The 104,131-nt window shown below is 37.4% G+C and overlaps 1 protein-coding gene across 1 annotated transcript; it reads right to left on the reverse strand.

The window, feature by feature from the left end:
- Positions 1 to 711: 711 nt before the first annotated feature.
- PXDN (peroxidasin) lies at positions 712 to 88,014 on the reverse strand. The gene is made up of 23 exons (XM_065833136.2): positions 87,674 to 88,014; positions 59,843 to 59,914; positions 58,173 to 58,244; positions 51,706 to 51,777; positions 43,291 to 43,362; positions 42,727 to 42,798; positions 40,578 to 40,747; positions 39,143 to 39,260; positions 36,867 to 37,036; positions 35,648 to 35,920; positions 34,125 to 34,241; positions 32,823 to 32,981; positions 30,551 to 30,663; positions 29,384 to 29,540; positions 25,558 to 25,666; positions 24,955 to 25,112; positions 19,111 to 20,614; positions 18,195 to 18,329; positions 15,857 to 16,065; positions 7,944 to 8,064; positions 5,412 to 5,544; positions 4,303 to 4,416; positions 712 to 3,654 (listed from the first exon to the last, which is right to left on the reverse strand). Exons 1-23 carry the CDS (start codon positions 87,898 to 87,900, stop codon positions 3,532 to 3,534), a joined length of 4,470 nt encoding a protein of 1,489 aa, XP_065689208.1. The 5' UTR covers positions 87,901 to 88,014; the 3' UTR covers positions 712 to 3,531.
- Positions 88,015 to 104,131: the final 16,117 nt, after the last annotated feature.

A 104,131-nucleotide genomic window follows, 5' to 3' on the forward strand; every position in this document is an offset into this window, starting at 1 on the left:
TATTGCAAAATACTGTACTGCATGAAGTCATGAAGAAACAGATGAATCTCAGATGGCTCTAGCAAAGGAAGTGACCGCAGTGCCCTAGAGATCCTAACACCTCACCAAAGGATGAGAGTAACTCATCATGTGTTCAGCAGTAATTCATATCCTGTGACAGAGAAACAAGATGAGGTAAATAAGAGGATCTCTTTTGGATAGAAGACTCATTTTGAGCTGAGATTGCATGAACCTGGATATCCATTTGGGAGATGATTTGTATAAAGAATGAACATAGAATCAAGTCCATTGGAAGGCAAGTAATGACTGGATCTACATGAAGACATTAGGAAATAAAGAAATTGTGCAAGAACAAGCTGTAAGTGTTATGACATTCCCATAAAAATGGGAAAAAAATGTTCAGCGCTGTTTTCAAATACACATTTGTGCTAAGAAATAGGTGTACTTTAAATGACCTTTCTGAGTCTACATGCATTTTTCTCCCATCACGTAAAAGAGAAAAGTAAATAGATACTTTAATTCTATGTGTCATTATATTAAAGAACCTACTGAACCTACATGATTCATTAGTTCATTGCTTAGTTCTCAGAAATGTAGTCTTTATCAAGACAATCCAGCATAAGTAAGATGGATGTCCGATAAAAGCTTATGATCAGGAATCTTCAGCAAATAATCTAAACAACACACGTATCAACAAGAAATCACTTGGAATTTACTTGGAAAGGTGGCCCATTTTATTTTAACTGAAAAGCATTCATTATACAGTGCAAACAATTCTTTGGTAAATTTATTGATCAAAATAAAAACAATGACTTATTTTAGGTAACATTAACACAGGAAATAAATATGTAAAATTTGCAACATATTACAGCAATATTCTCACAGTGGATACTGAGGAAATGGTCATCTAGCCATTGGCCACTGTTTCAGAAGTGTTAAAAATCAAGGCTGATTCTGTAGACACTGCAATAAAACTGAATTAGTACAATCCATTTTAAACTGTGGATAAAGACCTGGTTTTCCTGAATGGTTTATAAGCAGATGGATGACAAAAAATAACTCAATATTACACTTGTTTAAGCATATCCAGACTCCTAAGCCCATTTTATATACCATATGAATAAACAGTGAGTAACGAAGGAAACCTCTCACTTTACTTTGGAGGCTGGAGAAAAGGAACAATCAGATACAAGGTACTATTTTATAATGTATAAATGGAAACTCTCTTCTCCTATAAGCAAAAATCTTGAGAAAGTTTATTTAATATAAAATTGGAATAAAAGAATGCAAGTAGAAACCAGGTGGATGTACTACTGCCTTATTTAACTGTTTAGACAGTTAAATTCGATTTGGTTTAGATCTGCAATCCTTCCTCTTAGAGAAATTCCTGCTATAGGTCAATGGGAGTTCCATCTGAGTTGAAATTACAGGACGAGACATGTGGTTTGGACTCTCAACAAAAGTCAACACGATAGCAGAGTATCAAAGAAATACAGGAATGACAACCTCTAGGAACCATATGATACTCAAACGTACTTGCCACGCACAATTTCTAGAAGTATTAACATAGAAAATTACATAAGTCAAAACACTGTATATAAAATCAATTAAAATATTCTTAAAAATATAAATCATAGTTCCATGTGTACCTCTACCACACACCTTTAACACACCACTCACGTGTACATACTGCTCCTACCATAGTAAGAAACAAGTTTCTGCAGTAAGCTTTAAAGATACACCAAAGTTTGAATGTGTGTCATGGTTTCAGTTTACCAAATTAGGAACTATTAATGTTAGTAATCAGAGAAATTATGTGCCAAAATTTTATAGTGGAACTCATATTGCTGTGCTAGGTTAATTATTAGACAGGTATTTGATCTACCATGCAATAGCTAAGTATTCAGTTTGTTTGCATAATTGGAAATTCTTAAGATGAGGATATTTGATTTTGTGCAGATTTCTTTGATACCCAAATCTCTTTTCCCTAAATTTGAACAATAAACTCACAAGTCAGTGAACTATGTAACTAAAGAAGCGCTCTGGTTCTAGCTAGTCCTGGCTTGGGACTTAAGGACAGAGCCTTAAATTCGAACATATTAGGTATTCAGGGAGAGAATCAATTCTGAATAAACACAAAAAAAAACTGTAAAATGAGGTATGATAGTTGTCCTTCACTGAATATAATACAAAATTCCTGGTCAAAAATATGCAGTTTGTATTCTAAAAAGTACACAAGTTTGAAATGCTAGTGTAGACATTTACTCTATAACATTAAACATTTATTAAATGGGAAATAAAGTCCATTGGTAGACCATCTTTAACATGAATGATAAAAATATTGAGGTAAAAATATAAATGCATTAGATGAAACTGGAAAAAAAACAAACAAAAAAAAATGAAATGCCTTGTCAGAAAAAGTAGTCAATCCACAATTACTCATGATCCTTGATTTTGTTTGTTCTTTTTTTCAACAAACAGTGCCACAATATAATCAGGAACATACATCTATTGACAATATGCACGATGAATCAGTAGAAATCTTTGTATACAAAATGGCATGTGACATCTTTTTACATTTTCAGAACAGGGCCATACAAATACGTGAGCTGATCTGAGATAACAGAAGCGTGCTTTAAAACTGGACTGGATGGTCATGGTACAATGATTTAAGATAAAGGAAACAAACAAACAAACAAGTTGCCAAGAAATTGCACACGTTTTGACAAAAAGGATTATGTTCATTTTAAGATCATATGCTACTCTGTCATATATGTTTTCCTAGAATGAGGAACACTGTCAATTACATCTGTAATATACATTCAGTTGCTTTTTGTATCTTCCAATTATATTTATTTATATTTCTTTAATAAAACTAGCTTTTTTTTGTTTGAAAATTTTGATTAATTTTGCTCCTTGAATTAACAAAATTATATTGAAAGGTGTCATGTAGCTTGCTTTATTTCCTTGCTGGTCCAGATAAAGAAATCATAGTGTGATTCAACAGAATTTCCATGGATAGGTGTTTGCGGAAACTGGCCCTTACGGCATTGCTTTGGGCACAGTGACCTTGTGTTTTCTGTTTCCCTGCATTTATTCAATACTATCAAAGAGCTAAATATCAAGTCAGACTGGTACTGAAAAGGGATAGGAAACTTCTGATGTTGATAATAAAAGGTAGGAAACAAGGTGTTCATTTCAGAGTAAGTCTTAAGCCCAGTCATTTTGGGTACCTAAAACCACCTGACAGTGTTCTTTTAAAGTAGCACCAGTTTGAGTTTGTCTAACCTGAGACGCTTAACACACAGTTAATTTTGACCTGTTTGTTAATTTCCCTTTTGTTAATTTTTGCATTGTGATTACCTTCATGGGCAGAAAATAAAATGATACGTTACGTTATACTGTTGCAGCACCATTAGAATGTTGTAAAACTTGATTTATTGCTGTTGTTAAGACTGTAGTTATCTGGTTTTGCCATCAGCAGGCATTGAGATTTGAGGAGTATGCACCCTAAATTCTTAAAAAGCAGACTTATGGCTTCTTTTTAATATTATTTTGTTTTAAGCAGACTGGACAGCAATCTCCTTTAACCTTCACAGGCGCTTCGCAGTCAGCTGGCGGGCATGACTCCACAAAACAGGTGATCTGACCAACCTGTGACAGGAAAAATGTAACAAAACCAGAATACACTCAGCTATATTTTCCAAAAAGGAAGTACATTTTTCATTTTATTGAAGAATATGTTCTCTCTCATTCATCCTCTCTAAGATCTTGGCTACTGTGACTAACTCCACATAGTATATTTCAGCATGAACTTATATTGAGAATCCTGTTAGCATTATACTATCCTTAAGAAAGCAGTATACTGATTTATCTAACTTTCAGACACGAAACCCTGGCATACCAAGTACCGACTTATTTATTTTATTACCTTTTTAAAAATTTCACCATGATGAAAGAAAATAAAAATCAAGGACTAAGGTAGATGAGATTTCATTGATTTTTTATGCATTTTAGTAGACTGTTTCAAGAAGTCTCTCACCTTGCAGTTAATTTTGCCAGTACAACTATATATCAACAAAAATGGAAATGTAATAGAAGTGTATAAAGGCTAGATTGAAAACCAGTGACCAGGGCAGGGACATCTGAATAATATAACTTTTTGCACCAAATAACTAAAGATCCGTTACAAAGCAATTAGTAACTATTACGCAGAAATTAGCAGGCACTAAACTGGAACTGCTGTTTTAGAAGCAGATCCTAATATAATTTCTTTCTCAAAATGGGTTTCCACATACTTACTTTGCATTCACACACAGTACAAGGGTCCATTTTCCAGGTTTCATTGCTGGAATATGATTTACCCTTTTCATCAGTGCAATCAGTTTTACTGAGGCGTGATTCAAGTTTTTTTATCTGAAAACATTAAACAAAGTTAATAACTGAATCAAAGAAAAGTTTTTATTTGTGCAAGTTATTCTGTCTTTTCTCTTATGCTACATAATCCATGAAAAATACTTGCCTGGTTTTTCTCCTGACTACTCAGCTTTCATAACGTTAGAAGACTAGAAACAGGTAACACACGTGCAAACAGCCTTTCAAAAGCAAACTAGCAGAAGACACACCTTTCCTACCATTGGAACACACAACTAGAGCACACAAAGAGAACTAGATGTGACACATACGGACAGACAAATCTAACCTTTAAAACATGTCTGAATGAAAAGGAGTTGAAATAAAAAAAAAAAACAAAAACAAAAACCACCAACAACAAAAACGTAATTAATATTGTTTGCTTAGAATTTTGACTATCTGTTTTTTCCTTAATGAAGATGAATACAACAATGACTAAACAATACCATCAAAGATGGAACCAAGTTACAATGTAAATAAGCATATGAATTGTATCTGTAAATTGCATGGAAAAGCACTACGGCTGAATTACTCTGAATAAAGAGTTTATGCCACATTGTAGAAGTCTTCTCTAAGTGATCTATATCTTAACTATATTCACAGCTGTTGTCTCGCATATTACTTCTGATGAAGTCTACATTTTAATCATAGTTTTACATAGATTCTATACATTTCAGATAGGAAAAAAGATTTTAGTAACACTACAGACAAATTTTTAGAGAAAGACTAATGTCATGTTTAGTTTACAATGGTTACACAAGGCTTCGGTTTCAAAAGTCAAGAGAGTCTAATTGTAGAATATTTCAGTATGATTTCAAAAGAACATAGAAATAAAAAATAATAACACACCATGTTCTGTGATGTGTTTTGTTTGAGGTACTATGTCGTGGTTTTGGGTTGCAGTGGATGTCTAAATATTAAAAACATAAGATGAGTGATATTAGGAAAATATTATAAATTAAATCTACAATTAGAAACTGTCCATTATAGCACCTTACCTGGTTTCTGAGGCTTGAAATAGTTTCTTGCATTTCCAAAACAAATTCTTTGAAGTCATTCACTGCAGGCATGTTTGTATTCTCATTAGATGCTGATGTGGCATTACGAAAATATTTACTATGTTTCACAGAACTGCAACAAATGAATGCCAAGTCAGAGTATTAATCTAATTCATTTTTATTTGGCTAGATATTTTAGAATACTTAGCAAAAATTTACAAGAAGAGCAATCAGCAAATGTAGGAACTGTATGACCACAGTGGCATGCAAGACAACTGGTGCTAAAGACAGCCCCAAGTCAGGTGAGCTGTGGATTACCATTAATATCACTAGCAACAGGGAATTTCTTCTACTTAGAAAAATAATGTATGTATTTCGTGCAGGGACACAGACACAAAGTTGTCATCAGTGACACTGTAGAGTACCATCTTAAATTCACTGGGAAATCTCTGAGCCTTCAATATGAAAAGCATACAAAAGCGAGTCTTAAAAAAATGTTGTTAATACTTCCAAACATTAAATTCACATTTCACATTCAGATTCATAGTTTCTCCCTCTATACGCTCATTAGCAAAATGTGTATTTAAAGAAATTTCCTTTAAAAAGGAAAAAGTTGTTTTTCATGAAGAAACAAGAGGCACTTTTAGATACGAACATATTCATGTGTCCCATATTAACTAACAACATTTGAAAACAATACTAATTATCACACACAAAATTTAGAGCCTTTTGTCTCTAGCACTTTCCAGCTATCTGTTCAGTTCAATCTGTTGATTGGAAACTGTTATCAGAGGAACTGTTCATAACTAATAATATATTATTTGGCACCACTTAAAAAAACATGTATTCAAAAAGGAGGATAACACTAATTATTAATTCACTTATTACATTAAGATCCTTGAATCCATACAAGCATTCCTTTTTTTGTTAGCATGTCTTCTCCAGAGCTAAGAGATAACCAAAGAACGAATTGGCAAAGAAATCTTCTCTCATATAATAGGGCTCACGACTTATAATCTTTCTGCATAAATTAAAAGAGCACTTATTGGCAGGTGTTCAGTCTACTTAGTTTCCCATAGTTTTTAATCTAAATTAAAGAAAAAGAACTCTAAACAACATAACATGCCAAAATTCAAGTAAACCAGCTGTTATTGTATAACACAAAGTTTACCATTCCCCACCTGCTCAAGCTATTGAAAAAATCTTCTCACCACGAATGCAGTTTAAATACAACAATGATCATGAGAACTGATGAGAATCTTAAAGGACTGAGGTTGCTTTAGTTTTATTTATGCTATAAATAAAGTATTCTAAACTTGTAGTTTTATAGTCCTAATTGGACAGTTGTAGACGTTTGAGCTTCATTTCTGAAATACAGTCGAAGAGCAAGTTAATGAAAACAAGCTGCTTCTTAGATATAAGCATTTATTTTTCTTGCTTTTTATTTAATTTAACCCTTCTACAGCTTTAGAATTATGGGACCAGCATCTTTAAAAAGTGAATTACTGTTTTGTAAATTTCAAAACTTCAAACAGTGCACTGGCAAAGACGAATAAAATATCCGTCTTCAAAGATTGCTTCAAAGGAACATTTTTTTCCTATTGTTTATAAGTAAGCCTATACTTAAACGCTGCCTTCTCTGTCTAAAATCCTAAGCACCTAAAAGCTCTGTTACTCCAGGACAGCTTCCTATCAATTAAGTGAAATATAATGGTGGTGTTTCCTCAGTGCTGTAACATCCACATGGGTATTTGAAACTGCTGAAATAAATTTACCTGTCTTCATATCTGTCTACCTGCTTTCCTTTCCAGAGTGGGTAGACTCTGCCTAATCTTCTCAGTCAAGCAGATGATTTTATTTGCTAAAAGAACACACGCTATATAGAAAGAGCTATAATTCAAAGGAGTCACAAATTAGCTCATCATTAATGATTTGCACAAGAACTGAGCAGAACTGGAAATTGCAGGGGCCCTGTGCAGTTGATCGTTTGTGTCTGACACTGTGATTTACTTCCTTGTTAGAGTATTTTGAGTATTAGCGAGTTATAAACAACACTGTAGCACCACTGCTCTCCATTCCTGCATGGAATATTTTGGTACTAGAAGCAATCCCTACCATTATCACAATTTTTTATGCTAGTGTTATTAACACTTGGTTTCCTCCTATTTCTACAGGAGGACCCAGCAGCTCCAAGAAGGAAAGGAAATAATTCAGTTTGGTTACTGCAGGCACAGTAGGAATGTGGGATTCCAAATCCTCCAAATTGTGCTTCGTTACTAGAGTTTTTTCATGAAAAGCACAGGAAGAACAAAAGCATTACACTGTTTCATTCTCAAAGGGTCTTACACAACTCTGAGCTTAAAAAGTAGTTTACTGTTAGCAGACGTATAGTGTCAGAATGAAATACATCAGTCAAACTTGGGAACATAGACATTGCAAAAACGTGGCATGTGCTTACAAAGAAATAATTCAGTTCCATTCCATTTTGAAAACATTTTTTTTCATACTTCCTTAAAAAAAAAATAATCTCACCTTACTGTTTTTGACATTTTTATTTTCTTCAAGGGCTTGTCCTCCTGAAAGCTGTAATCAAGAGAACGTCGTCCCCGAAAGTGATAAGAAAATGCATTAAACTGTCCTCTAGTTCTACAGTCTGAAATCAGACAAGAAATTATACATTGTAAATTACAGTACAATTCAGCAGTTATATTTTTAATACAGTTTTACAGTATCTTCTGAATTGGCAAAGGCAATTCATACATTCAGTGCGATCCCTCTGGAATCAGTTTGATGGCAGCTGAATATGTCGCAGTGATACAACATTTAAGCCAGTTGGCTGCAGAGAATTTGATTATTCACAGACCAGCCTTTTGGTATGAAACAAAGGAATAAATATTATTTTCACAAATATATCAGTACTACTTTAGCTATTCTTTTCACTTCCGAAATTTCCACTCTCTTGGCTTTTAATTACTTTCTGCTTTTGGAACGGGGTAGTTAAATATGCAGGAAAATGATAGAAAAAACAGCCTGTTGCTTCCTCATCTATTCCAGGCATTATTATTTGTTATTTTTGGCATTTGAAAAAGAACCTTTAATTAAATCCTGGACAACATTTACAGACACACTTTACTGGCTGACCAGTCCTATTTCCAAATTTGAGGGATTTGAAAATATTGCCAATCTCTTAGAACCTAAGACCACACCATAGAACAAAAATCTGAAGCCTGAGAATAATCATGACAGAAATCTCCTGTGATCCTAAGGGGACGTTTTCACAAGATGAAGTATGTCTTTCCTTTAATTCATTATATTTAGCCTTCCAACCACAGTGAGTATTTGGAAGGAGTCCCATTTGAAAAAAAGAAAAGGAAAACAAACCAAATCTGGAACAACATTTTGGAGAGGAGACAATGAGAAAATAGAAGTTTTCAGATTTCTGTTCACAGAAGCTTTAAAACAAAGTTATAATGGGTTAAGCTACAGTGGGAACCAACAGCATGTTCAACTGTTAGAAGCAAAGAGTCTGCGAAGAAAAGAGAAGGGAAAGCTGAAATACAGAATCCCATGAACGTATGCCAACTAAGTCTGGTATTAGCAGAATGAGCCATGAAAACAACTGAACAGGGGAAGAAGTGATTTTCCCTAATGTTGCTCTTAACTTGTACCACAAGAAATTTATTCGGAAAGTCAATAGCATTCTACAAAGTATTTTCCTGGAATTTAGCAGTAGCTAGATAGAATACCTAAAGTATTAATCCAAAGTACTTCAAACCACTGTTGAACTGAGCAACTTGAGAAACAAATTTCAAGTTTCTCAGGATTATACAAATATAAGTATCTTGGAGTACTTTTATTTGTATTGGACTTTTACTTACATTAACTTATTATCATTTCGCTGATAGGAAAAACTTAGTTTGTCCATGGCTTAATATCAATTAAGACAGAAAAAATAAGACTGACAAAAAAAGAGAGAGTAGTAATAGATTGCAGTTCAAAAACAATACCTAGAAACCATTCTTGAAAGCAATTTATCCACACAAATCTCCTTCCCTTTTCTTTCCTTGCAGCTTGTCCCATTCTTGAGTAAATTTATTACCTTCCTCCTATAGCAACACCACCACCAAAGAAGTAGATGATATTTACTGCCAACATATTGCTCATTCTTCTTGTGTGTTCTGCTGTTTCTCACACAATCTTCTTGCTGGCCCTCAGAAACTAAGCTCTTTCAGACAGGAGTAGACCGCTATGTCTGCAAGACGCTTGGCATGAAGGCATTTTTGATCACCCTTAGACACTTCTACAGTTAGTGTGGTGAGAAAAGGGATCACACTCTGAAGGGGCACTGGAGAAAGAACTAGAAAGTATTTTTTTCTTAAAACAATCTGCTGCTTAAAGTTTTCCTGAGTGTCATAGAAATTTTAGTTTCTCTTGGAAGCAATCTGTGAAAGGTTTCTGCCACCTTCCTTTGTTTAACAACTGTTAAGGTCATCATGCAGAATATATATATATGTATAGTAACACAAGGGCCCATTGTTTTTTTTTAATTCCTAGATTTGTTTTCAGAAACAAAGGTCTGAAATCCTGGGAAGGTTTTATCACATTAGACTAGTAAATATGAGAACACATGTGCAGTGGCAGGTTCAGGTACATAGACCTGACATTTCTGTATTTTTTTAAGACTCAAATATGTCAACTTGACAAATGAACAACTCTTGTTCTTGGCTTCTGTTTCAGGTAAAAGGAAGAGGATTGGCACTGCTGAGAGGTGCAGGACATAATGCTCTGGCTTTCAGAAAGCCTAAACCAAGAAGTTTATAGCTCTTTTTTTTTAATGAAGAATACTTTTGCAGCAGTAGTAAATGAGACAAATAAGCCTAAAATTCTGCTTTTTTCAGCCTGCCTAAGATTTCCTCACATTAGCTACACCCAGTCCAATTAATTTTCTGCACAAAGCTGAATGTTTAAAAGTAACCTAAGAATTATTTTTCTCTATGGACAACATTTTCTTCAAGAAGCTACATATTGTTACACTGCAAGTGGCAAGATAATCCATGTGTACATGGAACCCTTGTTCACATCTTTAGGAAATTCCCTGTTTCTCACAAGGTTTTAAAAATGCACCTATAATGTAAACTGGACAGAAAAAAACCCTGACACTTTGAAGCATTGAGTACTCTTAATTCCCAGTGAATCACGTCTCAAAATCAGGGCCAAGGAGAATTAATCAAACAGTAGTTTAAGCCAAAACAACCTGAGAGACTAAGAGAATGTGAAGAAAAGCACACATAATGTAACTACTGCTTCTATTTGATAATATTTCAGTTCTCTGAGATTTATTGTAGTGAATTAAGTTGCTGTTACGGTAAGCATTTTTGGTTTTAAGAACTTCTGCTCATGCCAGTGGGAGCAGTAAAGGGGAGAAGAAACAGTGAAAATGTCTGAAATGTCAAAGATTTTTTTTTACTAGATGTTTTCACAAAGCAGCTACTTAAAACTTACACAACATTGAAAAAAGACTTTTCACCCCAAACGAAGACCTAACTCAAAATAGTTGGCTTTGTTATTGCACATTACACTGCTTTTCTCCATTTCTTCTGTTAAATAAGTCTTTCTAACAAATGCTAAACCTAATAGCAGCAAAAAATGTATTTTCTTGGTCTAAAATCCAACAATAATCTGCTCAGATTGGAAAAAATGCATTTTGCATAAACATCATTTAAACATCTGGACAAAAATCATGGTGTAGAAGACAAAGTAGCAACCCAGACTGCCATCTCCCAGCTGATATAGTAAGGAATTCTTATAATATAAAGATGTTCTCTGTAGTTGACCTCAAAGCTCACAGACTGATGTTACCAAAACTAGAAGGTTCAGACATCATTGGGAAAGCAAATATCCAAATAAATTACAGAACATGACTACATAAATTGTTGACACATCTAGGTGTTCCTGCTCCAGCAGGGGGATTGGACTAGATGATTTTTCGAGGTCCCTTCCAATCCCTAACATTCTGTGATGGTTAAAGACATTTAAGAACCTATGATGTCTTTGTGATTTGAATAGGTTTTGGATGGTCTGCAGGAAGACACAGGAGAACCATTAGGTTCTTGAAACCAAACCAAAGCAAATCCAACCACCCCAGCAGGAAAAAAAAACCAAAAAAACAAAAAAAACCAGAACTAGTTAGAAAGTTTTGCAGATAAAAATAATGCGTGTTTTGGAATAAATATATCAATGATCAGGGAGAAAAAATAATTTCAGACAGACTGAAAATACATGGAAATTTGAAAAATAAGGATGGGAAGAACTTAGCTGCCCATTAGATTGTGAAGGTGTCAGTGTCTTAGAAAGGCAGTGACAGCGCACAGGGAAGAAGGAAATCCTCCAACTGCCTGGTTTTGCAGAAATCACCAAGACACCTCCACTAGGATGCTTTCCTGCCCGTGTTTCCTTTACAGCCAATGGACATTGACAGAGGAAGAGATTGCAGCCTGAACTGCCCTCTAGAGACTTCTCTTCCTCTATTGCCTGCAATGGGACTTCAACAGGCTGGGAACTTAGATTTGGGGATTCATCTAGGAGTTTGGGGTTAAATAGTATGAATGACAGCATATCATGGCTTAACTCCAGCCAGCAACTATGCAGGACCATGCAGCCACACTCACTCACTCCCACCACTAAGTGGGAGATGGGGGAGAGAATTGGAAAGGGGAAAAAAAAACTTGTGGGTTGAGATAAGAGCAGTTTAATATGACAGCACAGAGAAGAAAATAAAATAATTAAAATAAAAACTAAAAAAACCAAACCAAACCAAACCAAGCCCCAAACCAAGCAAAATCAACCAACCAACCAAAAACAAACAAATAAAAAACGAGTGATGCACAAGGCAATTGCTCGCTGACCGTGACACTATAGCCTGTCCGTTCCCAGGCAGCGGTATTTGGCCCCTGACCAGCTCTAGTTGATATGATGAGCATGATGTCATATGGCATATGGTAAGGAACACCCCTTTGGCCAGCTTGGGTCAGCTGTCCTGGCTTTGCTCCCTTCCAAGATTCTTTTTCACCTGGCAGAGCATGGGAAGCTGAAAAGTCCTTGATTACTCAGCAACAAACAAAACATCAGCATGTTACCAACATTCTTCTCACATTAAATCCAAAACACAGCACTACAGAAATAAAACTAACTCTATGCCAGCCAAAACCAGGACACAACCTCTTGCTTCTCCGTTGCTTATCACTAGGGATGGCAACTACTGGCATGAGTCCCCTGGTAGTAAAGACAAAGCAATGTCATAGATTAAGTCTCCTTAATTTAAGTTTATTAATTAGAACTATATTTTACTTATCATGAATACCTCAAAAAGAGAAAATATCCTTGGTTTGGATGAAACCTAAATAAAAATATTGATTCAATAAAATTTGTAATCATCCAGAAATGCTGGACTATAATAATGTACTTCTATCCTTAAAATTACAGACTGATGAACTTTATTTTAATAGCCTGGCATAGTTTGAATTGTTATTAAGCTAATAGACACTGCCATTAAATTTAAATGTAAAAGATACATTTGAATGTAGAAAGCAAAATTAATATGATATGGCAGAAGCAAACCACAAGATCTATGTGAAGAGAAAACATGGTCAGGCATAAACTGCATCATTTTGTTATTTTGAAGAGCTCTTGGTAAACAATTTCCATTGTCACAAAAGATCTTGCAGTCTCACAGTGAGATCACTGCTAACACTTTAAAGTGTTAAGTCTTCCACAGCATTTAGTGCTTCGGCCAGTGTTGCTTAGTATTTTCATTGAAAATGAAAGTGAATAATGAGAAGGGAATAGTGAGATACAATACTGTAAGTAAATTTCAAACAAATTTAAATTTGGAATAAAGTACCATCATTAAAACAAATAGTTGATGGCTTTCTAGAAGCAATCCTTAAATCAAATACACTAATGTGGTCAGTACAGAAGCAAGTGATGGCATAATTGTTGGTCTGGTCTTAAAATGTAGGAATTCATAATATAGGTCTATCCTACTGGAAGACCATGTATAAACACACTGGTTTAAAGAATGTCATAACTCTTCTAGTAAAATTCAGTGGGATTTAAACAGGTTTAATCAGAATGTGTATAGGGCTGTTTCCTGAATTAAACAAAAAAGAAAAATATGTGATACAGGAGACAGGGTTGTTGCTGAAAACCAGTTAAGAAAAATACTTTTCCTATATCAGTTTACACTTATGAGGACGACTGGATGACTTGCATCTTGTCTGAGTCACTTCCTCGTGCGTCATTGTTTGACATAAAACAAAAGCCTAAAGAAATTTTTCATTCTGATTTACCAAAAAAAAAAAAAAAAGTGTGAAACTCACAAAAAGTGTAAAAACTCACAATGGAAAACTTTTCAAATTTACATGTTTGGAGTAAAAACATGTTTCCATTTGAGCCAGCATGTCTTTGCACCTAACTTCTAGTCTTATTCTTACATAATTCATCTCAAAAAAAATCTCACATAAGCATAACAGCATGCTTATATATGAGGGAAGAGAGACTTAATATTTTTGTGTTTTGGATAGAGAACTGAGATACAAAGTCAGCAAGAGTAACCATGGAAGCATACGCTGACTACTTAAAAAAAAAAAAAAGGAAAACAAAACAACAAAACCAAACCCAAATTAAAACAAAACACCTCTGTTTTGTTTGTTTGTTTGTTTTTTGTTGTTTTGTTTTGTTTTTGTTTTGTTTTGTTTTCCACTAGAGAACCTGAAAATAGCACCAAAAGTTTATTGTTTGGAAAACCTGAAGCTTGAATGCTCTTTGCTCAAATAAAGAGCTTCAGTAAATCTGCAGTAATCCCTCACCATCTCTGACAAAACAAGGAAAGGTAGAAAGTAAAGGAAACCAGAAGAAAAACTTCTGTACCTCAGCAGAACCCCTGCTTTTTCCCACCATAAACTAGCAATTCTGTTGTATGATTCATCAATTGAAATCTAAAGGTAATCTGATATTGTTATTATAAAAAAGGAATAATGCTCTGCTTTATAAGAAATAAATGCTAGCTTTACTCAAGAAATCTAAGTGGGTTTTGTAACTAAGATGTTTTTCTATTCTTCATATGGAAAAGTATTTTGACTTGAGCAAAACAGGAAGGATAATAAGAACAGATGTGTTTTTTACCAAGCTCAAACAGTTGAACATATGGGTCACTTATTAATATACATAAAGTGCAATGAACAGTACTCTGTATGCTGTATTCTAAATTTTAACTTAGGAAAATTTTAATTATAAAATAATCAGAAGAATTCTAAACGTGGGGAATGGTTTAGTTTGGTTTTTTTTTTCAGAGTAGTGGTGAGTCCCTAGTGCCACAGGGTGAAATACATTTTTTAGATTAATTGCTTAAACCTGGATTCCCACAGAGCGCGTCACACCCAGTCACCCACGCAAAAAAGCAGTTCAAGTTGTGCATACTTTGTTTTTCGTTCACTAAACTCTGCACAAAAAAGTTCAGAAGAAGGGGATACAAATAGGTAGTTTTTTAAAGAACATTAGTTATTGCTTTTGCTTGGCAGCTGTTTAACTGTACTGCATCCAGTAGTACTCTCTGGTAGTAACATTCTTGAATGAAAATACAAGCCTAGGCTGTTGAATGGCTGAATACTCTAAAGACTTTCCAAAGACAACATCTGCTCCAGAAGGCTCAGTGATAACATAACATTTAGAGAAGCAACATATAATTTCCCAGAACAGCTTTACAGTTTTTCCAAATTGATATAATGAATGTATTTGTGAAACCCTCTACCGAGCTTCACGAACCATGGCAAAGAGAACTTACCCTGAACTGGTAGAATATGATTTACTTGCTTATGATTAAGAATTTGAAGAGTGAAAATTGATTTTCTCTCAGTGCTCCTGGCATATGTCAGGGCACTTTTGAAGAGATTCTGGAAAACTTTACATTAAATATACAATTTGTCAACCATATCTAGAGCTTTATAAGCAGAAAATCTGTGTCTGTGATACAAGCCAACATATAGGCTACCAAGCAACATGAGATTCTCAGTGTCCTGTGCTTCATGCAGTTAAGGAAATCCTGTTTCTGGAAGAAAAAAAGTGTATTTCTGAAGAAAAACAAATCACCCCACTACCCTAACTTTTGAAGGAGACAGTAACGAACAAGAAATTTTATCCACAAAAGGAAGAAAACAGGAAAACAGTTACCTAAACCTTCAATGCTCAAATCTAGGCTATATTTAGAATGCATTCCTTTAATATAAAATATGGAACGATTGATCACATAGCAAGGGTTGTGCTCCAGATTTGAGTTTGTAGCATCTTAACAAAATCTGAACAAGACAAATATCTTCTTAAAATTATTAAAATAAACAAACACTAAACAAAGTGTACATGTATATACTCAAATCCACCTGTATACAGACCTTCACAGCAATCTTGCCACATCCTGAGGTCCAGTTTAGGAATTTCTTCACAGCTACTATATCCATGTGGGAATTCAGCCACCTTAAAGACATCATGTTGTACCCTGGTTATGTTGTCACCATTGTCACACAAAACTCTGGCAAGAGATGTCTGCTTGATCTGAGTGAGCTGAGCAGGCGTGAACACACCCGGGTTCTCATACCATAACCTGTAATCTCACAGAAAAGACAAGTTTTGCGAATTATAAAACATATATATCACATATATATGTATAACATATACATATATCCTGAGATATTGCAATACTGTATGCAGTATGAAATTAATTATTCCATAAATCCTATTCTCAACTTTGCACTGTATCTGAGGGAGTGATCCAGATGCCAAAATGTCACTTGGTGTCACTTCAGCCCTATTTGGTGTCATGCTGACACTCTGAAAGCTCCCAAGTCTTCAACAAATCCTTTGACTTCTCTTCTAGTCCCTTTTTGATGTCTCGGGTGCCTTTAGACATAAAAAAATAGCACCAGACTACCAGCTTTAAGGTTCTTTTAAGGTAGAGGTTAAAAACACCATAGATTTCTTTCTCCAGGCAACTTTCTTATGGGTATGAAAAAAATGTGATAGAATTGCTAAGATTAGAAGAATGGTTAATCTATACCTAGTTTGTTATCAAGACACACTATTCTAACATACAAGAATTTCTCACTGTGATATTGTTTACATCTCATAAAACTGTAACATTATAATTCTATATTGATAGTTTATTCCGCCTATTTCAACCTAAATAACTAGGAAGCTTTTAAACTTGAAGAAAAATCCATAACCATTTTATATTAAACCTAGAAGAATGGTCAACAATTTTCATTTTACCTACTTATTGTATCATTTCATAAGGCATTGGACAGTGTATTTCCAAGTACTGGGATCAGAAAACCAGATTCCGAAATTTCCATCTTGACATGAAGTTAGGCTCCCTTCAAACATCACTCCTTTTCCCTGCACAGGCACATTTGTTTCGCGTGGTGCTGGCAGCTTTGATCCTCTGCCCATTGTAAAGGCTTTTCAAAGAAGTGAGAGTTGCTTTCATTATGTCTAATAATATTTTACTACTGTTGGCATGATGCTTCAAAACATTTGTATTCTTTGGACAGCAGAATCCCATTTCCTAAATATTCAATGTTTTCCTATGATTTGTAAATGTTATTTCAGAAGAAAAAAAAAACTTTTGCTGGAGAAATGCACACAGACACACACACAAAATGCAGTATCATAATCCTGTTGTGACACAAATAGGTACTTGTCACTAGCAATCTGGAGCTCATACTGCGTATATATCTCCTTTTACTGCCTCTGCCTCCAGGCATGAGAGTCTTATGTTTCACAGCTTAATTTTAAAATAAACTTTACATAAGAAAGTTGTTTTTAAAAAAGCAGACAAAAAGGCTTGCGTTATTTACTACAGAAATAAAAAAAGGCTTTATACTATCTTAAGTCATAATTTTACAACTTAGATAAAGCAAGTAACATTAGACAAAGTGAAGCAAATCTGATTTCCCAGTTCTTCACCTGTTTCTCTTTCAGTAGTATGGGACTAATCACTCCAAGTGTGCCTACCCTCATGCCATGCAAAAAACAGGATTCTAGGTCATGAATTATGTTAAAATGAAGGAAATGTTGATTTTCTAATTCCAAACAAGTCTGCTAAGAGTATGTAAAGGAGATCTGTATGTTGTAACAATAGCAATGACTATTTTCTTATTCCAGGTACTGTAGAAACTGAAAATGAGAAATTTCTCATAATACGTATGTAAAGTAATTTTAGAACAATTACCAATTTGTGTTATTTGGCATAACCTGTCTGCTTTTAACACTTTTGGGGCACAGACTGCTTGCATTCAAATATGTATAGGGGTTATATACACAGAGTGACACTTTTCCAGTCTATGCTTAAGTAATAGAGATGGTGAAAGTGTCTCAACCACCACAGCTCCTTTGCCAATAAAATAATTAAATATCAATGAAAGGAGATGAGTAATATCCACTTTTCAGAAAGGCTGGTGACTTGAATAACCAGCAAAAGGAAACTCAGCATGTGTTGACTGTGGTGCTTGGAGGTCACCATGACATATTCACCATAAAAAGTCACATATTTGAAATATTAATTAATCATAGCTTCTAACAATGTTTTAAGCCTGTATTCTTCATCTTTTCCATTATATATTAAAATCATAAATGAAAATAAAATGCAGTTTGATTTGGAAACAAGACACTGCAACTGTTCCTAAGCATCCTCAATTTAAAAATAGCTTTGGTTTCCATGGTGTTTCAATTTACCTGTCTCCATCCCGAATACGCCTAAATTGTGTGCTTAACAGACACATCAAAGTTGGCCCCAGGCGGCTCCCTGGAACTAAGTCTTCTACCATTAGAGCAGGAAACAGATCTATGTTCAGTGGGGAACCATACAGCCTATAAATAGAAAAACACAAATATTCAATATCAAATATTTTACATTTACAAAATAATCAGTATGTGGTAAAACTAATGTCAAGAGGTATACACGAGTCACAGTAAAGGTGACAGTGATAGCGCTACTCCTTTTGTGAACAACCTGTGGGTGTATATGCAAGACATCCCGTTATGTAGGTTGAGTATGTGAGAACATCATGGGGGTCTGCAAGTCTACCCTACAGTTTTCTCTAGTAGCTTTCTTCTGATTTCTTAGAACTGTTTCTTTTTCAATAGCTTCTCTTTCCTGCCCCTTTGTACACTTTTACTGTAGCTGAGATCAATTCTCTGTCTGATTTTGTACAGATAAGCTAGTGGTAGCAGGTAGCTGAAGGCATATTTTCAAACACACATGAAAATACAATGAACAATATTCCTATTTGTTTTAGTGTACAGAATGGATGGAACTGAACATGTAAATACTTGCATAAGACTATCATTAAATATGACCTTACATTAAAACAACATCCATATTTAACAGCATTTATAAAACCAGAATTTCAAAGTACTACTTTAATGAACACATACAGTGTATAGGAACTTCTTATTGTTCACAGAGACGTATAAGTGAAGAAATCATCTACATCTGGGAATTTTCCATGTCTATTTTCTGGTATTGATGGAAGTTTCTTAAAAAATCCCTTTACCCCTTTCTTAACAAGTATTTTCTTCCAGGTAAGACATTTACGTACTAATTTTGCATGCACAGTCAGATAAGTGTTTTTCTTCATCTCAGGCTCACCTGCTAAGTTTCTCCCTGATTTCAGGATTCTTAATTTCATTTTTCAGATCTTCAAAAGTCTGAGCTGAAGAAAGATTACAGTAAACTCTAAAATCATGGTAGGGAGGAATTCCATGATCTCTGCCTCTCTGAATATTCATAGCTGCCAGATCTAATGCCACAGTACGTGCCATGGAGAAGAGTCTTTCTGTTAATTCTGTATTGAGTAATTGTGATGGGACACGCATCTTACCAGCAACACCAAACAATCCCCTTAGAAGTGGGTCAATGCCTCCTTCATTTACAATCCGAAATGGAGAGAAGAATGCCTTATGAAGAGGTAGATGGCCTTGTGGAATAGGTTCAAAGTTTTCATCCAGTCGATACAGAAAAGGATTAATGAGTGTGTGACCAAACCTAAAAGCGGCAGTTGCAAACTCATTAGTTATGCCAGAATTAACACTGGGATCATAACCCTTATATTCGCCAAGCATCTTCATGCCTACCTCTCCAAAGATCTTAGGCAGCCAGTGGCTAAATGTTATGTGTTGCATTTCTGCACCAACAATTTTGCGTGTTTCATGATATATTGTGTCACCATCCCAGTGTGGATTGAGTTTCAGTAGCTCTGTGGCAATTCTGTTGTGTTCTCTAAACCACAGCGTGTGGATGCTGGTAAGACCCAGCTGTTCATTAGAACGCTGGTCACCAGCCAAAAAGCAGGGAATCGGGCTTTCATTTTCATCCCTCATACATTCCGTTGGTGGGCCAGTAGCGAATGGAAGAAGGGGTTTGCCTGATCTCTGTACGATGCCCTGTCTCAGAAGACCCCTTTGACTCGCCAAGTCTCTTATTTCTAGTGCTTCATGGTCCGAACTGCCATACACATTGGATGCATCGATGTATGATGTCAGCTGGTTGATCTGCTCTCGTGGGTACACAGAATTCATCAGGAGAGATGTCATGCCACTTCCGCAAACCGGACTGGAGCGTACGAAAAACATGCAGCGTGCACCGTTTCGAACTCTGGGATCATTTGGTGGTATCATGATCGAAAAGCACGGAGGATCATTTGTACAAACTGAACTGCAATGCTGACCGTCTGAAAACCTGGCCTCACTTAAAGCAGCCACGGTGAGGTCAAGGTCGTGGTCAAGGAACTGACCCCACTGCATGAGCATGTGAGTGTACTGGTCATCAGGAGTGATTGTTTCTGTTCCAATCAGAGTAGTTGAAACCAAGCGAGGCATTGGGAGCGCGTAGCCATTAGAAAGCCTTCTGGGTTCAATTCCCCGAGGCAAATTAAATCCATTTTCGTAGACTGACTTTAACAGACGTTCAAAGGCTGTCAGAGAAGCGCCCCACATGGGATGCTGAAGGTTGTTGCACGTTCCATCATGTGTCCTGTACTTCTGATGGAAGCACATATCTGAGCAGTTGTTCACTCGTCGATGGGCTGTACAGCCTGAGAGATTTGCTATTAGATTCAAGTACTGTGGGGACACAAGGTCGTTATAGTGATAACCTGAAATCAGAAAAGACACAGAGAGAAAAATCAGAGACTTCATAGACTCATGGTCTCCACAGATCATGAATTTATTTGAAATGTTATTTTTATATTGAGTTTTCCACCACATTAAATATCCCTATGGTTTCAAAAGAACAATAATAATCACATAGGTATAACAGACCATTGGGTCATTTAAGCAACATCTACTATTAGGTCAGAAGAGAACTTTGTAAAATGCCAGTTCACGTACTTTTATAAAATATTTACAAAAGGGGCTTATATCTTATTTGCTCACTTAAGAAAGCAGAGGTATTTTCAGAAATAAAAACCTCATATTGAGAAAAATGGCAAATTTTTGCCCATGTCAGTAAAAGCATTTAAAAAACTGTTGGTAACAATTACACGGATTTCAAGGTTTCGTCTTTTGAAACTTGATAATTCACCGAACATGACTATTTTGTTTTGCTTTATTACAGTTAAAGTTGCACAATCTTAAGAAAAAAATCATTAAAAAACACAAAAGAAAATAATCACAGGCAAGATAGATAAAGAGAGGAGTGATCTCCAGGACAAGTGGTGTCGAATAACTCACGTTCACATTACGCAAGACTAGTTTCTAAACATAAAACAACACTTGGCACAGGTTCCCTCTGCAATCCACACCATTCGCCCCTGGGACTACAACACATTTATCATGTTCTTGCATTTTTTTCTCAGTTCATAGAAAAATAATATAGACAAAATAGATAGTGTAACTCATTGGAGTTATGGTTTTATAACTTCAAAGTAAGGCTATGTTGCATGATCTCTGCTGTGATATGACAGCACGTTGAAGGACTGAAGACCATAAGGCCTCCTAGTACAGTGCAGGGTGACAGCAAATGACAGAAAGTCAGGCTGCACCTTGTCCATGTTGCCTATTAGGAGTCACTCTGAAAGTGATTTTTTCTTAGAAATATCTGGGCTTCATTTCAGAAAAAAAAAGTCATTGATTTGGGCTATATGTAGATTATCAACTTGTGTAGACCAACAGAAATTTGTCCATAAAGCAGAATTTTTGATGCTGAGAAAGACATTCCTACTGTATCCATTGTATAACAGATTTCCTTCAGAAAAGCTCTACTTTGTTTTTTTCTGCACTGAATATGGCTGTGAAATGAATTTTTCACTTAATTTGAGAAGAATCCACACTGTTCAAGACAAAAGCACAATTCACACCAAAGCTCAGTAGGTGGGGACAACTGGGAAATTCACTTCAAATGGGCCCTGCTGATCCAAAGCACAGGTACTGATTCATGCATATACAGTGTAGATGAGTGAGGTTCCAGGAGAGAGCCCAGGACGCAGAGTATCAGACAGTGCAAATGTACTTCTGGCTCCCTAGCAGCCATCATACACCCCCATGGTTCTCAATCTGGAAAGGCTACAGTCAGGAGTAAAACCAAACAAGCAGAATAAAGGCAGAAGGCAAAAAGGGAATGAGTGAATATGCAGTGACACTGTATTCCCACAGGCTCACAGGGTTCCCACCACGAGAATAATCACTCAAGAATATGAAGTGAATGCAGTTTTGCAAGAGGTTGGCGCAGGCTAATTGCACACAGTCAGGGAATGTTCCTTTTAGTCCTAGCTCAGTCCCAGCACGCCTGCAAAGACATGGACTTTCACCTCCATTCAACACATCAATGTGTGTTAGACACACTGCTGCTCTCTGCCAATTGCTACAGCGCAGGGCAATTTCAAACCAAGCCCCTAAAGCCCTGCTTTGTCTTTGCCTTGAAAGGGACTGGTTTGCTCATAGCTGCTCAGCTGGGACAGGACCTGTGCTCAGTCTGGGCATCTCTTTTTTCTCAGCCTCAGGTCATGTGTACTCTGAGTGGTTTACAAGTCAGACAGAGCACGGATATCAGTGCTTGCATTAGGCTAAACTGACCTGTTCTTGTAGACATACATAAATTATTTTATGGAATGTTCCAGACTAGAAAAAAGAAAAATAAACCACAGAGTAAAACTGGTAAGTGCCACCAGGTAATACAGCAAAATACTCTCTTTAGGATATTATTGATAACATATTATAACATGCTGGCTACTAGGGCAGTTTAGTTCTAACACTACAACCAGAAAACATATCTTCTTTATAATAACATCCATTTTTAAATGATCTTAATTCATCATGAAGTTCTTTCATTAAGATCATTATTCATACAGTCTTTACATAAACATTTGTCTGCTGTGGTTATCCTGGTTGCCACCCACATTTCTGAAACCAAGCTGTGAGCAAAACTTGACTATGAATGTTTTCAGTGGATTGACCTTCATTACTAAAGTAAAATAAAAGGTTCAACTTCCCTGTTTAGAAGTTCAAGTTGGAGGCAATGTCTTGTCTATGGTTTAAATTCAGCGACTTTCTGAGCAGAGTGAAGGCTGCCATAAATGACAGTCTCAGATCCTTAATTAGCCTCACGTTCTAGGCACTAACTCTGGCTCTGTTTTCTGAAAGGCTGGGTGCTGAGCATCTCCAGTGCTTGGAAGCTAGCTAGCTCCAGTCACATAATGTTAGCTATATTTTTTTCAAACTGCAAGGAAGATTTTTCATTAAGTCACAGAAATATTGATTAGAAGGGACCTCTTACCCAGACCAAGCACCTGCTGGAAGCAAGGCTGTCTCCAGCACTGGATCAGCTCAGCTGCATCCCTGTCTAGTGAGCCTGCAAACTTCCAAAGGCTGAGTCTCCTCAGCCTTTCTGGATCAGTTGTTCCAGTGCTGCACTGTCCTCCTGGTGAGAAAGTGTTCTCTAACATCCAAACTGAACCTCCCAAGCAGCAATTTGTGGCCATTCCCCTTGCTATACAGTCTGGCACTCAAGAAGAGAATTTGGCCCTATAGTATTTCCTTGGGATATTCCAAGATTTTCTGAATGGGAAATTGTCAAGTTTCTCAACTGTTCTTAATGCAAAAGTGCTAACACCTTTCATTCGGCTCTGAATTTTGACATAAAACCAAGTAAGGACAACCATGAGTATTAAAATCTAAGTATTAGGCTATTTAAACAAAAACAGATTTATTTTGCTACTTGAGTTTCCCTAAAAGTCAGGTTTCTATGGATTTTGTAGGGCTGAGATGCAAACTCTGATTGTGAACAGAATTTCCAGTATCACAGAAAGTTGCCTTATTTTGTGTTCATTACTTTGTATTTGTATGCTTTAATGTCAATTATTGGTAAACTTTAGGTGATTGAATTTCACTGTTCCAAACCCTTGTGAAAAGTAGTCAAGCAATTATCACACATCAGATTTCTTATGTTCCTAGTATTATATTCAACATGCTTGCATATGCATCTAATCAGAGAATCAAATTAAATCAGGTTGGTCTTTTAAAATGTAAGCCTTCAAAGAATTTTGAATAAGTTTTTGTAGTAAACTATTCATCACAAATTATTTACTCAGTTCTAATAATGAGTAACAAGATTCTTTTACTAGCAAATGTTACAATATTCTTTGGCTTTATAAATACTTGCTGAGTTCACAGTCAGAGTTAAAGTTTTCGGAAGTTACAATAAATACTCAATTATAAACATCAAAAAGAAAATAATAAGTAAAAATATTTCCTCTAGATTTTCACTGTAGCTTTTGGCTATGTCTCAAGTCTCAAAAGCTCTCCTAAAAGTCTATCATTATATCCAAATGTTTCAGTTTTGTGTCTTAAGCCTTTCCACATATATATCTACACACGTTTTAGTTGTATAGGCTTCAGCTGGACTTCATGAATTTGCACTTGGACTTCAATAACTAAAAGGTAGAAAAATTAAACCTTGAATTTTTCTGCTGTTTATAAAAAGCAGCAAAAACTCTATTTCTCATTGCATAAGTTTAGTGTTAAAGAAAACAGTTTGATATGCATTTAAAGAATGAGTGGCAAATAATTCTTTGAATACTATTGTGGTACATGTAGAAACCTTGGTTTGTAAAGTACAAAAATCCTTCTTGTTATATCACCTTTTCTCCTTGCCAAGGCACACCACCACTAAATTGTTTTACTTAAAGAGACATGAACAAAATCCTGATTATTATTTAATACATAACATAAAAGTCTGTTCTGCTATAAAACGATGGTCTTACTGAATTATCACACAGGCAGTTAACAAACAGGACACGTTATGCACTTGCGTTATACCAAACTTGACCAGTAGAAGAATCTGAACACGAATTATTTTGCAAAGTCAAATACTTCACTGAGTTCAATGTAATGGTTCTGCAGCTGAGACCTAGACTCAGAAAATAAATGTCTCTTGAAGTAAAATGACTTAAGAAGGCAAATACACTTCAACACAGAAAAATAAGGGAAGAGTACTGACTTGTTCCATTCAGGTCAACCATTAGACCATCTTGTACATGATCTTGAATAAGCTGTAATGTCCTTTCAAATATTTCCCCAGCTCTTGCTTGCTCAACAGTGTATGGATCCCTTGGGTATCGAAATAAGGCTAGCAGATCATTTGGAGAACGAGGACGGCTGATAGATAATTTGAAAAATATAGTAAGTGTACACAGGAGTTACAAAATAACAACAAACTATGTAAACATTCAGCAACATTAATAGTACATCAACATGATTAGTACATACCTCAGTTACTCATCTCAAAATGGAAGGCAAATAAAAAAAATATATTTAATGAAGTAATAAAACATTAACATTGAGTAGCAATTAAACATTTAGTAGCCTTTTAATACAAATTATCTCAGCAGAAAGACTGCTGACATGAATAGAGATCTTGACAGGAGTGTTTAAGTAATAGGAATTTTTACATGTTGAACTGTTAGTATTCTCAGAACTTATCAGATGTTCACAATGTATTTTAAATAATAAAATGGTTTCTTGCTTAACAAATGTTCCATTTTTTTCTAGTATATGCAAAATTAATTTTAACTTCTTAAAAAAAATAAAAAGGAGGGGATACCTGTCAAATAGATGTGTACGTGTTGAATTTATTGCTCTGTCAACAGTTGCAATTGCTTCCACAATTGATGTTTGTACAAAAGGATCTCCATTTCGGCTGACATTAGGGACTACAGAAAGAGGAATTCACATGTTATTGCAAAAATGGCCACACACAATAAGATACTTCTATAAAACAGAGTCTAGACACGACATCATTTCAGTTGTACAAAGTAAACTGCTGTTCTTTAAGTCTTAGTTTGTCCAAATATAAAATTCTTAACCATTTTGGAATTCTACCAGTGCATATTACAGTGGAGCAAAATTTGACTAAAAAAAAAAAAAAAGCTAATTAGGTTTAAAAGTCAGTTTGCTTATAATTCTAAAACAAACTTAAAGGAGGATAAATGTACACAGCCTTTAACTGTCCATTAATTAGTCCTACAATTTCAAGTAAAAATGACCAAAATAAAAGTGAATTAAGATTATGGTTTTTTTCCTGGTGTGGTGTATTATCAGCTTTCAGGTGTTGATATCAAGAGTCTGACCTACATTCGCTGAAATCAATGCAAGTATTCCCTTTGATTTCAATTAAAACTGAATTAGTACTGAAAGCAATGTAAGAAATTGAGGGGTTAACAGGAATGTGTAACAAGTGGAAAATAACTACAGAATTAGTTTGCGCTTTAGAATATATGTATCACATAAATTCCAAGAGATTTCACCAAAAAATTAATAAAACACAAACAATTTTTTAAAAAATCCCATAGAACTTAATATATTCCCAAATAGCTACAGTAAATTAACATTGTTCCTCTCCTGAGCTCTACTCTAATAAGCCATGCACATTAATTTTAAAGAGCTATAAATATTTTATTTATTTTGATCACCACTTTGTTTTCTACTTTACCTAGCTTTTCAATACTACATTAAAAATCATACGCTTAAAAGCTATTTAACGACTCTGAACAATACTGGAAACTCACTAATGCACAGGCCCATTCATCAGCCTTTTTACACAGTGCTCAGTTGCAGCTGGATGTTTGTACAACCTATCTAAGGCTAATAACCTTCCTTTCAGCCTAAACCAAGAACTACCAGATCCAGGGGCAACAGCTAACAATTTCCAGAGTGTGTTTGGATTGGAACAGTCACACAGGAAGAAGGGTAAAGTAGGGAAAAAGTCCAAAGCAAATACACTGGACTAAAAATCAGCAGATGTGCAAAATCAGCTGACATAAACCCCGTTGTTCACAAGCTTTTAGTGACTTTTTTTTTTTTCTAGGCAATATTTCATTATTCCTTCATAACTGGCAGCTTAGGCAGTGTCTATATGAGTTTCAGAGTCTAGACCTGGGCAATCAAACTTAACCATCTGTCCTGTCAAATAAAACAGTCTCTGGCACTCCGTAACTCAAGCTCCTTTTTCTCTGCCCCGAGGCAGCTGTCTGCGGCTGCTGACAACACGCTCTCAGCATCCAGACCAGGGTGACCCTTTCCACAGTGCCCAGCGGCAACAGTCCCTGATTCTTCCTAATTACCAACTGTCCTCCTTCCTTGACAGCTTCACTTTCACAGCAACCGTACAGAAATATTATCAGATAAGCTATTTATTTTAAGGAGAAATATCACTTACAGTTTTGCTACCCTCATTTTAGTTGTTTCAGAGACTGTGTGTGCACTGTGAACCATCTTAATGCTGCAGCATCACAGATTGTAAAAATCCGGTGGCTTGTTACCATCCTTAGTGCTGTCCATGACAGATGTAATCTCGGTGTTCACTTTAGGTATTTGTTTTTCTGAGCTATCCTTCTGATTAATGGTACACATAGGCTAAATCATAGCCTTGGTCAGATGTTGACTATACTGTACTTTATTTTTGTTTAGACTATTTGCTGCCCGCAGTTCACTTTTTAGACTGATGAATATTTAAAGTTATAGCTTCATGCACGCCTTTCACAAAATACCTTTTTTTTTTAAGAGGGGTAGAGAAATGGCAATTTTTTAAGCAACAAAAACTTCATCCATACACATCCTGCCTTAAACCAGAGACTTTTACAAAACAACAGAAAAGGGCAGAAGAAAATGGCAAAAGTATTTTTAAAATATTATCAAATATGGCCAGCAAAACCTGCCCCTCCCTCAGCTTCCATACACTTGCCTTTATTCTTTCTCAATAATAAGATATTTACGCACAAGAAACATTCGTAAAACATTAAGTTTGTTTAAAAGAAATGTCGACATGCAAGATTTTATGCCTTTCTGGCTATGCCACTATTAATACTGTCCAGATAGCAAATATCCAGTACTTATCATCTGTCCACTTCTCCTCCTTGCTTCTCCGACAGCTTCATTTTTATAGCAACATAAAGAAACAGCATCTGACATCCCATTAGTTTTAAGGAGAAACATCATTTACATTTTCAGACTGAATGCAGATTAATCAAGGGTAGTTTCACTAATCTTAGGCTTATGGATCCTATAGTTTAACAATAAAAATCACATTACAGTTAAATCTTGCAGATCAGCTAGCACCAAGTTTTGTAGGTTCCTAATTTCAATAGATGAGAATAAGCAGTTGACAGCCACACTAAGTGAATGAAACTGGTTTCCATTGGGTTTATAGCTCAATTCATGGTTTCATTTGTCAGAGTTCTTATTGATTTGAGATCTGGCTATTTTTTATTTTAAAAAGTCATCAAACAAACAAACAAAACCCCAACTTTTTTTCTATGAACCTTCAGAGTAATCAAGATTAATTGATTTTTACAGATTTTCTTTCATTTGCAGACTTCATATATATAGATGAAACCTCACCATTGAATGATTCCCAGTTCTGCAATTTTTCTCTCAGAAATCACCATGATAGATCAAAGGAATATTATTTTTTATAGAGGAGGGGACAGACTGATAGTCTACTAAAAGCAACTTAAGTGAGGAAACATCACAGTTTTACTGACACCATGTGAATGATATAATGGTAATCAATACATTAGAAAAATCACTGATACATATTTATGAATTTAGTAAACAAAATACAGACTTAGCACTGGGAAACAATATCCAATATGTAAAAGAAAACATTGCTCAATACTTGTTTTTCAATGGTACAAAAAATATTGTGTTACATTTTCTACTGAAGGACAAAAAAACTCAACAACCATACAGTTGCCTTAATATTTTCCATCAAAATGAGTCTGAACAATCTGTAGTTTTACTTAATAAGTCAGAAGAGCATTAGGGTCTGTGTAACAAAGTTATTTCCTTATCCTCTTTGGCTGCTTTATTACTAATTACTATGTATTCATAATTGATAACTATTATTTGTCATTATTACTTTCAAATAATTAGAATAAGCTCAAATATTCTCTTTTTCTTTCTGTTTTCTCTTTTAGCTTCTCAAGATCATTATGACCTTCCTGAATTCTTTCACAATGGCTGCAGCCTAATTTTCAAACAAATGCTGTAAGTGCCCTTTTAAAGATGACACGAGACTTTTTGTCAATTTATCCCTAAAGATTAGACTGTATATTCAACTAGCAAATTCTAATAGGTCCAAAGGATATCTCAAGAGGAAACTACTATGATTAACTGGAGCCCAAAGCATTGTTTGTTTTGAATCTTAACTCCTAGAGATATTTTGGCTGACATATCCCCATCTTACTCACTTCTGTGCAGACAGTTGCCTGAACTAAATGAAGAAAAAAACAAAAGAGAGAGCGCATTATGGGAGAAAAATAAAATTACGAATAAAAGAAATAATTTAACATTTTATTAATTTTTTTGCATCTTAAACAATTAGAATAGAACTAATAATCTAACTCATACCTCTGATTAATACACCTTACCGTTAACACTAAGCACCATACTAACAGAGGAGTATCCTATGGTATTCCGGGCAACACATTCATATCGACCTTCATCAGCTGTTCCAACATCACGAATGGTAAGAAATCCCTCTGGACTCACATGAAATTTTCCACTCTCAGTCACCTGCACTCCATCCTGCAGCAAAGGATGACGTTTAGTTATCTAGATATTCTTTGGTTTCAAACCTGAATTTTTGCCTTCTTTTTCTCTTTTATTTTTACATTTTATTTTATATTTTGTATGCCAAGATAATAATCAAATAGATTCAGATAAACTTATATAAAAAGCTCACACAATGTTATGTTGTCAGGAAGATTTGCGTGCACTTCTAAATTGTATAGTGTATTTATTTACTTTTAGAAGTACTCATTATTATAAATCAAAGTATTTTAATAGTTATAGGTCTTCACTACTTAAAATCCAAGACCCAAAAATAAGATAGCATCTCTTGAGAGCATATATATTTCATTTTACTCAAAATTAATCAACTAAAAAAGATCTCAAGAGTTCTATCCATATCAGTTCTTCATGTGCTATGCATTTAGAAGCTATTTAAGGTACCTTCAAATATATTTTCTAATGCTTGCTACTTGAAAAGCTAATAAGATAATCATGAAAACTGAGGATCAATATTAGCAACCCAGTAATTCACCCATAATTCTGCTAATAACTGTAACTAATAATTTGATACAGCCATTATTGCACCAATGGAAATCAAAGCCACACAGAGGTTATCAAATAGTTATCAAAACATGTCTTGCCTGAAGTGTCAACCTAATACTGCCAAAGAGCTCAGCAATACAGTATTTTTTATATCTATAATACCACTGAACATGTGAATATTAATAGGATATTCACAAAGAACTGTCACTAAAATATGTAGACTTTTTAAGGCCTACATTATGAATTTTAGCTGGTCTGTATTGTGATTTGCATAACAAGAGATATATTTATATATATATAAAATTCAGGTTTGATATCTCTATACATGCTCTGTATTAAAGAAGATTTCTTGATCAAACTCCAGGTAACATTATCAGACATCATAGCAAACAATAATTTGATAACGTGCACTTTAGATAGCTAGTTATGAAGAGATGGAAAGGCCACTGTCTTTCTGCAACAACCAAACAAATATCTAGTACCTTATTCCATGTAATTACTGGTTCTGGCTCTCCTTGAGCGCTGCATGGGATCTGCACGTTTGTGCCAACCTCCACCGTCATGTCACTGGGAATGCTGGCAAACACAGGAGTCACTAAAACCAACAAATGATACATTGACAAAGTATGAAATACAACTTGTGTGAAAGATGATCTAAAAAGAGGCCAGCACTGACTATTTTTTCCAGTTACCCAACATTTCTTAATCTATAACCCAATTCTGTCTGCAAGTTTTCAGTTGCTTATAAGTTTGTCTTAAAACTAAAAATCCTTCTTCCCGTCATCTGCTTCAGAGTGATTTTTAAGTACTCCTAACTTCTAAAAAAACAGGCTAGTAGTTGCCAAAACCACCAAAGTTCCATAAATTAAAAGCTCTGAAAAAAATCTAAAAATTTCTGTGAATAGCTAAATCTGAACAAAGTCACCAGAATTAATATCCCATCAACTTCTGTCATTTTTTTAATTTTTAGTCTTCTAAATAGCAAAACCGGAGATTTCTTAGATGATAAAAGCAAAACGTTTCACAACTCATTAAACCGTGATTCCCTCAGCCCATCTAGCTGAGGTGCAGAGCTTTCACAGAGCTCCTACCTCGCTGATGTCAATGAGCCCTAGGCCTTAAAACATCAGAAAATCACCTTCAGTTTTAAGGACATGGGGCACACAGTGCCTGGTGTTAAACTGTTTGTACACAAATGGCTGTCATGGACCAGAAACCTTTTCAAATCCAGAGGGAGGTATCCAGGCCTAGGGAGTCAGGGCGTCTGGCTCTGTAGCTGTGAGCAACGTCAAGCCAGCAAACATATCAGGACCATTAATCTCAGTTCATTAATACAGATTTAGCCACAGCAACCAGTGACTAAACATTCCTTAGATGAACAGTCCTTTTGTTAGAATCTCAGAAGAAAAAGGGTTTTTTTCTTGCACAATAGAAAATAGCATTGCAATGAACGTATGGAGAGCTCCAATTTCAGGGCTGCATATGCAGCCTTCAGTCCTGTATTTACTATCTTTTGGTGGCTGAATTTTGCAACCTGAGTTACACAAAAAATGATTTCATTAAACTTTACTCAAGTTTAACATAGCTGGAAGGCTAGAACATTTTTTAAAATTGAGTTTTGTTTTGTGTAGTCAACAATTTTATACAGGTGAAAAAAAATCTTGATTCTGACAAGTCAATCTCCCAGTACTGCTCTTAACTAAGAAAAAATGCTGTGGTTGTTTTTTTCTGAGAAACATCTAAACTCAGGAAGACATTTCAGCCTCTTTCACTAAAATACTGTTTAAAATTATGTTACTAACAAGAAATGCTTTGAATTAAATGTTTAACCTCCTTGAATTTAGTTTAACAGGAAAGTACTTAACTAAATTATAAATATTAATATGATTCTAATTAATCCTATAAGTAGCTTACTTAGAACTTACCTGAAGAAAAACACAAGAAAAATCGGTTGTTTTATTTTTTTTTCCTGTCTCAGCTTATTTTAAGGAATGATTTTTCATTGTGAATGTCATTCTGCTGTTGTAAAATAAAGTGTTCTCTTTCTGGACATCAAATATATAATAACACTATTTAGTTAACAGCATAGAGTCTTTTAAGAAACTAGACTTTTCGCAAAACATTTTCCCAAGCGCAGGAATACTGTCATCCTCGAAGTAAGCCTCCATTCTTTACAAAAAAAAGGATAAATAAATCAGATAAACCACTTTCACAGAAGATACTGACAAGTGTTCATACATCCTCTATTAAAAAACACCTGGAATCTAAAACCAGATATACCCAGAAATAAGTATCAGAAATGTGAAACGTTAGCAATACCCTGAACAGCAAGTTTCTTAAACAACAAAAGATATAGCCTCATTCTAACAAGTTTTTTATCAAAACAGGTCATGTTTAGTTGTAAGCGTATGTAGTCTCCAAGTGACTTTGAATAAAGTCTATCAGGGTACACTGTCCCACATGCTCAATTTTCAAAAACTAATAACTTGTAATTGAAAACCAACAACGTAGATTCATTTTAGAATGCAGTAAAAGTCCAGAAGAAAAAACCCAAGTACTATTCAAGCTGTTTCAGAAGCTTCTTTAATTCTAAACAAAGGTAAACTACTTCATATTAACATTTTGTGCCATCAAAAATAATTGATTCTCAATTTTAAATTTCAAGGAAAAAATAAATCACACACAGTAATGTGTATTGAGTGTAAGCTTGAATTTTGTCTTTGTTTTCCCAGCAGCTGTATCTAGAGAACATACCTCTAGGCTGTACAGTCAGGTATACGACAATTCGTTGAGATCCGATAATGTTGACAGCTTGGCATTCATACTGTCCCTGGTCATGCAGAGCAACCCTGGAAATCCTTAGGGTTCCTGAGGACAAAACTAAGTGTCTTCTGTCAACAGACAACTGGCCTCCTGAAACACAGAGCAACAGCATTTGCTATTTATAGCAGTGCAGAATAAAGTCCCTTTGTGTCAGAAAAACAGAAATCCAGAAGACTTTAAATTTAATAAAGCACTGGGAAAAAATTAAGTCTCTCATTAAAAAGTTTGAAACATTTACTTCTCAGAAGGTGAACATACAAAGCAAACAAAGCATACGTATGTACACAATCATAATCTTGATCTCTTCTCTGTTTGTCGTAGAAATAAATGTTCTTGTTTAAGGAGCATAACAAAGCAGCCGAATGAGAAGATATCATAAGAAGAACACCAACAGATATTACTGCTCATTTCGTGTTAATGTCATGAGTGTAAGACACAATCTCATCTGCCTAGACCATCTAGAGAATCCATAGAAAAATGCATACAGCCTTGAAAAAAATGAATATAATAAAAATGAAATAAAAGGCACATCAGTGCCTGTACCCTATTCTTCCTTTCTGGACATTTCATTTGACTGAAGCAATCTTGGCAGAAGGAGAAAGAGGCACATTATCAGCATCAAAATGATGAAGAGTTTGAATTTCCTAATACTTCTTTTGCCTGATATAGCTATTTCTAGAATATCTACTTACTAATAAAATATCCACTACAGTATTTCTTCCCACTGGATTTGGCTTAATGCCTTTAAAGCCACAACCTGATAAAACAGTCTGCAGAGTACACCCCAGTGTTCATGTCAATGCACATTATGTGACAGAAATGCAGTTATACTGATGTCAGTTACCGCTTGGACTGTTCTGATTTCTGAAGGGAACACATCCTACCTAATTTCAGATCTCCAGTTAATGACAGCTATCCCTCTTTCTTCCACAGCAGACTGGCAGTGATAGGTACCAAATGTGATTTGTCTCATAGTTCTTAAACAATTATTATAAGGAATCAATTATGGAGACATATATTGAACGACTTTTCTGCTGAATAATTTAAAATGCTGAGGTAGCTAGGTTCTGTGGGACACCTTGCCTTTTCTAGCTAAAGCAGAGAGAGATGAGCCCTGTTTCCTTCAAAGACTGAAGTATCGAAACACATGGAATTTCCTTCAGTGTACCAGTGACTCCCAAATAACAGTCAAACTATTCTAATAGTTTAAAAGTAAAAAAAGAACACACTTACCTCCTTTTGTCCAGGCAATAACAGGCTGGGGATAGCCTTGTGCTTCACAAGGGAAGTCAACGGTTTGTCCCTCAATCACTGTTTTGTCTTGAGGAGTGACAGTAAACTGAGGTAGAGCTACAGAAGAGAAAACAAAATGTTTTCAAAAACAAACAAAACAAAACCAGACAAACAAAACACAAACCAACAACAAAAAACACAAAACAAAACACAAACGAAAAAACGAAACCTGAAAAATGTATGACTGTTTGAAATGATGAACAGTTTTCTGTGTGACTTGAATATCTCATATGGGTGGTAAAAGAGATGTTAATGACACTGTTTTATATTGTGACCACTACGGGCTAGAGAGTTAGGGAAGCCACTTGTGCAAAAAAGAACATCTCCCTCACACCTGGCCCTGGTGTCAGCGAAGGCCTCTGGGATCTGCTGCCATAGATCTAACATAAGAAGTATGGTAAGACTTGTAGAATCAAACACAGTGTTCCCTGGATTAAAAATACCTTCTTTTCTTTCTCTCAAAAAATCCTCAGCTAAATCGTGAAGAAAATGCAAAGTAGTCAAAACCACCCTGAGCTACTTGTTTTCTTCTTTAGACAAAGGAAAGCAGTGAGTGGAGTGCAGGCCAGTTTCTGCAGTAACATCATGGCATTATCAGCGTGAGAAGGAATTTTGTTCAGCTCTCAAAACACAATCATCCATTGGCGAATGAAAAACGGACAAACCACACAGACAAGTTGTGTACAGCTTTAAAAACTGAACTAAGCATTTGCAACCTAAACTGTTTGCCAACTAGATATCTTAGTATGATGGCAGAAACAAACTTACATTTAAAGGTTACTCAAAATGTTCTGCAAATAAAAGTTTCAGCATTAAAACATTTGTAAAAAAAAATAGTCTCCATTTACACAGGAAACTTTTTGAGATACATATGAATATAAATACTTTATACTATTGACATATAATACCAAGGTTATTGTGATCACAATAAGTTAGAGTACTTAGAGTTTTGTTTTCCAGAAAAGCTATGCTAATGTCTCAACTAGTAGAGTGATAGTTTCCAGAAAACTCAGGAGAAAATGTACCCACATTCACTCAAGTGTTTACAAAAGAAAGGCAGCAGAGATCTGTACTTGAAACTCCATTTCTAGTACTCCACACACAAGCTATATTTTCTACGATTGCTATCCATTACAGAAAATTACACCCAAAAGCTGGACACTGGCAAACAAAACGTATAAGAAGAAACATACATTTCAAAACACCAATTATTAAGTTCTGAGAATAATGAATTAAGCTTTACTTTCAGAGAATTAGTATATATAATATACTGTCAATGAAATGTATAGCAACTTTCCTACGGACTACACTAGAATAGTGTAATTAAAAGAAAAATCTGTTATGATTTTAGTTCAGCTCTGACAATTCAGAAAATTTAAAAAAGACAAAATCACACAATTTGAAGGAATATGCTCCTCCTAATATGTTTTCCAGCATTTCACTCCTAGTTTAACGTTACTCACCTTGGACTATGATGTATGCAGTCGCATGGATATTGTCTATGCTGTTAGTTGCAAAACAGGTATACTCGCCACTGTCCTCCTGCTTCACATTTTGTATGTAAAGCCCTCCTGATGGAGTTATCGTGACACGAGGGTCACTTGGTAAAGGGGTTCTGTCGCCTTTGGTCCAGGTGATTCGTGGCTGAGGGTGCCCAGCTGCGCTGCACTCCAAGGTAACGCTCTCTCCAACTAGAACTTCAGTATTTTGCGGATGAATCACAAAGCTAGGCCGGGCTGCGAAAAAAAGAGCAATACCTAAATATGAACTTTAGTTCAAATAGCACTAATTTAGCTGAATATTGCAACAGTTTGGAGAAACTAGGGGTTTTATAATAGCTCTGTTCCAACATCCTTCTAATCTTGGTGCAAATTCTGCCTCGTTTTAAGCCATATCTAGCTGCAGACATTTAGAAATATCAATAGATAAGAAATAAAAGCTCATACAATTGCATTGATGTTTTTTCTTAACTCCCATTAAAACAGTTATCAAATATTTCCTTTTCATTTGCTGATCTTTAGAAAGGTCTCTTCAGAGGCACAGACACTGAGACCCAGAAAACAAACTGGCTAAAAATTGCCATAAATGCACAAAAGACAAAATTGATTAAGCTACATTGTAGTAACTTTTTTCCAACCACAGGTGTGTGTTGCAGTGACATTTTAAGATTACCTGACACTCAGTGTCAAAACAAAATTTTCTCGCAGCAAAGTTTAGAATTTAAAAACATTACAGACCTGGACAGGAATTTAGTGCTTGCAAACATGAAGCATTGGCTAGACAGAGATTCAGGCTAAAAGGTTCATGAGAAGGATGACTGTGTTGGGTGTGCCAAAGCTTTCATGAGTGGCCTGTTCGGAAGCTTGTGGTTTTCAGGTATCCAAAGACAACATTATTGCACTGAGCAATGTCTCAATGCAACAGTTTCTTTTTCTAACCCTTCTACAATTAGCCTACGTGACTATCATCAGAATTGCATACTACAATGAAGATACTAATTAACTGGTTGATTTGTTTTTTTGTTCCAGAGATACTATAACTTCATCATCTAGTTCTTAAGAGGCCCAAGGACAAGAAATTTACATGTCAAGAACATATAATAGCTAAAGCATCTTATTTTTAGAAAACTTCTTATCAAAATAATTCTCTATCTGAATGCAAAATTCAGACAATATTCTTTACCTGGTGATTCAAAGTATCTAAGAGTAACTTCCTGAGTTTTCACTTCTCCAGCCACATTTTTTGCCATGCACTGATAAATGCCTTGATCTGTTTCTTTAGTATTCTGAATCATTAACGTGCCATCATCTAGCAAGTTTAGACGGGAATCTTCTTTCATACTGAGCTCATTACTGTGAAGAAAAGAATCTGCTGGAGTTAAACCTTTAAATCACAAGCACAGAAAACTACCAAATAATAAAACACAAAATATATTACCCAAAACAACTTGGGGAGGGAAAAAAAGTTTTACTGTGTTAAGTAAAATAATAGAACTTTTCTTTCTATCCAGAAGAGAAGAAATATAAAAAATAAACCAATTTTGCTTATGCAAATCTTACATATTCAAAATGAAAAGTCAAAATACTTTTACAAGTAAATGCTTATGGAGAAAAGAGTGAACAAAATACCTATAGCTGGTCTCATTCTCCTTTAAGACTGTTTCTGCTGGAAGTATTTCATGTGAGTTCAACACTCAAGATACTTTCTGCTAGGAGAGAGGTTAGTTGCTGTAAAACCATCTTTGTGCAAACCTCTGGATTTCTCAAGGAGCACTAATGATTAGAATTTGTACTGGCTTGAAACGTAAGTTAAGATCAGGTCTTCAGGCTATGTCATGGATACTTTCCTGTGATATTAACTAAGAACAACTTAGGGTTTTTTATTAAAGGAACTGTTTCTTAGCCCATTCCTCACAACAAGATGAATAAAGCACAGAGGACAGATGAGATCTCAACCCCCATGTACAAAACCCAGTCTGACTGCTGATCTAGTCAACATACTGTTCAACAGGTCAATGGCTTTTGACTGAAATCTCGCCATATTCAAGTACCTCGCAAAGAGCTTTGCTCTCATTCATGCAGCCAGGAAACAAGCCAGAGTCAACAATCCCACACCCCAAGTTCAAATTTCTTCTTAAAACTCTTTCATATGTGTATTCTGAATACATGTTTGCTTTGTTTATTATAAAAAGTACATGAGCCAAAGAAAATTTTAATGAAATAATTATACCATCCAAGTTCAAGGCTCTGTTCTTGACATACTCCATAAACGCTGTACCCTTGCTGCACGTGAGGTTCTTACTTAGATCAGCACAAAACTACAGAACCAGAACTCCAAAATGTTCTGCTTTATCAGCAACTAACAAACTAAAATGGTTCATTTGATAATATAAAATGTGAAGGAATTTATTTTCCAGATCAGGTTTTCCATTTGTATTAGAGCATTATTTAGCCAAAGCCTGAATAAACTAGAGGTAAACTCACAATTAATGTGTCTGTCATAAATTAACAACTGTTTATGACGGGGCAACATGCTGCCACATGGCTGGTTGTTTGTGCTGTGCCCAGCACTGCTGGAGGGAGCCAGGCCCAGGGCAGAGCTCAAGCAGCTGCTCTGCAGCAGTCTGGCCCTTGGGCTGCTGGAAGATGCCTGTCCTATATAGGGCCCTCTCTTCCTGCCCTAGCCAGTGAGGAGAAGCAATGGAGCAGGCTGCCCAGAGAGTTTGTGCCACCTCCATCCTTGGAGGTTTTTCAGACCCAACTGGATAAAGCAACCTGGTATAATCCTGATCTGAGCAGGAGGCTGCACTGGAGGCCTCCTGAGATCCCCTCCAACCCAAATTACCCTCTAATCCTGTGAGAGGAGCACTTGCCTGCTCTCCATGCACTGGTCTGGGGAGCCTGGAAATTGCTATAACTCCCATTTTCTGGGATGGGGCTACACCTTGGAGGAAAACTGCCTCTGAAGAGCTGGGGCTCGTGGAAGGTTTCCTCTGAAACCTAACTCTTATCCAGCTGAACTCCTTTAAAAAAGTAGCTTTTGCTCTGCCTCAAAATGTAATGCAAATAGATCTGCACAGAGTATGCAATCACTGGCTAAACTCACAGACTGCACATGCAACATGTTCATATTGGATTGCCAGGTACTTACATACAAATGATTCACAGCTCTACAGGTGTGAGTGACTTTTCAGGTATAAGTACAGCTGAAAATTTACCAATAGTACTATAGTTACAAATTAATATTTTCTAAAATTATCAGCTCTTAAGTGTTCAGAATTACAAATAAAACAGATCTGGGTCATTATTATTTCATATACTTCTTTTAATTGTAATAGGTTTCTGATGTAACTATTCCATATATTAGCCAGTAAGGCATGTGGACACGCACCCACAAACATACACACACCCAGATAAACATACTTACATCAAGTTTCTTACTTCCTCTTTTAAACTTACTTGTTTCGAAGCCAGATAATTTCTGGTTTAGGATTGCCTTCAGCTCTGCAAGTGAAGTACACTGTATTCCCTGAGGTAACGTCCACATCCTGAGGCTCTGATGTAATTCTTGGCCTCTCTGTATCAACAATAAAACATATGAGGAACACTTACTTGTTCTAAAACTACTAAGGAATGGTAAATATAAATTTTTCCGTACACCTTGTAGAAAAATATTCTTCACAAATGTTTTACCTTAAAATATTTATATGCTTAATCAGGATTAAACACATTTTCCACATGCAAAAGTGACTGTGGGGTTTCTGGCCTTCTCCATTGTTCCTTAGGACCTTCTAGCAAACTGGAAATGGATTGTGCAAATTTCTATCAGGTTCTAAAGTAGCTGTTTTATTTATTTGAACAGAGGCTCAATTTGCTTATGAAGGAAAAACTTGAAAGCAGTAAGCACAAGTGCCATTTAAAATAACTTCCTCTAGATAAGTATCAGTGCCTAACCTGCCTCCTATAGAAGAATTTGTCCAGCTTGCTTCCTGCCATTTCCATATTCAGGCTCCTTAGATGTGCAGAGAGCTGGCAAAATGCCATATGAATTATTCTTGCACCAAATTCCCTTTTTACTGTATTTTTCAAGAACCTCATAGGTGCTTATGGTCACAATTCTCATTATCAGAATTATACCCGACACATAACCAAAAGGACAATTTACTTATTTTATATTTAGCAGGTAAAGGCCCATCACACGACGAGAAACCTTCATCTTGGCTTTGGAACAGGAGAGGTGCCGGGGCCGAGCCCCAGGACACCCAGAGCGAACAGCCTGAGCACTCCTAGGCTGAAGGAATACAGGTGAACGAAAGGATTTTCATGGAAGTGCTTATCCATTAATCTTTCAGTGACATGATTTCAGTGCCAGTGCAGGGCTCACTTTGTAAATATAGCTGAGTAAAAAATAAATCCAATGACCCAATCCAGATTCCAATAACATCAAGAGTTTTAACAATCAGAAATCAGAAGCAATTCTGTATGGTTTCTTTCCTCCCTTTCCCCTGAACAAAAGGGAATAAAGGACAGCAAACAATATTAACCAAACACCAAAGACTCTAGTGGACAATCCTTTTATGATCAAAACTGAAATATAAAAAGGAGAACTAAACTCTTTCACATTTAGTCACATTTAGTTCCTCGATGAGAAATTTCAAACATGGCTATATTTGTTTTATTAAAGATAAGCTGAGGTGTGGAAGCAATCGGTTCCAGCAGAAGCAGACAAAAAACAAGAAGGAACACAGGATGTTTTCTGGAAATAACCAATATTGACCAGAGTGGTCAGTGTTATCCATGAGAACAGAAGAACCAACTCTTAGTAACAACAACAACAAGAAAGTCTGGGTACTTTAAACACACTAAATAAGCCAGGAGAAAGTGGTAAACCCACCACAATTAAGTTCTTCTGGTGTTATGGTGGCCACTGATCTTCCCTGTATCCTCCGTGGATACTCACAGGTAGCTGCTGCTTGAGCATTACCCGACTCCGCGTACGTCTTCAGCAGCTCCGCCAGCCACAGGATTTCACAGTCACAGTGGAGAGCATTTGAATCCAAACGCCTGCACAAAAAATGAAGCAGCCACAACAGTTTTTAGCGAGCTCTGACTATTTTGCTGGGATCAAAATGGTTCTGCAACCTGGGCAGCACCTTTTTCTGTCAATAGAGACAAGGGGTAATCTGGAACACAGGTGATGGTCACTCGCTTACATGCATTCTGGTAGTCTTTATTACAAAAATGCATATTATTTTCACTGCATGGTTTGGACCATATTCAACATAACAAGCATCTGAATATTTCTTTTTTAACCCCAGCATTCAGTGAATAAATCAGGTTTTATTTAGACGTTATATAAACTTTGCTTAAATAAGGAACTTATACACATTTTTTTCCCATTTAATACTTATTACTGTAGTAACTTCACAGCCAACCTGACATTTTTACAGCTTCCCATTTTGCTGATCAGGCAACTGAGACAAAGACCCACAGTTTTATTTCAGCATTAAGCTCTTTTCGAGTTCAGTGGGTCAGTAACTTTGTAAAACACCTGCCTATTGCAAATAATGAGAACGCATAAATTCTGTTGACTTTCTTTCCAGTAGTGGAGAGCCCTGTTACTACATGGAGCACTGCACTTTCTGGTGGAGGGCTCTACAGGAAAAAAAAATCATTTAATACAGAAATCTGTACCATTAGACGTGCATATTTAAACTGGAAATAAAGTTGCGTGGTAAAGAAACCTCAGTTTGGTTTATCTTTGGGAGTAGTGAACATTTCCATCATTTTGTCTTTTAATATTTTTTTAACCTCTTGTAAAAATGTCAAAATATTTTTTATTCCCTGCTCTCCTAAGAAAAACAGGGAAGACCAAGGAAAACTGGTTTACAAGCTATTTTAACAAATGTTTCCTAGTATATCAGATGTTATTGGTAGAATTTAAATCCGGAACATGAAACTCATGATGTTACCTTTAGGGATAAGGTTTCTCAGGTCAGAAGGTACCAGACAGTCTAGCTCAGTGTCCTGTTCCAGTAACAGACACTATTAAAACTCCCCTTTATCGAGGCATTATGTGAGGAAGCATCTTTCTCTGTTCACTTGAACTCCACAGGACTTTTAAGAGAGGTATGTGTGCAGCAGCTATTACTGGAAGGTGTGTTCACCATCAAAATTTACTGAATTCTGCCTTTCACCCCTAGTTAAAGGAATGGCTCCACAACTGTTCGAAGCCAGCAGGACCATCTTCCTGCTGTTCCCTTGCCATCTCTGCTCCCGGTAGAGCTGGCACTGACTGCACAGCTCACCCTCCGCAGTCCTCCTGGAAAGGGGACTGTGAATACCTGGCTGCTTTCCTCAGAATGGCAATCTTCAATATTTTAGAGAATGTTTATGCTAGATCAGTGAACATCCAAATAAGGGATGGAAAACCCTCTGAAATTCATCTTACTATGGCACTCTGATCAATATGTAGTTTTCAAATGCTATTGAGGGACTTAGAAGCCTTTTCTTTTCCAAGCGAGTGGCGGTTCAAGAATTGGCTTCTGAGGTGGCTTTTGCAAATAATATATTTATCCTTACACTACTGAGTACCTTTTTATAACTCTGTTTTTGTCATCAGATTAGGACAAGGAAAACAATGAAAAGAAAATACCAAAGTAATAAAATATTGAAAGAGATCGTAGAAGGATCATCCAGTAACATATAGAGAAGAGAGGGAAAAAAACCAAACAAATGAAAACAAACTAATGAAGGAGCTGTCTACATTATTTGGTCAACAAAACAAGACCATATGACTATAAATAATTCCAAGACAGGAAAAAAACAAAAGGATTTAGTCAGTCACTGAAGAGCATAGTATATAAAGCAATGGTCTCTATGTGTGTAAACAACTGGAGCACATCTTAGGAAAAATTATACAGTATTTAAAACAATTACACAATGAAAGGCATTTTCAAAGAAGATAAACATTGCAAGATGAGATGCATTATCATTAGATTATTTAAACTTCCGTTAGTTCAATAATAATTCAATTTACTTACAATCTCTTCATAGATTCTAAGTGACTAAATGTTCCAGGAATCAAATGAGCTATTCTGTTGTTATGCAAAAATCTGTTAAAAAGCAGAGAAATATTCATGTAATAATTCAGATTTTGACACATATTCATTTCATTTACTTCTTCTGGAAGTCCTTAGAGTAATTCTACAAAATTAAAAAAAAATATATATATTTTTCAGCTGCTATTTGGCTGCTATTTTTGAAGTGGTCTCCAAGGTATATTTGGTGTGTCCATAAGGGGAAAAAGAAGCCTTAAAAGGCCAAGGTAATCAAAAGAAGAGAGTTCATAAGCATTCAAATGAGAAATTTAAAAAAAAAAAAAATTCATAATATGAATCATCTACTTCTTCATTCATAACACTTATTTTAGGCCAAACAGAGATCACAGCTCACTGCTGCATGCCTATAAGATCAGCCTGACCCAGGCGTTCTTGGCAAAGACTACATAGTAGTTACAATAAAAAATGTAGTTTCAAACACTTGATTTAATTCAAACAAAGAAGCAAGCTGACTTCTGAATCTTACCCCAAGAAAAACAAACTTACAGCCTTTCAAGTTTTGGAAGATGGGTAAAGGATTCAGGTTCCAACGTTTCTATTTGATTAAAGTGCAGATACCTGAAAATACGTTAAACAAAAAGAAAAATACTGAAACAGTTTTCTTACTGAAGCTGAAATATTATAAAACATTTGTTATTGTTTATACACTGTTTACACATCCAAATGGTGATAGTGGCATAGTGGCTTCACTTGTTTCTGTTATCATCTGAATTCTGTACTTTAATTTGAGAAATACAAGGCTGACAAATAAGAAGGGTTTGCAGACCACTATACCTATATCTATCTATCTATCTATATATATATATATAGTGTGTGTGTGTCTGTATATGTATGTGCAAAAAAAAATGTTTGAAACCACCACTTCGGAGATTTTGGACGCTCTTGTCAAGTCCAATTTTCATAAGTATGCATACTTGAATAAATATATATAGAAAAAAAATTTACAGGAAAATGTTGCATATTGTTTAGAAAACATTTATAGTTTCCAGAAAAATAACATTTTTAGTGGGCAACTGTTTTCATTGTTATCACACTGAGGGAAAATTTCAAAAGGTGTGGAGAAGTAACCTGCTCTGGCCCATTAATTCTGGCAATTAAAGCTACAAACGCTCTCAAAAGCCAAAAACTTAATAATATAAACCCAAGTTTGATTGAATCACTTTTAGACAAAGGGCTTCTCAGCAACTGGGGCACAATTAACCACCACAGCTGTGCTCTGTTTGATGCTCTGTTGATGCTTATGTAAGCTATTAGTATTATACTGCAACAATTTTACACAGCTGTTAATCTTGCAAAACTGAAAAAGACTAAAATAACAAGATAATTAACCAGATTATAAATCTGTAAATGCTGTGAAAATGGACTGCAGAGGCAGACCTGTTTCAGTCTTGACTCCATTGCGGAAGTATTCCACAATCTTGCAGATGAGAAAACAAGAAGTAATTGATAAGATTTGCACAACGAACTGTGGAAATTATTTATAGACTTTGGATCTTGATCATATCCAAAGCTCATAAAGTTTCCTACTTGACCTCTGACAATCTCAGGAACAGCTGGAGAATGTGCATATATAGAAATCACTGTAGGCTTGAGAATGAAAAAGCCCATCATTTAAAAGCAGAGAAAATCCCAGACTCTCAAATCTCCTGAAAAATCCCTGCTTCAATGTGAAAAGTAAAGGGACGTGGAAACTCCCTTGCAGTGAAACACGGCATGTGCTCTGCTCTGCAAGCCAAGCTGAATGGTCACTGGGGAGAGAGGAAAGCGGGAACAAGCAGTGATTACGGCAGAGCCCTGGGAGGTGCAAGCGGCGGGAAGCCAGGCACGTGTCTGGCCCTCTCCCAGCTCCCCCGCCAGCCACACGGCCCCAGCGCCAGCCGGCACACGGTGCCAGGCAGCGATGAATGAGGACTGCAGAAAAAGCCAATAAATCAGCACGGATGTGATCAGGCACATTGGTGTTGTCAAGTCTGCTCACTGCCAGCACAACGCGTGGTCACAAATTGCAGTGAGCATAGAGGATGATCCTGTTTGCATAAGGAAACAACTGTGTAGTCATGCTAAGCCTGCCAGTCTTCATCTCCCTTTTGAATCTAAATTAAAAAGACAGATATCTCAGAGGCAGATACTTCCTGTAAGGTTCACTGGAATCACCAGCAGAGAGAAGAGAGACCTAAGTCAGGTCCAGCCCTGAGGAAGGACAGGCAGGATGGAACTGGTGGCTGCCCTGCCAGGGACCGGGCTCTGCTCACCACCTCCCCAGCATCAGCAGCGGCTGGGAGAGCACAAGGCAAGCTGGGGATCACTGCGGTGATGGAGGACGAAGGGAAAAAGCAGACACAGCTATAGGGTTTGTTACTTCTTCTGAAGCAGCTTTAATTTTGGAAAAAACTACCTACACTACTTCTTGTGCAGTCAACAGGTATTTTTGCCTTTTTAACTTTTGTTAATTCTGCTTGCACTTTTATGATTCAAGAGCACCTTGCAAATGCATCTCCTTATCTTCCCAATAAATTTATTTCTTTTACATCTTTGGTAATGACAAGGCAGATTTGTAGGTACAAGTAACACCTCTCACTAGAACAAATGACATTGGCAAAAGCAGGCACATCGAGGCACACAACCCCTTCTTCAGGTCCATGGATCAGAGGTGAAATCAACAAAGAGAGAAAAAGAAAGGACACCTCTCTCAGACAGCCTAGGTGAAGTAACAGCTCATAACTGCTGTGTAGTATTCAAGACTACTACAATTACAGATGTAAATAATATTTTATGTGTTTGAAAACTCATTTTTCCAACCAAATTTATCAGTCTAATTAAAACACTAGTTCTGTTACAAACCTTGCCTTGTTTACAAACTCAAAGCATCCCAGATACAACTACACCAATTAGGGCACTGAACTACATTTTTCACCTCATCAGAAATCACATTGCCTAAAGTAGCTCAAAAATCATGAAGTTCAACTGGAAAATACTCTGAACTGCTTCATATGACAAGCTAGTTCAGTTTTGCAGGTGTTTAAATTGTGACCTCAAAAAAATTCCTGAGCAAGTTTTCAGGCAATTTATGAACAGAACAAGGTGTTAAATATGTGGAAAAAGTAATTAACAACAAGTGCAATTCTGAAAAAAATAGATACAGAAACAAGATTGCATTGTAAGTCTACAACAAAAAATATAAACCTACACTTTAATCACATTTTATGACCTAGGTTTATCATTTACATTCTTTCCTTCTACGTACCACATTAATGGTTTATTAAAGGATTTTAATATTGTAATTAATATGATAATTTCTTGGACTAGAAGTTCACTTTAAAGGTAATCATATTCAGGAAATAATCTCATACTGACAAGTCTTTATAGACATCTTTTATGTTCAGAATATAAAACACTCTTAAAAATAGTAGTATGGTGTAATTAATTTAATATTAAAAAGACTTTCATAATGGAAATTCGAAGAAAAAGCATGCAAGAGTGATTTTAAATACCCTTGTGTCTTCGTTTTTTTAATTCTGAATTCACTATCAAGGATGAAACAGAAGGAAATACATAAAGCAAAAAAAAAAAAAAAAAAAAAAAACCAAAGCGAAACAAAAAACAAACCTCCAAACCAAACATACCTAGAGAAAGATAATTATTTGATCAAATAAGCATGGTACAGATTTTCTCTTTGTTATTATTAATCTCGGAGGATGAACATTTACAGTAAAATTCAGTCTCACTGGCATTTTTCAGAGCAATAAACTTAAGATTATATCTTCTGTGGCATAATATTTTTGTAGAGGATCACTTTTATCATATGTGCCAATTTCTCGTTTCTAACAGTATCTCCACACCTTTGGGGAAGTACTTAAAAACCATTAGCTGAGTATAATGTATGGATATGTAAATAGGATGTTGCCATTTTTATTATTTGAAAGAGAAACAACAAACATATTTTTACCACATCTATCAAAGAGCCTTCCCTGCCCAAGGGTATGACAAGAATTAACAGGCTTACGCCATGAGGAAAGAGATTTAAATAAGATATTATAGCAATGATACAAAACGTTGGAAGAGAATAGTTAAGGAGATTATGGTATCTTCTCTTTAAAGACTTAAAATAAGGCTAGATAAATATCTGTTTCCAGTCATCTAGGTTTGTTGTCCCTAGTTAGTCTTATTTTAGAATAATAAGGATTTACTTCTCAAGAAACTTTTCATACCTTTTGGGATTGTTTGTTTAACAATTAATTCACTTTCATTACTGCTTACTGTAGGTATTTTTAGCAGCACTAAGACTTTAATCAGGCTCCACTGTGTTAAATGTGCATACCTGCTCATATACAGATATGCAAAAACAGGTAACTCTTTGTATTATAAAACTTTAAAAAATCATAGCAACATTTAAGAGGTACTGAAAATTGAATTGAGGGAAATAAAGTGAATGTAACAAGCTCCATCACTATATTTAAGATGTTTTTATCTATTAATTTCCCCACAAAATATGTACCTGTGTACATAAACTACAGCTAAACTCTAATAATAGCATAAAAAGAACAAAAATAGAGTGTTAATATGAAAGTTAAAATACACAACTAGTATTCCACTAAGATCAGGTAGGGAGATTTCAATAAGTCCACTAGTATTTAGGGATCCTGCTAGCTAAGGATTGCAGAGAACACATTTGGTCCCTGATACACACAGCTCTTAAGCTGAGATCTCAAAAAATATAATAGATATTTGGAAGAAAAGCAATGCACACAAATCTGGAAATAGACTGCATTTAGAGCTCCATCTTGGGATCTGGATACAACAAACATGCGACCTCCCAAGCCAGGTATTTGTGACATTTCAGGTGGAATTCAGTTGTCTAAGCTCAGGCATATAGAGGCAGCTTTCCTTGCCTTCTGGCTGCTGCTCTGAAACAATGCAAGTTTCCTGTAGATTTGTGTCACCTTTGCCAGACCTAAATGTATGTCTTGCAGATCTAACAGGGTCAAAACTCGTACTAAGTGACTATTTTCATCAGCTGACTTTCTACCTTCATACCCTGCCATGACTGAAGGTTTAGGTGACGAAATATGTACGGCTTCAGTGAATTCAAGCATCTAAAACTATGAAGTTTTTTCAGAATTTACTCTGGCACAAGTGAGTTTCAGGATCTGATCCAAAGATCTTATTCTCTTGGCAGAAATTTCCAAAGAAAAAGATATTTCTACTACATGAGCAGCTAAGAATTTTGCCACAGGGGTTTAAGAAGGATCCTGCCAGCCACAGTAAATACTGGGTTCTTTCTTCCCTTTTACATGCAACAGGTCCCCTAAATTGAACTAAATTTAGTTTCTCTCAAAGAACAACAAAAACAAAACCATGAAAAAAAAAAAAAATTTAAAAAAACAAACAGAAAAGTGGTTTGCTGTTCAGGCTTTTTTCATCGTGCAGAGGTCTCCTGATCACTAGCCCGTGTTCTTATGGGGAACTTCAACCTACCAGATGTTTGATGGAAATACAACACAGCAGAGAGGAAGACAACTTCCTAACGCAGTTGGTCAGTGAGCCTACCAGGGAAGAAGCCCCACTGGATCTGTTGTTTGTAAATAGAGAAGGACTCGTGGGCAACGTGTTGGTTGGAGGTTGCCTTGGGCATAGTGATCATGGAATGATAGAGTTTTCTACTCTTGGAGAAGTTAGAAAGGTGGTCAGCAGAACTGCTGCTTTGGACTTCCAAAGGGCAGATTTTGACCTTTCTAGGAGGCTGGTTGGCAGAGTCCCTTGACAGGCAGTCCTAAAGGACAAAGGAGGCCAGGAAGGCTGGTCTGCCTTCAAGAACATAATCTTAGAAGTGCAGGAGCAGGCTGTCCCTGTGTGCTGGAAGGCGAGCCAGTGGGGAAGAAGGCCGGCCTGGCTGAGTAGAGAGCTGTGGCTGGAACTTAGGAATAAAAAGAGAATTTATAACCTTTGGAAGGAGGGACAGGTCACTCAAGAGGAATACAAGAACTCTGTGAGGTTATGCAGGTAGAAAATCAGAAGGGTCAAAGCCCAGCTAGAGCTGAGCCTGGCCACTGCTGTGAAAGGCAATAAGAAATGTTTCTATAAACATAGCAGCAGCAGCAAGAGGAGGACTAAGGAGAATCTCCATCCCCTGATGGATGAGGGCAGAAACATAGCGACAGAAGATGAAGGAAAGGCTGAGGTCCTAAATGCCTTCTTTGCCTCAGTCTTTAATAGTCAGAACAGTTATGCTCTAGGCACCCAGCCCCCTGAGCCAGAAGGCAGGGATGGGGAGCAGAATGAAGCCCCAATAATCCAAGGGGAAATGGTTAGCGACCTGCTACACCACTTTGACACCCACAAGCCTGTGGGGCCAGATGAGCTACACCCAAGGGTGCTAAGGGAGCTGGTGGAGGTGATGACTGAGCCATTATCTACATTATCACATTCCATTATCTATCAGCAATCTTGGCTAACTAGGAAGGTCCCAGTTGACTGGAAGTTGGTTAACTTGATGCACATCTACAAGAAGGGCCAGAAGGACAATCAGGGGAACTACAGACAAGGTAACCCATCTAGCAGACGAGTGAAAGGCTGTGGTTGTGTACCTAGACTTCAGGAAGGCCTTTGGCACCATATCCCACAGTATTCTCCTGAAGAAGCTGGCAGCTCATGGCCTGGATGGGTGTACTCTGCGATGGATGAAGAACTGGCTGGAGGGCCGGGCCTAAAGATTTGTGGTGAACGGACCCAAATCCAGCTGGCGGCCGGTCATGAGTGTTATTCCCCAGGGCTCAGTATTGGGGCCAGTTCTGTTTAATCAATGTTCTGGATGAGGGGATTGAGTGCACCCTTAGTAAGTTTGCAGACAACACCACATTGGGCAGGAGTGTTGATCTGCTGGAGGGCAGGAAGACCATACAGAGGGATCTGGACCAGTTGGATTGTCGGGCTGAGGCCAATTGTATGAGGTTTAACAAGGCCAAGTGCCAGGTCCTGCACTTGGGTCACAACAACCCCAGGCAACGCTAGAGGCTCCAGGAAGAGTGGCTGGAAAGCTGCCTCGTGGAGAGGGATCTGGGGGTGTTGATTGACAGCTGGCTGGATACGAGCCAGCAGCGTGCCCAGGTGGCCAAAAAGGCCAACAGCATCCTGGCTTGTATCAGGAATAGTGTGGCCAGCAGGCCTAGAGAAGTGATTGTGCCAGTGTACTCAGTGCTGGTGAGGCCCCACCTTGAACCCTGTGTTCAGTTTTGGGCCCCTCATCATAAGAAGGACATTGACGTTCTAGAGAGAGTTCAGAGGTGGGCGACGAAACTGGTGAGGGGTCTGGAGCACAAGTCTGATGAGGAGTGTTTGAGGGATCTGGGGCTATTTAGCCTGGAGAACAGGAGGCTGAGGGGAGACCTTATTGCAGTCTACAACTACCTGGAAGGAGGTTGTAGCATGGAGGGTGTTGGTTTCCTCTCCCAAGTAGCAAGTAATAGGACAAGAGCAAATGACCTCCAGTTGTGCCAAAGGAGGTTCAGATTGGATATTGGGAAAAAATTCTTCACGGAAAGGGTCGTGAATCACTGGAACAGACTGCCCAGGGCAGTGGTGGAGTCACCATCCCTGGAGGTGTTTAAAAGGCATTTAGAGGAGGTTCTTAGGGACATGGTTTAGTGCTAGAGTTAGGTTAGGTTATGGATGGACTCAGTGATCCTGAGGTCTCTTCCAACTGAAATGATTCTATGATTCTGAGATTCTTACATGCTTCAGTAATCATTTCTAGAGTAGGAAGAAGTGGAAGAGGAAGGCATTAAGGAAAAAATGGCATATTTATATATGCTCTATAATTATTGCTCTTGGTTTGTGTAGAAGCTCTTTCTTCCAAAGGTATCTATTGCCCTCTAAAATGAGTTTGTATCATTTTATACCCTTATGAAGTGTCATTTTATTTCAGATACACATTGTGTCCACTAATATCCACTAGAGGTTTATAGTTACAAGGAAACTGGTACATGTCTCAGAAAATTTTAATACACTGGTAACTGTTAGGAGTTTCAACATCTATGTTTGTCCTAGAAGATTTTCAGCCCCCAAAATGTATGTGCTACAAAACTCATTGGTCTAGTCCTGTTATTTGGCAGTCAAGCTGTGAAACAGTCATGCATTTATAGCTCTTTCTGTTTTTCTAAACATTACCACAATGAACATATAGCAACGCTTTCTGATTATAAAACAAAATATAGTTAAACTTCATTGAATCAATACAATCAGTTTTTGTCATGGTAATGACTGCATTTTTCATTCTTCTTCAATAGCCATTATTCTTCAGTTAATATACAGCAAAAGGAGTATGATTTTAATCAACCTTTCTAGAAGACTTTACTGAAACATCTACATTACAACCAATGAACTTTCATACTTTTTAAATGTATGTATAGGGGAATGATTAATGCATATCAGTAATAGTAAGGTTTTAATTTTAAAATCTCTTCTTGTTTTAAAATACAACAAAACTGGATTAAACTTCAGGAAACTAATTCAGCTTTAAGTTATGCCAGTATAAAACAAAGTAACTGCCACAATCAAAGGAATTGCAATGTTATAAAACCTACAGAAATGAAATAAGAATCTCTCTCTAAGCAATACACATCAGTTTTCAACATTTTGCACAATAGCACTTCATCAAAGTTATGTAATAACGTATAGGGACACTGGGAGTGCAAATCACAAACAAAAGACAAACACGGACATGAGGAATTTGACACAGAGATTGGTTTTGGTTTTCCACATGCAAGTGATTCTGGGGCTCTCTGCCTAACAACCCAGGGCGTGCAGCCATGCAGAGCATGCAGGCAGGAGGTACGGAGCAAGGCGTGCACTTTCCTCTGCAGGGGAACCATGGAGATGACAGCACAGAAGAGAAAAGGCACTTACAGTTGTTCTAGAGAGGCAAGTCCTTTAAATGCTTGCCTGTCAATTGACTGGATTTCATTCTTGTACAAATAGCTGAAACAAGAAACAATCAGTAATATTAGTACACAAACAAGAGCTACATGAAGGTGGAAAAGAAGAATTAAGTTGACACATGAAGACAGCTTTTCAACTACATATTAGAAAAAATATACAAAACAAAAATGAAACATGTACACATAAAAATACTTCGTCATTGAGATTTCATCCCAAATATTTGCCAGGAAAGGCAAAAGTCTGGGGCCTTGTAGGCTCTGAGGTTGTCACCCGGATGGTTTGGGCTTCCCAGTGCTCGCTGTTTCTACTTACTGTTTCTTTGCCCCTCAGTTTCTTGATAGGCTTGCCAAAAGCCAAAATAATTCCAACTTAATGGGACAGAATTGCATCAGAAGTGACACATTGGGGATGCTATTGGCCTCTTACTTTCTTTAAAATATCTCACGTGGATACTGGAACAAATAGCCAAACTGTGACAGAATTGGTCTTTTTAGTGGACTTGGAGAGCAAGCAGTAAGCATTTCTATAACTCTGCCTGTGTCACCTTTTGAAAATTTACAAAAAAACACAAGTTAGAATATTAGCATTGCATCCATAAAACAGCATTGTATATTTGTTTTATCACTGTGTAGAATATGGACATTAGGTCTGCGTTGATACTCTATAATATAAACAGAATAAACATATGCAGAGTACCAGTATGTTCACGTGTGCTGTCTATACCATTTCTACACAATAAAAATAAAACAGGATGGAACACTGTAGGTAATAAAGTTCATCATGCTTTTAAATATAAGGATGTTTTAGTGAGAGGGTGTTGCAGAAATTACTGATTACTGTAGTTTCTGCAGGGAGGCAGCAAATAAAAATTTGTTGGGGTTCAGAGTCAGCCACTCTTTTTGTGTTAGGTTAGGAACAGCTTCACAGTAAGAACTTTCTAACAATTACATGACAAATGGTTTGAAACTCAGTTAATCAGGCATGGATTCTATGAAAAAGGGATGAAGAGACTTTGGACCACAAATGACTATTAGCAGGCATTTTATTAGTAGTGAGTTTGGCTTTTCTATTTTTACAGTTTTCAGTAACTTACTGGAAATAGAGCAAAGTTCTTTTGATGCAACAGATTAAATAGTGGCCCTGCTGGAACTCATGGCAGTTTTCACATTGACTTGAAAAAGGGCAACATTTCACAATAGGCCCTAATAAGGAAAAAAGTGGTAGACATCTGATGTTCACCTCATGACAACTTTGGGGGACAATATGAAGTAGTAATTTTCCTTTGAGTCTAAATTTAATTTTACAATGTATTGCTTGCTGAGAACCCAAAACATGAATCTCACAGAGGTTCAAATGTGCTTAATTAATATAGACATCGAGTGAAAAGCAGAGTTCTTCCAATAATAGAATAACTCATAAGCAAAAATCTGCAAGTTTCTTTAAATGCTCAAAGCTCTGAACAAATTAAACTTGAAAAAAAATATTAGTGTCATGTGAAATGACGTAAAAAACTTTTAAAATAATTTAAAAGAGAGAGAATCAGTATATCACACTTACTTTGGATGCGGAATTAACCTATTTGCAAAAAACATCATTTCATGGGTGTTCAAATATTTGTTTTGACTGAGATTTACCAACTCATTTGAGGATCACAGTCATTACAATTTTGTCTCTCCTTAATTTTAATCTGTGTGATATCAGATTCCTATCTTATTTTCCAGCGATAGTTTCAAATACACTATTTCTTCTCACTCCTTAGAAAGTTACAAAGTCTGAACTGCCGAAGTGTTATTTACCTTTCTTAACACACTCCACTTGGCTGTTCGGAAATTCCTCTTATTCCTCTGAGTGTTAAATGTCTGCCTCAGACCAGTGAACCTGGTTGGGCTATGATGCTTTTAATAATTAGTGTCAGTTACGTATCTCTTGTGAGTATGTGAAGAATTTTATTCAAGCAGTTTGAATTAATCAAATTTAAAAAAAAAAAAAGTTTTACCAGAATCACTGATGCAACTTTTATTTACTCTCTGCAGACAAAATAAGGCAGAGTGAAGAACAAGGGTGGGTTAGAGGCAGACCTGGATAATGACTTTGTAGTTTTGCAGACTTTTACCACCATACTGCAGGGAAGGGAGTAGCCTTTCATGTCCACTTTTGAAGCTCTTACCGAGCCACTGTGGTAGGACTTCATTTGGAATTGAACTTTAAACCACAAGTTTTTCCATGTTGATCAGAAAACCCTCAAGCTGCAGGACACTGAGCTGACCTCAGTCCATCCTGTCCCCCCTCCACAGAGAAACCCCAGCCACCCCAAGTGTACAAAAGGGTATGACCTGTGACAGATGGTTAACCACACTTTCATTTAGTTATGTAGATGTTTCCTTGAGGATATGAATTATATGCTTGCCTAATGAAGAAGGACATCATAGAATACAAAATACAACTAAGTATCACTCACTAAAAATACTTACGTCTTTCTAAAATGCTACTGTGCCTAACATGTGAAACTGCACCAAAAAACCAAACCAAAACAAAACAAAACACACAGCTCAACATTTATCCCAGTTACATTAGCAGAAAACTGATTTAAAGTATAATTAAGGACAAAGTACTTTATAATTTGATTTTCCTAAAAGCTTTATTACAGAACTGAACCGTTAGACTTTTTGAAAGGACGAATACACAGTGGATTAAGATGTGTTTTCTGGAAATTACTACTAACTATTTTCATAAGAGTTAAAAAAAAAACCCACCCTCTTTCCAGAAATGCAAAGAAGGCTGCAAGAGGCCAGAGGTACTGGTCCTACACTTGGGAAATGAACAAAAAGTAGGTAAACGGTTATCAGAAAATTAGAAAAGAAGCAGTTTATATTAAAAAGTTTGACAGATACCCTAGGAGGATAATTCTAGGGTTTTATGGACTATATTGCAAGTCATGTGATTTAAGGAAAGCAAGATCCAGATACGTCTGCTCGGAACAGGAGAAAAAAAGATGTTCAAAGTAATGGTGTTATCATGCAGTGTAGAGTAAATAAAGCAAATGAATATAGCAAAGAGAGATGTATATAGAGAAATAAAAGAACACGAATTGCAACACGAATTGCAAAGAAATGAGATCCGGAATCACAGAAGGTATTCAAAGGAAAAAGTCACATGACCGTGACAGCAATGGCGGCCGAAGGCACAGAAGGAAACGTGACCTAATCCCATTTCTGGAGGGTGAGGTGAACAACTTCGCACTTTGGCAACCGACAGCATATCTTCTACCATTATTACTTCATTCGCCAAATGCAAAACAAATCTCCCATGTTACTTTTTAGTACTTCCAGAAAAGATATATTTCATACAGTCTTAATTTCCATTTATCATTTGCTTATTGCACTGTTGCCATGTGTGATTCCTCACCTCTCCGTTTCTTACTAAGTGAACATGTCTCAGTGTTGTTGCCAAAGTCGTTTTCATTCCCCATTTTTATTTCCGTCACTTTCTTGACACTCACTTCTAGTTTACTGCTCTGTAAATCAAGTACGTTCTCTTTATCTGGAAAGCTCTTTGTAATCACTTATCTATATTTTATGTTTTCCCATATATCTGCCCTAAATTCTTTCCTTTTAACTTAACCTCATTGTTTCCACTGCTGATTCCAAAACTTCTAACATCCTACACGTTAAAACTGTGTCCCTTCAGTTCCCAATTATCTTCTGTCTCAGAGAATAAACTGTTGACTTTCAGGATTGCAAAGGATTATCCTACCAAATTTCCACAAACGTGCATGCAACTATATTATACAGCTGGGAAGCTTTTCTTTCTCATCTCTGCACTACCACCTCTAGTTAGTAAACTCAATAACTCACAGGATGTCAATTAAATAAATTCAGTGTACCATATACATCATGGATACAGACACCTTGTATCAGGAGCAACAAATTACAAACAAGTTACCAATTATTTTTCTCATATGACAACAATTTTAAAGTTTATTTCAGACAAGACTGTTTCCATAATCCTTTGCAGAGAGGGAATGTAAGGCCAAAAACATTATACGGAATCACTGAAGTGCAGAAAGAAATATTATGAATGGGGTTCAAGCTACTGATGCCTTTTTGATCCTTATTAAAGAACCCTATTACTGACACTAAGATATATGAAATAAGAAAGACAGGCAGAAAAGAAGAATGAAAAGGTATTCTCCTGGTTTCATAGCAAAACAATAGTAATTACATCTATTTCTTTCCAGTTTTTAGTATATGAATTTAAAGACAAATTTTTACCACAAACAGCAGAGTGAGATCACGCAAGACTGTTTACAAAACTGTCAAAATTTCAATTACATAAAGAACAAGAAAATAAATAATCCTAAAAAATAAGATCCAAAAATCATATTTGCATAATTTTCTTTTTCTAATGTAAGGAACAACTTTTACAATAATATTTTTAATACACAGGAACTGGAAAAAATATTATTACTCTGTCAAAATTTGTTGTCAAGACAAACAATTCTGAAAACATATACAACTGATAAAACTCTAATCTGAATTTCAGAAACAAACAGTACAAAGAAGCATTTGAAATTCCCAGGACTTCCTTCGGCCTTGATAGAAAAACCTTTGTTTAAAAGACAGAAAACTGCAGCAGAGATACAAGAATGGGCCTTAACATCTGTCTCTCAGACTTTTTAAAATATATTTTTATACGTATTTATATAATTACATTTACTAATAGTTAGATATTTTATGTTAATATATACTTATATTTCACTAAATCAAAGCCACTGAGAAATGACAGGTTTTCTAAAATTACTCAGTGTACTTACTCGGCTAACATTTTCACAGCTGAACTGTATTCATCTGGTACATTTGAGTCTTCTGTATCAAAATTTGACCAGTACCAGTATTTTTATAACGTTAAGGCTATACAGTTCAAGGCTGAACATTTATATCACCATTGAAATAGGTAAAAAGATCCTAAGGTTTACTTTCACAAAACAGCAGATAATGGCTTTAAAGAAGAGCTCTCTGCAGTTGAATGCGTTACCACAATGAACTTTATATCTAAGTTTTCCAGGGAACAAGATGAAGGAAAGGATCTTCATCTCAACAGTATATCTATATGTATATATATAGATATAAACTTCACTACGTGTATATGAAAACAAACAACACATAGTTCAGTTATCTCTTTTCACTCTTCTATTGAACTGAACAGAGTCCATAGATGAGTTTTATCTCAGGTTTACTACAGCTAGCCAAAAACAAGCATGTCAAAATCAAGAACTAATAAGAACCAAGTAGTATTTCTGCAGAGTTGCTGACTATGGAAGGAAGCTTAGCCATCCTGAATTAGTAGACCTTACGTACTCCACTACCAGATCCACCATACAAACACATGTTGTAACAAACACAATCATCATGGACTTTAATAATTCATTGGGGATAGTCTGTTCAGTATTCATTTTCCTCTAGTTCAATAGAGTTTAAACAATACACATAAAAATGAGACCATGAAATGTAATCAAACACAGTGGGGAAAACTAGGTAATGTGTCTGCACAGATTTATGGGATTTTTATTTTCCTCCTTTCTCCAACATCCTTAGAGACATTGAGGCAGCATTCTTGAAAACCAGATGGAAAAAATAAGCTTCTAAATTGTTTTCAAAACAATGAAATCTCAAGGGGACCATTTTTTTCTTTACTGCCCTCAAGCAATGATCAATACTCCAAGACAGTGACACCACACGAGGTGGACTCAAGAGACTAGAGCTGAGAATCCGTGACAACTTACTATTCAACTGAAGTATTTTTTTCAGATAAAAATAACATTTTTAATGCTTTTTGTTTATTCAGATAATGAATACATTTGGTATGTTTGTTAAAAATGGGAGGAGTTATTCTTAAAATATACAAGTTGCCTGAAGACACAGACCTTATGGTCATACAGGTACTTTTGTATTTTGACTTTGACTTGATTTTTCTCTTACTATTTTATACTGAATCCACTGAGCAATTTATGATTATTTTAAAAAATTACATAAGTTACAAGTTTCTGTAAACATCAATCCTGGACTAGCTGCTTTTAAACCACTTTTCAAAACATAAATAGTATTTGTGTGATGGTTTCAGTGAACCTTTAAAGAGGTGACCTCCTAAACCTCTAACCATATGCCATTTTAGATTAGCTTTAAATTGCATATACTAAAAAGCAATTAGTAAGTCCTTTAAAATCTACTACCTAAAGATATCAGCCTTGTATTAGCAAATCTCAAATAATCTACTTTTAGAAACAAAGATCTATAGTTGACCCCACCTCATAAATTAATTTCACATATTTTTCAAAGCAGTTTATCTGCTGAGATAGTGAATCAGATTAAAACACTTTCCCATTGAAGAAGTTCAATTACATATTGATACAAAGAAATCACATTCATTTAACTTACAGATATTTCAGATTTTCAAGGTCTTCAAATGCCCCACTAGGTATTCTTTTGATTTGATTGTTGTTTAGAAGCCTGTGAAAAGAAATAAACAGCTGTTTATGTTAACATACATGAAGAGTAGAGAAAAAAAAAAAGTATAATAGTAGGTGTAAATGTAGCACTAAAATGAAAATTTAATAACAAAATAAAAAGCTTTTTCCCTAGCAGTAAATGTTAGAAGAAAAACAAAAAGTGATGTGCTTACAGCTGTTCAGCCACTACTACTCAGGAGAAAACTAAAAAAATTAGACCAAAGAAACCCCAAGCTAAAAACTGGAATTATATGGCTTCTTGTGGGTATCTGAAATGAAGATGAAGTAAAAACAAATCCTCATCCCTAGTCTACACAGGGGGTTGAAATTAATAAAATTGCCATTAACCAAGATTTGCCATTAACAGGTGCATTAAAATGACTTTTCTTGGTGGTATTGTGTGTACTGGGCACCTTACATCATACAGGAACACAACTATCTGTATTTACCGCTTTGCCCTCATCTGTCATGCCATGGCTTTATGAAGAGAAAGGAATCCAAACTTAATGAATCATGTCTTTATTTGGATTTCTGGATCTTGGATCAGAGATTTGAACAGTTAAAACTTGAGGCTGGATTCTGACAGAAACTGTGATTTGAAACTGGGGATCAACTGCCAACACAGGTATGATCAAGGGTGACTGTGAGTAGGGATAGCTAGTAAAAATGTCTTGGTAGCACAGATTTGGACAATATATTTTTGGGGGAAAGTCTCATCATTTCTTCCGGTGCAAACATACACTACAAGATGTCTCGATACATCTTTTGTTATGTTCATGCAGGATAAATAGATAGTAACAGCCCCAAGCTCACTGATATCACTGTATTCTATTTCAGTTCATACATTACTTGTGTTCTAGAAAATGGTCAAATTTGCAATCGTAAATTACGTACACTTAAAAGTATGAGCAAGTGTCCATTGTAATTCCTCCTCATGTCTGCTAACGTAGTAGAGAAACATACATGCATCTGTTCAAAAGTTGATGTTTGAAGGAATGACAAAGGACATAATCTTATAAGTTAAAACAATAATACACATACTATTGGCAATATGGGTTTGTAAAAGTCTTTTAGAAAACATGGGCTCCTCTTCACAAATCTATATGTTAACAGAGACATCTGTAAAAGGAAGCTCAGTAGGAACAACACCATTTAACTTCTGACAGTCTTGTTGAGCACATTAGAATAGGGCAACTCAAAACATTAAAGTTTGTCAAATATTTTGTAACTGCAACACATTTGCACATTTGAGCCGTTGAACAGCTTTGACATAACTGTGTTTTATTATGTGATATCCCACCAAAGTAATTTTGCACAATTTGGAAAAAAATATACAGTAAAGGTCAGTATTTTTTTGTATTTCCAATTAAAGAATTCTACTAGAACATTAGGATGAAAATAATTTCCTTTTTTATTCTAATAGACACATACCTGGTTTTGATTTCATTGCTTTGGGCCTAAACCTCAGTCTCTTGCCTGTGTAAAAGCTGAAATTTGTGAGACTACTTACCTGTGAAAAGTGAGCAAATTTGGCACATTACCAAATGAATCTTATTAAATCAAAAGAGGAAAGCGCCTTAGGGTTAATAAAGAACTTACAGTGTGTTCAGGTTTTTAAGCCGTCTAAACTCTCCAGGTTGGATTTCTTTAATCCTATTAAATCTTAGGTCTCTGTAGAATAAAGAAAAATAACAATGTTATTAAAAAAAAAAAAAAATCTACATATTTTTTCATTTGAAAAACTGAACTCAGTATGAGTCTTTTGTGATCAGCATGACCAGTCTCTGTCCATAAACTACAGCTTTTAACCAAAGAAGAAAGCAAAACAAATCCAGACCCTGCTTAGACAAGTTTAAGCAGAGGACTGATCAAATCCAACCTCAGAAATCAATGCTGAAGGTTGTGTCTAAGTTGGACACGTGATGATAAAGGATGTTCTCTTCCACAGTGAACCATCTTGTAACTGGATGTTGAATTGTATTTTGCCAAATTAAACTGTCTTTGTATTTTAAAAGTTGTTTGTAAGTAATACAGTGAAACAGATACAGAAAAACTGGGATCAGAAAAAATTTCAGGGAACAAGAGACGGCTTTCAAGACTTAGATGCCCCTTCATTCTTCTGTTTTGGGTAAGGGAGCTTAAATGCCTTATGTTGGCCTGCATTTAAAACCGTACATCCAGCTGCATGAAGCTATTGATTTTCTTATTTAATTTTATTTTGTCTTAATTTTTGATATGTTTTTAACATATTCAATTTGCTGTTATATCCATAGCTCAATGAGAACTTGTCCCGTAAGAGGTAAACTGATTTCCCAAGCGAGGTGCTGCAGAGCAAGCAGGGACAGGAAGAGAAATGGCAGCCGCACACGGGTGTGGGGAAACACCGCGGCTGTGCCACTCTCACATCTCTCTCCTGATGAAAGAAGTGGGACTTCACCACTTCTGCCCACCTCCTTCCCTTGCCTGGCTCCAAAACCAAACCAAACCAAACCCAAACCAAACCAACCAAACAAAAAGTAACCATTTTCTCCCTGATTAGCAAACTGAAAGAGCTTCCTGGGAGGTCACACAGGTGAGAGAGGGACTGTGAGGAAAGACTGGGACCAGGGCAAAGGAAGGTAGGCAGCAGATCTGGCCTCTTTCCTAAGAGCAGACCAAGGGCACCAGGACATTATAGGCTCTGGCAAGAGAACAGGAGGGAAGCAAACCGAAAGTAAGTAAAATCTGAAAGACTATGATCACATTTACTGCACTTGTCCTTCCTAGAACACACTTATCAATTGCTCCCAAAGAGCAGGGCAGAAACATGTCTTACCTTCAATCTCAGCAGCAAAACTAGTCCTAATCAAAACACAAATATGCAATGCATTTTAACAGGTAATATGCTATCAAAAAGTCTCTCTGGTATTTGGCACTTAGTCGAAGGAAATATACGAAAGCAGAGAAAAAGTCAGCTGCATACTAATCCCATAGAACACCATTGACTGAGACTGTAGGTAATGGCAGGTGTAGTTGCCTCAAGTCTTTTGCAAAGTCTGTACTTCAACATCATTCCTCCCGAACTGGCCCATGAGGGCTTGTTCAGCTCTGGATAATGGCCTCAGAAGGACTTTCTCTCCCTAAGTGTTTTAGGATGTGGCCTACTATTCATTATAAGGAAAGGATTAGAGATGGTTTTGTTTGCATTACGCTCCACCAAAATATTTGACCAGTGACTGGAATAAACTAGGGATGCAAACTGCTATCCCTTATTTAGATCTGTAAATTGCCTGTAGACATGCGGGACAACCCCCTTGCTCAACTCCCAGCTGAAGTGAAGACTTCCAGATTGAAACAAATTGTCATAGTGTTAATTTGATCTTTACAAAAGCACCTTCTTTAGTTGCAGCTAAACAGCATCATGTTTTGTTCGTCACACACACAAGAAAGGCTCACTTACGACACATGAAACACCCATGTCCTTGGTGAAAGTGATGCTGTCTACAAGCCACTGAATCTGGGGTGTTGAGATTTTCTAAACAAGCATTGAATGTCACAGCCTGCACTGAGAGAAGATACAGCAGATCCCTCTGTGAGCATCACTGGACAAGACATTCCACTTTACTGAGAGCTTTTTGTAGATTTTCTGAAAGTTTACTGTGTTTAAAGTGAGCATTTTAATTTTGATTAAAGCGATCAAAAGTGCAAAAATCCAATATTCAGGAATGAAATATGGAAAACTGAGTATTTTTCAAAAGCCTCAAAATACCATTACAACTAGCAATATTTAGCTCCTAAACAACACGGGACTGCTCAAATTGCTGTTTGTTTGTTTTTTTAAGTTCCACAATTAAAAATAAAACTTTACCCAAAGTGGGCATAGACAGAATGCAGAATGTCTTTTTAGACAGAAAAGAATGTACATTTATCCACATGAAAAACAAGCTCATTCTCTATAGTGAAGCAAAGCTGATAAATAAGTATGTAACTTTGATGAATGCAATGAAGGAGCCAGTGCTCTGAGTCAGCATCAAAATGAGCATATGTCAAATCCATTCCACAGTCACTCACCCGGATAACTAGGGATTAGCAACACCAATCAAAATCATTTATATTATTTTACTATTGCTGCCGATAGTGATATTTTATACCAGCTCCTCACACTTTTCCCCTTCTTATATGAAGTTGTTAAGACTAAATAGTACATCATGTTTGAAACCTGACCCATTTGTTTTCATTTTGTATAGAGGTATTAAAAAAGGGCTGTAAAAAAACACAGCACACAAATTTTCTCCAGAGCCCAGTACATTTGATATTTGTAAGTAAAACGTTTCATAGAAAGTTATGACGACCAAAAAAAAAAATTTTGGAACACTTATATGTTTTGTTTCAAGTTAGTACTACAATTACATTAAAATTGGAGAAAAAACAATGTTAATCTTACTAAAATGTAGGATTGCGATTTTGGTACATTCCTTCAAAGGGGAGCTCTTTCTTCAAAGGAAGTAACATTTTTAAGCGTTAACTGGAAGTTTTTTCAGCAATTTTTCAGCACAAAATCCCACAAAATAAAGAATGAGGCAAATCACAAATGCTACTCAAAGAACACACAGCTATTTTTTTCTCTAAATTGATATAATTATACTTCATGAGATATTTCTTGTACACAGAAGATAGAAGTTAAGTCATAACCACTGTAGATTCCTCAAGAAGAAATTCTGTCAAGCTGTCTTAACTTCCTTATATAAAAGGATAATAAGTCAAGTAGATAAAGGAAATAGAGTATACATTGCACACATTAGTTTAAGGATTTTGACACAGGCCATTCACATAAACAAACCAGAGAAATACGGTTTAGAGGAAACTTCTGTAAACCAAGTGTTCAACTGGTAGGGAAAAAGAGGATAAGCAAAGACTAGTTATTGAACTGAAAGGCTATATCAACAGAACTGGGCAGAAATCTCCCATAATTTATTAAGTATTTTTAAGACAAGCTTGGTAAAAAAAAAAAAAAAAATATAAGCTTATGAAGTTTGCAGATGTTGGCAAATTTGGAGTGGCTGCAAATATTCTGGAAGATGTTTGAAATTAGAAACGAGCCTGAAGTTATAAATCCCTGAGAAGTGGAAATAATTAACTGAACAGCAATGAGGCAGGGAAGAATCAGACAGCCACCAGCTTTTTCAAAGCAAATTAAAGTCTCTGTAAATTATTATATATTTCTCAGGCTTGAAATGTCATTCTCCCCTGGTACAGACCCCATGTCCAGCTTATGAGAACTGACCACATTCCAGGAGACAGGAGAAGGGCTCAGAACACGTAACAGCAACCGGAACTCAGGGAAACATCCCCTTGGAGACTGGACAGCAGAAGCAAGGACTGTTAGGCTGAATAATGAGTAAGGATAGCTCTGGTAGCCCATTACAATCCAGATCCTCAGAGATTTTGTGTTGCTTAAATAATGTGTGGTTAATCAGCATGATGAGGTTTCTTGTCTAGTTGTTTTTCAGACTAGATCCTGCCCAACCACACTGCCACATGACTTGTTACTCACAAAGCCTATTCCCTGCCCATTCATTTCTCTTCAGGGCTCAGCAAGCCTGAGTGCCACTGGCTGGCTGGAGTGCACCAAAAGGTTAAAAAGGTAGACTGAGAGAGTCCACCCCAGTTGCTGACTGTCATTTTTCCCATTCTTAATCTCTAAATAATAAAGAAAACAACAAATAAAAATGATGCAAACACCTAAGATGTTGTCATGGGATTTTAGAGTAATATAATCAGTTTTGCATAATAATCCAAACCTAAGTGTCATGCATTCAGTTCTTCAAATAAAAATCTAGTAAACCTAACTGCTAAATCAGATTGTCTCCTTTCTTGTGTGTTTCACACTGAAAACATTTACTCCTTAAAATTATATCTAGTCAACATAAGAATACTTCTAAGGAAGAATATGCTACTGCTGCTTTCTTGTATCGAATTCTCTAAGCTTGTGGTCCTGTACCTAAGCATCTTCCTTCAAAGAAATTCTGTCTGACCTCCCAAAACACTTTGCTAACAGTGTTAGCTCTCATTCGCAAACATATCCACAGGTACATATTTAAAAACAGAAGAGCCATTACAACAATAATGATCTGTCTCTTCTACATAAAGCCCTAAAACTTGTCTTTCTGTCAAATCACAAAAACATCCTAAATACTAACAATTGCCATTTTCCTCCTTCCTGCAGCCCTTCACAGCTTAACTATATTGTAAAAATACACTTCAGCCATACAAACTTCCACAGAAGCTAAGCCCATCACTGTGAAGCATTACATCTCCCCCGAACAACACAAACAACACAACATGCCGATGATGCCAAGTAAACCAAATACTCTCAAGACTATTTTCCTGGCCCTGTATCATCTGGTCTGTGCTAATTCACGGAGCTAATTTGTGACCAGGAGATGTTCAGCAGAGCGCGAGGCCGGGTGGGCCAGGAACGCACCCCGGGGCCCATGGGCAGCTGAGCCCCCCACCCCGAGAGCTGATCCCAGCCCCGGGAAAGGTCAGGGTCCCACCGCACCGCCCGCAAACAGGGACACATGCACAGCTGCGCAGGAGACTTCCCATGTGCTGTTATGTGAATGGGGTTTTATGTAAATCTGTAAGATCTAGATGTTTGACGTATAGATATTATAAATACAATATTTATATTCTTTCTTTTCTGTGATGAAGCAAACAAGCTGTGCTGCAGACACTTTTTGTCTGGATGAAAATACATTCTGTTCCTGATAAATTCTGTATTTGAACTCACTGCGTCCATTAATCTCCCCCTTAGACTACTCATTCTTAACAGTAAACTAATAATATTTCCAATATAGCACTGCAAATTAACTTTTCACAATACGTTTATATAATTTAGCACAGTGAAAACTTCTAAGTATATAAATATTAAAAAACCTTATGCAGCTGTTACTGTCCCATACAATCCAATGCTCCCATGGCAGCTCCTGACACTCCAGAACATTCTATGGAAAGCTTGCACTGACAGCACACAGTAACAAAAATGTTGAGTTTTCTGTTAACATATCCTGATGGGATAAGGTAACATTTGGGCATATAAATTCATTGCAAGTTTACAAAATATTATTTTATAAAATAAATAAATAAAGCAATAAATATTAAAAGTCATTAATAAATATTTGAAATCTAAAAATCACACAGGATACACAGCAAACAATACAGCTTTCAAATACATTGACCTTAAACATCAAGCCACTTACAAGAAAAGTCAACTAAAGAAGTTTTATATCACACTGTTTGAAATACAGGAAACCCTTTTATGGAAAGGACTGGTTTTACTCAGGATAAACCATGTACTGAAATTAAAATTATAACTTTTTTATAAAAAATACTTAAAGTGCGGTTTTCCTTTATTCTTTTGGTTTTTAACTATTGAAAAAACAACATACAGGGAGAAGAGTTAAGGCTTTAGATTTCATTACTTTTACAAATACTAGACTGGGTGTACTTCAGTAATCTTAATTCAAATTCCTTTTGCATATGTTTGACTTCTAAAGATTCTGTTGCCTTGTCAAACTAAGAAAAATAATGAATGGTTCTACAACTGATTCAAAGAAGGGCGGCCAAGGCATCATCGTGTACCCCTGTCATGCACCTCAGAAGGTGGCCGCCTGCAGATCAAGTTGTGGATACTCTAACACCAAAACAAGTCAGAATTCTATATGCAAAGAGAAAATTTTAGGCACGATGTGTAATTTCGTCTTCTGTTTACAGCCCTCCTGATTTTTATAAAGATCAATGCAAAAATAGGTTATCAATCCTATTTCCTTCTCAGATTAAAGAACAAATTTTAAATAATACATTTATTTAGAATCACAGAATCATTTTGGTTGGAAGAGACTGTCAAGATTATTGAGTTCAACCATTAACCTAACACTGGTGCTAAACCATGTCTCTAAGAACCTCATCTACATTCATTTGCTACTGTTTTCACTGTGTAGGCTCAGGAGGACGAGTAGCTCATCTAACTAAGCATTCATTGCTTGTGTTAGTACTAGCCCTAAAAAATTCTGTGCCACAAGACTATGTCTTATTTAGTACTTTTGGGGTAGACCTACAGTTCCACATCATCTATTAATATATTTCTCAACTTTAGAAGATCCCTTTAATAATTTTGTAATATTCCAGCATTTGCCATAACTTTTCTTGTCCAAAAAGGAAAATATTGTTACTTTGCTTAAAAATTTTAGAGGTAATCAACAGAAGAAACTAAACACCATGTTACAGTTATTAAATTTGCTCTGGAGGACTATTTTCCAGAGTACCACTCTCAGATATAATAGGTAATAAATCACATTAATATGTTCATACTGAGAAATACCACATGAAAATCAAAGTGAAACAAACAAACAAACAAAAGGAATTTAAAAAAAAGTAGGACTTCCAAGTTTTTCCAAAGCCAGTATCCATCAAGACAGAATAAAGCCAAAGCATCAGATTTACCATTGGCAAAATAGAACAATGCATTTAAACTCGGGTTCAGAAGACCTGCATTTGTATTAGCCTATCATATTGAAAGCATCTGATTTCATACTTTAAATCAGAAATATTTGTATATCTTTTAGCTTTGGACAAGAAAAAGGCAATGTGGATGAAATCAACATAGTCATATAATACCCTGATGTTTGAAACACAATGTTGACACATTATTGAGTTCTTTAATCAATCTTCATTAAAAAGAAAAATACTGAAGCATTTACCAATGAAACCAAATCTTGATTTTTTTATTAGCTGTGATGATAAGTATCTCATTACCTTATTTCAAGGGTTAAACAGTAAAATATTGATTTAGGACACAAATTATCTTAAATTCAGAGATATTTCATGAGATAAGCAAATCACCACAGCAGCAAAATAGAAACATCTGAAAGGATTCCACCCTCTTCCAGTAAATCTTAAAAACTGAAAGGTTCTCAAATGCTAATTGTGGATCATAAAAGAACAAGCCCTGTGCCCAACCCCCTGCCTCAAAGGCAGATACTTTTAAAACGTCTAACGAAAACTGTTTAAAGCAAAAACTCTTCATCTATATGTGACTGTAAACTGTACAGTAAAATAATCTTTATTATTTTCATTTGACAAATTAAGAGGAGGCGGTGGCTTACCCAGCTAAGGGTAAGAATCAGCAGAAACAATGCAAGCTACTTTCAAAGGATGGATTTATCATTGTTACAACTTTCTGATATTGAGAGAAATAAAAAGTCTGAAAAATGTATATGTCAAATGACAACGCACTCTTATTCATCTTCATCTGTAAGGCTAGTTCTGAAATGTTTATGAGCAAGAAGTGCCAAAACAGAAAAATAGCAATTCCTTCAGCTGCATGACATACACTGAATTTGGAAAAAAGTACAAACTAGTTAATCTCCTTTAAAAAAAGGTGGGAGCAATTTAATAGATAAATTTTAGCTTCATAGGTTTATTAGATTTAACTGGTTAAAATAATAATTGTAAGTTACAGAATGACCACTGCATTTATCGTTTGTTTAGCTCTCTTCAGATGTTTTAATAAGGTAGGAACTGTCATAACCTGATCACTTTGCCACTGGTAAATTCAAAAGAACAAAATAAGAGAAAAACATTAATTTTTTTCTAACCGTTGAAGATTAATTACTACCCAGCAGAAATAACCTATACCATAAATGCCAAACTACTATGTTTCTCAACACAGAACAAAAGATCTGCAAATGCCAGCAAGACTACATTGCTTATGTCTACTTTATTCTTATTCTTTTTTTATTCAAGGTCATCCCAGCAGGAAATGAAAAACAGCCATCAGCATAGTAAAAACATTCAAACAGAGCAGAGCATGAAAATTGCACAAAAGAGGTTATATAATCAAGTCAGTGCAGTAACTGGATGATGTCAATGGCACTTTAATGCTGCTTTAACTACTGCCCTGTAAAAAAATGTGTCACTTTGTTGAACAAACAAAGAGTAGGCCACCACTTTAAAAAATATAAAACCAAGCCCCACTTTCAGCCATAGCACTACTTATAGTAATCCTCACTGCTAATGGTGTAACATTTTCTAGAATACCAGAGAAACTAGGATTTTTGGGGGTTTTTTGCCTGGTTTTAAGATTTAGCCCTAGTGATTCTTTTACAAAAATACACAATTAGCCTTTTTCTTGGCAGTTCATTTCCTGGATTAATTCTTCCCCAGTCTAATTACAAGATACAATATGTGATTTTCTCTAATTTAATTGGAGAGATTTTTATTACCTGTACATCAGCACTTGGCACATAAAATAAAGCCACTGCATTTTAAGATGGGAAACTAAAACATACTTCCTACACAGTGAGTGGGTATCATAGTCTATAATATCTAGTATACTGTAATTTTGGTAACAAAAGTAAATGGTAGGATCACAAAAATATTGAAAACTATAGAACAGGATGCAGAACATTTGGCAGTACTCACCTTGATCATAAAGCCATGCTTACAAAAATATCCAGAATTAAATCTGGATGATCTATCAATTATCCAATTACAATAGCTGATTTGTAAAATATGCCATATCTGTTGAAAGGGAATTCAAGTTTATAAGTCCTAAATATATATATATATATTCATCAGGTGCAGCTCTGGTGAATGGAGAGCTTATGACACAGCCTTCTCCAAGAGCTAAGGATTTGTTTTAACTAACAATTATTTTGCCATTAGAGTTGAAAGGAAAACATTTAAATGTGAACTCGGTGAAAAGCAATACAGTATTGTCTTACTAAGTCTGTAGATCCCTCTGCTGCCCTTGTTGCCAACTTTTCCAACCAGCTATGTAGTGCCATTTATAGGACTCAAGTGGGATTTGCTGATTCAAAGTTTTAGGCATGTAGGCTTAATTGCCAAGACTTATACATGGAAATTTCACTCTGGCATGATCATGGTTCTTTGTCTCATCCAACTTCAGAGTACTCCAAAATCCCTCCGCTACAGAAACACTGTATTTTGAAACTAGAAATTTTATTTTATAATTGTTTTTAATTCTCATGCTATCAAAAAAAAAGAATCAAAAAACCTGTTAACAGTATGGGTAGAACTCAAACAGATGTAATGCAATTTCTGCAGTTTGAACAAATAACAAGAAAAAGCAAAATCTGTCTTTATTCCTCTCAGAGGGATCTGTTTCTAAAACCAAACAATGAAAAGGTTGTGGACAGTACAGTCAAATGACTCATTACTGATTATTTTTGTCAGAAATATCTCTGGGAATGGGCTGCTTTCTTGTCCTGCATTTGTGCCATGCCTGATAAATTAAGGTACAATAGCTGCACATGAGTGCTATGTTAACAGAAATACATGACGGATAAGGATAAGCACACAGTGAACTGATGATTGGCACAGTCTGTATTGTAAAGAGCTACTGATACATTGAAATATTTTTAGATGATTAGTGACAGTTGGAGATGATACCTCAGTTTCCTTCTCAATATTTGTTTCAACTGTATTTTTCAATTAAAAAAAAAAAAAAGTATATCCTCTATAGCAGGCAAAAGAAGAGAGCAAAAAAATGAAGCTGACTAGTGTATGACATACCATGAAACACTGAAACAAATGCAAGAACAGTTTCATCTGGTTAATAGTCATGTGAATTAATACCTGTGAGGAAAAAAAAACCACCAGAAATATTGCTTTTATGCTTTAGCCTTTCTCCCCCCTATCTACCACTTTGCAAAACAAATAATGTTTCTGCACTTCTCTGTCTCACAGGGATGCTTATGTCTAAATTCTATGTCCATGAAATATTGATATTCTCAGAGAAAAGAACTGAAAGCCAGGAAGAAATATTATCATCCTCTAACCTCCAACACAGGCCAAGTCACACAACAGTAGAGAAGTTCCTGTCTTATGGCAATTATTGCTGTCAGAGCTGAACCATGCCTTTGAGAAAAATATAAAATTGTGATTCAGAAGACCATGAATCAAGTAAAACCTAAAGCACATCATTCTGGTACTTAACGACCTTCACTGCTAAAAACAGGAGAATCTAGCCATGCATCCAGCTTGAGTGTATTTACCTTCAGATTCCACTCACTAGAAGCAAACAGCTCTAAGTCAGGAGTAACACTGTCTATTTTGCTTAAAATAGGTCCAGAGAGGTTAAGCACTGAAGTTCATATGTGGGTTTTTGTTTGTTTGTTTGTTTTTTGCAGCAGTTCTTAATGATTGATTGGTTGGTTTTTTGTTGGTTTTTGTTTGTTTGTGGTTGTGTTTGTTTTGATTTTTGTTCGTTTGTTTTCGTTTGTTTGGGGTTTTTTTGTTTTGTTTTTTTTAAAAAGCTACAATGTCAAATATGAGTGGACAGGAAAATACACTCACAATTCTTTCTAAGGATATCTCTGATTTTACTCTATGACATATTAGTTCTTTCTTTCCTGCCAGGAAAATGGATGAAGGTGCAAGGCCAGCCCACAAGCACACATATAAATGAAAATATGCACTGAAATGGGGAAGTCACATGCGTTTTACCAGAGTGCCAGAGGCCAGTTCACTTCTTAAGCCTCTTTCTATTATGGTTGTGACCCTTGGGCCCCTGTCCTGCAGCAGGACCAGCCAGCTGCCCCCACATTGGGTGAATATCGGCCAAAAGCCATGGCTGAAAACAGGGATGTGAGTCAGGGCTGGGAAAGAAGTAACAAACTGGGCGGGCAAACTAATATTAAATAAACTGGTATGGAAGTACGATTTCCCCATCAGTGCATTTTTGGGGGCTTTTCTTTCCTCGAGGCAGGCAGCCTCACTGATGCAGTGCATGAGAGATTTAATTACATTTATTATAGCGATAAATAACATCCAGCATCTACAATGCCAATGACCTTACTAAAGAATACACATTTTGTCTCCTTCAGTTCAAAAAGAAGTCTTGCAATACAAAATCAACATCAAGCCAAAGGATGTGGAAAATTGAAGGAACTACTGCATCTAAAAATAGCATCTAAATTTGACTCAAAAGCCTTTATTCATTGTAAATCTATGCGTCACTCTTCCCTCTGTACTAGGCAGATTTTATTGGAACATATTTCCAACCATTATGTATTTTCAATACAGAGATTACCATTTTAGATTCAAACAGACTCAGGTGTTGTTATAATTTATCTAGATATTTGTTCTTATAGAATGCCAAGAACATTTTCTATTCATATGGAAGGTACTTCGGGCTTGCATAAAGTGTAAAAACAAAAATTCAGGTACTCTATTACCGCTTCCCGCTTTCAGACAATGTGACAGCTCTTCCTTCCACTTCATGGAAAATCCTAGGTCACTTCACTGAAAAAGCTGCAACTCTTGGAATTTTATTTTCTGCTTCCTGAAGTTAATGACAGGCTGCCAGAGCAGATAAATTAGCTGTTTTCTTGCTCTGCCTCCAGCTCCTCCTGCTCCTGGCAAAGCAAACTCGGAAGAACTGAGAGTGACAAGGCTGCGTCAGGACTTCTCTCATATTTATCCCCTCATTCCTCATCAGTACAACCAGCCTCAGCACAGGCACACATGCATTTCTGGCTCTTGGGAGAAGCTGCTTTTTGCCTATGAAGACCCTCAACCTTAAAGTACTCAACTGAATGACTTTCAGGGAAGGGAATCTCCAGGAATAGAGATAATTCCTTCATTTTTCTTCTTTCTATGCCCATCCTAACATCAATATCAAAACTAGAAAAAAAAAAAAAGCAATTTTAGAGCTACTACTCATTTCCAATTCCTGCTTCCTACTTATTAGAGAACAGGTTACTTTACAGAATGCATCAAGAGAATCAATGATTAATAATAATTATTATGATATATACATTTTTATCACATTCTATAACTTGAATCAATCAACACCCATCTCATTTTACCTCACATTGCAAAAGTAGAACTAAATAAAATGTACCCCCTTCATAGCACTTCTCATACTGACAGTATTAAGTCAACAATTTATTAGAAAGCACTTTTTAGTATCTCTGTAATTACTTCATTACATTAACGAAGTACAAAAATACCAGAAAGAAGCATGAAACACTTTTAGCCAGAAAATGTTTTTGTACACATGTTGTTCCCAAGGTCAAAAGTTCCTGCCTCAGTATAAGCAAAGATGATTCTGTGCTGCTTCAGTCTTCACAGTTTAATGCCATTTTTAAAGACTTTTCCATTTTGAATGTTACAACTTACATCCTTATTTTCATCACTCCTTATCAGTTTCAAACTAGCTATCACTCAAGCCATATAAATATTATTTGGGCCATATGGAGAGCAAATCCATGCGCTTCTCAATAACACATTATATCTAACGTGGACTCTCAAGGGGTCATTCCCAGAGTTCAAAAGGAAAGAAAAATGCTTTCAAACATATGCCCATGCAATAAAACAGGAGAAGTTAAAAGGAGGGATCTGGAGTTGTTTAGCCTGGAGAAAAAGAGGCTGAGAGGAGACCTTATCGCTGCCTACAACTGCCTGAAAGGAGGATATAGCAAGGAGAGTGTCAGTCTCATTTCCCAAGTAGTAAGTGATAGAACAAGAGGAAATGGCTTCAAGTTGTGTCAGAGGAGGTTTAGACTGGATATCAGGAAAAACATCTTCACAGAATGGGTTGTCAGGCATTGGAACAGGCTGCCCAGGGAAGTGGTGGAGTCACCATCCCTGGAGGTGTTTAAAAGATGCATAGGTGAGATCCTTAGGGACATGGTTTAGAGGTGGACTTGATGATCTTAAAAGTCTTTTCCAACCTAAACGATTCTATGATTCTATGGGTTGATTAGTCTTGCAGAAATAGAATAAAAATAAAATATTAGAAATATCTCTAAAAGACAAAGTTAAATGCAAACCTGCATTTCAGAAAAATCACATGATTTAAAATAGCCACATAACAAGTCATAGAGTCATAGAATAGTTTGAGTTGGAAGGGCCTTCTAAAGATCATCTAGCCCTAGCCCCCTGCAATGAGTAGGGACATCTTCAACCAGACCAGGTTGCTCAGAGCCCCATCCAGTCTGGCCGTGAGTGTTTCCAGGGATGGGGCATCTACCACCTCTAAGGGCAACCTGGGCCAGTATTTTACCACCCTCATTCTTCCCTTTTTTAGTTTAAAACCATTACCGCTTGTCCTGTCACAACAGGCCCTACTAAAAGTCTGCCTTCATCATTCTTATTGGCCCCTTTTAAGTACTGAAAGGTCGCAATAAGGTCTCCCCAGAGCCTTCTCCTCTCCAGGCTGAGCAATCCCAACTCTTTCAGCCTGTCCTCATAGCAAAGCTGTTCCAGCCCTCTGATCATTTTTGTGGCCTCCTCTGGACCCTCTCCAACAGGACCATACCTAGCATGACAACTCAACAGATGGGAGATTAATTAAAAATTAATTCAGGGAAGTAAAAATTTTTAATTTAAATGTTTTTGAACTAAGGCATTTGTTTTTGCTGCTGGGCGGAAGCAGCATGCCCAGGGAAACATGGAGTGAGGGGCAGGTGGCTCTCCCTTGCCTGCAAGAAGGGAAAGTGGAAGAGGACTTCTGCAAGGTCTCAACAGGGGCATTTACAGTCCTCTGTGTGTGCAGAACCTGTCCCTTCAAGTTGTATCACAATCTCCATTTATTTTTAAGGTTTTTCCCTGAGTGCAGGCCCATTCCAGTGAGGCCCCAGGGGCCAGTTAACAGCTTCCTCAGGAAGCAGTTCCTCCCCTCCCGCCGCCTGCCAGGCCACCTTTTCACCAGGGCTAACATGAGGGGCCACAGACATCACAGCCCACAAAATCAGGGAATGATTCAAGTGAAACCAAATGCTCTTCCCTTGCTAATTTTTCTGCTAACTCTGAGAACTGACTGAGAAGACCAAGGGCAGAAACAAGCCACTACTGTTGACACCCAGTAGCCAAAAGAAACCCAAGTTCCATTCACAGCGTGTTTCTGGGTTGAGTTTTTTTAACTGTGAAGTGGTACAATCTCTATTTTGTAAATTAAAAGAGCAAATTGAAACAAAGCAAATGGGTACATACTAGCATTAATGTACTAAATAGACTAACTGCTTCAATACATTACTTAATATCTTCTTTAAATATAGTCATCTCAAAAAAAAAAAAAGTTTGAGTAGTATCTGCAGCCAAAAATTACCACCAAAAAACCCACCTTGATTTCAATAAGCAGATATATCTGCTAGTTACTTTTCAGCTTCGAATAATAGGTTCTTAGAATGTTTCTAACAACTAAAAATACATATTTACATGTCTTGGAAATGTAAAACTACTCCGTTGACTAAGAACACCGCCACATATACAGCTTAAAAGCCAGTGAAAAAAATCTCTCCCACAAATATTATCCACCAAATTTTAAGTTCACCTGAAAAAGAATTGTCTTGGACCTACAGCTAAACTATAACTGAGGTAAGACTGGTCAGAAGTATAAATACACCCTCTGATCCAGAGGCATTCAAATGCCACTTCATGGCTGGGATTTCCACAGATACTTAAGACACCTTAAGTAGAATTTAAGAGTCTGAGAAGTGCAAGCCACAAACCAAGCACTTAACTTCTTAAGCATATAAATTTCATTACTAAAGTTTCCTCTGGCCTCAGATATTGTTCTACTACAGTAGTGTGGTGGCTGAAATCTCTCCTGAGAGATGTCAGACATGCTCTGGTCTCTGGAGGGACAAATCCTGAAGATAACACTGAGCTGAATTTTATTTCCCACCCACTGATGCTTTTTCACTATGCAGTTAAAAACAGATTTACAGAACAAAAGACAAAGCAACCAAGAGAATAAAAAAGGCAAATTTTAAATCCACAAAGACATTCAATAAGTTTTTCAAATCCTGATGCTATCAGAAATTTCTTACACGTCGGTCCAGATGTTAAAAATTATTTATTTTACGGGCATATACCATAGTGCCCAATTATCTCCAGAGTTCAAAGTTAAAAAATAAATTAAATTAATTCCACTGCAATCGTCAGCTTGTTTTAAAAGCCATTTTTTGTTTATACTGTCCAGAAGACTAGCTCTTGAAAAATGAAATAGTCCTTTAGAGAAGTAAGGATATTTTCAAAGCAAAGTCAACGTGCAAAAGCCAATAAGTAAATGAAATATAGTTTAATATTTAAGGATCCTATAAATGTAAATTCTACTCCAGGTAATAGACAAAGCTGCATTTATTATTATAGACTAATGATGATATACATTTTTTTTTTCTGATTTTCAGGAGAAGACTTTAGGAAGGTAGGTATGGGGAAAAAAATCAGGATACAAATTCTGTCATAAACAATGTCTGACAAGCAAGATGGGTACTTGCACTATGCCAATACTATTACAAAACAATTCCTCACAGATATCCACAGGGGAAAAAAAAAAAAAGTAAAAGAAAGATAATGGAAAACTGTTACCTAAAGAATCTGGGTTGCACAGATATTACTGTTTTCATATATAATGTGGGAATTCAAACTTTACCAATATTGAAATGGCAAATCTAGTTTGAATTCAACTTGATATTGTTGAATGGTAAGTGGCAAACCACAACTAGTTCTGATTTCTTTCTTTGACAAATAAGGGATTATAAACACATACCACAGAGTTACAAAACTGACCTGCCTAATACACTTCAGTACTTGAATGTGTGGGCCATACACAAGTTATTTACCTGCCTCTTATATCTGTTCTCTTAAGTGTTGTTCACATTGCAAGTTCATAAAAAATGGAAAACTTCCCCTGAACTATTTAAAGTGTTTGGCGTACCCTCAAAATTCTTCAAAATATAGTTATGTCTTACATCCATTGATGGACAGATATTTTTTATACAGGTATGACCAGTATAAAGATTGACATTGAATGCTGGTTGTTATTTTTTTATTAGTCTTGCTTTCTGCCACTTAAACTACTTTGCTAAACTGTTCAGTTGGAAATCTCCAATTAAATTATCTCTGCTTATTTTTACATTTTAGACAATATTTCTTGTGTTTCCACTAGCTTTATGCAATTCTTCACATGCAAGATGTACTCAAAATGCATAAGGAAAACAGAACATGTCAAAAGAAAAAACCTACTCCAGAAAGAACATGGAGTTGACACAGTATAAAGCATCTCAGAAAACACTGATGTCATTACAGGAAGATCAGAAGATTTTCTGGCTAAGTTTTCAAAACTGTCATTTATTGAATCAAGAAAGATGTTTCAGCATGTATCCAAATTTTAGAAATTTCAAGTGATTTAGTGTATTGATTGAGCACTCAGGAAAAAGAATAGTTCAAGTTCTAAAAAATACTTTAAATATAGTATAGGAGATATTTCTATACTAAGAAAGGTCTTTACAGACATTTAATAATTGCCTGGTAGCAATTATTTACACTCCTGACAGCTATATCTTCAATCTACACATACAGCACAGAAAATTCTAACTAGCAAACATTTTAATGGATTTATTTTAGCTGATTCTACCCCTTACACAGGTGCTGTCACACTTACTTAAGCTTTGCCCAGGCCAATAAAAGTAAATCAGAAAGTTAATGACTTGAGTTTGGCCAGTGCAAACCACCTATTCACATAATCTGATTGCTCTCACTAACTAGCTCTTGCAGCCCTGTTGCAGCTCTGCAGTTGTTCTTGCCTGAAGGAATCTGTCCTTTTTCTGGCAATTTAAACCAAGCATCTGGGTTTTCTTTATTTAAGACTGAGAATGTTACCTAAGCCAAAGATCTGAATTTTATGATAATTTAAAATACTCTCACCTTTCAAATTTATCTGAGAGTTTATCACAATGCTATCAAATCAATATTTTTTTCTTGAACTCAAATTAACTATTATCCCAAAGAGTGACAAAAGATCACTTAAAAGGCATCATGCTTTGATAGGCAGCTTCCCAGCAGCAAATGAATCATGGTGTATATTTTACACAGGCATGACACAGCATCATACTGCTGCTCCAGCTTTTTACATTATCTTAGCAGACAATGTAATGCGCATTTATTTGTATTTATTTTGAATTTTGAAAGGCTCACTAGAGTTATCTGTGCACCAGACCACACACTGCCCCACATATTTTCCAAAATTTTTTTGAAAAATGGTAAAAAAAATGTTTCCTTAGCATTAAAACATTATAAGACTTTGATTCAGATGCACTTTAAAGATTTAAATATTCATGGCAGATATTATCTGATTGTCATGATAAACAGACATTAAATAGAAGCCACCATGGGATATCAAACAGTGGGATTTTATATCAAAGTGGCCCATCAGAACAATGTAGAGCATGGTGGATCTTGGACAGAGGCTACAAGTCTCTGAATTTGGCTGTTTTGAGAAGTCTGCACTGAATTTCATGCTGCCCCAGCTATGATGCTCACACTACCTGGAGATCAGTCAAAGCAAGCATGGGCTCGCTTAGTCTATATATTTTCTCCTACAAAGGAAATCAGCAGACATATGGCTAATAAAACGCTATTAAATCCATCAGTCTGGCTAACACAAAGCAAATAACCTGACATTTAGAAGTCATCATGCTGCTTACCAAAAAACAGTCATTAGTTGAGGTAATGCTGTGTACAAAATAATATTCTTTTCCTTTTTTAGACCAGCCAGGCAATGAACAAACTGTTGTAATAAGTGATTTAAGGCAAAAGAATGTTGAAAGAAAATGTTTCCGAAAGATCCAGGGAGTGGCATTTGGAAACAGAATAAAAGATCTGAAAGTCTGAACAACATCTGATCACAAAAAAAAAAGAGTTAAAACTAACTTCAGATTTAAATATGTATGCTCATTGTTTTGCTTAGTAAAACTTACAAACAACTCAAGAAAACAAACAAACAAACAAACACAACACATGAGAGAATACATTACACCAAACCTCACAGCTTTCATGCTACAAACTTTCATAAGTTTCAAGCCGCCACACCAGGCACTGCACAAACTCTCAAATGTCCTAATCTCTGCTAATATTTGTAAAAACAGATCAAACAAAAAGACACAAAGCTGAAAGCCCACACTGGTCTCTCTCTCATGTCTTTCTCAAGAAGTCTGAGAATCTTCGTTATTTGCAATAAATTAAATATTCATTCAATTTCCTTTTTAAAATAATCACTTGACTCTCATTAGCAACAGTAGTAAATCCATATCAAAAAGAAATCAAATTTGGCAGCCCTATAAGCAAAGGAAGGAAAAGGAAATATTTATGTCATTCCATTCCAGCTCAGCCAGCTCTCATTGCACCATCTCTTTGGATTGTCTTGAAACTCTGCCCATGTTTGCAATAATAAAGCCTGTAAAGCTATTTTTGTTTTGGTTGGTTTTATTGGGTTTTTTGTGTTGTTTTGATTTTGGGTTTTTTTTCCATCAAATCTAAATGGAACAAGTGATAAAGACAATTTGGTTCAGTTATTTCCATTTTACTGTATATATATACACACATACATATGCACAATATGTATAGCATGTGTGTATATATATATATAGACACAGACACACACAAAAGTATTTAAAATGTTAACTTATTCTTATACATAAACTTCTCCAAAAAGACAAGCAACTATAAATATTTAGCTTGTGTAATATAGATTTTAAATGTCACCTTTATAAATTGACCTTTTCTGTAAGTGAAGTCTTAGCCTACAAGGCTGTAAACATTTTGGCTTGCTGGAGAGAGACTCAGCAAAAGTCCAAGCCCAGGAAGAATCAGAAGCCTGGGGATTACTCATGTATACAAAACAAAGCATAAATTCATTTTTGTAAGATGAGATCTAGAGTGCAGAAAATAGCTGATCACAAAATAATATATGAAGTGGGGAAAAACTCTGTAAACAAGCTACAATAGGCTTTGAAAGTCTCAGAAATTTGAATACAAAAAGAGATAATTAAAAAAATACCATTTTGAGAGATGAATCAATAGGGGTAAAAATGTACAGTTTGTTTTTCAATTGCTCAAAATAGAATTGGGGCCTGAAAATTTTAATTTAACGTTTTCGTTTTATCCATTATACACAGTAAATGGCTGTAAAAGAGTATTTTGTAATTAAAAAAAGAAAATATTATGCAATTTTACACTCCATGCACTATTTCTTTGCTTCTTTTGTTATTTTCTGAATAGTTGGTTGCTATTTTTGCTGTAATAGTAGCAATTACAATTTCTTCTTTATGTTATGTTGGTTTCTTTCCACAGCTTCGTTTTACCTTCATGCTGAGCTCAGTCCTCTTTTTTACTGGCTATACTACCTGTTTTTCTTTTCTGCTAGACTTTTCGCCATTTAATTTAAACTTAGTTTACTTACGAGCCAATCCGTAAGTAGACATGGGCAGCCTAACATTTACTTAATATCTAAATGATGGAGTTTTCTGCTGGCTAACAACATCCCCATGTCACCTCTTAATGAGCACTGACCTCATCAAGTCAGTAAGAGCTACTCAAAAAAATGGAGGAGGCTGAAATATTTATTAGTCATATTTTTCTTAGGCATGTGTTTACCACAATGTCAGATGAGACATTCACTCCTCTACTTGTGTCTCAGATCCAGACCCTCCTGATGATGCAAGAAATAGGCATCTCCCTGTTATTTTTCCACCAGCCTTCTTTGGGAATTAGGAGAGAAAAAGAGTATATTTACTCATGTCCAAGCATCCATTTCTTACTCTTTCCAGTGACTAATCCCATGTTTGTCTCTGCTACTCCAAAGTTTCTTATTCAGTGTCCCTCTTGCCTCTAAATTCCCCAAAGTAATGATGAAAACTTATATAACTCACCACTTTAACTGTTGCTGTTTTTCGGGAAAACTGAGTAAGAGCACAGACACTGAAGCTATCTGTTAGCAGAATCAGGAAGCCAGAAAATTGTTTAAATTTGTAATTTTCAACTGGGTACCTAGACAACAATACCAAGTGATCCACTGGTTTATATAACCTCCATGACTTCCTAAAACACCACAGCAGAACAAACAAAAAAATCTTGTGCTGAGCACAGTCCAAACTCCCACAGCTTTGCGAATTAGAAGACAGTATTTTGAAACAGCTAGAAAGCAGATATCCTACACAGTCCAGATGAGCATATAAAGGGATTTTGTTAGTAAATGGTGAATTTTCGTAGTGAGGGAAGGCTACCAGTAGAGTTTCACAGAAAGCCATGCAGGGTTCTACATTGTTCAATTTATTCTTGAGTGGAAGGGGAATGAACAACAGAGAGAACAAAGTTTTGCTTATGATTTTGATCTATTTTAACACAGTCTGACTAGAAAGAACAGCAGAAGGACCTGTCAACAGTCTATGAATGGCTACTAAAGCCAAGAGGGCCACCTGTGTCCTGGGTGCATCAAGCACAGCATTGCCAGATGGGCGAGGGAGGTGATTGTCCCTCTCTGCTCTGCACTGGTGCGGTCTCACCTGGAGCACTGTGTGCAGTTCTGGGTGACACAGGATAAAAGGATAGAAAGCTACTAGAGAGTGTCCAGAAGAGGGCTATGAAGTTGGTGAAGGGTTTGGAGAAGAAGCCATATGAGGAGCGGCTAAAGTCACTTGGTTTGTTCAGCTTGGAGAAGACTGAGGGGAGACCTCATGGCATCTACAGCTTCCTCATAAGGGGAGGAGGAGGGGCAGGTGCCAAACTCTTCTCTCTGGCAACCAATGATAGAACCTGAGGGAATGGCAGGAAGATGTGCCAGAGGAGTTTTAGGATGGACATTAGGAAAAGGTTCTTCACCCAGAGCGTGGTGGAGCACTGGAACAGGCTCCCTAGAGAGGTGTCATGGCCCCAAGCCTGACAGTGTTCAAGAAGAGACTGGACAATGCCCTCAGACACACGGTGTGAACTGTGGGGTTGTCACATGCAGGGACAGGAGCTGGACTCAATGATCCTTGTGGGTCCCTTCCAACTCAGGACATTCTATGATTCCATGACTCTATAAAATACAGACCTAACATACAAAGTAATGTATATGGAGAAAACCAAACTTTACAAACAAAATGGTGGGCCTAGAACTGAACATTACTACTTATGGACAAGACCTTAAATTACCCTTGATAATTCCATGACAGTAACAGTTTAAGAGAAGGAAATATTATGTTGGGAATTATTATGAAAGAAACAGAAAATAAAAAGCAGAGGTGATCTTAAGACTGATGTATAAATCCTCAGTTAGCTCACACACCAGATCTGTCCACATAACTACTGGGGGAAGTTATAATTTCCTCATCTCAAAACACAGCAGACCAGAGAAGGAGCAATTCAGATGATGAGAGGTTAAGAACACCAACCTTTCAGTGAGAAGACACCTCAACTTTAAAAATAAATGAATGGAGAAACTTAGGATCAAAGGTCATAAAATCATGGCTGACACTGAGATGACAGAGAGGGATTGAGTTTCACTCTAACAGAAGAAATGGGGGACACCAAGTGACGCTAGCAATTTGCAGGCTTGAAACAAAAGAAGAGAGCAATTTACACCACCTAGTTTGTATAGTACTCCTTGTACCAAAAAGTTATCAGTGTACCTAACAGCTAAATTAGTTGGAAAGAAACAAAAAAAAGGCTGTTAAACAATTTGTGAAGTAGAAAATAATGAAGATTTACATATAAAACGGAAACAATCTTGAGCTCAGAAAATCCCTAAACTGCAGATTATTATAGGAATGAACCACTATACACTGTTGTATGCTGTCTACTTAGTTATAATCTGCCCTTTCAGTCACCCTCAAAGAACAGATATTAGGTCAAAAGGATCTTTGGCTTTACTCATTACAGATGTATGTCTGTAAATAATTACATATTTAGAATTTCACCACTCAAATGTTAAGTATTTACTGGTCAAGAACAGTTCTTAGGATGAAAGTCAGAAATTATATTTATTAACTGCAACATAAGACAATGTATTCATCTGATGACAGCATGTTAAACATACATTAAGATATTTGCAGGAAATTATGGGTATGATTTTGCTCCATATGTTTTCCCATTCTTCAACAAAGAATTTGATGAAGGTTAACTTGGTGCTGAGATGACAAAAATACTTCCCCACCAGTGGATCTAGTGACTCATTTGGGCCTTCTGCTGCATCCCTCAGCAAATTTGCCTTTTCTCCCAGCAAATGCCAAACACTCTATTAGTGGTGTGCCCTTCTGCCCCTGCTAATGGCCAAGCATATTCTACAAACGTCTCCTTAACACATTCATGCCTTGGTTTTGGCTCCTTATATCAGTGGGACAGACATTGCCTGGCAATGGTTTTCCAGGGTTCACATCCTGCACACCCCCCAAAGTTGTTTTGCTGGGGAAGTCTGGTATCTTTTGCAGTATCCACTTGATTTGCTGCTACTCAGAGAATAGGGCTTAATGGAGGAAAAATACTCTCCTGTTAGCAACAATTAACATACCTTAAAGTAAGTTACTTTCTGTATTGTGTATGACTCCTTAGCTCAATTTTTGCAAGCAGTTTCCTTCTGTCCAAAATACTATGAAAACATTCTCTTCTGATAAATATTTTCCACTCTTGTTTAGACAAATAAATATCAACATCTACATATGGATGTTTAAACTCCTTTTATTGTCAACAGAAGACAAGTCAACACACTCATGCTAGAGAAAGCATAAATAAATGAATAAAACAGCAGCAGCTTAATTCAGTTGTGATCCAAACAGTGGTGCCTGCTGCTGGTTCAGATGTCCCAGGCTATCTGAGACATCTGTTGGGAGCAAGCAGGTATGACACAGGCCCAGTGAGAGATCTGCCTCCTTTTTTAAGAGGCAGCTCGAGGCTAAAATTAATTTTCTTACGGGAATATGAATCAAGTCATAGGTATCCCCATTTGGTGAGGCTCCTGCTCCAGGCACTATGGACTCTATTGGCTGAGCTGCTGTCCACTACACAGGAAGCTCAGATAGCAAACATGGCTGTAGGCTCTGGTGTATGGACACCTAAATGTAGGTGTTTTAATCTAAAATTGAATTCCGCACTTGGTCATAAAATTTCCATGAAGTAAGACATCAGATAACTTTTATTCAAATAATCTTATGCTTTCCCTCTGCTTTGTGTAAATCAAGTAAATCATCACTGCCATCTAATGCAGTTTGCTGCCCAGCCAAGGGTCTGTCAAGATCTATATTCAGTTATTCTCAAACACTTCAAGTAAACCTTCAGTATCTGTTCTTCTTTTTTGAACACTATGTGTATACAAATCTCTGTGTATTAACTAAAATCTTACTCCAGTGTCATATCTCTCGACTACCTCCTAAATGTAAATTGATGCTCAGCAGTGAAGCAACCAAGCTTATTCCCCGTCCAGATTTGAGACTACTATCCCTTGTCCTTCACGGTGTTGAGGTGTATTTATTTGCTGTCTTCATTGCTTAGCTTACTGGAAGTTACATAAAAGAGTTTCAAATATCTTATCCGAAGCAAGGATCCTGATTTTTCAGATAAGAATGGGATGGTGGTTTGCTGACTGAAAATGCATAATTTGCAAACAGCAGATCTGCAAATAGCATGCATCACTCTGCTATATAGCCCAGAGACTCCTGCACTGACAAAATTCATACATATCACCCATTTATTTTCCCTAAATGTCTCTGTTAAGAGGCATAATGTTATCACAAATCAACATTGAAATAGAAAAATGTCATGATGTTTCCTTTACCCCTATCTCTTTGGTAATTCAAGTACACTCCAAACAGATGTGTGATTTGTGTAATTCAGTTATTTTTTAAAATTGTATTAAGACAGATGCTTTTGAAAAGCATCAGTAATGCTTTTAACTGGCATTGTAACTGTACATCAGATTCCACAAAAATTCTCATGGAGCTGTAAAAAAAAGTGTACGTACACAGCTGTTTAGAAACTCAGAGAATTAAACTAACACTTTCTCTTTTCCATTTGGATAGACCCTTAACATTTACACTACAAACCAGAAATGAACATAAATAAACAAAAAGGTATGCACTGTAAACTATCCAATTTGTAGAATATGTTGGAATCATGGAAACAAAAACGCTAACAAGCAACACTAAGACTGTTACGTTCAATTTAATTTTAGTGACTCCCTTCAAAAGCTACTCACCTGGAATGACTGCAGTTTTAGAAGTCCTATTAAGGTCTGATCACTTAAAATCATGCTCACGTGTTTTATTCATAACAGACAAACAGGAGAGCCAAAGTAATAATTCCCTGTAGCAAATATTATTACTAGTGACTTATTTCAAAATAATTTCTTCTTCTCAGTAATTTGTATTCTATTCTTAGGGCAACTGGGGTCCACTTTCTTTTGTGACAATTATCTTTTATCGATTTTTATATTTTCTGTTTATAACAGAATGCTAGTTTCTGTTCATGTTCAGTCTTTGACATCCAGCTGCAGCGAATGCAATGATGCTTGTACAGCTAGCAAAAAAAAATCAGAGAGCATCCAAGTGCTACCAAGAAAAACTGTGAAAAAAGTTTAGTATTGGTCTGAGTATGTGTAACTTGTCTTGACAATAGGTTTTGATTTTGGTCATATTTAGCCAAGATAGTGTTGAAGCTGGCAGAACCCACCCTATGGAAGAAATGGAAGCTGTGGTTGCGGCCTGCAGCAGGGAAGGGGGAAGTGCCAGAAAGTGGCGGAAGCAGAAAAGAGTGAGAAAATGTACAGCCAGAAGTAGCACTGGCAAGGTCAGCAACTGGTGATGTTATGAGCAGTTTTCAAAAGGGAGCCTGAAATTAGGAGTAGATATTTTTGATATGTGCAGAAAAACATTTGGCTGCACTGTTGGTCTGGGGTCCACATTGTTTTAATCCATATAACAAATTATATGTGAAGTAGAGCAAAGTAAACTCAGCTTCCAAGATGGGACAGTTTTCAGAATCAGTGCTGAGCAAAAAACAATATTACTATATACTTATAAACAATGAAAAACTTCTGGTGATTTTTTTTTCTTTTTAACAAAATTGTATGGTCCATCTGTCTCCTAAGGAAGAAATAAAACAGACAAGAATGTGGGATTCACCAATGCCAGTGGTTTACCTCATCAGCACCACACTTTGCAGGATTTTTTAAGTCCATGTTTTAAAGGGGAAGGTATTCAATTAAATGTAATTCATTATTTATAATCATCTAGCTATCAACACCACCACTAAAGAAAGTATATTTAATATATAGGCTCCACATGGAAGACAAACTGCAACAGCCAAACCAGAGATGAAATAACTGCTTCTTATATTCATGCTTAAAAAAAAAAAAAAAAAGAAAAAAAAAAAAAGAAACTATTATTGAGTGTAAAAAGCACTCTGTGGTGATGGGCTACCTCCATTAGGCATAACGCTGCTGTGTAGAACCACAGTTCTGCATAGCAGTAAGGCAAAAATGAGTGGTAAACCATCTGCTAATTCAATGAGTACCTCAGACATGTAATAATTGTTCTGAAAGTACATACTACAGCTAAAAGTAGGCAATTTATACACAATAGGTAAGCTATTTATGTATAATTGCTACCTGCGAACTACTGATTACTAAATAAGCAGTACCATTGTTCTTTGTCCAAGACTCACATTGTCTGATTGTCTTCTGCTCCATCTCCTTCCCATTTGCATGCATTCAGCAGAACTGTAGCAGGAGTAATTGGGCATTTACAGACGTAATATTACTTATTTTATTTATAACTGTCCCCTAGTTCGTTGGTGAAAAAAAGAGAATACCCATTAGCAGAAGACACGTTTTGAAGAATGCTGATCATCCGCATGCGTATTTTGAAAAGTACTGCTCTCTGTCAGGCTGAAAAAAAATGTTTTTAACTTCCTTTTCATTACTTCTCATGCATTGTGGCTTGTATTATACCAGAATGATACTTCAGATTTGGGATGCTAGACAATTCGATACACTAGTGGGGCTAGACAAGTATAATGCATGCATTGTTCACACATTCTCCTCTGACTCACTGCAAGATTATAAATACCCACCGTAAGGGGAGCTCCACCCTGGCTAGGTTTCATCTCATACTTTCTGCTGTTGCAGGCAGTTCTACCTTTAACACGAAACCAAGCCATTAAGACTTCCATACTCTAAAGATTTTCCTTTTTTTATTTTTTTTTTTTTTATTTAAGATGGTTCGCTAAACTAGCTTCACACAGTTTCCTGTAATCTCAAGGCAAAAGGTGCTCTGTAAATGTACTTTGTTTCAAATGTAAGAAACATCAACCGCCCACTTCCTGTATTGTTCCCTAAAAGGTTTACAAGTACTGCAGTACTAATCCCATTCTGCCAAAAGGCTGCGCTCCTTGCCAAAGAGGGTCTCAGTTAATGTTAAATTACTGTACTCTTCACATTAAATAATACTTGGAAGCTGAAACACACCAAGGCTTTATAGCTCCCTTTTGAAAATATCTGACAAAGTCACAAGTCAATTTATTACAAGAGGCCCCGCAGAAAATTCCCAGGGCCAAGCTCTGCTGAGCTTCTACGGCTGCGTGTAAAGGAAGGACAGAGCTGGTGCCAAGAGCTTTCTGAGCCCAAGTAACGATATAAGGAGGTCAGTGGAACAAATCCAGTCCTTACGGTAAGCCTTGAAACAAAATACCTTGTGATGTTCGTTTAAATCTTTGTAATTATTACAGGCAAATATGGCTGGTAATGTTGCCATTTTGTTAAAATTAATGTGAATTAAATAAATGCTAATCCTTGTCAATACTGAATTTTATTACCAACACGATCCTGCTCAAAACATTGACCAGACACTATAGAGGAATGGCCGGACAGTTCAATTGACACCTCAGTGCCCGAATTAAAACAGAAGATAGAGAACTCTTCAAGTTCGCATGTCCTCAGTCCTTTGCAGGAACTCGAACCGCGTTAGTTTTCCTAAAGTCCGGGATTTGGGTCCCTGTTTACTCTTACATCCCCACCATGTCTCAGAACTGAACAGAAAGTGCTACATAGATTCCCAGCAATTCTCCTGCCAACTGAATATGCTTTTAAGCAGGATAGTAAGGAAGCAGCAAAATCCTTTTAGGGACGATTAAACTCGAAACATAATGTCCGCAGGTTAACCAGAATATCCACCTCTAACCAGCCCCACAAAACCCGGGGCACCGGCCAGACCCCGCCCGCCCCCCGCGCTGCCAAAGCTGGGCAGGGGCGCCCCGGGCACCGCCAACCCCCGGGACCGGCCGCGGGGCCGAGCGGCGAGCCCAGCCTAGCCCCGCCGAGCCGCGGGCAGCCCCGGGAGCCTCCCCGCTGCCGGTGGAACTCCTCCGTGACCAGCGTCTGTTCGCTGCTCACCGACGAGCCCCGTCAGCAGTCAGGGGGGCGCCCGGGCAGAGCCACCGGCGCGGGTCCATCCCCCCTCTCCCCCGACCGCAGACAAAGGGCTGAGGCTCCACCGCCACCCAAAGTGCCTCCCACCCCAGGTATCCCCTCCTCCTCCTCCTCTGCCCTCCCTCCGCCCCTCTCCCTGCCCGCCGAGCCGCCGGCGCGGCAGCTCCCGCCCGGGTACTCACAGGATGGTGGTTTGGGGGGACACGGCGGGGACGCTCTCCAGCATCAGATGCATGCAGCGCACCGTGGTGCGGAAGCAGAGGCAGCGGCTGGGGCACCACACGCTCCCGCGCTGCTGCGGTGGCGGCGGGGGCTGCGCGGCGGCGGGGGGGACGAGACCCCCGCTGCGGAGCAGCAGCAGGAGCAGGAGGCAAAGGCCGGAGGCGGCCGCCGCTTCAGGCCGGGCCATGCTGCAGGGCGCGGGGCAGGAGGAGGAGGAGGGGGCTCCGGCAGGTCCGCGTCGCGCCCGCTCCGCTCCCCGGCCGCGGCTGCAGCTCTGGTCGGCGGCGGGGCGATCCCGTCCCCCCGCGCAGCCTGGAGGAGGGGACGGCGGTGGGCCCGCCCCGGCCGGCGGCGGGCTGGGCGGCCGCCCTGCCGCGGGGGCTCCGCACCGCCCTGCGCACGCACCGCGGGCAGCGCCAGGGCTGGGGGCCCGACAGCACCCCCCGGGCGGCCGCTCCCCGGCTGTCGACTCCATCCCCGGGAAGGAATGGGGGTGAAGGTGCCCCCTGAGACGGGTGACTGCGTGCACCCCGGGAGTGGAGAGAAGAAAGAGAAAATGAAGGGAAGTGAGGGGAATGGAGATGGGAAAGAAAAAGGAAGGGAAATGAGAGGAAAAGAGAACAGAATGCAAAGAGGAATAAAGAGAAGGGAAAGAGGAACCCTTACGGAAAGAAGCAAGTTCAACAAACTAAGTCCCATTTCTGCCCCAGTCTGAAAGACTCATGTACACAATCCCTGGTCTGTTACCTCTTAGCGCTGCAGCTTTATGGCCAAACAAGGAAAATCTGTCAGATTGGCTCTGAATTACATTCGACTGATGGTTTGGGGTAAGTGTGTACACTGTCAAGGAGGTGTAAGAAGACCATCAGAATGTAACTGTACTTAATGGTTGCAGCCTTAGCTCTCAAGATGTCAACTCTTTCTTAAAACAAAAATTGCACGAGAACACAAAAATAGGTTAGCTTTGAGATTTCTAACATTGCCCTAATATATTGTCTCTCTTCTGTGATGTTGGTTCCAAAGTAGAGAGATACCTTTTCTCCAACCCTCTTCATGCTGTGACTGTCCCAGCTGAAAACATTGGAATGTCATTTCTATGATGACAATAACAGTCATCACAACTAACCTATTAAATGTAGCAACCACATGTCGTTTTACAAATGATGGGTGTCAGCACCCTCAGTTCCACCCCAGAAAAAAGCCATGGCACTTCTGCAGGGTTACCTGCATGCCTTTTTCTTCAAGGAACAATGTAATGGCCATTCTTGCCTAAAACTTAACTATTGCAATTCTCTACTCTGAATCCTGCTGTGAAAACTTAGTTTTAGCACATGAGTCAGGGAACAGCTTTTTTGTTTAACACCAAGTCATACACCTCATGTGGGAAATCGGAACCTGGAAATGTGCTACAAGTGCTGGAAATTACTGATGGGCCCGGAATCAAAATATGCTGAGATGGGTCATTACCTGTAGCTTTCTTTCTGCAGACACACTATTTGACTATGCTTTCCTTGAGTCATTGTGTCTCTCTTCTCTAAAGCAAGACACTGCTTATTTCTTCAAAAGGAATTAGCTAATGGAAACATAGAAGTGTTATTCTTCTTCTAAGGAGTCTTGAGTCCTTTAAACCATCCTTCATCCTCACAGGGAGCTGGAGGCTGGCTAACTGGGAGCCTGGAGAGGCTTGTGAGAGTTTACAGAAGCAGCAGGTTAAAATGTGATGTAGATTCAGCAAGCAGCTGCTATGTGTATCACCTCCTCTGCATTTGTAATCAGTGCTGGGATATATGCATGTTTTCATCTGATACTTGTATTTGTTTCCTGGTCCAGGAAAAGCTCAGGCACTATTGACCTAAGAAGTGCAAGTGTTGGCACAAGTAAGTTTTTTGTCCCGGAAATGCCACTCACACTAGAATATCTTGGAGGCTGTAAATCTGACATTCTGCAGCGCCCATATGAAAAGCAGCAGAACATCTGAGGTTAGATAATTAAACTCAGTAACCTAGAGATATCACTGAATTAGAATATTCATAGCATTTAGGAAAATATGATGACAATTTATTTTGTGTCATTTTGGTGCTTTTTGACGATTGTTTAAAAAAATAATGTACATAGTCAAATTTGTTTTCTACAGGAAATGAAAATTGTTCTGAAAAGTTTTTAGCATTCGGGCACTTGATAGGCTATTGTACTATGCATTAGAAGTATCTATGCTATACATATGTAATTCTGAGAGTAAGATTAAAAGTGCATAGATATTTTCACTCTAATTAGGCAATTTAGCCTTAACATGCTATATAGCATTCTTGACATTTAGTTTAAGTTACATGTAACCTCCAGGCTCTCGGTTGATATATTGTTAATGCCTCATAAGTCATTTAACTTAGTCTTTTTTCATGCCCTGTGGAATCCGGTAGAGTATGAGCTGGCGTGCAATTAGCTCAGCACTAGACACTGGATAGAATACTAATGCTTCTAATTAAAATATAATGCAGATCAACTTGACATTCATTGGGATGCTGAGACAGCAGTCAGTTCTTTCCTTGTCAGTGCACTGACTAAAGACTCAAGGCTACATTTTCTGAGGCCAAGAATTGCATCTTGTTTTCAGTCTATAAAATGCTAGTTTGGCAGGGAAGAGATGAGAGAAATACGGATAGATTGAAAAGTCTTCACAGAGGTGAATAAGATGATCCAAAAAAGCTTTCACGAGATTTTCTCCAGCAGTAAAGGGAGAGTTTAAAAACGTGCTCAGAGATTGAGTTAAAAAGGAAATCCATTTGAATTAAAGCTGCATATGAACAGTATTTAGATTATTATGTGTTGTAAGTTAGGCTAACTTTTAGAAGTCCTCACAGTTTCTTAACTGTTCTTCACAAACTTTCTGGAATAGAAGAGTTTTCATCCCCAGATTATCACTAATTCTTTGAACTAAATAAAGTAGGAAACTTGTGAAAAATGTCTGAAGACTATTTTAATGTAGTTGCACAAGGCAGAAGGTAAATTTCTGGTGTTTCCTAAAGTTTTTATTGTTTTATTTTACAACTTCAAATCTTCTTGTTTGTTTGTTTGTTCATTTGTTCCTCCACTAAGAGTTTTTGTGTAATAAAACAACAGGAGTAAGAAGTTTGTCTTGAGCAAACTTGAGCCACAAATTATTCAGAGCTATTATAGCTGAAATCAATGAGAAACAGTTCAGTGACTTCAGTAAGTAGGAAATCAGGCCTAAAGGCTTTTTCTGTGTGATCTTTTCTGGTATTCATGAAACCACAGTTTTTAAAGATTGGAGGAAAACTTCTGCTATGAATTTGATTTAACTCTCAGTCTTCTGGTCCTTGCATGTTTTTGGTGCTGAAAATATAGATATCACTCCATAGTTATACTTTTCAATAATGCTAGCATCATTTTTTGATTCTGACACCTTTGTTACCATTTAAATTTACAGGAGTTTTTTTGTTTGGTTTTGGTTGGTTGGTTGGTTTGGTTTGGGGGGTTTTTTGTTTGGTTTTGTTTGGGTTTTTTGTTGTTGTTGGTTTTGTTTTTCTGATTTATCTACATCTTATTTTCTTTTATGAAAAGCACTGTAAAAAAACTGTACAGTGATTTTAATACTGATTGCATGCTATTCTAAATTAGTGTCAGGAAAGCTTTCTGATAAATAAGACTTCCAAATGGTTTTGCTATATCTTTCTATTCTTAGCTCGTTTTCATAGAAGAATTTTTCTAAAATGTGTAGGGTCATTTTTGTTGACCCTGCGTATAAATATCCATGGGAAATTTGTCTTCTGTTTCTGATTTCTCTAGTTGAGGATTTGATTTAAGAAAAAAATAATATATTTGTGCTGGAAATGAGAGATCTTTCTTTCTGAATACTAGGAGAAGTGCTTACCTTATAGTTACGTACAGTGTAGATCTCCATTTGCTTTTAAAAATTTCCTACTTCCCTCTCAGATTTTTGTCGAATACTGCCACTTGCTGGTTTTATTCCATACCAGTAATTTAGTTTTATAGTTTTTGCTTTGCTGAAGCAATAAAAAAGAAAACTCTCTAAAAGATCAAATAGTTAATACTTTTATCTTTTGTTTTGCTAAAAATTCAGTTGTAAGAAATACAGGCTCAAATCCTCTTCAGGTAATTTTGTATCTCCATGTTAACATTCTATCTCTGGATATAAAAGGAGGCATTCAAGACATTTCAATGTGTCTTCAGATACCTGAAAATGGGAACGCTTTGCATTGACTTCAGCAGGCATGAAATTAAGACCCAGTTTATAATTTAGAATCATTTTTGTCCACAATAACAGTAAGTGTTAAGAGGAACAGATTGTCAAAATAACTGATGAAGAAGCACTATGAAAACTTATATTTATAATGTTTTTATTATAATAAGCCAGCATAGGACTCTAAAATATAAATGCATCTGATCTTTAATTTTTTTAAATACAGAAGCAAAACTCAGCCTGGTTTTGAGAGCATATAATTGTGCCTTTTATTTTTATTCTATATGAAAAGTGAATGTCATGGGGTAGCTGGGTGGCATGTCAGCAAGCATGGTAAATTCAGGGTACCAGCTAAATAAATTACTTAAATTCATAAATGTTTGTTCATAAGATTTTCTTAACTGTTCAGGAAAGCTTACGCTATACTCAGATACATACTTGTTGAAATACCTCACGCTTCTTCACAGTCAGGTCAAAGGCAATGAAATCCTTCTTCCTCTCAGTTGGGAAAGTTATGCTGAGGATAAGTGATGTTGGGGATAAGACACTTGTCAACCTGTATCGGCTAGTGAAGTCAGGATTGAAAAATAGCGCAATAGGATAACCTGCTTATTATCCTTTTGACTTTTTGAGTGATATGCTAAAAGAATACTAAATAAACATGAAAAATTATATTGAGGCTTGCTTTGGCAGGCTGCTTAAAATGTAGGAAAACGTGGGCCCTTACTGTATAGCCAGCCAACATACCTAGTGGAAGAGGTGGCCTGTAATGTTAAAGGAAAATAAGAAAACTCCCCTGAAGAGACTTTCCCAAAAGAAAAGGTACTTGAACCAATGAGCTCTTGGTTTCCCACAGAGTAATTTTCCTTAATATCAGCATAATGGGAAATTGGGTGCTATTAGTTGAATCCCTTCCCTACACTGAGGAAATACCTCACTCAAAAGAGATTCCAGGCTATTAGTTGTACTGCAGCTGTGCCTGGAGGCCTCAGCCAGCATCAGAGCCAACCGGACACAAGTTTTACAGACATAAGTAAAGAACAACTCCTTCTCTGAAGACAGAAGAATGCAGAAAGAGAGCTGTGCCCGTTTCCCAGACAGGAACTGTCAGGGTTCTGGGCACCTTGAGCCCAGGGTTCAAGGCCAGCCTGGGAATGTCAGAGCTGGTCCATGAGGAGAAGAGTCAGCCTCCCCCGTGAGGGCAAGCAGCTCCACTTTTAAGCTAACTGGCATTTTCAGCCGTGTCTCAGCACAGCTCCATCCCCATGGCCCTGCCCAGCCATTCCAGGGGTGTGTCTGACCCCCGTTCCCCCAGTGGACATGATCCCAACCCCAAACCACGGGTCAAAATCTTGGCTCAGCCTTGGCTCATCCCAGTCCCCAGGGAGGTGCCCGTTGCCCAGGACTGGTGCTGCCCTTTGTCCCCTGCTGTTCTGCTCCTGTCTGCCAGCCCCTGCCTCTCCAGGCCATGGGGATACCAAATCCTAGGAAGGGTGCTAGAGGTACTGTTGAACTCTCCAGAGCAATGTAAATGTTTTCTGATCCTAATTTTAGAAGAATGATCATCATTAGGAGAAACATAATCAGCTGATCACGGGACGCTGCTTTCCTCCTCATCTGGTGTATATGAGGTCCCACCTGGAAAGACACATCCTGTTCTGGGCTCTCCAAATCAAAGAGGATTACGAGAAACTGGAAAGAGGGCCACCAAGATGCCCAAGGGCCTTGAGTACGTAACTTATGAGCAATGGCTAAGCAATCTGGGCTTGTTTCATCCCTTGAAGTGAGGGCAAGGCTGTGATCCAACAGCAACCTGACGCCTTGAAGAGAAACTACAAAAACTGATAAAGCAAAACAATTCTTTGTAGAGGCAGATGATATATATAGCAAGGTGCAATGGTTGTAAATTGTGACTTGAAATATTTAAGTTGGACATTGCTTAAAAATATTTATCATCAGGGTGGTAGCGTGGCTCTGGCACGGGTTACACAGAAATGCTGGGAATCCTCTTTCTGACAGATTCTCAAGATTCAATTAAACAAAGATGTGGCTGATATGAGGTAGTGCTGGCAATAGTCCTTGTGTGAGCAGGAGGCTGGTCAAGAGGCCTTTAGACATCTCCTCCAGCCAACATCTCTGTGGTTTTGTGATCCGATGACTTGCCCTTTGGAAATGCCCATCTCCCTGTTAACAATTGCATGAGGTTAGGCGACTAGCTTGAGCAAGATGCCTCACAAGCCTAAAACCTGAGTCATTAGCAACTTTACCAGTATGACACAATCTGGGACAGAAATGGTCTGCTCTAGTCATCATGGCCTTACCTTCCAGTGAAATGCAACAGTTCTTGTGGAGCAAGCTCTACTTACCATAGTTTGAGTAGAGTAATAGTTAAACAAAGGTCTTTGAAAAAAACAGACGTAATGTCATATAACGGAACATTTATAAAAAGATTTTAATCCATATAGATTTTTATGTTTAAAAATAGTAAACCAGAAAGATAAAGTTCCTTGAACTTTCAGGTCAGATAGTGAAGTATGCTAAGAGGCAAGAGGGTGTGTTCAGCGAGGTTGTATGAGATTTGGGCTATCAACAGACCTCCCTCATCTCATCCATGTTTTCCTGGCTGATCAAAGTCAATAGGACTGCTCAACTAGGGTGGGCTAGCTCAGTGCTGTTCTCTCCCTCAGGGTAGTTTTGATGTCCTCTAATTGCTCCCTGGATTGCCTAATTCCTGTTTGATCTTCCTCCTTTAGTCACCTTTGATGTTCTGTTGTTGTTACAGGATCTCTGGTTAGGATTAAGTCATTCTAGACAGTAAGACATTCCTGCAAAGGCGAATACAAACAGACAAATAAGTACTAAAAAGAGAACAAACCAAAAATGTGTTCTTTGCTCCAGGTGGCTAACCCTGAGTTACAGTAGCAGTGGAATCAGAGGTCTTAATTTGTAACTCGTACTATTGCATCATGACCAAGATTTAATCTCCACTGTCTATGCTCACTTGGCCCTTGAATATTAGAATGACCCATCGGAGACCGAAACAACCTTTCCAGATGCAACGCTTAGGTAAGAGTAAGCAAAACAGAGCCTACTGAAGAAACAAATGGAGAAAAACCCCCACTACTAAAACCTGTGACAATACCTTTTGCATGCAAATCAATATAATGTGTTATGCAATTATCTTCAGTTGCACAGATAGTAATTATATTCTCAATGATCCTTGCTATAAATCCTCCACTGTCCTCCACTAGTCTTTCTGTCCTACACTCATGTACAAAATAGGCATTTGGCTGGTTTGTTCATCTTTGTTTATTTTTGCATAACCTGTGGAAAAGAAAGTGATTCTCATCCAGTTCTGACTGGAAGTGACAATATCTATAAAATATGGCTGGGTTACAAGAGTTAAGGTTCTATTACGTAACCCTATCATATAGCTTGAAACTTTGGTTAGTTGGAAAAAATCAGTGGTGAAATCGATGTGCTCAGCTCACTCTCTGAAATGCCTGTACACCAATGCGCGCAGCATGGGGAATAAGCAGGAGGAGTTAGAAAAGTGTGTTCGAGCAGGAGATTATGATCTGGTGTCAATTACAGAGACATGGTGGGACAGCTCACATGATTGGAATGTGGTCATGGATGGCTATGTCCTTTTCAGGAAAGACAGGCCAGCCAGGCGTGGTGATGGAATTGCTCTTTACCTGAGGGAGTAATTACAATGTATTGAGTACTGCCCAGGCACAGATGAGGAGTGAGTTGAGAGTCTATGGGTGAGAATTAAGGGGCAGGCTGGCAGGGGTGATACTGTTGTGGGTGTCTATTATAGGCCACCAGATCAGGGTGAGGAAGTTGATGAGGCCTTCTACAGACAGCTGAGGGCAGTCTAACAGTCCCATGCCCTGGTTGTTGTGGCTGATTTTAACTTCCCTGATGTTTGCTGGAAGAACTATTCAGCCAGCCAGCCACAGTCCAGGAGGTTCCTCCAGTGTATTGATGATAGCTTTCTGATGCAAATGGTGGAGTAGCTGACTAGAAGAGGTGCACTGCTGGACCTCATCCTCACTAACAAGGAGGGTCTAGTTGAAGCAGTAAAAGTTGAGGGTTGCCTTGGTTGCAGTGACCATGAAATGGTGGAGTTCAGGATCTCCTGTGGCAGGAACAGGATAGCAAGCAGAATTGCAACCCTGGACTTCAGCAGGCAAACTTTTGCCTTTTCAAACAATTGCTAAGGGAAATCCCATGGGCAAGGCTGCTTGCAGGTAAAGGGGCCCAAGATAGTTGGTTAGTGTTCAGGGACTGCTTCTTCCAAGCTCAAGATCAGAGCATCCCCACACATAGGAAGTCAAGGAAGGGAGCCCGGAGACCTGCGTGGTTAAACAGGGAACTGCTGGGTAAACTCAAGTGGAAGGAGGAGAGTTTACAGATCATGGAAGGAGGGGCTGGCCACTTGGGAAGAATGTAAGGCTGTTGTCAAAGGATGTAGGGAGGTAGCTAGGAAAGCTAAGACCTCCTTAGAAGTAAACCAGGAGAGAGGGGTCAAGGACAACAGAAAGAGCTTTTTCAAATACATGGCAGATAAAACTAACACCAGAAGCAATGTAAGCCCACTGATGAACGAGGTGGGTGCCCTGGTGACAGAAGATACAGAGAAGGCAGAGTTACTGAATGCCTTCTTTGTCTCTGTCTACACTGCTGGAGTCTGTCCTGAGGAACCCTCTACCCCTGCGGCCCCAGAGGAAGTCAAGACAATGGAGGAGTCTGCCTTAGTTGATGAGAATTGGGTTAGGGAGAAATTAAGCGATCTGGACATCCATGGGTCCGGATGGGATGCACCCGCGGGTGCTGCGGGAGCTGGCTGAGGTCATTGCTGGACCACTCTCCATCATCTTTGCCAAGTCTTGGGAAACAGGACAGGTGCATGAGGACTGGAGGAAAGCAAATGTCACTCCAGTCTTCAAAAAGGGCAAGAAGGATGACTCGGGTAACTATAGAACAGTCAGCCTCACCTCCATCCCTGGGAAAGTGATGGAACAACTTATCCTTTTTGCCATCTCAAGGCATATCAAGGATAAGAGGGTCATTAGGAGCAGTCAATATGGCTTCACCAAGGGGAAGTCGTGCTTGACCAACCTCATAGTCTTTTATGAGGACATAGATGATGGCAGGGCGGTGGATGTGGTCTACCTTTGACTTCAGTAAAGTATTTGGCACAGTTTCCCACAGCATCCTTACAGCTAAACTGAAGGAGTGCAGTCTGGATGATAGGGAAGTGAGGTGGACTGTGAACGGGCTAAAGGGAAGAAGCCAGAGAGTCGTGGTCAATGGGGCAGAGTCCAGTTGGAGGCCTGTATCTAGTGGAGTGCCTCAAGGGTCAGTACTGGGGCCAGCAGTATTCAATATATTCATCAATGACTTGGATGAGGGAACAGAGTGTACTATCAGCAAGTTTGCTGGTGACACCAAGCTGGGAGGAGTGGCTGACACACCAGAAGGCTGTGCTGCCATCCAGCGAGACCTGGACAGGCTGGAGAGTTGGGTGGGGAAAAATTTAATGGAATATAACAAAGGCAAGTGTAGAGTATAGCATTTGGGTAGGAACAACCCCAGGTTCCAGTATAAGTTCGGGAACGACCTGTTAGAGAGCAGTGTAGGGGAAAGGGACCTGGGGGTCCTGGTGGACAGCAGGATGACCATGAGTCAGCACTGTGGCCTTGTGGCCAGGAAGGCCAATGGCATCCTGGGGTGTATTAGAAGGGGGGTGGTTACTAGGTCGAGAGAGGTTCTGCTTCCCCTCTACTCTGCCCTGGTGAGACCACGCCTGGAATATTGTGTCCAGTTCTGGGCCCCTCAGTTCAAGAAGGACAGGAAACTACTGGAGAGAGTCCAACGCAGGGCAACGAAGATGATTAAGGGAGTGGAGCATCTTCCTTAGGAGGAAAGGCCGAGGAGCTGGGTCTGTTTAGTTTGGAGAAGAGGACACTGAGGGGTGACCTTATTAGGGTGAGTGTCACGAAGATGGAGCCAGGCTCTTCTTGGTGACAACCAACAGTAGGACAAGGGGTAATGGGTTCAAACTGGAACACAAGAGGTTCCACTTAAATTTGAGAAGGAACTTCTTCTCAATGAGAGTGACAGAACACTGGAACAGGCTGCCCAGGGGTGCTGTGGAGTCTCCTACTGTGGAGGCATTCAAAACCCACCTGGACACATTCCTGTGTAACCTCATCTAGGTGTCCCTGCTCCAGTGTGGGGATTCGACTGGATGATCTTTTGAGATCCCTTCCAATCCCTAACATTCTGCGATTCTGTGTAATTTTAGAAAATGAGCACATTTTCGACTTTTTTTTTTTTAATGGTTTTCTTTGGTTTTTTGTTCATTGTTAGTTCTCATTCTATTGTCACTGTTTCTCTTGTCTAGCAGAACAACAGCAGCTAAAAAGAGCTGTCAGGAAATGATGAATGTGAGGAAGGATTTTTTTTTTTAAAAAAAAACCCAACTTTTTATCAAAAAAGCCAGTATTTTTTAAAATCCAGTGCAAATAAAATGTTCCATTCATTTGAAATGCTTTGTAGTAAAGATATATCATGTTTCAATCTGAAACTTTAATTCATGTCTTCTCTCCCCACTGAAAAAGGGAAAATATTTTTACTGTAAATATGCACCAAATGTCTTTTACCTGACAAATGTATAATGAACCAGTACCAAAATGGCATATTGTAATTTGCACAGTATTTTTTTCAATTGTGGTGAAATATAATTACATTGAAGTTCAATTAGCTAAAGTCTAATTGAGAATTTTGTGAAGAAACAAACAGACACACAAGAAAACACCTTGTCCTCTTTAACAGCTGACTGGGATCTTAGTACAAAATTCTAGCCCTTAAAATAATAATAAAAAAAAATCTCAGTATCATTTGTACGATCATCATGACCAATATACTTTTAGTATTTTAGTTTGTAACTTTTGCAGAGGCACCAGAATTAGAAGGACACAGTCATTAATTCTTCATTTCAGACTTTCTTTTTCGTCCTTCTTAACGTTTTCCCTGCTCTTTCTCTCCAAGGCACAAAATGTTTTTAGTGTTAGGTTTAAAAACCAGAAGATTAGAAGGTGCTTGAGTGATTCCTAATTCCATTTTCTATTTTTGAGTCATGGTGTTCATTTCATTTGATTGTTATAAATTCGTGTTATTAAAAAAAAATATCAAGGAAGTTGAAACATTTGCACAGAAACAGAAAGGTTCCTCCTTGGTGTGAGGAGCTAGGGGTTAAGAAAGTCATAGCAGAGGCTTCCAAGAGTCTCCTGGGACCAAGGGGCCTAAGCAAGGGTTGAGTTGGAGACAAAGGACATGCTCTCCTGGGGACATTTTTATTTCTCTTCTAGCTGCTTTGAGCTTTCTCTGCTTAAAAAAATTAAAACTCCTACTTTCGTTTGAAACCTGTGTTTTTATGTTTAAAATCTTTTTGGCCTTCTTTGAAGAGCTTACTATGAGGAGAACACCCAGGCAGATTCTCTTCAAAGCCAGCACAGGATCTTCTCACACATTTTGAAGTTCTGCTCATTAAAGTCCTAGTTTCTCTTCAGTGAGATTTTGAAGGAGTACACTTGGAATATTTAAACCAGATAATTTAATAGATGAGTATTAATAATAATAGGCAGCATATCTATTTTACCTTTTATCTATGGATTTGTTTGTAATCTGCATTTAACTGTATACCAGATTCCTTAGGAAATGGTTGATGAATTCAAATTGCAATTTGAAAAAGTCAAGGTTGAAGCAATAAGAACAATAATATTCTAGGGTGCTGAACACCTCTGTTCAGATAGCTTCTGATCATGTGTAGACAAGATGCACCATGGGATGATTTGCATGATCCCTATCTATAGATTAAATCACGTCATGTGCAATGCAGCCTCACCTGAATCAGCATGTCCGATTAGAGGTGTAACCTTTGCCATGAATATTGCTATCACCATTTGCCTATTTATCCACCTACCCTGAAAAGGATTCTCTTTTAATGTCAGACAGTTCAAAACTTATAATCATATATAGTCATCCAATTTATGACTACAAAAACTCAGCAGTTCAGTTGATCATGCAATATCTGGTTTTAGACATACCACAGTTCTGCTCTTAATTTTAAATATTTTGCATCAGCTGTCCTACAGTAAAAGCAATTGCTTAAAAAGATCACTATTTTCTTTCTTCTGGAATGAATTTTTCTTCCAGAGAGTGTATTCCAGACCTGCCTCCTGGGATGGAAATTCAGATAAGTTATTTTCAGAAATTGTCCTCACATGTATTCTGATATCCATAGATGGTACAAATGAGAAAGAGTGGAATAACTGGAAGTGAACTTCAAAAGATTTTTTGTTTCTTTGTTTGTTTGTTTCTTTGTTTGTTTTAAGAAAGTAGCATATAACTAAGGAGGTGAGAATAAGAAAACTTGTTGCCTGACAGAAATGTTTCTCTTGAACAGACTTGAATTAGTTAAATTTGCTGCTATAACTGTTGACATGCTAGTTTTCTGGATGGAGCAATAAAACCAGATTTTACTGCAAACGTTTCTTTTTGCAGTTTACTGACAGTGTTGGTGGAATGTGAGCTAAAAGATAAAGCTCTTTCTTGGTCCAAGAGGCATACCACAGAAAGGCTTTTCTGATCCGTCTTTTCTTAGGAAATGTGAAATTTTGGAGCATCAGCATTTTTAATCGGAGGAGATTAACTCAAAAATGTAGATATGAGAGGTGAATAAGTATCGTGTCATGTGTAGTCATAAGAGCTGAAATGTCTATTTTAGTAATAAGGGTTAGGCATTAGTCATATCAGAGTGGAGCCCTGACTTCTACCTAGGCTTAAACATGTCTGTTGGCAGAGGTGTTAACATTGATCTGATTAAATATCAGTGTGGCTCACACATCTTGGGCATTTACCTGGGCAGGGCCTGAGGGCTCTGGGGCATGGCCAGGGATTTTGGGAGGCAGCACACTTCACAATTTTAAGATTATGTGCACATATGCACAGCCTAGTCTTTTGTGTTAATGTTACAAGAAAAAAACTAAGCCTAAAGTTTCATGTATGTGGAGAATAAGTCTCTTGAGGAATGATGTCCCAGGCAAACACAACATGGTCCATACAGGGAAAGATTTAAATGTGTGAAAATCTTAAAACCTGTTTTCGTTTTGTTACATCTCCTTAATGTGTAAATCCAGTAATGACTTGTGCACTTCTGTTCTCTCTTTATAAAAGCTGTGGTCAGTGAAGAACGGAGTACAAGCAGTTCCATATGTTAGGAGGGTCACTGAACAGCTCGTTCTTTATGAACCATATTGTTTACTAACTGCACACTGCTCAGATCCTATTGAATATATCCCGTTTATTTATATTAAGTCAAGTAACAAAACCGTTTAACAATAACCTCAACCAGCTCATGATCACCACAAAAATGGAAAAAACCATGCCGCTACTTGTACTGTTCCCATTATAAGTAATTGCTGCATATAAATTGATGCCACATTTTCCTGACAAATAACCACAGACAGGACATAAACTAAGAGCATGCTCTAAAGCAAGGGTGTCAGGGGTGTCAAACTAATTTTCTCTGGGGGCCACACCAGCCTCGTGCTTGCCTTCAAAGGGCCAAATGTAATTTTAGGACTGTATAAATAACTCCTACTCCTCCTTCTAAAGTGTGGTTTGAGGCAGCTGGTGTTGTGGTCAGCCCAGTGACCTCTCTGCTGTAGGTGCTGGTGTCCCTGAAACTGCTGCAAGTCTCTCCCGGTGCCTGCAGCCCCAGAGCTCCTGGTGAGGCCCAGCAGGACAAGCATCACCAGAGGAGTCCGGAGCAAGAGACATCTTCATGTGAGGCTACAAGATCTGATAACGAAGACAACCCGGCCCAAGGCTCTGTTCTTCAGGGGGATACTCGCTTGTTGTCATGCAACACGGTATTTTGGGGTTGGAGAAAGAAACTTGATCAGCAATCCCACCAGTGCAGTTGTTTGCTCCTCAGACATGTGCTCCATGGGAAGTGTGTGCGGTCCTAACGTTTGAGGTGCGGTAGGAGAAAGAATTTTGCTTTTTTCAGTGAAGCGTTGTTTGACTTTTCAGTGTTAAGAATTTCTTATTTTTAGATCATAAAAGGAGGACACATTTGAAGCAAATTTAAGATTAAAGCTTCTCTTGTTCACTGCCTAAATGGTATAGCAAAAGGAGCAAACTTTTCAGACAGGGCAGAGCTCAATGCAAAAATAAGGAATAAGTGCAAGTGCTAGTATGTGAATCTCAGAAAAACAAAATGGCTTCTGAGCAACTTCCTGCATCCTCCAGCTCCACAGTATTGTGCATACTCTTTCTTCTTGGAATGGTTGTGATACCACAGCACAACTCTTCCTGTCTTCTTTGTTACCATCTTTAGTTTATATGCGTCTATTCTTACTGGTCTTACAGTCATGTTTCTTTTGCTTTTTACTGACCCTGTTGTGTACCTGTTCTGCAGCTTTTGATTCTTCTTTTTAGATCTTTTCCATAGACAGTTTGGCTGATTGTGCTCTTTGGAAACATTTGAAAGAGGAGCGATTATCAATGTACAGTTAGTGAGCCCTGGAGAATCCAAAAATTATTCCTAACAGTCCATGAGAGGTAGTTAAGAAAATCTGCTGTCAGCAGGGTTAAATGTTCTGTTCAGAGATCAATGCCTCCATTGAAGAAAGTGTCTCCACTAAAAACTCTTGCTCTAGACTTAGATCTGATTTTCTCCACAAAAAGTGTTACGTGAATAATTGAGTGCACATGTCCTGTTCCACATGATTTTTCCCTTTTCGACAGAAGTAAAACTTCTCTATATATAGTAGTGACAAGGCAGAGCTCAGAGTTATTTTTGAATATTGTTTTGCCATTGTTTGTCTCTTTTTGGTACTATTTGGGGAAAATAATCCCATTAGTGATCTTAAATAAAAAAAAAAACAAACAGAAACAACCAAAGATGGGAAGATTGATCAGCACAGAATTGTTATATTGTACATGAGGAATCTGATGATGTGACAGACTAAATAAAAAGGCAAGGTTAAAGATTGCCTAGAGATAGCAGAATTTTTTTTCTGTATTCCAAAACTTGATCAAAATGTAACTGTTGGTCACGGGTCTAGGAGCCATCGGTAATGTAATGTAATGTAATGTAAATTAGGATGTAACAACATGGAAAGTATTTCTGGGCAATAGCAACAGAGACGTCTGCTGTTATTTATGAAGGAATTTCTTGGGATACTAGGCACAGTAGGCTCAAGAAGGATTAAGTCAAAGAAAGTTTGAGAAGGATTATGTCCACAGGCACAGAGAAGGGTCTGTTGATCACAACAATGGAAAACCAGTCTTGCAAGACCAGAGGAGTTGGCTCATATCCTTTGGCAAAAGCATTTCTCAGGAGAAACACTAATGTTGGCAGGAAACACAAGCTGGGAGTGGGCATTGACTGCTTCAGCTACCAACCATCAGCTGACTCCTAAAGTGGAGAGCATGATGCTTTTATGTACCCTGCATCTTACCAGTCCACCATGTATTGAACCAGGTCTAGTTGGGGGTACCTGATTTCTGGCCACAGATCCATTTTATTGGACATGAGGTGACAAAATTATAGGCTTATAACTAGTATATTCTTTATATTTAATGTACAGTTATTTGCCTTCTTATCAGGATTGAACACTACCGTATTTAATATTTTTGTCCTGTAGCTCTGGACTGCATACAAATGCAGCTTCATATTATAAGAACATTACATCATGCATTAAAAGTTCTGGTACTCTGAAATAACATGAGAAATAATTTTGTAAATATATAGGTTTATGGTGGTGCAAAAATGTTTTTGTTGAATTTCTCATGATAGCTGCTAAAGGACACTATGACTGAAAATATCTGGGCAAGAAAAATCCGAAGTTTTACTAATAGAGAGTCAAAATAAAACAACAGCACAGCTTAAGAAGAGATTTGTAGTGTTTATGTTTCCCAACCAGCCCCATCTACTGAGATACAGAGGGAAAGGCCTCTTTAGGAAGGTTATCCCTCAGCTGCTTTGTAAGCAGTTCAGGGCTTTTTCTGCAAAGAGACTGACCCTGGCCATTGTCCCAGGCAGGTTACTGCATCATGGCGATCACCATCTTGATCCAGTACAGTGATTTCTACATAAAAAATAGTTTTTAGAGAA

The sequence above is a fragment of the Patagioenas fasciata genome, chromosome 3 (assembly GCF_037038585.1).
Source record: "Patagioenas fasciata isolate bPatFas1 chromosome 3, bPatFas1.hap1, whole genome shotgun sequence".
In the NCBI taxonomy this organism is placed as follows: Eukaryota; Metazoa; Chordata; class Aves; order Columbiformes; family Columbidae; genus Patagioenas; species Patagioenas fasciata.

Bases quoted from the DNA above. Each gene is read 5' to 3' on its own strand.
- PXDN (XM_065833136.2), bottom strand. From the start codon at position 87,900: ATGGCCCGGCCTGAAGCGGCGGCCGCCTCCGGCCTTTGCCTCCTGCTC. The intron at 59,915-87,673 runs GTGAGTACCCGG...TTTATTCTACAG, and splicing joins TCCCCCCAAACCACCATCCT to AGACCTAAGATTTAATAGGA. The intron at 42,799-43,290 runs GTAAGTTTGTTT...GCTTTTTAACAG, and splicing joins CTTCCAAAACTTGAAAGGCT to ATTTTTGCATAACAACAGAA.